Source organism: Pomacea canaliculata, linkage group LG5 (assembly GCF_003073045.1).
Source record: "Pomacea canaliculata isolate SZHN2017 linkage group LG5, ASM307304v1, whole genome shotgun sequence".
Classification (NCBI taxonomy): domain Eukaryota; kingdom Metazoa; phylum Mollusca; class Gastropoda; order Architaenioglossa; family Ampullariidae; genus Pomacea; species Pomacea canaliculata.
The window spans coordinates 24,289,597-24,403,168 of NC_037594.1; the positions used below are offsets into that span (position 1 = coordinate 24,289,597).

At 38.7% G+C, this 113,572-nt stretch overlaps 5 protein-coding genes across 8 annotated transcripts; 3 read left to right on the top strand and 2 right to left on the bottom strand.

Moving 5' to 3' along the window:
- Positions 1 to 20,808: 20,808 nt before the first annotated feature.
- LOC112564741 lies at positions 20,809 to 30,998 on the top strand. The gene is made up of 4 exons (XM_025239772.1): positions 20,809 to 20,929; positions 29,240 to 29,427; positions 29,685 to 29,774; positions 30,197 to 30,998. The coding sequence occupies exons 1-4, from the start codon at positions 20,884 to 20,886 to the stop codon at positions 30,488 to 30,490; spliced, it is 618 nt and encodes a 205-aa protein (XP_025095557.1). The 5' UTR covers positions 20,809 to 20,883; the 3' UTR covers positions 30,491 to 30,998.
- A 15,611-nt stretch (positions 30,999 to 46,609) lies between these two features.
- LOC112564150 (methylmalonyl-CoA mutase, mitochondrial-like) lies at positions 46,610 to 55,873 on the top strand. The gene is made up of 19 exons (XM_025238764.1): positions 46,610 to 46,728; positions 46,865 to 46,996; positions 47,460 to 47,591; positions 47,942 to 48,048; positions 48,234 to 48,417; positions 48,793 to 48,927; positions 49,280 to 49,397; positions 49,772 to 49,851; positions 50,130 to 50,261; positions 50,616 to 50,792; positions 51,076 to 51,159; positions 51,808 to 51,913; positions 52,140 to 52,276; positions 52,825 to 52,950; positions 53,194 to 53,295; positions 53,665 to 53,805; positions 53,995 to 54,122; positions 54,810 to 54,898; positions 55,104 to 55,873. The coding sequence occupies exons 1-19, from the start codon at positions 46,675 to 46,677 to the stop codon at positions 55,187 to 55,189; spliced, it is 2,250 nt and encodes a 749-aa protein (XP_025094549.1). The 5' UTR covers positions 46,610 to 46,674; the 3' UTR covers positions 55,190 to 55,873.
- LOC112564149 (DNA polymerase subunit gamma-1-like) lies at positions 55,691 to 69,581 on the bottom strand (the record flags this gene model as incomplete). The annotated part of the gene is given in 24 exon segments (XM_025238763.1): positions 55,691 to 56,058; positions 56,354 to 56,471; positions 57,014 to 57,265; positions 57,447 to 57,561; positions 57,893 to 57,919; positions 58,872 to 59,011; positions 60,242 to 60,348; positions 60,642 to 60,777; positions 61,181 to 61,298; positions 61,630 to 61,683; positions 62,075 to 62,232; positions 62,466 to 62,543; positions 62,960 to 63,125; positions 63,276 to 63,518; positions 63,909 to 64,009; positions 64,153 to 64,218; positions 64,221 to 64,302; positions 65,170 to 65,352; positions 65,884 to 65,963; positions 66,488 to 66,628; positions 67,860 to 68,020; positions 68,459 to 68,652; positions 68,990 to 69,399; positions 69,402 to 69,581. Coding segments are annotated over 24 exon segments (3,369 nt in total), but the record flags the coding sequence as incomplete, so codon positions are not given.
- A 1,526-nt stretch (positions 69,582 to 71,107) lies between these two features.
- LOC112564151 lies at positions 71,108 to 77,113 on the bottom strand. Of its 4 annotated transcripts, none has more exons than XM_025238766.1 (6): positions 76,739 to 77,113; positions 76,103 to 76,135; positions 75,755 to 75,797; positions 74,763 to 74,865; positions 73,261 to 73,569; positions 71,108 to 72,704 (listed from the first exon to the last, which is right to left on the bottom strand). In XM_025238766.1, the coding sequence occupies exons 1-6, from the start codon at positions 76,773 to 76,775 to the stop codon at positions 71,904 to 71,906; spliced, it is 1,326 nt and encodes a 441-aa protein (XP_025094551.1). In that variant the 5' UTR covers positions 76,776 to 77,113; the 3' UTR covers positions 71,108 to 71,903. The 4 variants fall into 4 exon arrangements, with proteins under 4 accessions (XP_025094551.1, XP_025094550.1, XP_025094552.1 ...); XM_025238765.1 differs by having other exon boundaries at positions 74,763 to 75,185; positions 76,408 to 76,851; XM_025238767.1 differs by having other exon boundaries at positions 76,408 to 76,844.
- Positions 77,114 to 78,080: 967 nt separating this feature from the next.
- On the top strand, positions 78,081 to 90,395 carry LOC112564152 (cilia- and flagella-associated protein 69-like). Its single transcript, XM_025238769.1, is given in 26 exon segments — positions 78,081 to 79,027; positions 79,283 to 79,345; positions 79,584 to 79,649; positions 80,344 to 80,530; positions 80,691 to 80,788; positions 81,112 to 81,183; positions 81,398 to 81,477; positions 81,825 to 82,001; positions 82,364 to 82,499; positions 82,501 to 82,540; positions 82,759 to 82,787; positions 82,789 to 82,890; positions 83,584 to 83,803; positions 84,225 to 84,389; positions 84,567 to 84,625; positions 84,627 to 84,686; positions 84,958 to 85,076; positions 85,284 to 85,365; positions 85,643 to 85,835; positions 86,218 to 86,471; positions 87,028 to 87,186; positions 87,643 to 87,729; positions 88,200 to 88,264; positions 88,765 to 88,807; positions 89,434 to 89,581; positions 90,176 to 90,395. Coding segments are annotated over 25 exon segments (2,832 nt in total). The 5' UTR covers positions 78,081 to 78,886; the 3' UTR covers positions 89,569 to 89,581; positions 90,176 to 90,395.
- Positions 90,396 to 113,572: the final 23,177 nt, after the last annotated feature.

The following is a 113,572-nucleotide window of genomic DNA, read 5'->3' on the forward strand; positions in this document are numbered from 1 at the left end:
CTCTCTCCCCTTCTCGTGGGGGGTGGGGAGGTTCTCTCTCCTCCCGTCTTATCTGAGAAGCGTTTTACCATGTGACCCACTTCCAACTATTTATGTATGCGCTCATAGGGCTACAGGCTCGCAGGAGGCGGGGCCTCAGCATCATCCATCATGCAAATGGCAAAACTGACAAGACTGGCTGCCGGAGGAAGCTGAGGAGGATGTCGTCATAGGTCTATATCCATTCGAGCTTGACAGGCATTTTCCTCCCTCCTCCTCCTCTTCATCCTCCTCCTCCACAACAACTGGAGGAACTGATGCATGCAGGAGGCACAAACGGTGGGTGCAGAGGCTGTCGGGAGAAGGTTGGTGCCGAGACAGACAGCGGGTGTTGAGATTTGCTCCGTGGGTTCCAGAAAAATGTATTGTTTCCTACGGATCCTTACAGAGGAATGCCAGACGTGGAGACAAGTATGCCGCACCTTGTTGGAGTCGATATGTAGAGACTGTTGACCTGTCACTTTGTCAGCCATCTGTCACTGACAGCAACGAAGACTTGCTCTTCTACAATTGGTTTGGACAAAACAGGGTGCCTTGTTACTTCGTGTAGTAATTCTAAATAAAAATATTAATAAAATGCAACAAAAAATTACAGTTTGTTCTAATGACATTCGCTGACAAGTTATTCTTTAAATTCTGAAATAAACTTGATTATAATGTCCTTCTTCTCTTGAGGAGTAAAGTAAAGTAACTAATAATATTCAGACTTGGTTTTCACGGCATAAAATTAAAGACTTCTGCATGTTGGAATAAATAAATAAATAAATATTTCGTTAGTGTCGTTACGTTAGTTTCGTATTATTAGTGTGGGCAAAATTCATTTTGGTTACCTGACATATTTGTCACAGGAAAAAATAAGGATTGAGCAAATATTTTGTTGCCGTGATTTTTTAGTTTGTCAGCAACTGTTATTTAAAATTTAGGAGAATGGACATTTTACAAACCCGTATGCCCGTGTGCTTAACTTAAGGAATTTAAATGAAAACTGAGGTCGCTAAGCTACAACAACAGGAAATTATAAAATAATGTTAAAAGAAACGCAATTTTTTTAATTTTATAAACTTCTGACAAGGTAATGAAATTTTTCAATGATGTGGTTTTAAGATGACAAGCATGAAATGTGTTAAGTGTGCCATTAACTTCTTCTTGTTTGTGATAATCAGAACATGAAAGTTGGGCTTTCACTTTAAGAGCTGGAAATAAAAGTATCTAGCACTAGACAATTTTTACATCGTTACGGATACAGAATTTTGTTGCCGTCATGAACATCAGACAGACTCCATGTAAAAAGTATAGTTATGATAACATGCAAATAAAGTTTAACGGCAAAAATCCAGATAAAACAGGGTTAAACAGAGGTGATAGCGATATAAACTCAGTTCTAAAACTAGCAAATGTGTTTGCAGATAAACATAGAAGAAAAACAGGCGAGAAAGTAATGCAAAGAAATTTAATAAAGAACTAAGAAAAAATGGATTGAAATTTAATAAAATGAAAACATAAAAACATAACAAAATTATTAGACAGACAGCTGAACGAAGATGCCAATGTGTTGATAGAGAAATGGAGTCAAACATGTCCTAGTATTATTTTAAAAAGTCATCAATATTATCACAGTGCTTTCTTTTGGTTGTTGTGGAGAAAAATTGCGAAGTTTCGACAGCTTTTGTGGAAAAGGGCAGCACAAGAACAAGGTTACGATTATTATCTTGTTTTGTAATTATGCAGACAGGATAAAAAAAAAAATCAAAAGTCGATTTTTGTCAGTTTTACAATGGAGTTTGCTTTATCTGCTTGGACCCGGTGTTTACTATGATTTACTACAAAATGCTATGGTTGGCCATGCAAAGAAATACTGTACTCACTAACCGACAATGATAAACACAACTGGATCCATACAGTCTGCAACCTAGTGTTCAAGATTTAATAAGTTTTCTGAAAATAAACGCAAACATAAAAAATTACTTTAACATACAAATAATGTTGCAATATTTTTTTTTTAGTGTAGATTTGCACGCAAACAAACCAAATTCGCCAACAAGGATTTTCAACATGACGCTAACGCATCTCCTATCGTCGTCGTCGTCGTGTTCATCGTCGTCGTCGTCGTCGTCATTATTATCATTATTAAGAGCAACTAAAAAAAAGCCTTCGCAGCAATAATTTTTTCCGCAGTCATCACATGGAAGAAATTAGACTGGGGTACCCAATTGCAACATTCTTTCTGCTGTTAATTATTTTGTCTAAGACTAAAGACCTTTATATCATGGAGCACATTTCTAATCACACAGAAAATCTCTGATTTAAAAAAATATCGTTATCCTAAAGATAAAACTATTAAGAAGGCCACCACTATAAGCAATAATTTCACATGTGCTAAACAATACTAATTAATTTAATGCATCCAGTTAAAGATCATGAAATATTCCAATGAAATAATTACAAACTTGACGGAAGGGGCTGAGGGAGCGAGCAAGCCCCACCATGTAGGGTCTACCTTCTGGCCTCAAGACAAACTTCGTGGCGGAAGCTTGCCAGCCTCATCACCCATCCACCAGTCCACCCATGACCAGTGTGAGCTGAGACTAAAGGTCAGTCAGTACATGAGGGAACGACTACAGGAACAAGGCTAACCTCATTCTCTGCCTTTGTCTTCCCTTCCTCCTCATCATGATTTAGAATTCCACGCCATTCCTTTTTGTTTAATATTTGATTTATAATTTATTAATATGTATTTAGTTCATATTTTATTTAAATAACAACATAATAGTATATTTAATTTAAAATATTCAGTCCGCCTTCTGTGATTATTCTGCCTTTCACTGTAAAAAAATTTGAGGCTGTGGAAATTTATTGTTTTTCCTGTTTCTTTAAAAGCAAGTATTTTTGGGAGAAAAAAAATGAGACAGGCTTTTCCCTTACCCGTCACAGCATGAAATAAATAAGAGAAAAAGAGAAACTGATAAAGAAGAAAAAGAAATGAAAACCAAGTTGTTTTGTAGATGTAATTTACCGAAGTTTATTATCCAGAAAGCACCGAAAACCAGGTCGTTCCTGATGAAGAAGGACATAATTTGAAAATAGTCTGACAGGTCCTTCCGCCAGACTCAGGTAACGGGACTCAATTCTGTGAGCAGCAATACACTGTGGGCGGATGTCTCCACATGGAGTACAGGGTCTACATTCTAACCCTACACTAAAACAGAAAAAGCTGTTAGGAGTGGTTTTTTTTTAAGTATAAGTTTTAGTTAAGAAAGAAATATACAGAACTTCATGGCAATCCGAGGAGCGGGATGTTTGACATTTTAAACGAGCGCAACTTATATTTGGACCTCCACATGTCAGGGTTGGAAGTAAATATCTTGGAAATTATAATCCTTGTGTTTTGGTAAGTCGGCAGTTTTAGTTCTCTCTTCTTCCTTGTACACTGTCATTAATTCATTTTAATTTGAATTTTTGAATTATTCCTCTCTTCTTCCTTGTACGCTGTCATGAATTAAATTTATTTTTTTGAATTATTGAGGAAATGTGCAAATAATATTTCTTAGAAGAAAGAATATTTTAATTTGATGTTATTTTATTTAGGCTGACATTATTTTATTTATTTAGTTAACTTTAAACAAATAAACAACTAGACAAACGTAAGACTCATCTTAACGACGACTTCACTGTGACCCCGTCCTGACCCTGAGCGTGCGTAGCGCGTGTCTGTAATTTATTTTGTGTATGAGTGTATGTTGTAGATATGAGTGTGTCTGTTATATGCGAATATGGGAGCATGGTTGTTGGTGATTCAGTTTATTATTTATGTAAAGCGCTGTGAGCAACTGATTGGAAAAGCATTATTATTATTATTATTATTATTATTATTATTATTATTATTATTATTATTATTATTATTATTTATTAATAAATTAAATCAACCGTGACAAAAAAGAAAGACAAATGAAGGGAAATATAATTTTGCAAGAGGAAATAGTTTTGGGTGTTCTCTACCCCAGCTATCACTCTTTCCCCACCATAAAAAATAAATAAATAAAAGAGAACCATTGTCATGCGCGAAAAAATTGCTTGCGAGGTCAACGCTTGTTTATCTAAAATTCAATGTTCGCCATAGAACTATTATTTATCAATCCGTCCAAATATGGATGTTTCACAAACGTGACACTCTTTATTACTGCTTTTTCTCCGACTTTTATCTCACACCATCACGCCATCTCACATTCTCCAGAAATTAGTAAAACAAAGAAACATTACACCACAAAATAATTAAAAAGATATACAATTGTTTTTTTTCTTTCCCTCGCCTTCCCCTAGAGCAGTTTCTAGAACATTCCTCACCCTTTGTGCATTGTTTGCCGCTACCTTTGTGTTGTGGTTCACATTCCTGTGGTGGTAGACCCTGTAGTCAGCTGAGTTCGGATCCTGCCAGACCCTGTAAAAGTGGCTACAGGGAGCACAAGATGGCTTTCTGCTTCGCCTCCTTTTTTTTATTGCCTTGGGACGAATCGTTTATGGAAGATAATCATTTTCTCACTTTGCCGAGCGTTGTAAGTGGCATGTCCGGGACTCCGCATCACTGAGAACTCATTTACTGGCAGTTCGTGAAGAATATACAGCTTTCACTCTTGCTCGTGCTCCTCCGCATCCTACATCAAGTCACCCACCTTCCTTGGCAGCTCAGTAACAGCAGCAGGAGAGGATGAAAGGGACGAGAAGGACCTACTCACCAAAAGGGAACCACACCTTTGCCATGCTAAAAAAAAATTTGGGGAGCGAAATTTCTGAGCAAGAATAAAGGACTAAAAATTTAGTCGCAACTTCTAAGCTTGTCCCATGATGGCTATAAATGCTGTAAGATATCAGCGAAAACAAAGCAGAAACTCGACATCTTCCACAACAAAAAGCTCAAATTCAAATAGAATTATCAAAAGAATTTTAGACAAACTGTGGTCAGTGTCATATCCCCACCAAAAAAAAAATAAATAAATAAAATAAATAAATAAAAAATAAGATGAAGATGATTAGGACAAGAGCGAAGGATGAAAAGAAAGCATTTCCCAAACTAGGTCTCCGCTGGACAGTCGACATAAAGAGAAAACACTGATGCCAACAAGAAGTCAACAAAAAACCAGAGAGAAAAAGATATAATAGGTTAAAGGTTGACTTGACACATCGTCGTCACAAAGTACACGCCGACAGCAGCCACCGATGTCTTATCTACATCACGGCGGCAATGAAAACAAGACTGAAGGAAGTAACAATCTTGTAGAAAGGATGTTGGTGGCAGTCTTGGTTGTAGAGTAACCGGGAGATGATGGTGTTTTTGAACTCGTGTGAATTATAAAAAGTGTTCACTAAAGCAAAATAAACTTGCGGTCAGACGACAGGATGAGTGTCGCGGTCAGCAGAAACACGACAACAAACTCTGATTTTACCTTTGTTTTTGTTCAAAATGTTTTATTTTAGATTTTCTGTAAAAATAGAATAAAGGTCGTGAAGAAATGTTTTTATCTGAAAATTTTTCACGTGCGCCAATATGATCATCCAAACAATGTTTGCTTTTTTTTTTTTGGGGGGAATGGTCATGTTAAATTTTCCATCATCACGTAGTTCAGTACAAAAGCCCGTTGTATAACAGAACATATATAGCGATGGCTCTACATGCCAGTGAAATAAATATAGGCCAGTTACACATTCCAGAAAGAAGTAAAACTATTTTCTCTCACGCTAAAGACATTCAAGATGTAAACCAGAGCTTAAAAAACTCTTGCTGAGAACAGTTGTAATTTTTTTTTTCTTTTTTCACTACAGTCATATATTTATGCACACCGTATACATCTATATCACACATCTGTGTAAGGGTAAGCAATGCAAATATCATTACCTCAAAATATTCAATAATGCAAAAATTTATTGCCTCTTTTTTGTTTATCTCCTTTTCGAATAATAGTGGGGATAGACTGGTGTTTAGAAAAACTGTAATAATGATGGTAATTTTTTTAATGTGGGCTTTCAGAGAGACAAAGAAAATTTAAGCGTGGAGAAAAACACAGTTAAATTTAATATACACTCCAATGACTTACGAAAAGAAAGAACAAAGAAAAGTAGGAATGAAAGACAGAAAAAAGAAGAAAGAACCTCAAAGAGACGGGAAACTTTAGGAATTTTAGCTGTTAACACCTTCAGCGTTCAAAGGCCTGTTGTTAGGTGCGAACTTTACACACATTTTACTCAAAGGAAAGAGAAAAAAAGCGAGAAAGTTGGAAGTTTATCAGAGACTGGCGGGGCTTTGATGAGTTGTGTGGAGACATCGGTTTTCACCACCTGAGACCATTCGGCAAACTGTGGGCGTCGCCCAGCTGCCTGCAGGCCGTCGTTAGTGGGTCTGGAACCTCCATCAGGGCCGTGGACCATAAACCCTCGCGCTGCGTCTCGCACACTCTCGTACGCCGCGAGACGCGAGACTTGGTGAAGATGAGGCTTGTCGACTGCAGATTGTCGTGTTATGTTACACAGATAGACAAAGGGAACGACTGAGAAACAGACGGACAGACAGACAGGCAAAGGAGATAGAGAGAAAACAGAAAAAATAAAATGATCTTTGTTCCACTACCTTTTTATTGGCTCCTTACGACGGAAAACAAATGGAAGAGACTAAGAGAAACAAAAATCTATATTAGTAAACCAATGAAGATGGGTAGAAGATAATAAAGCTCGGCTATTTTGTTAGCAATGAAGACAGTACACCTGTACATCCTATTCTCAGATGGAAACTTATTAAATAAACACGTGCACATGGCATCCCCGGCAACTCGTCGGTATGTTGGTAGACCATAATATTGCTACACGTCACTTAGTTACATATTAGTATCAGGATCAAGATTATATTTATGGTAGTCATCAACAAAGCTCAAGAGGTGCAAAGTCGAGTGGGTCTGTTACACTTCTAAGACAGAAAACTTGATTCCAAAAGTCGTGTGAAGTCCTCCAGGGTGTATAGAACATGCCAGTCTAGCGACCTGCTATCTAGCGTCAATAGACTGCGACATAGCCACCAGAGCCTGTGCACTGGGTTCTAGTTCGCTACATCATCATCATTAATATTTAACTGTTCATCAAAAACTCGTCAGAGGAAATGAGTTGCGCGAACAGCTGTTCCTGAATGTCAAAGACCCATGAAAGGAGTCGACACCTCAGGCCACAGAATTCCGCATCAACTTTGTGGTCTCATGGCACAGCTTGGCACTCAGATGCTTCTGACAGTCACAGAGTTAGTCTATAGGACAGTCTTCAATGTAATTCTTGTGGACAGTCAAGAAGTCAAACATCAGCGCCATTGCAAGTCATCCAGGAAGAGTTGTTTCCTCTGTCATCGTGGAAGACCTGACGGTACAACACGAAGATATCTTCATGGGCAATGAAAGGACAAAGGGAGGACAAGACCAGGAGCCCCTTATTTTGCACTTCTTGTTGCAGAATGCAAGTGCATTGGTTAAAACCCAAAAAGCTCTAACTTGTATTGGATATTTGGAGTCGAAAGGTCACATTTCAAACACGTTATAAAGAAGCAAAATCAACATCTTTAAAATATTGCGACTACTTCAATCTTACATTCTGTATTGCTGCGTTGTAATAAATTATTTTGTAAAAAAAACAGGACGAATTTTGCACTGGAGAATGACACACTGAACATTTCAAATAAGGCCACACTTTTCTGCATTATTCACCCTCATTCTACTCCCATTAAATACCAGTTTCTTATGGCGCTGAATCCATTTTGCAAATTTTTTTTGTCAGAGCTTTCTGTCCGACCAGCGGTCACGGAAAGTTCAATTGCATCAGTTCATTTTCCTCTCCTTTTAGGATAAACACTCTCTTAACTTTCTTCCTCATCAAATTCACCTCTAAATGTAAACGGAATGGAGATGAATGATAGTCAACTGGGGGACAAGTTCTAAGATGTTCCGGATATCTTATGGAAATTATCTTAACATTTTTTAAACATTCTTTTTGGTGTTGAAGCGAATGTACCTACTGGTGATAGAATGCAATTTATTCTTGACTAATTAATCCTCGTGACACATTTAATTCGAGATCCCTCATTGAGTCGTTTGCTCTCTTAACCTTTACTTTTCTCTTCTCCTTTTTTATGATATAGGAGCACAAAGCGGAAAGAATAAGATAGAAGAGTCACAGATGGACTGTCTTTTTTAGCAATGCGCGGCGGCCCCCTGCTTTGATCCTGGCCTGCAGGGGGCGCCTCGGTGCCACCTGACGTCTGCGCATGCGTTCAGGCGGAACACGCATGCGTGGGCTGGCGCGAGGCTGCAGCGAGCTGATGGACATGTGGCAAAGTCATAAGGATCGCTCCGACCAAAAATATGGTCATAACCGAAGCCGCGCTCCTCCGAACCTGTCTCCAAGTTTCAAACAGGCAATCATCGGAGAGGCAAAGATGAAAGAAAAAGCATGTTTATCTACGAGCAGGGTCCAAGAAGAGAAACATGGTCGCGGCTGGGGCGGGTGCCCGAGGGGGTGAAGGGGTAGGGGGAGGGACCCATGCCACACGGCAGTCACTGCTGATGGTTTCAGCCAGCAAGTGCGCCGAGTGCAAGAGGACAATGCAGAGCGTTTGGCTGTTGGTGCGGAGGCTGTGTTTCAAGAACATGATGTAACACCACAGGTATACAAGTGTTTACGAGAGGACATCTGACTAGTCTTTATACGTATATGACGAATCTTTAGTGCTGAAAATAAATTTTGTTTGTTATATAGACATCAATAGTTTCACCTGACGGAAAAATGTAACTGGAATTCTCCGCCACAAAGTATCCAGCTAAGATGATACATTTCTGGAAAGATACATTACTTTATCTGAGTAACTTTCCAGCTGATTACTATATTGCTAACGAAACTAACTAAATAATGTTGTTAAATTATGCATGTGCATGAGTGATGTGAGTATAGATTATTTATACACACTTAATAAATGAACCATGTTTTGTTTTCTAAAATAAATTGTGAATAGACTTCTGATAAAACTGTAATGACACTCATGGTGCCATCCTGTCCACAATTAAATTACCATCTCATGTCAGTTTAAATACTGATTTACATCAGAAATGTATTTGCCATCCTTGACTTTCACTTGCCAAAACTTTTTTTCTTTCGCGGTGCATAGCTTTATAAGGCAATCAAAGTATTGCCAGTGAATTTACATGTGGTCGACATAGTCTTATTTTTCCCCACATGTTTACAATTTACCATTTTGATTTTCCTTCCTCTTTTTTTTCTGTCTCTCACTCCAAATATTTTAAGTTTTTCAATTAAAGTAATATACAAAATCCTTTTATGCTTTGCTTTTTTTCCCAAATTGTTTGCGGATTTATTTTTAAGCCCTCTTAAAAATAACTATCGCCATCACAGTTTTTTAAAACACCAATCTATCCCTACTAATAATCCAAAAGGAGATAACAAAAGAGAGACAATAATTTTATCACTTCCATGCTATTTCAAGTGCTTTCCACGATTTTCCTGCAATTCCAAATGATTTGATGAGTTGTGAACTCTTGGTCATAATCACTGTGTTTTTTAAATGCCACTAAGTGTATCGTCTAAATTGTTTCTTAAAATATGTTTTCTTTTTAATTATCTGAGAACTGTGAGTATTTACAGTAGAGTTTAACTGAAGTTACGAAGATCATAGCAGATGCGCAATGTCCAATCTACCTGGTCCACATCCATTTTAAAGAAACACAAATACTTTATTTTTCAGCATTCGACGACGACAACGACAACGACGACGATGACGACGACAACGACGATGATGATGATGATGATGATTTTAGCTTTGTTTAGAAATCGGTTACTGTATTATAGACTCAAAATGCAATAAAACAAAGAGGACCCCGGCATAAGTAAGAAAAAAGCAAGGAAAAAAACCAAATTTCTGGAACAAATGAAGAGAACTATGAACAAATCCATTGCCTCGGTGTGGACAACTTGCAAACAATGATGCTGGTGAAATAAACGCGGCGACGGAACATCAAAGACACTCGGAGGAGAAGGAGTGAAAGAAGACCTTTCTTGCCATCCAGACCCCGGAGGACGACTACGGCTGCATGCGCCAGTCACAAATATTCGTTTTATCGCCGTTTAACGACACCATAACTCCATCTTTCGTTTCGCCACAGTCGGGAGGAGCAGGGGCAGGGGGTTGGTTCAGCTCAGCACCACTGACAAACCACACCATCCACCCTGATAACTTTTCCGGGGGAACAGTCGTGGCTGTCTCGCCCAGCGACATCGAGGCTGTGTTTGTTCGCCGTATCTCACTTTTGCAACCCAAGGTTTGGCTTTCGTCGGCATTATTTCCAGAACGCCAGAGGTATACCATAGAGCTGTTTTCAAACTAAACACAATCAGAGGGAACTAAACCTTTTCCCTCCTCCGTTTGGTGTAAGCTGTGAAGATTCTTTTACAGGTTAGTTGCCAGAGCCGGTGTGGAGAGAAATGGCTTGGAACACAGACAGAAACTTGTGTAGCTTGATTTGGCAATGTGTAGGGGTCATTGTTTACCCACAGAGGGAGCGAGAATATTCACAGAGTAAGTCTAAACAAATAGGAGTATGAAGCTCTCTGAAGTGAATCTCACAAGCAAAACACGATAAAGAAAAAGAGGGAAAGAGCAGAAGGAAAAAAGAAGACATACATAGACATATGTACAAACAAACACAAAGAGAGAGGGAGAGAAAAGCCAATAGAGAAATATTTTTTTTAAACTGTTCTTGTAAAAGTCCATCCTGATGGCTAAACATTTCTAAGTGTCCTGTTCATCAATACGCTGTCCATCGTCATTACCAATGTGTGAACTACTGAAACCCTCTTCTTCAAAAAAAACCACAAAACAACAACAACAACAACAACAAACAAACAAAAGAAAACAAAAAGAAAAACCGCCTGGTACTTTTACATTATTTCTACAAACATTGCTCTCGCGGCACAACTCGGGTGTGGGGTGGAAACAACACATTCTACTAGTCCACAACACTGGGAATGGAAGGGTAAACTGAGGCTGGAGTAGAGTGCGTTCTCCTTTCTCTTCCCTTAACACAGTGAACCACTTACTTCACTCACTAAACCCTGGTGCTTTTGTTCTTGAGCAGTCGCTATGTGAAGCACTAGGAAATAGCACAAAAATTATTGTTAGGATTGGAGTTGGTCAAGAAGGACCAGCGTCCTCGGTTGCCATCTGAACAGAAATGTTAGGACAAATATTCGCTGTTCTTCTGCAAGTTTTCCCTTCAGGTCTATATCCACCAGACACCAAGAAACGAAACTTTTCAGTCTTCTGTTTCTTTTCGTCCATCCTAAGCTGCTGATTATAAGAATGCTTTACAATACAATATTATAAATCGACAGATTCAAACTTTGCTCACGTACTCATGGTCTTGGTTTTCTTCATCTCGTTATCCGGGTACTAACAGTTGTGAAACCAAATTTTAAAAACGTGTATTCGTGAATAAAACTCAGTCTCACGAATGAATTTTTTCCATCCCTTTTTCCCTCTTCCACTCTCACCCCACAAGCCTCACGTACACCAATTCCTTTTTCCCTTGTTCCAAGCTCTCGGCATCATTAAAGCATGAGAAACACCTTCACGCCCCTGATACTTATCGCAGGAAAGGAGTTGTGTTTCAAAATAGTTCGCAAATTATGAGTAAGTTAATTGCTTGTTTTTGAAACGTCGGAAAGAAGTTCAGGACAGTGAACCAAGGTCCATAGATCACGAGACAACCTCCAAACCATAGCGGTTATTGGTGAAGTTGGCATTGGAGAGGAAAAACAAAGAAAAGAGAGGCTGGGAAAAATGACTGATAAAAAGAAGAAAGAAAAAGAAAGGAGGAATTTTGGATGTAGAGAAAAAAGGAAAGACTAAAGCAAAAGACTTTTTCAAACATGCTCAAGAATGAATAAATGAAAAAAGGAAGGAATGAAGAACAGTCAATTAAAAAAACCACAATAATTCAATAAATGTAAGAAGGGATAACTGTTTCAAACTCGCATAATGATGGAGGGTACATCTCAAGAACTCTTTTGCTAGATGGAGTCTGAGTGCTGTCTACTCCATCTGACGATAGTCTTTTAGAGTCGTCGTTGTTGAGGCTGCTCCATCGAGTTGGTGGCGTTGGTAATGGTTCCTTGTCATCGTTTGAAGCTCATCGTCCTGCACGATTCCTTCCTCCGACCATCGAACATTAAAAGACCTTAGTGTGATGTGTCCATTTTGACCACAAAAGAACTATTAGTCACTGTTTCTGCTCTTCAACAGTGCATGTCGCTTCAGAAGGATGGTCGCTGAACCCGACCTGTTAGTGAATTTTGCCGAGAAGACTGATTTAATGGAAAATATGGTTGTTGGAGGCTTTCAATGGGTGTGTCAGCAACAGAATGAATACAAGGCCCTCTAGAATAAGTCTATTCTTATGTTGTAGAATGCCGACCACACTTTCATGTTGTTGTTGTTGTTGTTGCTGCTGCTGCTGCTGCTGCTGCTAGTTATGATGACCTTACCACGTGTCAAATGCCTTCTCTGTGTCTAGGAACACTCCGCACAAGATGTGCGTATTTTCTGTGATTTTAAATTGCGTCGTCAGACTGATTTCATATAACTCAACTCCGAATGTTATGCCTTTGCCACAATCAGCTCCACATATTTTTTCAGAGCACGTATGTATTCTATTTTTAATGATTGTCTCTCGTATATTAAAGTCTAGCAAAGTCCTTCTAAAGTCTTCTAAAATTACAGGGCAGTTGGACAAAGCTTACTTCTGCATCTGTTCTTCTTAACAGAAGATGCATGGTACAACTTACAACAACATTTATTAGGTTACTTCGGACTGCAGAAACTCCTGGTCAACAACTCCTTTTCGAATCATTAGTGATAAGTTTCTTTATTTGTATGTTTAGCAGTGATGCTTGCAAAAAGGTGATTATTTTCTTCCTTGTTCTTGTGTTTTCAGGGCAAATTAAAACTGTATATTTTTTTTTTCTTTTTTTAATAAAAAAGCTTTATAAACAAAGCAAAATATTTGGTTTGAAGACATCTGCTGTGAACATTAATGACATAAACAGCAATCAAGCGCACCCTCCACTCCCCTTCCTCTATATGGGTTAAAGAAAAGGACTATCAAACCACACACACGAGCTGAAATATTTGTTGAATGATCAAAATTTATAAAAACTCATAGTTTGCGTCTTCACCCACCTTCTTGTTAGTTTTATTTATTGTTAAACAAGCACCATGATACATTCTTTGTTAGTTTTATTTATTGTAATACAAGCACCACGAAAACAAACAATCTGTCAAGGTTTTTGCAAGATTTCTCAAATTTCTACAAAACACAAATGCATGAAAACATGAAGAAAACAAACGTATATCAATTTTTCTTTCTTTCTGATTTTTATTTATTTCGTTGTGAACTGCTACACATCGAGTGAGCGAAGCGACTTCGGCATCTCACTCGGGTGTAATACTAAGAGTTGTTGGGTTCATATTGAAACCCAGCATCTTTCTCACTCTCTCTCTCTTACTCTCTCTCACTCTCTCTCTCTCCATCCCCGCCCCCTGGCAGTCTCAGTCTGCAGGCCTCCCGGAGAAGGTGCTGGAAAAGACGGGAGGAAGTTTGCGTGACTAAAGAAAATACACAGGGGTCGGGCAGCGCAGCGATCCCCCGACAAGACCTGTCAATACAGGAATCGCGTTACTGCGCTCGACCCCAGCCTCCTCACCAGCGGCGTGCACGCGCGAACCAATGCGCGGCACTTTTTTTTTTTTTTTAAATCCTCGTGTGTGTGTGTACGCCGGTCTGGTCCACAGGGTCCCTGCAGGTGCTGTTTTGAACACAGCAATGCATCTACAGTCCCTCGCGATCCTCATTATGCATACTCTACGGTAAATAAATGCTTCTGTCTGTCTGTCCGCTTGTTTGACTGCCTGTTGTAATAGGTTTCTACGGGACATTATTTTGACACGTTGTAAAGATCATTCACCTGTTTCCTCTCACACTCTTTGAATAACACACACACACACAAAAATTAATATGTATAAGAAATACCCGTTGTGTTTCTGCTTCACAATAAAATGTAAACAAGAATATAAATGTAGTAAAGTCTCAAAGTATGTAAAAGTAAATTAGATAATATGATTCGTGGTAACAGTGATATGTGAATGAGTGTCCTGTCTATATTTTCGCAAGTTTTCATGTATCTGTGCACCAATAAAACACCAAACACCCATCACCACCACCACATACCAAAACCCCCCAAAGAAATCCCTCCCATTCTTAAATTTTATGGTATCAAGGTGCATTTGCTTGAATACCTATGAAGACAGTTAAAGGCTACAAAAAAGTTAAACACACACCAAAAAAAAACCAACATTTTTTCTCTCTGAAAAAAATTGAATGGCGGTCATTTATAGAACCAACCAACCATGTCCCTCGTCTGAGTTCAAACAGTTCATTGTCACAAGTCTTCTACTATTCTCAGGTCCTGTGTAACAGAAACAAATGGAATATTGTGGGCGGGCGATGACTATCATCATTTCTGCACGTTGTTTTGTGTAAAAAAAAATTATTCTTGCACACGTGTCCAGATAAAAGTATCTGTAACAGATGACACTGTCTTTCCAAACTCCGGGTTATTTTTTCTAATACCCATGCGCATCGGAGCCTGTTGGCTCGCGAACCAAGCTTGAAGGTCCTGTACCCGAACTTTAAAACCGGAAACAAGGCTTTCTATTTGTTCTGAAAGCATTCCTCACTGCACAGTCCAAACTTGCCACGTTCCTCCTTTGAAACTCCGACAAGGTGATACTGCTTGCTTTGAAGCCGCCGCGACAGATGAAATTTCAGGCGGTAATGAGTGAGTTTTCCAACCGCCATGATTGACGAGGCTGGACGGAGTTCCTCGCCAGCGATGAGAGACTGGTGCGAAAAACATCGTGCTCAAGAATCAGTCACCTTTGAAATGCTCTTTTAACTGGCACAACAAGGCTAGAATTACAGCCGGTCCACCATTTCGTCTTCTTCTGGTTGCATAATTTGTTGCCTTATCTCCTCGTTTTCTTTATGAGCAACTTTTTTTTTTCTTTTTAAGTCCTGAGCACGAGCCTTTAAGGAACAGGGACATTAGTCTGACAAACTGAAAAAAAAGTGTCTTCACGAACATCTTACTCTCAAAGGGTGGCGCCGGTGGACAGTTTGCAGCTGTGTCAAGGGTAGAAATTCCAAACTCACTTCCACCCTACAAGGGGCAGGGGAGAGTGCAAGATGACAGATATGTAAAAAGAAGGAGAGAACAAGTGACGGTACTGAAATTACGGAAGGCTTAAAGAAACACACTCGACAGGAATATTTCCGAGAAGAAGCAAGAGGCAGAAATTGCTCCACCAGAGAGGTTATAAAAGGGTTTTGGCTGAAAAACAGCGATCAGACATCCGGTCGTAGGGTCGATCACTCAGGTTGCTGCCATAAAGGTTTTTTTGGTTGTATTGTCATAAAATAAAATGGTTACTTTTTTGGAAAATGAAGGAAACAGAATGTTAGACCTTTAGCAAATTGAAATAAAATGGATACACGAAAGAATAAGTAAAAAATAAAAACTAGTTGAGGAGAAAAGCAAAAGCACAAATTAAAAACGGTAAATGGAACTGCCCAACTTAAAACCGAAACGAAGGAAATCAATGTGTATTCTTTGAACCTTTAAAAAAGAAAAAAGAACGTAAAAGTGAAAAAAAAAGGAAGAAAAACTAAGGGGAGATAAGCCCAGTATGTGAGTCATAAAGCATCCTTCAAACCGATCGGTGGATGCAGGAGAATCGATTATCTCCCATTGCGCGTAATCGTTTGGAAGTAAATGAAGTGCAGAAGATGAGAGAAGAACTCCCATTAGGTTTTGGAGTGAGAGTGGGGTGTAGTGAGGCCGGGGGGAGGGGAGAGGAGTTAGACAGGTGTAGGAACAGAAAGGGTGGCGGTAGCTGATGATGAGGCGAGGAGAAGAGGGTGGCTGGAAGGTAGAAGGTAAGGAGGTGGAGGCGGGGGTTCAAGGAAAGCTCGAGGCGAGGAGGGTCTTGGTAGGACGGGTGGAGGGTCGGGAAGCATTGTCGGGATGGTCCCCTCCAGTACGAGCAAAGCGATTGACGAAGTGATTTTTCTCTGAGACTTTCTTTTCTTTTTTCGTGTTGTTCCTTCGCCTTGTACAGGCGGGCACTGTGTTCTTGAGAACTTGGCAACTACAGAACGTGCCAAGAAAACACTAAAAATAGGACAGACAGACAGACAGACAGACAGACAGACAGACAGACAGACAGAATCACGACCGCGGTTAGGCGACTATTCACACTGTTATTATAGCGATAGTTATTTAGAATGAAACCAACCTGTCAGACTGATATTTGAGGTATCATGGTGTATTATATAATAGTAACATTGGCAGACAAATAATTTCCTGAAAAGGATTAATTAAAAATGTTTTGTATTTGTAAAGTCGTGGCTTACAGTCCACGCTGTATTCTAGATTATAAATAACACCTGGATAACAACAACAACAACAACAACAACAACAACAACAAATCCTCTTAGCGCGGACTGTCCAGGTCACTGACGTCACGCTTCCAAAGTTTTTTCCTTCACTGAGACCTTTAAAAAAAAAAAAAAAAAAATCAGCGACCCGGGGTGGCAGAGGTGCGTGAAGCCGATGATCCTAGAATAAGATCCCTCCGGGTAGACCTGCACACTCGACCACCTGGAACTTTCTCGACTGGATGGCTGGCGCGAGGGAAGCAGGCTAATACCGGGGATAACTTGATCCACGTGTTAATGTGATAAGCACGTGGTTAAGGACGGAGATGGTGATTTTTTTTATTGGAAAAAAAAACTATTTCTTCATTCAATGTTTTGTCTGACTATATTTAAACTATGTTTAGTTTGGATGGATTAGAATGACCCACACGTGTCAGGAGAGAATAAAGTGTGTGTGTGTGTGTGTGGTATGTATATATGCATGTATATATCCCATATATCCCAGTACCACAGACCAACAGCAACACACTCCCATGAACTTCTAAGAAACAAACAAACAATGAATTATCAAGCTCGGAATTTCCTGGCAGACCTGAGTGCCACACGACGATTTATACTCAACATAAGTGGATACTCGCTGAAAGTATAAAACCCTTCTTGTCAGTTAAATAAAACATTTTCTTGTCTTCACTACATTGACTTACTTCCACTTGACGGTTTCTCCACTTTATTGTTTATTTTTGTCGAAGCTCTATTCTCACCATTCCAAACATCCCTTTTTTTATGAAGCGCTTTCTTTGAACATTCTTCTCCAAGAACAATAAATTACAGTAAAGTAACCTCAGCCTTGATTGTAAATTACATTTAATGACATCTGCGCATCGTCGCTTCTAAGGGCAAAGACATTTTCCAAACAAGTTCTGAATTTTACGAGGCTCAAGTGGGTTTTAAAAATAACTAAAAATAATCTTGAATATCATGATTGGAAATTGTTAGACAAATAAACAAGTAAACTTTGCTGGTTGTGTTTATCGATATTTTTACAAATCTTTCTATTAAAAAAAAATTTTTTTTAGACAGAACAGTCTTGGCATCAGCTTGGTCCAGGCTTAGAAGATGAAGCTGTCACGTGATGACAGATGACCAGGCAGCAGCTTAGCAACCTGTCGGACCTAACTTCTGTTTGTCTTCAGTTCCACGAGTCCCGAGGATCAAAGGGGTACATGAAGACTTTTGCTGGAGGGCGGCTTTCAACCTCGGCAGGTGCTGCGAGTGATTGGGTGGCCTGCCCGGGTGCGTTTCGCCCTTTCGTCTTTCTGACATCATTGTTTTTCTATTCTCTCTCGAGCGTGAGCCCCGAGTCGTCGCAGTCTTGTGGCGGGCGACATTCTGACACAGGTGCACGAAAATTTGGTTTTAAACTTTGCACCCGAAGTACCCATTCCTTACATCACTGTAACAGTCACACGTTTTGTTACGTCTGTTTAGCAGGAGAACAAAAGGTATTGGGGAAGGGGAAGGGAACCCAGGCGGGGAATGTAGAGGAGGTAAGGAATGTAGAAGCGCGCGCGCAAGTGTGTGTGTGTGTGTTCTTTCTCTTTCTTTCCCTCCTTCCCTGGTCTTTTTTTTTTTTGTCTATACCAGACACAGGGACACTGGCTCAGACCTTTGTCATTAGAATAATTACAACAAATCGTCCCGCTTGTATAAATATTTGAATATTATAATTAAAGAAATGTATTTAATGACGGAGTGTTTTAAAACTATAAAATAGTATAACATTGTAGAAACTTACTTGATTTTTATTTTTAGTTGAATTTTAAATTTGTGAATACAATTTTTACTGAATGATGTTTGGGTGAGTCAGAGGTAGAAATCACAGAGCGAACCCGAAAGTTCCTAATATTGATAACATTTTAATTACTACAAATTATAGAAAAAAGATATTGGCATTCACTTTAACTGAGAGAACTGTATACTAATGGCTGACATCAATAAGCTTAGCTGTTGTTTCTAACTGAACATCAAAAGTCAGTAAGCTAAGTGACGAGAGGAAGATCTGGGGTGTAAATTCTACAGATAACCGCCAGGAGGCAGCGGTCCTCGGCATCAGTTTTGCTCCGTCACGCCCTCGAGTCAGCGGAGCGTGGATGCGGGACTAATGGACTGCAGTGGCTGATGGGAAGGATGCACGAGGGTCGAGGTGTTTGCCGCAGCTGCAACGCTTACAGGGAGAGAACTCCACCAGAATAAAGTCGGTCGTGAGTAGCTCACCCCTACAGAGGTTGTCTTGCTCTCAAGTGTGATAGCAGAAGCGGGCGCTACCATCTCTTCTCTCTTCTCTTCCTCCTCTCTCTTTCTTCTCTCTCGCTCTGCTTTATTATTTCTCTCTCTCACTCTCTCCCCCTCCCCTCGCTCGCTATTTCTTTCTCGCTTTCCACAAGAAAAAGGCAATTTGAGATTAGCTCATCCCTGACTAAAGAGGATTGCCCTTGTGGGCAATTATGTTTATATTTTTAGCTACATTCCTCTCTTTACAAAAGTTCCTCAACTTTTTGTGTAGATTGTTTTCTAAGTCACAGGTTTCATAAAGCTGTAAATTTTATACCAGTATTCAATCAAAAATTTAAATTTTAAACGGATTTCGAAAGAAGCTTGATGACCACCAGTGTACCGTAATCGCTGTTTGCTCTCTGGTCTGACAAAAAAGACACACCGAATCACAAAGATATAAAAAATAGTATTTATCTGTTACAAGCAATAGGTGGTATAGAAGAATTTTATCTTCACTGCCAACAATAACTTTCTGGCTTTGATGCCAATGAAAGATGGTTTGATCCATCTATAACAGCTCACCCAGGTTGTCTAGTTTGTGACAAAAAAAAAATAATGTCATAAAGACAAAGAACATTTTTTGTTCAGCTGTCCATATTATAAAACTATTCAAAAGAAAAAAAAAACTCTTCCAAACACCTATTGTTCAAAGGGTATAGGCTATATTTGTTACCCTCACAAATGATGACGTGTATTTATATATATATATATGTGAACTGAAATTTGCATATTAATTATTGTATCTGAAGGTTATAGAAACCCTATTCTTTGGAATAAGTGGTTTCTTATCATGTTATTATACAGGTAATGTTTCAACTACTTATAGATGCGTGTATGTATAGATGGATGGACGTATAATAAATGCCTATATATATATTACTAGTTATGCCCCTTTGGTAAGAGAATATGCCTGATGATGATATACTTAGGTTCAAATCATTTGCCTTTAGACTTCTGCTGAACATACTGGGTTTTTTTTTTTTACTGTAAATATGTTTGTATTTCCCCCATGTCATAATGACCATGAGTCATTGGCATTAAAGATATCTCTCATGTCACATCTTTCTCCTGTTTGCTCTCTTTTTCTGGATCTCTTTCTCTCTCTCTTTCCACCAGAGTAAAGTCGGTCGGTACTATCTAACCCTAACTAAAGAATTGTACATTGTTCTTAAGAGCAGAATCGGACGTTTGTGCCCTTTCTCTCGCTTTCTTTCTTTTTTTTTTTTTCTCTCGATTTTTTCTGTTTCTCCTATTCTCTCCCCTTTCACCTTGTGGTGTTTTTTTTATTATTATTATTATTATTATTATTATTATATTATTATTATTATTATTATTATATTATTATTATTATTATTATTATTATTATTATCTGTCTCTCTCCACTTTTGTCTCTCTAGTTTATTATGCACTCAAACACAGAACGACCTATCCCACACTCCTCATACGCATATGGTGATGATGATAACCAGTACAATCACCTCTTTCTTGGCTTTCGTCCCCCTTTTCCGTATCGCGGTCTGGGTGGGGGGTGCCATTCTCTTTGATGGCACCTCGCCCTTGACCTACTCAGAAAGTGGCAGCATGCCCCAGCCTAGTCGTTACGGATTTGGCTCCTTCATCGTCTGACAGGCGGCACTCAATGAACCCTTCATTAACATCAAACAGACTTTCGTGCTTTCCTTCCTCGAGGTTGATCAGCGATGCTGCGGTCGCTCGTCCTGTGGGTGCTGTGGAGTCGAACCCTGATGGTCATTTGTACAAAAATTTTACTCTGTAATTCTCTGGAATTTATCGTCAACCGCTCAGCTGTGACATCCTTGCGAAAGGTGAGGGGAGGAGATGCCGAAACACCGATTAAAGTGGCTGCTTGTCAACCAGTAGGACAGTTGCAGGGTCTGTCGTCGTGCTCGTCGATCATGTCATCATGGCGCTGGCACACCTGATGAGCGATGTCACTCGCCTCTCTCAAGGTCAGTTCACATTCTAGATAAATCTCGGCATGTCAGTCAACACTCTCTTCTTGGAGAGATTTCATTATTCGAGCTTTGTGGAAGATTAGTTAATTTTGTATAAACATAAACTTGCGCGTGCGCACTCTCAAACACAAAGTGCTTGCACACATATAATCTTTCTCTCTCTCTCTCTCACGCACCAGAACTCAACATGATGCAACTTATATCCATTTAAATAGATATTTCAATAGCCCGTACTCTTAATTTGCTGACAAAACCGACAGGACAACATGCATGAGGAGAAATCTATCATTGTGTTATTCTTTGTCACAGCTTTTAGTATATACAGATAAAATGTATTTAACATTCACAGAATAATCTATATATGTTAATATAAAGTAACGTGTATCTATATATATAAACACACACAACACCTATTTAATGACATTTGACACGCACACACACCTACACCCTCTCACCCATACACATGAACTTCATCCAATGCATCAACGTTTTATGCGTTTGGTTTTATATTTTCTTTTTTAAAAAAACAACGGGGTTAGTGTTAGTGATGGGAATGGTGCAGGAATGTCTTCAGGACGACCAGGGGATGATAGGGCTAGAAGGTTCCCTGTGACAGGAGCTGTGATTAATGGGATGGAGCTGTGTATACAGGTGCCCAATGTCTTTATGATGATTCCTCCCTCTCCTCCTCCCTCGCTGCATCCGAGGCCATCTTTGAGGACAAATAGTGAGAGCCGCTAATTTATTTCACAGTAACCGTGCAGCGACGGTCCATCAATCAGACAAGATGATCATTCTTTCATTTCAAGCCTCTCTCCACTCACTGCTGTGAACCCTTACTCCTTGACCTTGGGGTCAGCTGTGATGGGCGGGTCACGTGACGACCTCGCGCAAGTGTGCATCCTACAGGAATGTGCTGCCACGTGGGAACATGTGATGAATGTTGCTGTGTGAGAGAGAGAGAAAGAGGAAGTGTATTGTGTGTTCAGTGTATGCGTACTCTTGCGTTATTTTGAGACAGAAAAATAAGAAAAAATAAAGAAATATTTAAATAAAAATGAGCAGGACGAAAGATGGCAAACACAATTTTGTTTATGGTTTTGTGTGTTTATTTATTTCCCAGCGATCTCAGCGCTGTATACGCGCGGATGCCATGTCAGTCCCACCACACCGTGTGTTCACACAAATAAGGATGTTGTGTAAACTAAAATGTGCATCCCTGATGGAATCACAACAATGCTGATGTCGATTCTTAGAATATTTCACACCACATCCGAAAGTGGCTTCAGTGTACAGTGTATGTGGCGAAATTAATGTGTCTGGTTTTGAGCCCGAAAAATCACCATGATCATGGATCAGATCCGTTAATTACTGTTTTTGTTCGTTCTCCATATTTTCTTTAAATTTTGAGGCACCACTGGAAAATGATTTTTGTCCAGAAACCACGCTTTCCATTATGCCAAAAAACCCTGAGTTGTGGAATTTTTAATAACCATAAGAAGGGGATCTGGACTTCTTGTTCAGGACCATGTCAAGTAAGGTGTAGTTTTTCCCTCCTTTCCCCACTTTTACCAAACGACTGAAACGCTCTGGATTTCTACCTGATTATTTTTACCTTATAAAGTCTCACCTACACTGGAAAACGAAACTGTTCAAAGTGCGCATCCTGTCTGGTTATGATGAAATCTTTCAATTTTACCCGGATCAATCACAGAACAACCTTTTTCTGAAAAACTGTCTCAATAGTTTAAAAGAAAGTACCACAGTAATTTTTTGGGTTAGATAAGTTAGGAGTGGAACACGCCCTCAGGCTTTGAATTATTTATTTTATGTGATTATGTGCAGGCACGTCCTGGCTAAAATACCTGACTGTATTTTTAGAGAAAGAATTATCAGCGAAACTCATTCGTCCCAAAGAGTTTAGCAGCCACCTAAAGGTCCCTTTACGCCACCCAGTCAAGTTCGTTTTCTGAAAAGTTATCTTTGTTAAAATATTAGGTCTTCAAATTTCATACAACTAACAGTTTGACTCATTTCACTATAAGCAAAAATGAAATGACTGTCCTGTCACTCCACAAGACGATCAAATCCTCCTCCCTTTTATGTGTTTGTGTCGTACTGTATTGACTTATAATATGTTATATATTATTTCCATGGTGTTTATGTATATATATATGTGTGTGTGTGTAGGGGAAGGGTGTTCCTATTTTTGTAGAGGACATAAATTTTCTCTGCGGCGGGAAAGATTGCCATAGAAGCATTTTCATTATTTGTGAACTAACGCTTTTTGACTATCCTCATTTTGAACGGTTGTTTATCATTAGCTACATCATTAAAGGCCCTTCACATATATTTCTAAAGTTCTTAAGATTCTGAATACTTAAATCTGAGTAAATACTATGTTTCCTGGATGTGGACAAAGATCGTAAATAGAAATGCGAAATTCTATTTCAGGTCTTAAATACAAATCTTTCAACATGGACATTCTCAGAATTTAAAAAAGGTCAAATAACGATAATCCGAGCACAGACCTGATCCTGGCACATGTTTGCGCAATTGTTTTTCACTCTTCTGTCTGACAACACGGTTTCAGTCATTCTCTAAAGAAGCTGTCCATCTCCCCTTGCATGGACAGGAGCGTTTTCGTTACCACCTTGACGCAGCCACACACACCTCAAATCCAAGGATAGTAAATTTTTGTTAAAAAGAAGGGGTCGACCAAATGATGCTTTGATTAGAAATTGACTACGCTAAATAATAAATATAAGGCTATAGAAGGCTAGCGTTTTCCTTTTTTCGGTTTTATTTGTTTTTATTAGTTCTTTGTTCGTTTGACTGAGTTTCTTTTTGCGGCGAGGAATAGAAGGTTAGGGGGGCAAGAGCCTGACATCTTTTTCTGTAACAACCATGTTGGAAATGTTGGATTCTTTTTCAACTACTTACTTCTGCATTTAGTTTTGCCAGTTTCTCCTATAAGTGCAATTTATTACTCTGTACCTGTATCTGGACAGAATGTCAGAGGTTGTGAAATGTAACGACATATCTAGCCCCGTTCTCCATATACTTCTTGCATTAAATACATAAATAATATACATTTCAGTATGGTGAAACATAACGCGTAAAGATGGTGTGCAGATGTGTACGGGTGAGGTGAAGGAGTTGGGGTGGGAGCTCTGTCACCTGGGGCCACAGCTATGAAGCGAGAGTAAGTTGTTTCCTGAGGGCAAAATGGGGAATGCATGGAAAAGCTTCTTGTTTCCGAGGTTATAAAGCGAATTCGCGGAAACTACTTTATGTTTCTTGACCTCGGGACATCTTTGCCACCGCAAATTGTTTGTTCGGCTCATTGGATAAAAGAAAGTCTGCATGGTGTAAACACCGCTTTATACCTGGAAACAAGATTTATCCTCGAGTTCCTCACCTTGCCCCAGGGCAGCGACTTGCGCTTGATTCATACCTATGGTCTCAGGCGGTTAATGAATTCGACTTGTTAAGAAGAAATGACTTGCAGATTGTTTTTTATTCTCCTCTTCATCATCCATGGATAGATGAAACCGAGGAATCCCATGACGTAGTTGAAAATCCGCAAAAGATGTTAATAACCTGACAGGGTCAAACGATCAGGCAGCGATGGTGATGTCATTCATGCCTAAAATTCTCAATGTTTCTCATTTTCACGCCCGGACTAACGGGGGAACTTATCGATGAAGCAGATAGTCGAAGTAACCAATTGTATTTTGGTTCCAAAAGATTAGCTATAATCAGAGATTAGGCTTTAGCCTTAGTTTAAATGATTTCATGTATAATTAGCGAATCTACTATCTTCTCTCTCCATCCCCTCCTTCCTTCCACACAGCTGTTAAGCATTTTGTTTAAACCACAGCTTCCGGTTTAGTCACATTTATTGTTTAGGCTACATCTACACACGTCCGTGATTAGACAAACTAAGACATCAGCAATCCCTGACCTTTTGTTCGGATTTTCAGGTCAAAGGACGTCAACGGCTACCATTTTATTGACATTGAATAAATCCCAAATACAATTATAAAAGACTGGTAAAAATACTCACTCATGTTGATTCTTGTGAATTTTTTTGTTCATTTTCGATACATCTTTTGCTTTTTTTCTTTTTTTGACTCTTTCTTTCTTTGTTTGTTCGTGCTTTATTTATTTTATTTTTTGTGTTGGTCTCTAGTTAGTTGAAATTAGTCAAGGCTAGGATTTGGATATTTGGATTCAGGGTTTGGGTCCAGGTTAAGTCGGTGTTTATGATTTGTGTTGACAGAAAAATGGGTATACATAAATTTATAAAAGTATATAAAACACACAAGCCAGTTTAGCCTTTCTTACTTTCTTGTTTTCTAAGCCTCTTGTGATGTAATACATTAAAATGCTTTTATTATCTGTCGCTGTCCTGTTTTATTCTTTGTGTCAATACGATTTCCGCCTCTCGCTAGTGTCGGCGAACTGTTCATGAAGTACCACATTAATAGCAGTCTAATTAGCTGTAAATGTTTTGTCCCCATTCCATAGTGGAAACATAATCCAGCTACAGGTTCACATGGTTGAACCCGACCAGCTTCAGTCGCAGAACTGTTGCGAGAATGTTCTAGTGTCCTACCGAAGCCATCTCGAAAGAAAACTGAGATCGCGACATTGAATCCGAATGTGCGACGTCCTCATCAATTTTGCGGTTAAAGGGATTCTAAAGGCTTGTGATAAGGCTGTGGCGACGGTCAAACGTTTCAAAAATATATTTAGTTACAATGACAGAGCACGAGAGCAGTACAGGAGAAATAAAGGATTTGTTTCTCACTTAATTACCACTTATTAGCACTATTTCGGTTGCGGATGTTTATAAAAAATGAAAAAATCCAGTGAAATCGACCTTTGTGTCCTTCCGCCGAGTAACCACGATAGCTTAGCGAGATGGTCAAGCAGAGGAGTCTCCTTGTGACGTCAGTCTCCTTAAGACGTCACACACGCACAGGAAGTGTCTGAGGTCATTGCGAAGATTTGACGTCATTTTATCGTATGACGCACTCTGTGTGTCAGGCTTGTAAGGCTCTGTCTGTCGGAAACTGATGAAAAGACAATTTTTAATCTTTTCCATCTTTTCGTGGCAATCGGGTGCAGCACATTCTCAAGGCATGGTTGTCACTATGGAAACCACACGTCATAGGGTCACGTGACGGAGAACGAGACTTCGTGGAAGCAAAAAAGGAGTCCCGTGTAATTTCTCTTATTAAACACAACATTCTACTAAAAACCTTCAACGTTTTCCACATGAACACACATGTAAATAGACGAGATTCAAATTTATCCTACTCTTTACGCCATTCTAAGCAGTTTTATTTTGCTTTTAGAATCCCTTTAATAATTCAACATAGAATGTATACAGAAAGAGAGAATATATTATATATCTCAGATTTCTTCTTTTAAAATATAAAATCTGTACAAACACACAATCTCTCTCTCTCTCCATATATACATATAGCTTTTGTGGTGAACGAGCTACTCCTGGGTGATTGCCAGTGAATTGGGTCAACTGTGGAGTAATAAATCGGTCATTGGTTGTAAGAACAAATAAAGAACAAGGAAGTAGTTCTTCCCGTGTCACGCCCGACAGCTTGCAATACTCATTCCTATAATTAGTCAAGCGATGCTGCTATGTCCCACGTTTTGTTCCATGGGCGTACACGATAGTTGGGAATTGAGCTCGCCACCTACCCACAATAGCTTGTACTTCGATGATGTCATAGGGGAAGACTTGAAACCAGGGGTGGGAATATCCTTAAGATTCAAAACAAAAGAAGGAATGTTTCAGTCAGGAATGTACTGCGCGCGAGGCTCGAGCATACACGAATGAATAAATAAAGAAAAAAATTAACAAATCTTCATAAACATAGAATTTGTTGAAAATGCCGAGAATGTCACTCAGCGTCTTTTTAAACGGTAACAACAACAACAACAACAACAAAAAATGAAATTAATTATTATGGTTTTTTGTTTTTGTTTTGTGTACACATTTCGCAAGCAGATACATATTTCACAATCTGAGCTTTGGAGCTGTTTGGATTGCAGTGATTGCTCATCGATAGGCCAGATTGCTTCCCGTTGTGAAATATTCGGTGGAGTTTCGCCATTCGATTACTCTACAAGATAAACCAATAAGCGGATCATGTTGTATCCCTTGCGCCCGAGAGTGTTGTGCCGACGGACTTCCATGTAGCTACAGGGCGCATGCGCAGGAAATGTTTAGTGGAGCATGACGAGATGTCCGCCCTACTTCTCTACTCAGTCGAGGTTTACTTGACGCACGCGGCGTCAGTTCGGAAAGAAAACACACCACTTGAATTATTTTACATGCTGACTATTTGCATAGCATCGCAATATGATGCTTCATTACGGGACAAAAAAACAAAAAAAAAAAAAAACCAAAAAAAAAAAAAATAAGAAACAGGAGGAAATAAAGAAAGACAAGAACAGAGAACAAAACCAGGGTTAGCCTAGCTAGCAAGACCTTTGTTTTTAAATGCTAAAAAGTATAAAAAATTAAATTCAAAAAAGAAAAAAAAAAGAAAGAAAGGAGGAATATATATACATGTTTTGAGCTGAGACAGTAAAAGTATATCACAGTTGAGCAGGCAGAACTGAAGACAACATCCGCATCTAGCGAAAGAATGAATTGAAGGAAGAACGCAAAAAATAAAATTAAGAAAAAGAAATTTAATAAAATTGAGGGAAGAAAGAGTTATCCACGTCGTTTTCTTGTCCTCTCTTCTTATTTTCTCAATCTTTTTCCATTTCTCTCTCTTTCATTTTTAAAAAGATTGACATCCGGTGAAGTTGTGAATGACATCCTGTTTGAGAGTTTGTTCCGTTTGATGCTTGATGTAACATCTGCTTAATAGTTCCGGGGCAGTAGTCGAGACTGCATTACACACTGCACGTGTAGGCCGGCACTGGGAGAACTCCAAGTCTGGTCTGCCCCAGTTGTGGAGCCCATGATTGCATCACATCACATCACATCACAGACCAGAGGGTTTTTTAAAAATTTTATTAACACCGGTGATTACGATCCCGGAGAATTCCCTAAACACGTTGGGTCCCATCACTAAAAATAGTTTTCAAAGATACCCTTACGAATGATCGCAGAGTAGCCTATATAAGCTGCTGGTTGATGCTGTCAACCTTATCCTCACAGCTGGTCAGAGAAAATTTAATATCTCAGCCAATATTTTTGCTCCAACTATTGGGCAGCAACTAACCGACATCAACCGCCAAACGTTTGCTCAGACAGCGACTTCTTGCTCTGCTGCTAATATTTAAATCACAACACTTAACACCATGGCTTTTGGTAAGTAAAAGTTTGATAACACAAAGTATGTTAAGAAAAGGAAAGCAAGACTTGGTAGTAACAGTCAGACGAAGGGAGACCGTCCAGAGTATAATTTGCAGTTGTCCTCCGCAATGATACTCGTTTTAACTTATGAAGATATATATATATACTGATATCTTTTAATTGTAAATGGTATGATGTGTTAAAACATTAAATGGCAGTTTTCTACACTTGATGTTCATGCCGACATGCGGATGTTTAAGATTTGGATTTAGGCGGGGTGAACACACGTGGGCGCGAGTGAAAGGAGGATTCTTGTTTGCTTGGAAAACTTTCTGGGGGTTGCCTTGTGTGATTAGTTCAGTCGAGTCGCTTTCTTGTTGAAAAAAAAATAATCGTCATTATCATCATCATCGTGATATGATCACAATCATCATCATAATCATAATTATCATAATCATAATTATCATCATAATCATAATCATAGGTGTTTGCTTTCATAGCGCCTTTTCCTGGCTTGTGGACAAAGAGAGAAGGTGCAGAAGTAAAAGTTATATTTTCCTACTTTGTTGTGTTTGAAAGATCAACACACAACACATTTGTTAGGTAGAATGCTGATATTTATGCCCGTCTATGAAGTTTCTTCTCCGCTAAAGATGAAGGAAACAGAAAAAAGTAATAGTAAAAAATTGTCTTCGTAGGCTATTCTGTCCAAGCCTTGTTAACAGAATATTTGAAAGAAACTGTCGCGAGAACAGCTATATTTTTAAGGAAAAATAAGGAAACAAATTCTGAGGAAAATCCGTAAACCGTGAACAGGTCTCAAAATTACTGTTTGGCGAATAAGGCATAAGAAAGCGAAAAAGGAAGTCAAGCATTCCTAAGTTATTGACAAATAACACCTACATAAAGGTATTTTTGACCATCAAATCTTATCAGGAGCTCTTGTACATCTTTTCCAGGTCAGTCAGCGTGGGTCCTCGTCATCTGCTTAGTCATCGCCGTGGTCTTCGTGACGGTGAAAGGGAATCCCGAACCTTCCACGACAGCAAACTGCGACTGCCAGCCTGGGACTTCGACTCTGGCAGATGAAAAGGACAACATCCTAAGTGTGAAGATTAATGTAGGACGCATCTTGCATCAGTATAAGGTGAGCCACACTCACTGCCATTGTCTGCTCACCCATCGCACCTTTCACTTTGCTCCTTGTGTTGTATTACTCCCGTCCTTTCTCACCCTCTCCCACTACCTGGATCTCAGTCTGATGACAAGCAGACTATCTGAAAAGCATCAGACAGCATCGCAACTCTTACACACATGCGCACAAGCGCACACACAAAGATATTTCAACTGAATTTCTTAAGGCTGTAATGTTTCCCAAATAATTTTTTTCTAAAACTCTTACAGAATGAGATCAAAATGAGAAATAGGAATTATCAGAGGAACTTAAACACAACACAAGAAGTGCTGAGACTGGCTGAGGCTACATCTTTGGCGGTAAGTAAAAGTTTCATCTACCATTAGGATAATCAAATTGTCATGTATGACGACCTGTGAGAATTTCAATCAGTCCTTCGTCCCTTTGCCTTGTGCTGGTCATTGGGGTAAAGACATGGACAAATGCGGCCGGTGATAGGGCCCACCACTCACGTCTGTCGTGGGCAATAGTGAGCAGGTCCTGCTCATGATGACAAGTCTGTTTTTTCACCTTCGTAAGAGTCAGTTCTTCCTCTGGTCACCGCCATAGCTTCTCGTGCTAGACTCCGTCAAAAGCGTTTTTAAAGTCTATGAATTTGCGATGCATGACGGGATGAATGTCAGTTTGCTAACTCTTTTGTCGTTTGTGCAATGATTGGTGCCAGAACCCATGAAGCATCTGTGCATGCGCCTTAAGACTTTATTACCATTGACTGTTACAGGCCAGTAGAAGCAACTGCTTTATAAGCATTGTCCAGATCATCAACTCGATACGAAGTAGCCTTAGCATGAGGATGCTCCAGAGTTTGGATGAGCAGCTGAACCGCATCAGAAGGATGTCTTGCGACTGCTGCAATCGTCTGACTCAGATAGACTGCGTCTATTCGAATGAGGTGAACGGCGGGGCTCAGCTCGCTGTCATCGCAAAGCTTCGCGACATCTACTTGGTCACCTGCGAAATGGGGAGACGTGTGAACTCATCAGCACCAGCATGCGATAAATCCGATCTCTTTTAGAGAGACTACAGAGAGACTGAGACAAATATACTGAGATGACATTAAAATGTAATCCACACTTTTCAAAATGTTGTATTCATCTTCCACATCGTCCACCGTCTTTCTTTAAGAAAAACAAAGTTTTAAATTATTTCCACCATATCTTTCTTTTACTTCTACATGTTCAATTTTGCACTAAGATTAAAATTGTACATTTACTTATGTTGCTGCTACTATAGCATTAAGCACACGATGACGAATGTATTTGCAATTGTTTTAATTTGTACGGAAGTCATGGAAACCAATGTATTCGCTGTGCGAACTCAGGTCCATAATGTGAGCACCTTAACAATGTCTACATCATAGCAAGTATTCTTGCACAGTAGTCACTATGTGACATGTTACAGATGTTATAGGATTGTTATTGGATGTTTCGAGACTTGTTCCTGTTTTCTCTATATTATTTCTGCATGTTTTTATTACACTATTTGATATGTCCACTTGTGTTTTCATTTGCAATGTTGTAATCTCTTTTTCCGGCTTAACTTGAGTTCATGAATAAATTCACTTTTCTGAACAAAGAAACAATGTTTACATCGTATCATGCAATTGAGAGAGTGATTGTGATAATCTTTCTTGGGGAATGACAACACTTTCTTTGTGTATGAAAAAGGATTTTAAAAATATATTCAGACGTTGGTCAAAGAAAATTACTAGAGATTGCAAGCATTACCCAGACATACATTACCCAGTCAGAAAGACACATTTCCGTTGACGAGGGATCCAGCGCAGGATGTGAATGTAGTGACAGTCACCTTGCTGACGATCACACTTGTAATGTGAACAGTGAACATTTCGCTGGGGTTGATCTGTTACCTAACAAGCTCTAGTTGCTGGCAGGGCATTAAACACAAACAAACAACTGTTACCTAACAAACGTGGATGGTGCACGAAGCTAATTAAGCATTGAGGCATAACTACTGAGTGTCTCCTGCCAAATTTCGGAAATTGTGTCATCACGGTCCATTACTCCAGCTGTGGACCGTGGACCGTGAAACTGTTATGGTGGGAAATAGCAACAAATCTCATCTATGCTTCTCAAGGTATTACTTTCTCAAATAACGTTTATATTGTGTTTAGAACTCTTTCAAACAGGTTGTAGTAACAGCAGGGAGGATCAACTAGTTACCTCCTCCACAATACACGCATGACCGCACCCACACACATCCCTGAACGGTTGAATGAAAATATTGTCATGTATACCAGTGAAGATAAACTGCTCTTTTAGTAATGACAAAAAGTGTTCTGTAAAATAATAGTGTCATAGATATTGTAATAAAATTCGCATTATGCTATTTGTCTTCTCAACGATGAATCCTTTGAAAAAGTATGAATATTTTATTCGGGTCATTACTGTTTCTGGCAAAGCTTTCTTATAGAATAACAGTCGACAACCATCACAGAATAGTAGATTATGCAGATATTGTGACTTCATTCCCCTTCTGTCGTCGGCTGACCCCAATAGGACACATTTTAACAGATGCATTAAAAAAGTAAACCATGAAAATCATCTGGTTTATTAAAGGCAGTTCATTACCGACACACAACTCCACGTCCGCCACTGATGCAAAAAGCTAAAATATTCTAATCACTTGGTTAATTAAGACTCCACACCTCACTCTGCATTTCCTTGTGAACCATGAATCGTACCCGAGCCTCATTTACCTCTTCAATAAGATTTTGTAGATTCTGGGTAGTTTCTTTAGCCATGCTATGGTCAGCCATGATTAAACCAGCATTAAAGTCGCAAGCCGATAAAAATCTGTGCCATTATCTTTGCCTGTAGCCCTACTTTCTAAGACAAATCCAAAAAAAGCCTGAAAGTTGTAATCAAATAACTTGAACATCAAAAATATAAACATTTAATCAAAATTTGAAAGTTTTGAATAATTAAATATCACAAAGAAATGTTAAAAAATATTATTTACTTTAAATCAGTAAAAAACAAGATAAGTTTTTTTTAAACATAATTATTTAATTGTGTTGAAGAGAATGGGAGTTTTGAATACCTCTCAAGCTATGATTGCATAGATGTGAACTAATTTCGCTAATTTCGGTAAAGGAATTAGTCGAATCCCTACAAACCGCTTAAATGAGAAAAATGAGATATGCTTGCTGACAAAACAGTCTACAAAACATGGAAACCGAACATCACTACTTCAACGTTCCAAGGTGTCTTCTCAGCTTTTCTAACGCCTCTCTCTGAAATAATTGTCAGAATAAATTTAAGCATAATTACTGAAAATTTCATCTTCAACGGATTCTGTGATGCTCGCATGTACAAGACAAAGAACTTGAAATGATTGAGTGGCGAGACGTTCACACGTAAGACGGACTCGTTGGTGCTGGTCCACTGGGTGTTCACACTGACGGTATTCACGAGCGGGTCAACCGGTCCTTGTAACCACCGCCAGCGTCTGTACGACAGTGACCTGGGGTCAAGTACACTTTCATCCGGAGCCTCTTCACCAGTCGGCTGTGATTGGAGGTAAACCACAGTCTAACGCCCCCAGGAGGACCTATCAGCGCTGCTTTACTCTGTGATAACCCGTATGGAACTAGGAGTCAGGTACCGCTGATGTCCACTGTACCGATACCGGAAGTGGCCACGTAGACAAAAAAAATGAACGTGTTACATGTGCGAACTCACGTTTCCATCAATTCATTATTCACATTCCAGTTTTTCCATAGGACAGGATATCTAAAAGTCTAGTGGAATACGAAACTTTTCAAAGGACAGTAAAGCTATTTCTCAAAAACTGGGTGAACACTCTAGTTGCGTTCGCTAGACACCTACAAAAATATCACCGTGTACATCGTGACGTCACTATTGTACTCAGATACATAATGTGATCCCAGTTCTCCCATTGGCTGAATCCTTGTCAACGTAAATATATGTACGTCTGTTTCTTGACCACTTTCAGGGCGTGGTGATGTTTGTGTGTTTTTCGAGATGAGAGTGACATGGGAAAGGGTATTTATCAAATTTTGGGAATGAGTAATTTATTTAAGCAGTCATCAGAAGCAAATTTACACTCGACTGGTTACAAGGTGTAAAAACCGTTTTTGCGTTTCTCAGCTGTTGAGACCGGAAGCGATCAGCCAACAGTTTTATGATGACAACTGTTCGCTATGAGAACTTTCAATTACAGAGTTTTTGTCGAAAATAAAACACACGTGCTTTTCTCGAACTTTCTGCTCGTTTTCCGACATCGAGATTCATACGCAGTTTGAATAATTAGGACACAAAGTGTGTAAAAGGTAAAAATATCGCAATTGTTATCGGTGGTTGAAGTCACTGGTGACTTTCAAAAATTTTCCGTGTGATTTTATGCCTATCCACAAATTACGAGCTCAACGAACTCCTCCCAGTTAAAAATAAAATAATAAAAAACAACAAAAACTTTCCTGTTCTAAGTGAAATACTGCACAAAGTGTTTTCAGACATTAAAATGACTTGAGTAGATCATGTCTTTATATTTGCGCTTGTAATCTGCGATGTTATGAGCGGCAACTATTAAACAATATTGTGGGTGTAAATGAAAATTTATATGTTCATAAGGAATAAAGCCATTTGGCTCTGAAGGATTAAAACATGTATTTCTGTTGTTTGCTTGCTGGTAAACTAACTAAACTTGTGCTAGAGAGGGTTTATCGTGTTTGTTGACAAATCTACTGTTTGTTGTATGACAACATATTTAATATGCTTTTTGCTGTTCGCCTTTTTTTCGGGAAATATTCTTTTGGTCAACGTTTCCTTAACAACATCCAAAACTTCAACCACGATACTTCAAATTACCAAATATTTGTCACCTCTTACAGTTTTCAAGTGCTATCCTTATCATTAATTCACAATGATTTGTAGAGGAATGTGCATTCATCAAGGGGACAGGACCCAGTACCTTGAGGCAAATGGCAGGGTACTCGCCCTTTCAGAGAGTTGTGATGGGCTGGAGGTATGACGTGCAAGTACGCCTTTAATGTGCGGCTAGAACAATGGCCATTGCTGCGCCACACGTCGATCTCCTTCCCCGATCCGCTGTCGTCTGCGCTCTTCCTTTTTCCTAACGTCCTCCGTTTGTCGTCACCTTTTTGTCGTCACCCTTATTTTGACGTCATAATCTATGACGTCATACCTCCAGCCCATCACAGAGTGATGGATAAGAACGGTGATGCCGGTATTGCGGGTATGTACCCCAGAACCCCGCGGGTTTTGTCATGACTTTGGTGTCTACTGGCCTGATGGGCGGACGTGAGAAGGAATCTCAGTCAACAACTTCTGTCATTACCCATCGGCCTCGCAACAGTCGCAGCGGCCCGGTCGCGCAACGGTTAGCGTTGTTAGCGCCTGTCACCAATACAGTAAAGGTTGGCTGCCCTGAGTTCATTTCTCGTCTCGGGCACGCTGATCTTTCTCTGCATGTGGCATCTGTTTACAGGGCTGGCTGCTTGCCGTAATATAGCCTTAGTTGCTGACACGGCGTAAAACACCAATTCCCCCCCCCCTCGCAACAGTCGCCAGCGCCTCCAACTTACTTCCCCTTTTAAGATGAAGCGTCAAGAATCCATTTAAACATCAAAGAAAAAAGACAGACACAAACATCTATCCACGCATAAATAAATATGTATTTAATTCCTCAACTATTGATGAATAATGTTTAAACGGACACACACTTGTGCGAATTTCAATTTAAAAAAAAACAACTAACGGAGGCATTCCAGGATGCTCAGGTGAGAGAATGGGGATGACTGTCATGACATGTCTTACTGCATCATACGATGCGACTACTTGCTCTTGTCTGTTACTGGTGAAAACAAGAGAAAAACGATCATCAAGTGAAGATCAATGAACAACATCGGATTGGAGATATTAGCTAATAATGATACAAACCACTTTGATCAACGGAAAATGCCAAACGCAGTAAAAAATTACTCAGACTTTACACACTTGACATGGGGCATTTCCTTTATCAACTACATTCCTACAATGACCCCAAATTAACGCTGCTTGCTCTGAATTACAGACATCAAGCTAAGCAGATCCTGTTTAATTACTGCTTCCGTGGTTATATTGCTTCAGCACTGAGTACTGTAAAACTAAAACATGTTGTCATATAAATGCTGATATCTTTATCCAGCGGATCCTTTACATAATACATAATATATACATAATACACCATAACAACATTGCTGGTACTGCTGACATCACAGGACATCACCAACCATAGAAGCATTGGCGAAAGAAAAACTCGCGGGAAATCCCACAATGCTAGTGGAACTTTTTCTAGAGCAGTTTTTTGATAAAATTGGTAAAACCGTTTGCAAAGACCGATTTTGTCTATAAAAACCGATCGAACAGACATGCCAGGCACACATCGATCATCGACGTTTAGTTGACGAGAGGAGAACGAGCTTTCAGCATCTGAAGTTGACTTTGAAACATAGACAAGGATACCATAGCGGAGTCATGGATTTTGGTGAGTAAACTTTACCTTGGAGGCTGTTATTGAAAACCAAATGTCAAAACAATTAAATAATTTTAATTCGGCTTATTCCGTATCCTTAAAGTGTAAATGCTTGTTGAATATTGTCTTGGACATTGAAGCCCTCCTCCTTCTCCCTTTCAACCATAACGACAGCCAAGATGGAAAAAAATTCTCGCCTAAAAAAACTTTGTTAAAAGGGGACAAAACATTGCATACGGAATATTTTTAAAAATTTGTTTTAATCTTTATTAAATGCTTTTTTAAATGATTTTCTTTCATCCAGAAGAGATAACTATCGTTTTCTCTCCCTGCATGTTATTTTATAAATTTAAAATTTTATATTGTGAAGTGAAGATATGCTTTACCTTTACCTCCGTATTGTAACATCTTCGTTAATGTACTTCAAGCCATTGCAGTTTTACAAGATTTTGTAATTCTGCAATGTTGTTTTCTTAAACACATTTGAAGACAGGTATGAAGATAATTTGATATGTTGGTTCTGTTTAAGAGGAATGAACTCATCGCTTATAGTCTTCATGTTCGGCAAAAGCGAACTCGTTTCTCATTGTAAAGCTTAAAAAAAAAAACGAAAGAGAGGACGAGTGTTGGTGGAATGGGGATATATATATAAGCACTACACGAATTCTTTTGCTCACATAAATTACACTTCTGTGTGTCTGCATGACGGGACTGTGGCAATGAGGATATTTGTGTTTTCAGGTCAAACAGTGCAAGTCATGGTCAGCTGGTTAGTTGTCGCTTTGGTCATCACCGTGAATAGTAACCCTGTAAATTCCATAATGACTAATTGCAACTGCGGCTCAGGGGACACGTCGTTGGAAGTGCAAATGGACATGATACGAAACTTGAATAGGTCTGCACAAGATGCCCTGAACTTTTACCTGGTCAGTTGATGGACATCAAGCAGCACATATGGCAACAGTAGGACCGCATGCACACACACACACACACACAAACGAATAGAACACAACAGGAACAGCACACACTTAAGATGTGGTGAGAGACATACAGTAAACTGTACATCTACATATTCCGACAATGTGACTGACATTCTGTAGCAGTCACCACTCACAGAGAATGGTGTTCTTCACTCACTACTGGATGCTTGCCCCAGACAATGACTTTAACACTCTCTTTTCTGTTTTCAGGATTCAGGTCTTGTCAGCAAAAAGATTTTCAGAACCTATGTAAATAATAACAGAGTCACTCTGAGATTGCCCGTGGCTGGACCTGATACTGATCTGGGGGTAAGTTGGAATTTAAATACCCGAATACAACTGTGTTGGAAACTACGAGGACCAATGGTGTTGTTGTCGTACATTAAGAAGAAACGTGAGGTCGTTCTTGCAATCTATTAAGGACAGTGCATGTTGCTATCATTAGTCATTAGTCATTAGTCATTTGTCATTAGTCATTTGTAGCTGTTTGTGTTGGCAGGATATGCAAGAGACCAACATCGACTGCCTGACGAAAGTAATGCTGATGGTGACGTCGATTCGCAACAACACCAACGTCTCCAGCATCCGCAACCAGCAGGCACTACGACAACTGTTGCAAACAATTGTCAGCAGGACTTGTGATGCTTATTGCCGACTGACTGGTTCCAGGACCACGTCCTCGCCTCGTTCAGCGCATTGCTTACTGTCGGGGGAGCAGTGTGGCAGCCATTGCACCTCCATCATCCGACTCCGTGATATCAGGAACATGGCCACTCAAATGGTGCAGCGATACGAGTCTTTGGGTGCCAGTCACTCTTAGACCACGTGATCTCATTAACAGTTATTTTCCATTCGGTTTAGTCAGACAAGAACGACCACGGCCTCAGAATGAAACGAACTTTTTTGCAGTCATGTTCCTTTTTCATCTCAATGCGACTGTTGTGGTTTGAGATTCGAGAGATTTTATCACTACTGCCAACTTATCACTCGCTGTTTGCTAATAATTGTTAAGATGAAACCGTTGATTAAGGGAAAGGAAAGTTTAAGGATTATGAAGTTTTGCTTGAAAAGAACGGCTGTCGAAAAGACCGCATAAGATTAAGTAATTTCTTTTTTTGACTAAGTATTAAGTCTTGAATTCCAACGATTAAATGCACAGCGTCCAAATGTTAAAATTGTTCATTGTTTTTCTAGTCTACTGTTCTCTATTCGGAAAATACTTTTATCAGCCTCGTGTAAAGCTTCATAGTGTGTTTATGTTTGTGACTGTAAATGTTATTTCCATTCTCTACGAAAATCATGGAAATTTTCTTTTTTACCGTGTGGAATTATGAACCTCATTACCAGATAAGAGCCTTAAAATATTTACTCACTGCATCGTGTATGCATATATTTTGAACCCCACCACCTGATTATTATTTACATGTGTATATTATACATGTATGTTATATACATCCGTGTATATCTGTGAGCGTGTCTGCATTTTTGCAGGCTCGCAAGCGTATGGGGGAAAAGGTAGTGTGTACATGCGTGGATTTATCGAAAAAGAATTAATGGTGTTTATAATTTCCAGTCATTGCAGACAGAATGAAAGAGTAAACTTTTATCTTAAATTGCATTTTATGAGTTAAAATAATTTGACATATCTTTCTTTTGTATTTGTTTGAGAGAGAGAGAGAGAAGGGGAGAAAGAGAGAGAGACCGAGAAAGAAGGAGAAAGTAGGAGCGAAAGAAAGAAGTTATTACGATTTGTCAAATGTTTACCTCTAATTGGGTTAGTAGGCTGTATACTAATGTATGGGATAATGATATATACACAAACTTACACATAAAGATGAACGAAAGCAGCTTTCACTCATTTTAATGTTTTGAGGTGTCTAAACAAAATACTTGTGATGTAAGCATCTACTACATCACTCACAATCTCGCTTATTGCGGTGATAGCAAAGTTTGATGACTGAGACCTTTCACTTTTTCAAGTGCAATCAGGAACTTGCTGAACAACTGCATTCCTTCCCTTTCTTCCTCACTTGGAGTGGAGATGAGAAGGTCATGACCCACGCGGAAGTTTAGGCTCCTGCTGTTAGGTTCTGCGACCTTTGAACTTCCAGTTCGCACCGCACTATGCGCGCTGTTGTTGTAGGAACTGTCTCGTGGTAAACAACATGCCAAACGACAAAACTAAAGAGATGATTTCCTGTGATCAAATGTTGGTCACCGTTCTGGTGTGGGATCGAAGGGTTGTCCCAGGTAATGAAATTCCCGCTGATGCGCGAAAGTTCTAGTCTTATTCAGAAGACAGTACAAGCAAAATGTTCATCGCTTGCTTACTACGAAATATTAGTAGAACTTGAACTACAGGCTGAAGAAATTCTAAACTAATATGTTTATAAGTATGTTTCTGTTGTCCGTTGACACCATAATCTTATGTGAAACGCCAGAAAAGAAACAAATAAAAGGCAAAAACTGTTAACCTAGTAGACAACAAATTTTCCATTGTCAGTTGTCCTCGCGGCACTTACCGACAGACCTGTAAAGCTGGCCGTCAGTTGCTATGCAAAGCGATAGATGATGACGATGAATAAACCGTAAAGGGTTACTTAATAGGACAAAATTCCACATTCCCATGTATGTTTTAAATACATTTTTTATTACTGCGACAGTCGAATACAAATGTGCCAAACTGTTAAATTTCAATACTAAATTTCGGTTTCGTTAAAAAAAGCAAGTGGAAAACTTCGTAGGAAGTCTGAAACAGCTGTATACACCTTTTTCTGATAAACCACGAACCGTCGTCGTCATCAGAGTTCAATGACTCCATTGCGACCGCAGTATTCATACTGCCTTTGCTCACCCAAGGATTCTTGCACGATGTAGAATGTAAGTTCACGCGAGAGTGACCTGGTGTAAACACACAAATTCCATAATGAAGCCGTGTTTTGTATGTAGCTTGCCCACTGCTCTACTGTGGGACTGTGACAAATGTCCGGCACTGACTCACGCATCCCATAAGCCACTTCACCGGTAAGCAGAAGTTTTAGGTAGAATGTGAAAGTCGGTAAACAGTTTGAAGGGTAAAAAAACCCACCTTCTCGACTGTTTAGTCATCTTACTGGAAGCGGATCGACAATGGTCTACATCAATCAGTGTCCAAGGTGAACATCGCCAAAATCGCTGAAAGAAAACATGGTTTTCCAGCACCAGCACCGCATTCACATGTTGTTTGAGTAAATAAAAGACACGAAGTGATGGGCAACAAGGAGGGTACTTGTTTGTGATTATTAAATCCACGGGGAAATATTTAGCTGACACAAGTGTGCGTGGACAGTGACATAGGTAACGAAATAGAAAACATCCAAAACTTTAGTACCAGAGGTACATGTCGTTAACATGCAGTCTTAATTACAAGTGTCTTTTCGAAAAATATAATCTGTTATGGATTAAAATATTATTGCAGGCCACTGCATAGCGAACATGAATTCCGCTAGTCATTTGGTACTAATGAACATCGGATTTATTGGCACAGTCGAAACTGTGAAAATAAACATTTCTTCTCCAAAGTTGTCAAAAGTTGTCCTGATCAGAACATAGACGAGAAACTCATTTATGTGCATAAATCAGATGCGTGAGTCTGGGAAAAATGATAACTATTTGGACAAATAAAGGAATGTTTCACCTGCCCACGACTTAATTACAGTATAGGAGAGCAGCATTGGGTTCAGAGTGTAAGTACAGTAGACTTGTCGATGTACAGGCAGCGAAAAGAAAACTATTGTCATGGCCTGCACAGCTGCCAAGCACTATTACTCACACTGTTTTTGTAATTACAAAAAGGAAACATTGTCGAGCAATAAAAGGTTCATTAATGAATAACATTGTATGTTACAGCGGAGTAGGATAAAACAATCTAATTACAGATGAATGAAAACAAAACGGGAGTTCTTCTCACCGCCTCTGACTAATCTTGATGGAATCTTCAATCCATACACCACCTTTCACCTCTTGCATTCTCTGGTGCGAGTGTTGCACTCCCCTTAGACGATGAGAAGTCATGGTGTGACCACTGACATACCACTATCAGAGAACTAAAATAAATGCCAGTGACAAGGCTATTTTTTCTAGAGCTTTGTAGAATTAGTCATATCAGACCTTTACTAACAGGTTCTTCTACCTAGAAACTTATGTCTGCATGTGTGGGTACCCGGGTGGATTACTCTAACTCTATGCTTGTTGAGCTTCCCCACAGCCTGCTCAACGAGCGTCAAAGAGCCCCAAACCATAAAATCCGTAATGTCTTACGTAATCGCAAATCTGATCACGTGACTCCACTCTTCCGTGAGTTGCACTCTTACACACATTGACTACAAAGTGAGCGAACTCTGCTACCGTTGTGTCCACTACCTTGACCAAAAAGATCTCTCGGAGTTATTAACACCTTATCAGCTCATTCAGTTTCTCTGATGACGAAATGAAGTATTAGGCACACTTTGCAAAATAAGTGGATCACAAGAGGTCGAGGGAAGTAGAACAAAAACCAGATAAGAGAGAAATAATGAGTTCGTGATACAAGTCAGGATCCCTTCCACTCCTTCAAGGCCGTTAACCTCGATCGGTGTTGCAGACTAGAAGATGACACCAAGAAATATCTGTTAAGCAGAGAAATAGTTTTGGCGCTAACAAAAATTGTCTGTCTGTCTGTCTGTCTGTCTGTCTGTCCTGTCTGTCATGTCATGTCTGTCTGTCTGTCTGTCTGTCTGTCTGTCTGTCTGTCTGTCTGTCTGTCTGTCTGTCTGTCCTCATGAAAACATACAATGCATACACCTCTTTCCAGGTCAGTCAGCACGGGTCCTGGTCAGCTGGTTAGTGGTCAGTGTGAAGGGTTATCCTTTGAATCCTATAAATCCTTTGATGACGAGCTGCATCTGCAAACCAGGGATCACGTCCCTGCAATGTAGGTGCATTTGAAGATTTGTTATAACTATTTATTTTGCTGAGGAAAACTTTGTCTTAATTGCCTTCTATCGATTATTATATTTCCAGATTGAGTTTTACTAGGCAATAGATAATTTATACCGTAAAACTAAAATGTAATAAATAATTTATAATCGTGATTGTCGCAAGCCATGCACAACATGAACATGGACTGCCTGACTAAAATATTCCAGACTATTACTGTGATAGACAGCGATCCAACATGACCTGGCAGGACGAACTAGAAGATCAGCTGTCCAGAATTGGCAGCAAGACTTATGACACTCATTGCCGACTGAGTGGTTCTTGGACAAGTCATTCAACCTCTTCATTGGTCTGTGTCATGTCCTTGGCCCGGTGTGGGGGTCAACAACCGAGTGTATTATACAGTAATGTTATCTCTGATATGGTGCGGCGTTACGAGTCACTGGTTGCCGTGCACTTTCCCTGCACACAGCCCTGACCCAGAAACCTGACCTACTAATCCACTAACTCCGCACGATAAACGTTCCTCATTATGCAACATGATACTGCCTATATGTCAGCTCTCTATATTTTGTGTGTTCTTTTCTGCTCTTATTTAATAAACGAAATTGATGGCGTGTGTGTAGTTTCGAGAAGTAGTCTAAATAAATTGTAATAGTCTGTCGTATTGTATTCTCTTGTGTGTATGTGTGCATGTGCTAGCATTAATGTGGATACTTATTTTGTCTGTGTGTGCGCTGGCGGGAGAGCTCGTTTATGAATATGGATAAGATTTAGGGATTTCGTTTGGACATTTATTTTTTGAAACTTTAGTGAAAGCTTTCAAATAAAGTTCAAATCTGGATTTCAAAATCAGCCGTTTCATTTTCTGGTCAAACAATCGCTTCTTGAACACGACATTGAGCGATGTTTCTTCATCTGTTGTAATTTTACAAGATGACACAGCTTTGGATCCTAATTATACACGGTGAGCACAAAAATGAAGTAGAGAAAATAAAAACAGACCAAAATCTAACCAGTTATCCGAATCCTGTTCGGTTGAGTAGGAGTATTTTTGTCATCACTCTGTACAGCAAGCTAGAAAAGAGAACTTGACTGAGACGAAAATCGTATCCTCAAAGAAAAGTGAATATATATATCGACGGGCTGAAACAGTATAAGTAAAACAAATTTCACGGTCCCTGAAACAAAATACAGTCCAGCACAAAGGGATCACAGTGGTTCAAACTCAGGACTTCGAACTAAACATTTCATCAGAAAAAAAAACGTCGAAATCAAAATAAATCCAGAGACTGAGTCTCCTCGAGCCAGGAAGACGAAGGGACATCACTCTCATCCCACGTCTGCACATGAGACCATGGGCGTGTATTTATGGATTGATGTCTGTCCGCCGAGACTCTTGGCCTCTTGCGAAGTGATCCGCTGTTAGTCTCGGCGAGCCGTATAAACCGTGAATAAACCGGAAGCCATGTCGTTTAATGCCTCTTTTAAACCGGAAGCTTACCAGGGTATGGAGCCTCGTTCTAGCAGTTAAGTGAAAAAAAAATCGTCTGCCAGCTGTCCAGGACATATAAGTTCGCGATGAGACAGCTTCTTGCCTATGATTTTGCAGACTGAATTTTGGCGGAATTCCGATATTACTGTCGGCATTTGCCCTCATGTGTTGGAATTATATTTACCTTCATACCCCATTCCTCTCTCTCTCTCTCACACACACACACGCTCGCTCATACTGTAATAGTATAAATATCTCTCATGAATTTCGAGATTGGTCTTGTATCTTATGTCAGTTGATCCATGACCCCCCAATGGTCAAGTACATGTTGATAAATTATGGCTTTCTTTCTTTCGAATCTGTCTCTCTTTCTTTAATATGATACTCTCTAAAACTATGTCACAATTTTTACTGCGTAGTAGAATTGTTTCCCTACTAGCGATAGTAGCGTTTCGGTAATGCATCCAAAAACCGGTAAAACAAAATTACAATAAAGATGCTTCAGAGCAAAAATACATGAATCAAAGCATAGTGTTTAGAAAAGTAAGTGCAATTCGGCAAAGGCGTGCCAGGATTGGACGGATGGTGTGATCGATTTGCATAGTGCACGAAGCCATAAACCACACTAATAGCCACCTTCCCCTCACTTTCCCCAATACGCTATCGCAACACTTTCCTACATTTTACAAAAAAATTTTCTGCGTGAATTGTAGTGAAGTCTTATGTTTTATAATGCAGCTGCTACAAGTAAAACTGGAGCCTACCTACGCAAATATGGTGTCATCTCCCAGTAGTAAATATATAGAAATATTGAAAATCCGATATTCTCATCCTTCGCTTAAAAGCATTAATAAGTTTCTATTGCACTCTTTGAACTTCTCTGTCATACAAGATTTTTTCCAAAACGATTTGACTCAAAAAAGACAGCGCTATTTTAAGGTACATTTACCGCTTTGTCATCATACAAATACAAATTTGATGAAAACGGTAAAACTATGAATGCATAATCTAAACGGGCGTAAGAAATTTTTGAAATATTTTAATGTTATGTTGAAAAAGATAGTAGATTTAAAACAAAATAGGTCAAGCGCTGTGAATATGCTGAGTGAGCACATCATAGTTCTAGTGGTCATAGACCTTGGTTTAGTACAGTTGCTGAGCAGTTTGGCATTTTGAAACTTAAAGACAAGAAAAAATGTTGAAGCTGCTAAGCACAAGATAATAATCTGTGTTTCAGATATTGAAATATATTGAGAGAAAATTACATGTAAGAAAAGGTTCTGTTTCTAGTGTTGTCCAGTACATCATAGTCCAATGATGTATACACTATTATAATGACACGTTTCAGTGTGTATATCTTTGAATGGTTTCTTGTTCATGCTAATCTTGTTTATAAACACTGGCACACAACAGACATTGCCTACACTGATTCACAATAGAATATAAGCCTGCATTGGTAGAGGTTTAAGACAATATTGGCTATGATCTTGTTTATACAGTCGGACCTCCATAAGTCGAACTCAAAGGGACCCGAAAAAACATTTGACTTACGGAGTTTTTGAGTTAGAGAAAATGGCGCAGAGGCGCAGGTTAATCAAGGACAATGTTTTTCCGGTTAAATTACTGTATTATAACCGTTTATTATATTATTATTTTATACGGATGCATGTAGTACAGTACTGTACTATCGAACAGTACAATCAAACAGCTTATTTTTAGAGAACAAAGTCTGTTAACTTCGTTTTGCGTCGATGTGCTGACGCATCTCACTCCAAAATCTCCTCCATCTCGTCAATGGACCGGAACACATGGTCCTCGACATTCGGCGTACATTCCAAGCATCTGCGCAGTCTCAATATAGCCTGCCTCGCTTCTTTTCGACTAGGGGCAGGATATGTATCACCATCTTGTTGTCTTCTTCCTCATCTCCGCCTCTCATCTTCCTTTTGTTCCTCGTTTGCCACCTCAGCAATAATGTCGCCTGCGCAAACCACTTCAAAACGCATTGTTCATTGTCAGGATATTTACACCCTATCATCCTTTTCTGATGGCCACATGACCTCTCACTGTAGAGTTTCAAAATCTTCTTCTCTTTCAGAAAAGTGGACAGCGTACTTGTGGGAATGCCGAATTGTTTCGCAATTTCCACTTTCTTCTTGTCGCCCTTTTCGACGGCTGCATGATGACTGGAACTTTTTCTGCGACTGACAGTTTTCAGCTGACGCTTACCACTTGCCATTTCCGCGGCACGTACCGCACGGGCAAAACCACACCGACACCAACTCTATCCAGAGCTCGTCTTTCTTGAGACAGTTTGGAACAGTTTGAGACATATTTGCGTCTGGTTGGTGATGACTCAAAATTCAACTAACGGAGGTTGGAAGCCCAAAAAATATATATATATATCTTCGAGTTAAGGAGATCTAAAAATACATTGGTCTTATGGAATTTGGCCGGGAACTAACAATTCAATATAGGGAGGTTTTCGACATAGGGAAGGTCGACTTATCGAGGTCCGACTGTAAAATTGTTCTGTATTTGAACTTTGTTTTAACCCTGGGAGACCCAGTGAATCATAGTTAAAGAACTTGATGTGAGATATGATGTAATTGGTAAATTGATGGCATCACATCAAATCAGTTTTTATTCTTCTAAACGGCATCAATGAATTGTGAGTTCTATAAATCATCACAACACAGATAATATTCAACAGCAGCCCCACTTTCCTGATGAAGTCTTTCGATTCACGGTCCTCTGTTTGCACTACAGATCAGTATAGGTACGTTCGTTCGTTCAGTTACCTAAAAAATTACACTTTTGCTTTACACAGATCATGACCCAAACCTTACACAATTAAATGACAATGAATCCACATCTACCAGGAAATGGATCAACTTACTAAATCTACTAAAATAATCAAATCTACAATCACTTCTTGCCAGCTCATGAACGTAATGTGTAGCAGACGACATTTTTCGGCATTAATATTCTTCAGAAACAAATATGGTGAAAATATTCAAGTACTGATTTTGCTTTAGCGGCCATCATCCAGTAGCGCTCGCTTAATTCGCTGTCACCGAGAAAATTACCTGAAGATGCAGCTTAATTATAGTTTTTAGTAATTTGAAAATCAAACGACCTAGTCACTCGTCATTTTTCAGGGGACTGTATTCCTAACAAAACCGGAAAGAATAGTTTTCGACTCTTCGTGAAAGAAAAGCTCCAGCATAGGATGCCCATGTTTACAAAATGTTTGGCATCAAGAAAACAGCCCTGGCTTCTTTTTCATACAGACTTGTTCAAGTACGTGATGCATTTTGCTTATGATTTAAACAGACAGTTTGTGTAAGTACGTGTCTAAGTGCGCGTGTGTGTATGTTTAATGAAACTTTTGTTAGAAAGTTCATGCAAATATTTGTACATTTTAATATGAACAAAGGTGAGAGCACTTGCACCTTGCGGATGCCGTCTGCTTCACCGATTGCCTATTGACAAGGACTGGAAAAAAGGGGCTGCAAAAGAGCTGAAAGGTAAAGATGTGGAGAGCACTTTGACGTGGAGAACTGCCGAGGTAAATCAGAGAGAGAAATTCTTTATTTCTGCTTTCCCTTTCCCATCTCCTTTTTCTCTTTCTTTGCATGTGTTTGTATACATTGTCTGAAAGTTGGCAACAGTTTCTCAGGCATGTAGAAGCACAAAAACAAGCGATGTCGTTTTATGTTTATATATAAAGCTTCTGTTAGCATTATGTGGTTGCTGGTGGAATTCAAAGGAATGGAAAGGGAGGAAAGACAGTAGAAACTGACAAAGTTTATATATAAACATATGTTAATCAAAACACAAAATGTTAATTCAGAAGTATGCATGAAACCAAATTGATGAAACTGTGCAAGCATAATGAGTTATTCATATAACTTTTACTAAATAGAAAAGATTGTACTAATTTAAAACAATTGAAATGGTGTGTAATGAATAGATACTGTGAATGCATATAAACAGTTGATATTGCAAAATTATGATTTGTTTGCATCTAGGGCATTGAGATAAAACCTGTTTATACTAAAGATGATGTGGCACATGTTGCCAAGGAGATACCTGGAGAATTCCCTTACACCCGAGGACCATATTCAACCATGTACACACACCGGCCGTGGACCATTAGACAGGTACTATTTCCCTGTGACAGTTCTACATATGCAACACATTTAGGGATCACACAGATAAGTGGCAAAGTGTAGGAAAAGTGCTAAAAATGTACTGTATTTAAACATTGCTGCTAATATTAGTAATGGGGATAAACATTCAGACATGATAGTTAAGAAAAGATATGTGTTTGTGTGGATTTTGTTGTTAATTTCTTTTCCTGATGGTTTTACAAAATCTTTATATATTTTATACATTTAATTGGAATAAAAATAACTTTGAGAAATACCTTTTATAACTTATCAAAAAGCTTAAGTTCGTGACATTGCATAAAGCTGGGAATATACAAACTGTTGCCCATTTTCTGCTATAGTATGCAGGTTTCAGTACAGTTGAAGAAAGCAACAAATTTTATCGAGACAACATTGCTGCTGGCCAACAAGGACTTAGTGTGGCATTTGATCTTCCTACACATAGAGGGTAATTATGTTAGCCTGAGAACAAGAAGGGAGCGGCAGAATGTTTTCCATGTACTTTAAATTAGTTGAGCAGTTGGGTGTTTCTAAGAGCAAATTTTTTAAAAATCTTGATTGCATTTATTCATTTCATTATGTGCATTAATAAGGCATGTAAAGAGTAAGTCAAACTCTTACAACTATTTGCAGGTATGACTCTGACAATCCTCGAGTGACAGGTGATGTAGGAATGGCAGGTGTAGCTATTGACTCTGTGGAAGATACTAAGCTTTTGTTTGATGGCATTCCTCTAAACAAAATCTCCACTTCTATGACTATGAATGGTGCTGTACTGCCTATCATGGCAATGTATGTTGTGGCTGCTGAGGAGCAGGTACAAGAGAACAAGTTTTCATGAATTTTGAGATTGTTACCTCTTTTATATAGCAGTGAAAAAAATAGAAGGAGAATGTTGTTTCTTGTTTCTAAAATGTGTTTGAATTTTTCTCATTTTGATACACTGGAAGTGGATTATAACACCAAAATTGTTTGTAGTCAGTACGAAATAAAATTGTGTGTATGTTCTGTTAATGTATATAAATGCAGGTTTGTGAAGTGCAATGTCTTTCATATCAGCAAAGATTTTGATTGGTTTGTAATGTGTGATGAATGCCACCAAATTAGTTTTGACGTTATCCAAGAATCATTGTACATATTTCAAGTCTATGCTTTTTTGGTGGGGTCACATTCTGCTTTCCATAATGTCCAGGGGGCTAAACAAGAAGAGTTATCTGGTACTATACAAAATGATATTCTGAAAGAATTTATGGTTCGCAACACTTACATCTTTCCCCCTGAGCCATCAATGCGGATTGTAGGAGACATCTTTGAATACACATCAAAGGTAAATAACCCTATGTCTTTTTCATAAACAACAAATCTTTCTGTTTTGTATAGGCCACTGGCATACCAGTATTGATATATCTCAGTCGTCGCCTCTCACTCTCATGATTGTCATACTCTGCAGTGTCTTTTGTGTGTTTTGTTTTTGTTTTACAATTTGAAGAATTGTATAAATGATATTAATTTCTAATGACTTTGTGATTCTGTTCTTTGAGTATAGCTTCAATGAGACATTTTGTCTTTCTCAAACCATGGGACTCAAACAACATTGCCATACCCAGGATGTGGGGGAATGTCACAGGCTGTCTGGATATTTAGTAAATGACTTCTGGTTCATATTATTGTCTTTGCAGTTCATGCCAAAATTCAACTCCATCTCCATCTCCGGATATCACCTACAGGAAGCTGGAGCAGACACAGCTCTTGAGCTGGCTTTCACGGTAGCAGATGGCTTGGAATATGTGAGAACAGGTCTCTCAATTTAAATTTAATACTTTTGTCTAATTTTTGCTTTAGGTCCTTAAAGACTGTATTTATCATTCTCATCATCATGTAGCACTCTTCTGAAGTATGAACATGGCTTCAGGCTATCAATTATCTGTCAAGGAAGGATGCATAGAAATGAATTAAAATATTACATAGCCTAAAAAAATTCCAATAAATGCAGAAGGCTCTGTTAATTTTTTACAGCTGTGATCTCTGTGGGGTTAACTAATATGGCAACATGCTATGTGTTTAGCGCAAAGTGCATAGAGTTCAAGCATCTTTACTTGCAAACCAGCAATAGAAACAATCATAATTCACTGAATATTTAGACAAGCATTTCTTACGATATCTCCCAACAGGCATAAATCGGGGGCTTGATATTGATGACTTTGCTCCACGGCTTTCCTTTTTCTGGGGCATTGGCATGAACTTTTATCTGGTAAGATAACTAGGGTATATTTTTACCTAACTCACCTAGTGTTTTGTGGGTCTTTTGCTGTTGTTGATATCTAATGAGCGCAAGCTGTAAATTGTTTATAATCTATCTAATTTAACAATATTTCCTTAATGTTTTATAATAAATAATTGGTTCAGAATTATATTTCTTAATTTGATGAATTAACAGATAAGCATTTTTTAGTGTAAACCCTGATTAAATGGAATAGAAACTATAAAACTGAGTTATCCAGTTGCTGGCTTTTCTTTCATTTATGCTAGGAAATAGCCAAACTGCGGGCAGCACGTCGTTTGTGGGCATACCTGTTGAAAGAGCATTTCAAACCCAAGCTGAGCAAGTCACTTCTCCTGCGCTGCCACTGCCAGACTTCAGGATGGTCTTTGACAGAACAAGTATGAGAAAATATCTGTATTGGTGTTGTCTTGTATGTTCTTGTGTGTGTATGGATCTGTGCATGTGAAAAAGATGGGCAGGCAGCATTGCTCTGTGTGTGTGTGTGTGTGCTTGTGCGAGCATCTCTCCTCTCTGTGTGTTTGCATGTGCATGTTTATGCATTTGAAAATGAATGGTTAGAAGAGTCTGTGCCTTACCAAATTAAGAAAGAAGGATGCAGATGAAGGTCAGAAGGTTAAACAAAAGATTATGTGATCCACATCTGTCAGAATTTTATATGACAAATATATTCTCCATCTCTTTCCTATTTTGATCATTCTGTACCTTTTTGCCATCGTGCTTTGGGCTTTCAGGATCCTTACAACAACATAGTGAGAACAGCTATAGAAGCTATGGCAGCAGTGTTTGGAGGCACCCAGTCCCTTCACACAAACTCTTTTGATGAAGCCTTGGGACTTCCAACACAATTTAGTGCACGCATTGCCCGTAACACACAGATCATCCTCCAAGAAGAGAGTGGGATTCCTAAGGTTTGTGTAAAAGACATTCCATAATTTGTGTGATGCTTATTGCTCACCAGGAGAGAAATTTTGATTCTTATAGTTGATTTCTGAGTGATGAGTTAACTGTTACAGAAATCGATTTATTGTCCTTTTTGGAAAAAAAAAGTAACGTTGCAAAATTTTTAAGAGAAAGTATATATGTTTGTGTGCATTTTATTAAAAAGACGGAGAAAAATGTGTAGTAAAATAACAGTAATATGGTTATTTGTTGATCTTGCTGTATATTAAATCTAACTGATTAATTCTTGAGGTTGCTGATCCCTGGGGAGGCTCCTATATGATGGAAAGCCTGACAGAAGAAATATACGAGGCTGCTTTAAAAATAGTCAACGAGGTACTATATTTGTCAGTCATTTTGCCATGTGAACTTTTGTCATTTGGGTTCAGTGAGAAGCTGAAAGGGTTTATTTTTTTAATTTGATATTATTTTAGTCTTTCAAACAGATTTCCCAAAGGTGGTTAAGTACTGTCCTAAATATTGAAGAGATAAATCATTTACAGATAAATTTAATTGCTGATAAATAATTAATGTTATCTATTTGAAGAACTATAAACACATGTGGATTCTGCTACTTCAAAATATACTTTATATCTCAAAATAATATGGCAGCAAGATGTTACAGAGTGTCAGAGTACTTTTTACCTGAGAAAAAAACAAGAAGTTTAATGTCATACAGTAATCTATGGTTTCAGAATGTCTTGTGCATTTATAGGATGACTAAATGTATGCTATAATATCCCTCAAATATCAATCTTCCTTGTTTTGAAACCATGAAAGGTTTTTTTTATGTTCCCCTTGCTAGATTTTTCCCAGTTATCAAACATTTTAACATCTAGAAATTTTACAATGGTGATGAGTCAGTTGGACTTTTAAACAGTCAAAAGAGAAAATGCATCTGTTAAAATATTTCTGGGGAATTTTTTTTTTCTAGTTATTTTTGGTTAGAGATCAGTTGCTGATTAGTTGAAATGCTCAATCTAGGTGGAGAGTCTTGGAGGCATGGCAAAGGCTGTAGCATCAGGAATGCCCAAGCTGAGAATTGAGGAATGTGCTGCTAAACGCCAAGCTCGTATTGATACAAGTCAAGGTAGTAGAAAACAATTTTATTGTAGGGGGGAGATGTGTATGCATGTGTTATCCTGACTTTAGCACTCAAGCAATAAGAAGACAATAACAATGAACCAGACAGCTATTGACACAAACTAGGAAACTGCTCAAAGGCTTAAGTGGTTTTTAGCTCATATTGTTCCACAATGACAATGATTAGAGAATTTAAGTTGAACTTAATCCTTTTATGCTGTCAATATTCACAGAGGTAATAGTTGGTGTTAACAAGTATCGTTTGGCTGAAGAACAGAGAGTAGATGTACTGTCTATAGACAACACCATTGTTCTCCAGAAGCAGATTGCTCGTCTCAAGAAAGTCAGGGAAACAAGAGATTCTCACAAGGTAGAACAATATTCTAATTTTATTTTTTTATAGTGCATGTCACCTTCAAAAACTTTTCATTTTTGCATCCTTTTGATAAAATCATTTAGATTGATGGTCACAGATCTAAATAATCTGAATGCCAAACATCATTCCCATGCTATGCAGATTATTTATGGTCCAATAGTGTCTACAATAATTCTTCCAAATGATCAAAATGTTTGGTACATGGTGCAATAATTCCATGTACTGATTTAAACTGTGCAGGTCATGCACATTGAAATAAACCTTTTGCTCTTTTTCTGAGCTTTACCAGTAAGAAGTGGTGTTGCTATGATAGTGATGTTGATGTTTGAAAGGATGGTATGATGAATGGTAACATTGGTTTATGGAAAGATGGTCCTACCCTATGTTCTCATAATGGGAAATGCTTAGCTGCAATCTGGGGGAATGTTATTTTAAACTCCCAGTGATTTACATGATTTATGTTCATACTCTATAGATTATTTATTCTATATATTATTTAATATTATATTTTATTTATTAAAGTGATTTCATTTCCATGATAGGTTCACACTGCATTGAAGGCAATCACTGAATGTTGTCGCAGTGGGGATGGAAATTTGCTAGCATTAAGCATTGAGGCTGCTCGAAAACGTGCCACTGTTGGAGAGATAACTGATGCTATGGAGGAGGTGAACAGTTTTGCTCTTTTGTAGCTATGTTGAATATTATAGAAAAAAAATTAGTAAATATTTCAAGAAGGCAAGTATTAGATGCCAGATTGGGCAGTGTAAGAGAAAGGTAACCCAATGTGAAGGATGGTGTTGCAGATCAGATCAGCAGTGTGTCAGCAAAGGCTAGCTCAGTATCTCATTTGAAATGTGAAAAATCTATTTTAGTGCAGATGGCTAAAATAATCATATAAACCCACTTAGGTTTTTGGACGCCATGTGGCCTTTGATCGCTTGGTGAGTGGAGCATACAAGTCAGAGTTTGGTGAAGACTTTGAGATCACCCGGGTTATGAAGAAAGTAGAGGTATGTCTTAAACCTTTCTTGCAACCTTGTTTAACCATGTTGAATTACTACATATTGTGCTGAATTTGTCAAGTGTTTAGCTTGCCATGGTGTGGATGATGCAGAATTTGTTATGGCCATAGGTTATATTTGGCCACCTTAAAAGAAACACTGTGCAATGAGTAATGGACATTCAGCTATTGTCTGATCATATCAGTTTCTGTTAAGGTTTTTGGTAAATTACTTTTTTTGACATGCTGCTGTTTAAATCTCACTATCCACTGGCTATTATTTTTTTATCATTATTGGTCTGTGCAGAGAGTGCAATCTATCTTGGCCATGATGCTGTGTGTTTAAGTTTACACTATTATTATTAAATTTGTATTCAAGGCTTTCCATGAACGTGAAGGTAGACGTCCCAGAATTCTTGTGGCAAAGGTTGGACAGGATGGGCACGACCGTGGTGCCAAGATCATAGCCACAGGATTTGCTGACCTTGGATTTGATGTTGACATTGGACCTCTCTTTGCAGTAAGAATCATTTTCTTTAAGCGCAAAACTGAGTTATGTCCAGTAAAATATAGGTCATATGCACATCAGGCTATATAGATGTAAAAAAGTCTTGTATATTTTTCTCCAGCTTTTGCATCACTGAGATCTGTCAAGATATCTAAAGTAGATAACACTGCATAGTGTAATGATCCTGCCCTCTGTTATCAGACGCCTGTTGAGGCCGCACAGCAGGCTATTGATGCAGATGTTCATGTTGTTGGAGTGAGCTCTCTTGCTGCTGGACACAGAATTCTTATTCCCCAACTGGTTGAGGAGCTCCGAAAAATGGGACGGGAGTAAGTCAGTTTGTCGTTTTTGTACATCAAAGTGTTAACACTTTTTTTTTTTGTGGCAATGCCCGCTAGTAAGACTTCCTCATGTGCAAGAATCAAGCAGAACAGTCTAAAAAGTCATAAATATAAGAAACTAGCTTCAGCAAGATAGTATTTTCTGAATAGCGGCACAGAAAACTTGACTATGAACATGGTAAACACACTTACATATTTTTGAAATTTTATCAGTTAATTAATAGCTGCTATTTCTAGTTGAACTGTGAATTCAACCCATGATAAAAAAACATGGATAGAGTTTCTTACCCAAAGCTTAGTACTATGAAAGGTTCAATCAAAACAAAACTATAATCAGTGTTGCTGCTGGATTTATTTAAAATTGACAACAACATTAAAAGCTAAATGCATCTCTTTTTTTTTTAAAAATGAAACATACATTCTAAACTGGGCTTATAAAGTATAAGGAATACATGACCCCGTAAAGATATGAATCTGATGAAATTTAGTTCTAGTTTTAAAATACTGACACTCCAAGTATGTGTGTGAATAAAATTTATGTGGAGGAAAACTAAATAAATCTAGTAAACCAGCCTTTTTGTTCAGGTATTTTATGCTTAATTCTGAGGTAATGGAAGTCTTAGGCATATGTAGACAAACTTTGTTAAATTTGCAAAACCTTGAATTGTGGCAAAGGGACATCATTGTAATTGCTGGTGGAGTCATCCCACCCCAGGATTACGAGGACCTGTACAAAGCAGGTTGTGCTGCTATTTTTGGACCTGGTAAGCATACTTCCTCATTAGTATCAGTATGTGAAAACTGTTTAAATAGTTTGGCTTTCATGTAGTCATCATACCAGAACATCCTCCCCTTCTCACTCAATCCACATACAGCAATCAACTAACAATCCTCTGTAGCTTTGAAATGTAATTCTATGCAATTTCTATTTATGCTGACACAGACAATACTATTTTTTTTCTGTTATAGGTACCAGAATTCCAGATGCTGCATACAGAGTTGTTGAACTGATAAAGGGCAAAATTAATAATGAAAGAAAACAAGAAACTGCTTGAAAGACAGAAAAAACAGTTTCTTGCTTTTAATTTGAAATCAGGCTTCTGTGAATGTTTACTAGTCGCTGAATTTGGAATTTGGTGACAAATATTTTTTGATGTGATAAATGGGAACCTGTTACTATACATGATTGCTACTGAGATTGAAGATATATATATATACCAAGACAATTTTTGCTTTCAGAATGTTTTCATGTGTATTTTCTGATTCTTTTCTCACTTTTCCTTACTCATGCTTGTTTGGCTTTGACATTTCTCAAATGCTCATGCGAAATCATGCTGGAAGAACACTGTATTTGATGTAAACAGTGGTTATGCAGAGATTAGTTAACTACACTGGATATGCAAGAGTTTGTATCTTCTTGTAAACAGTGAAAGTACCAGTTGAAGCCATTTGTGTGAAATGTGATGATGCAAGGACTCTTTTTATGACCTAACCCTGGGTGGGAAACAGACTTCAGGTGGATAACTCTTTTGACACATTAACTTGGGTCATGAATATCTCTGCTGAAGTCTGAAAATTCAGATTACAAGATTACAACTAGAACCATAAAAGACCACAATTGCTGGGTTCCTCAATTGTTCTATTATCATTGCACAACAGTGATGACTTGAATACACTTTGGCATAATCTGTGTTTATGTTACACAATTGAATGTGGCAATATAAACTAAATTATTTTTACGATACTAGTGATGTGAATTCTATGAGTATGGCAAGAGGTCAGAAACAAACATTGTCCAGATCATGTGCCCAGCCACCCACACACACCTAGTTTAATTCTTCTTGTACACATCTTCTCAAACAGAATTATGCTGACAGCTTTCCACCAGTCTTTTGTAACACCTGAAGTATGTCGAGTGCCTCACCTGCAAACAAAAATTTTCTTTGGTGAAATGGCAAATGCCAACATCTCATCAACCAACTTTCCTCTGTACTCACTGATACATTATATCGGCCCAACCTTATTTAATATCTACTGACACATACCTGTCACATCAACATGAATATGCAAAATACTTTTTGTAATTTGAGTAAGCATATCAATGTCTTCACTAAAACAGTTTAAAAGATATAAATTGATGAAGAAATCAAAATGTAAAAATAGTAAGTGGAAATATAAACAGAGGAGGAACACAAGTATTACTATTTAGCAACATTTACCTTTGGGAATGCCATAGCCTTCAGCCAGCCCATGTGGGTTTGAGGGTGTCTTGCAATCCATTGTCACCTCTTTCCGTAGACATACATCAACATCCACAGCACTGAAGAATGCAACTGACTGGAAATCAAAGGCAAAGTACTGATATCATATAATGACATATTCTGAATAAGTTCAATAACATTCATTAAACTGCACCCTTGCAGGATCACTAAAACAGGCATTGGAGTTTTACTTGCATGTCCTCTTACCTGCATGTCAAAATTTGTGGAAGCTAGTTATGACTCTTATCTCAAGAATAAATTTTATTTTAAAATTCACTTTACAAACCTGGTGTGTCATCCAATTCTTCACTTTTTACTTTGATACAATTGCACAGTTGCCATTTCTACATTTTTGCCAAGTCTACTTATGTCATACCTGATATTGCAGAAATCCAACCCTTAATTTTTAGAACAGCTTATATGGATTACTGAAGTCAAAGAAGAATCATGATAAGAAGAGCAAAATGTTAATAAATCTGGATAACTTATATACAGATTTTAGTGCGATACCCATCACTAGAGAACATGATGTGGAAAAGATTTTTTCATAGCTTTCGAAAGCATAAAATGTGGTATGTTTGAGGGTAAAAATTCAAAGCCCTCTCAAAATATCCTCACCTGAGGCAGGTCATGCATTTTGAGACGGAAGGCAAACATGGTGCGAGTCAGAAGGTTGGTGATGTGCAATGCAAGGGCTGCTCTGTATCGGTCAGGAGATGCCACAAGATAGCGAACCTCGTCATGGATGCTGATGCAGAAGCGACCATTAATGCCATGCATGTCCATCAGCCATCTCATACACACCAACATGAGGTGCAGATAGTCAACTGCTGAACTTTGCACCACCCAGTTCACCCGACTGGTAAGAAACTAAACAAAGAGCAACCACAAAGAACATTAGTACTTTTGAGTGTCACCAGCAATATGACAACGCATGTGATCATCAATTACTTCCTTCACACTAATGCCAAAATTACGAGACTAGATTCCTTAGGATATGTCAGAAAGTTGGCGATCTGAAGTGCAAGGGCTGCTCTGTATCATGACTCACATCATCAAGAACAAACTTGGGCTCCAAGGCTTTACTGATGCGACAGCCCAGAACAGGAGTAGTTGGGTTAGGGGAGTTTGCGATCTGTTCAAGGGCATTGAACATGTGGCTTTCACTGCAACATACAACAGATTTTAGAAAATTGCAGTTCACATAACTTTTTTTTTTTCAAAAATGAACCCGTCCCCAGCATCAACAGTGTTCGTGTTTTCAAACAGGAAAATTGTTAAGATTTTTTCTCATGATAAATTTCTCATGTGAGGGAAAAAATCTCATTTTCATGGTTTTTCACAAATCTAGAAATGCTTAAATGCAGTAAATTTTGTTTTTATGCAGATCTTTAGGCACCAAGCCAGAAACACACTTTCTGTTTCCTGTTTCTCTTTTAGATAATTAAGCTTCTATGTCATCATTTTTTTAAATTAAGAAAATAGATACATGCTTACCTTCCACCTGTCCACAACCGTTCATTGCTGCAAAAGATCAAAACATGTGGTAGACAAGGCAGACTGATGTCTAGGCACACATGCTAAGATCGTCTTGACAAAATCACTAGAATGATGTATTAGGTATCCTCTTTGCTGCAGATAATATACACCAATATTTTTCATTTAAGACTTCTGAAATATAGCTGCCATTTTTTCTCTTTTTGCTGAACTGTCCTTTCAAGGAGCAACCTGTTAGGCTAGCTGTGGCCTAATATAGCGGTTCAATTTATTAACCTGTTCCAATACACATCCAAACCAAAAATATATGCAATTTGACAATCATTGCAATATTAATTGTAATTAATCTATAAGGGTGACATGCAGCTAATGTGTGAGATTTCTTTCTGCACAGCAGTCTGCTTTGACCTTACTCGATGACATGACCACAGGCAAATAAGATTTGCTCTTTAACCTTCAATAGTTGACGCCCTGCCAGTTAGCATGTGGCTAGTGTTGCTGGCTGGGGAGAGGAGGAAGGGGCAAAGTGAAAATTGGTGTTGTAGGAGCCAACACTCACTTTATTGGTGACAAGCACTAACCGTTGTGCTACCAGACCGCCGGTGTACAGGTTCTCCTTTAACCTGGTGAGCAACAGCCCTCAGATAGCTATTAAGATGACAGCAAAGCAATACAGCAGTTTTTTAATGGTTATATTGCTGTCTAGGCTGGTATTCCGACTCTTCTCACTTTGAAGGTGAGTGATCTTTCCATGCACACTGCCCCTCTGGCACTTTTAGGCCCAATCTCGGCAGAGCAACATGCCATGATTTAATACACAATGGTTTGGCTTCCCTCCTTTGATTTCTGTTTTCTTGTGGTCACATCATCTGGTGAGGTCAAAGAAAAAAATGAAATTTTTAAGGTAAATTCTTTCTTCAAGACTTACTAATAAAAATTTCATTTCTCTATTGACATTATCTATTTTCTTTTCCCATACTTGCGTTCTCCCTTGGTTTTTCGGAACATGTCCTTTGCTGTGATGCGTGCCTGTTGTGGAGTTATGCTTGGGTTGAACTGCATCAGCAGCTGCTCAGCAAAAGCCTGTCCAGCTCCATAGATTCTCCCATAGTTCAGAATCTGCAGGCACCAAAAAGCAAATCTTTGGAAATAAGCAGTTTATGATCTTGTCACGTGCACTCTCAAAGAACTGTTGCAGATCACATTCTCAAGCTTTTATATCTAGATAGAGTAACAAGTAGAGCAGGTGAATTCAAGATGAATCATTTACAAAATGATTTGGAACTGCAAGTTTTTAGTTTTTAAAACTTTTGTGGTCTCCATCAGTAACTCAATTAATGACTTATTAAAAGCATAATACAGTGGAACCTCGGTTAACGAACTTAATCCGTTCTGGAAAGCTGTTCGTTAACCGAAATGTTCGTTATCCGAAACAATTTTTTCCATAAGAAATAAAGGAAATAGATTTAATTGGTTCCCAGCCCTGTTAACTCGCTATTTGAAAGTTACAGGCTATATATAGATAGGTATTTGTTTTAATGAGAACAGTTAATGCAATATAAATGGAGTTAAATAAACATAAAAACATTAACGAAAGCATTTAAACAGAAAACTTGCCGTTTTGACGGCGTGGTTGGAAACAGGTGTGAGGAAGGGGTGGAATTACTGCTTTGATTCCCCTCTCCATGAGCACACGTGACATTATAAAATCGGGGAGACTTCCCTTTTCTGTAGCTTTGAGGTTGAAGAAAAAAACTTGTCCAGTGTCTGCTCCTTCTGTCTTTTTTGTAAAACTCTTCTAATACATCACATATCCGACAGACGCATGCCGCCTTCATACTTTAAAATCATTTCCTTTTCAATTCATTTGTTGGCCGCTTCCTTGTCATTACTACTACTATTATTGCTCTTAATCTTTTTTTGGAGCCATGATTGAGGATTATCTTATTAAAATAAAGCACAACAATCACTAAATAAGAAGGATGCGCATAGATAAGGAACGACCGATCGTAGCGCGAATGATGACATGCTGTCGGTCGCGTGTGGTTCACGTGCTGTTCGTTATCCGAAATTTGTTCGCTATCGGAGACAAATTTTTAACGAAATTTTTGTTCGTTATCCGAAATTTTGTTCGCTATCCGAGACAAATTTTTAGCGAAATTTTTGTTCGTTAACCGAAAAATTCGCTATCCGAGGTGTTCGCTAACCGAGGTTCCACTGTAGTTTCTTTTTCTTCAACACTTTTATCTTGTTACGGACCTGAGTGTCTGAGTTACCAATTCTTTAGTCGAGTCAGCAGACATTTTATGCAACCTTTAAATACAAAATCATATGCTGAAGTCGTGCTACCTTCGCCTGGTCACGGCTGACACCGGCCAGCTCGGCAGTCTTGCTGTGTAGATCTGTTTTATCTGCTTTGTTTCCTTGCAGCGTCATCCATCCCAAGGCAGTACAGCCTGGACAACACATGCACTCAAGCGGTCAGAAAGGTCAGGTCTACTGAAGTCCATGTTGTTTGATACTACAAATGCATTTTCACTTCATTCTACATGCACTTGCACATATCTTTAGTTTAAACACACTCATTAAAATACTGCAATAAAAAGAAAAAAAAACCCAACAGTATAGGCAATCAGAATTGTTCTGTCATGCTATATTACAAGCCTATGCCAGCATACTCTATCTTTTTAGATTTTAAACATGCCTTTTTCTGTATTTGATTGTAATGTTCAGGAAAAATGTAACACACCATGGATCTTCATAAAAAAGGCATCCCCCAAAACTGCCGCAATCCACAGCTCCTGTGAATCCACATCAGCACCCACAAAATGGTAACCTGGAGGGGTGTGTATCATGGCTTTCAGTTCACTCCCAATGCGATCAGGCTGTACACAACAAACATCAGCATGAAAATGACACCACCCTTCCTACACCAGTAGCTGATAAATAATGAAATACTTCTTTTAAAACAAACCATTACTTTAATACAATATATTTTTACTCACAATAATGCATCAATTTGATAGCAAACTTTAATCATCAACATGAATGCTATCCATGTTCCCTATAAGTTCTTGTGATAATTTTATCCTGGATTTCGTGCTCGAAGTATTGAACACTTATCATTCATACAAATGAAGTGAGAAGACTACCATTCAAGCCAAAGAAGTCTTTAAAATTTTCAATAAACAGCAACCTGATAGTCAATAAAGAGATTGAATAAAATATCTTGAATTAAAAATCTGGAAAGCGAGAAAATAAACCAGCCTGGAATCAAGATGGACTCACATAGGCATTGCTAGCTGTAAGCCATGTTGGTTCAACGGCTCGTCGTGTTATAGTTCCTGCCACAACAAGTCGAGGAACAATAGCCCCATACTGTTCATATTCTTTGTAGTCAGAATGTCTGTAGGTAGTTGCATAAGAGATTTATAAACAGGCAGATCCATGCTTTTTTTAACAAAACTGTTTCGCTTTATGAAAGAATATGGAAACATGGTGGTTTTACTATCTCACTTTATCCCTAACATAGTTTTTTTAAAAAAACACCCATGATAATATACTGAAACCACTTAAACAATCAAAGTTACATAGATACAATTATATTCATAATGATATTACTATTTTGATTATGATAGAAAAAAAGATTAAAGAATATTAGTCAGTAAATCAGATCTTGAAAGCAGAAAAAGTATGAAAAGGAATAAAAATGTAAATGGAAAAATATTTAATCTTACTTTGTGACATACTTTGGCAGCTCCCCTTTTTTAAGCCAAACTGCCATTTGTCCTCTGTTAACAAGTAAATGGACAATCACAAATCTAAACCTCCACAACCACAAGTTTCATCATCGTCGCTGACCTCTAGCTACTGTGATTCAAAGTGTCTATGCAAAATGTCAGATGTCTGTGATAACTGCACCTTGATAACGAAGATAACATTTGAACAAGTTCTAAGAGATTTACCCGGAGTGATGCAATTCTGATAATATCCTGCTGATTAAACAAACATACCTGTATGGATATAAATCATTTTCTCAGCCATATAGAGCAATCTCTGCAGGTGCTTTCTGTAGATAAAATTTAGTCACAAAACCATGTGTACAGCCATAATCTTAGAGGGGGAGTGGCAGTTGCCTTATAACCACTTGGTCTATCACAAAGAAAGACAGGCAAGTCTTACTCAATCCTCTCCTGATTGTTTTTCCAGTATGAGCAGATTTTGCTGAGGAGAAGTGCATGGTTTGCATGATCACCTGTCTCTGCCTGCAGAGTACCGTCCTCTACCCTGTGTAGGTAATCTTTGGCCAGAGGATTGCCCACACGCTTTTTGTCACCATCCTAACAGGGACAATGAGCAGTTGAACATGAGCATTGTACAGTGTTAAAAACATCTATAGGTAAAAGTGTGTTTATTTTATTTTAATTTCACAATATACTCTGCAGAAGCAGTCATCATCGAAGGGCACCTCCATGCATTTCAAAATGGACACTAGTTCACAGTCAAGAAGATAAAACTCATCGTTACACCCCCTTCCCCCATCCTTCCGAAAAAAAGTACCCATTTTCCATACCTTGTGTGGAATCCTGTAAAATAAGCAGCCAGGTAAACCAATGTCATAAGGTCCATCCCCTAAACTGGCATCAGATTTCTGGCATCAGAGAAAGAGACAGAGAAAAAAAGAGAACAATTGCCTTGATCCAACATAATTCATAGTGCTCACAGGTGATTTTTTTTTAATTTCCACTGATATTTCATTGACATTTAGACAAGCTCAAGTTTGATACTGATTCTTTGGTTCGTGGCACCTGCCAATTAACAATGGTACATCTTAGGCTTTTTTGGTAGGTTAAAGAAAAGGTCAACATTATTCGCATTCATAATAAATGGTACTAATCTTTTTAATTTTGGAATCAATTGTCATGTGCATGCTCAAAATACAAAAATTAAGCGCCAGGACTTACTGCAACTAAAGAAATTTCTGTTTAATTAGTCAATGAATTTTGCTAGCTTAAAATTAATAATTTTATGTAGGCAACATGCCCAGCTAAATTTTATTGCTCATACCTTGCCTTTTGGGTGATCTCTGGCAGCATCCCAATGCAGAATGACCTCCTGAGGCTCCATTGCCTGCTGGTCAAAATTTTGGCCCAGGAAATGGTTCAAGTCAGCTGGCATCTCCTTATCTTTGAATAAGAGTGGTTTGCTTTTTTTCATAAACTCTAGATAAGCCCTGGGACAAAAAGGCAACAGCAGTAGCAACAAGAAATCGTGGTTGCTCTAGTGCAGCAAAACAATCAACATGATACAGAATAGAAAGAGATGGGGAAAGAAGACTGGAAGAGAGAGAAAATTCTTGCACATGAATTCTGTTGCTTATTACCTAACAGGGAAGTCACTGTTGGTTTCTCCTTGATCCTGCTCTGCAAGTTCTTTCTCTATCTCTGAAGGCTCCTTGAAGGACGGAACAAGATAACCCCAGCCAAAGGTCTGGTCAAAGTGAACAGGGTATCCATCCCAAGTCAAGCGCATAAGCTTTGGTGTAACACGGCACTGAGTGCTAATGTTTGAAGGCCCTGGATACCAGTCTTCATCGTTTGGACGAGGACACAGCTCACGATACCAGCTAAACAGCAAAAAAGTGGGCTTTTGACTTCAGTCAGTTCTACACAAGAGCATCACAAAAAAAAAGCTTTCATTAATAACACAGATTTAACCACAGAAATAGGTCCTAACTCCATAACAAAGATTTATTTTATTATTTTTCTTTTTCATTAATGAATTTGGAAAGCACTTTCTTTACCCATGTGAGTGCAAGGTAAATACACTGCACATGAAAAACTTCAAACCACTGACAGTTAACCAAAGGAGTTGTGGGATTAAAACCGGCCACCTAGGCTCAGTCATATATGAATATACCATATTATTAGCCCTCTAAGAAACATTGTATTTCATTCCTTTAATATATTGCTTCTAAATGTCGATACTGTCATTAAAAAGTCAGAAAATTACATACGCAGGATAGCCAGCCATAAATGTGGGATTCTTTGGAACTCTGCTGGCTGTTGAATACACTTGTTCTAAAATTTCCATCCTTTCCTTCCGGGCTTCATCATCCTGGTTATATAAGAAGTTAAGGAGACATTTTTTTTCTTTCACAAGATAAAACACACAAAAACACACACACACACAGAGGGGAAAAAAGTTTGATCAGTCTGCATTTATGCTGTTTTAGTATTAAATTAGAAAGTTAATGATACTTCTAGAAACGTGAGAAAGTCCATGTCCTCCTCTCTGGTTGTTGTATTTCTTATGGTCTGCAATGACTCTTGGATCCAGATGCTTTTTTATTCATTTTAAATTGTGATACTGACCAGTCAAGATCCCACAGCCATGGATCATTTTTGTACCTGGCCAGAAGACATGCCAGAATTGCAATACATAGCAAGATTATTATGACAAACAAGTTTAAGAATGTAAATAAAGCAGAGTGCAGTGTGTATATCTGTGTGGGTCTGGTTGATAATCATGCAGAAATAAATCTTTTGTTTAAACCTAACCACATTTAGCAGGAATATTTCTGCTGTCTATGGAAGATCTCTGTCTATCTCTGATTGGTATATGTTTCTGTAGAGCATGTTTATTTCCTTCATTTTGTTGCTGGTGGTTCCAAAGCAATACTATGTGCAATAAATTTTTACATTTGTCTACTACACAGCACAAATCTTTACACTGTAATTTGAGAGAGCAAAAGAGGGGAGAAGGGAGTGAATGAACAGGATGGGTAGCAGCTTTACTGGAAATATAAGCTGTCAGCCTGTCAAGTTCAAAAAGAGTCATCAAGAGTGCATGTTTTACTATTTTACTACATTGTCACCACAAATGAAGCCATAAAAGAAGAGTTTTGAACATTTTGTATGAACAAATATAATTCTGTCAAGTTTTAGTAGGAAATATTACTTCTGAAGAACCACATGATGAGAAAATAAGCTATAAAAAGGAAACTTTATGTATGTAGTCATATTATCAAATCATCTGCATGATCTGAACCTGAACAAGCATTACCTGAATTCCTTCCTGAAATATGTTTTACATGAAAAGCTTGGAAATATATATATATACTCAATATATACTAAACTGGAAATAAAAGCAATAATGTTACATATTTCATTTCTAATGCATTTTGTTCTCATTTATTCTACAAAAATATTTTGTTTAAAAAGATCATCCAAACATTTAAGATACTGAAAACAAGTTATGAGGGCCAGTACACCTACTGTTCATCCTCTAGTAGGTGACAAGCCTCATCAGCGAGAGAAATCAGCAGTTTACGCAGCTCTCTCTGCAGTTCTAAATAGGTTGCATTGGCATGCTCTAAATAGCGTGACCATATACTGTTGACTGGTAGGTATGCTGATCCCATTTCCAGCATCCCCCCAAGGGTTACAGGATGAGGAAACCTTCAACCAGGAGAAATAGCTATGTGATGCTTAGATTTTAAATTCTGTATTTTTTAATATTTAAAAAGAAATAAATTTTTCTGCAGCATCAGAGACATGGGCTAATGGGAGAGCAGATGAAAATAAAGAGTGTTTAGGGGAGTAAATATGTTCATGCAGCCATACAAGCCATACACATGGTGGTGTGAATGTGTGTGCTTTATTATACCCATGTACATTGTTTGATAATTCACATTTTTCAGCTTATATTTACTTTAATTCCAATCCACATCATCAGTTTCTTAAATATTAAAAAATATGTTTACATATCATATATAGTAGAAGAAATAATGATACTATAATTTATATAAATGTACAGTTGTCACAAACATTTTGTACAAATGTGTCACACTTGGATGATGTTCTACAAATGAATGAATGGACTGTATATGTCTGAATCATCACTAAAATATGACATTCCCACTACAGAGTGTTTAAAACATCCTCCTGACAAGTGAATTCATTTACAGATAAACTTTAAAAGAAACACACCTTTCAAAAAATTCTGGCCAGAGCTTTGCAAAAACTGAATGTGTTGCCAAGACATCCTTGGCACAATAAGTCATCAGTGCCTGTCAAATCAGAGTATATATACACACATTAATAATAGGATTTATATAGCACATTTCCCTATATGGAGGCAAGCTCAACAGACTTTACAAGAGACAAGGGGCTGTTTGATGCTGTTTGGGACAGGTCAAAATACACACAGATGCACAGTGAATATTGCCAGTAGCATGAAGGAACGCAGAAAGGAGAAGATGGAGAAAGGAACAGTCAGGGTAGACCAATTACAGTAATTTCAAAGGAGATGAGTTTAAGTCCAGACCAGAACGCATGCAGTGTCCCAAATGTAGAGAGATACAGAGACAGGGAATTTCAAATACTGGAGCCAAAGAAAGAGAACACCAAATGGTGTTCAGCAACATCCTACCTCTCATTCTTATGCAAGCAAGAATTCCTAGATTTTGGAACATTTTGCTATCTTCTGTGCATCAGAAAGGTTTTAAGAAGTAACCCACTGCTAATTAGCCTGCGCTCACATCTTCCATAATGTATCCATTATACATCAGTAAACATGATACTAAATTTTTACCTGGTAGTCTTGACGAACATCTTCCATAGTACCCTCTACAAAAATGTTACGCTTCTCTTTGTCAAGTAGTTTCCCATTGCAGTGAAGCTGGTACACAGCATTCAGATTGTTCATCCCACCAACCTTCTTCCATTCATCAGACTGGATTGCAGAGTAAGAGTGCTCACAAAATTACATAAGACACAACATTCTTTTCATGAACACGACAAATCAACTGTCTTTCGTATCTTTAGAGTATGGCTTTACCTTCATATTTATAATCATTATTAATAAAGTTTTCATAAAGTATGATCAGTAAACTTTTATATGTTTCTTGCATTTGTGTGTGCGTCTTAAAGAGACATAATAAAAAAAGAAAGTGAGCTTTTTGTGTGTTACAAGACTGTTTTTCCCCAAAACTGTTCTCTGTCTACATCAGTGAAGTCCAGACAGATCTTTCCAGTTGTGCCCTATCACTTGATCTAGCTTGCAGATGACATGGCATTGGTAGCTAACTCAAGGATGAGAACTCACTAGCAAGGTATTTTCTTCAAATTAAGAAACCACCTTTGTGATTTGAAGAAAGCTTTCTGGTGCTCAATGTTTCTAAAACTAAAGAAGTGGTCCTTGATATCAACTTCTCCATACCTCCTTGGTTGTCGGCAACAAGATGGTAGAAATAGGTGCAAAGTTTTAAGTACCTCAGCATAGCCCTGGACAACAAACTTTTTTTTCCAATAGGAATTTCGGTGTCAGTGGTCCTGCACTTGAAACATTGTATTGCAGCCTGATCAAATGTATTCTCAGATTTAACCTGTCAGCGTGCTTTGGCATACTATCAATCAAAGATAAGGCTTGCTTGATGAAGGTGGTCAAGACTGCCAGCAAGATCACTGGCCTTCCATAAAGAACCACTAAATGACCTATACACTAGGAATGTGAGGTTAAAAGCTGTCAGTATTATCAAAGACCCCTCTCACCCACTGCATCAAATTTCAAATGCCACCCTCTGGCCACAGATGGAAACAATTGGTCACCAAGAAGAGTGGTCTGGCCATGTCCTTTATACCTTCTGCAATGTCACTCTTGAACAGGACTAACAAATATACCTAGTGTTTATGCATGTATGTGAGTGTGTGCATGCCTCTGATAATTATTGCTAGGAGTAGGGTGGTGTTTAAGAGTGTAGTAATTGTAAAGGTGTGTGGGATGTGACTGCACCTTGTTTAGCTCCCTGCTTACATGATCTCCCAGCAAAGAAAAATTTCTATCTCTGTTGCATGGAAATAGACCAATTAAGATGTATTGTATAACAAACTTACCAAAAAACTTAAAAGCAGACTGAAAAAAACTAAAAATAAAAAACGTTTGTTCAGATAACAAACATACTTACAGCTGCCATGTTAAACATTTTCTGCCGCTCTGTATGCTCCCGAACCTCTTTGCGTGATGAGTCAGTCTTAGAGGATTGATACAATATACGTTGGAAACTTGTCAGGCCACATATGGCAATGTGCAAAGACATTGTGTCCAAGAAGCGTGTTTTTGTCCCCTTGCAAACATAAACATTTTAATAAAAAGTAAGTCAAAAGATGCATTAGGACTTTATTAACAAAAAGATCTACATTTCTTCATTTGTACATCAGATTGCAGACAGGGCAAGTGTTAACTCTTTCCTCGCATTTCACATCCGCAGAAGCTAACTTCTTCACGATCAGTGCTCTTTAAAACACTGTCAATGAGAATTGTCTTTATTTTAGGTTTATAGGAGTAACACAGTACACAGTACTTCTGGTTCTAAGTGATAAATTCCTTTGCTTTTTTATCTGCATGGAATAAGTTAAAGTATAATATACCTTTACATTGCAATGAGTTAAAATATAAGGTAACCTATAAATTACTTCCCCTTAGGGAGATCACAGCAATCAAGTATATATTGCAGTTGGTCAAGCCATTCCACTTACACAATTAGACATGCTATCTAGTCAATGGCAATTAGGTATTGCTCTTTAATGAATGAGCGGTCAAAGCCAACATTGTGACCAATGACTAGACGCTTCTTCCATTGACCACTTGGGGCTGAGAAAGATTTTTGCTTGGTCTCAAGTGGAATTAGGTCAGAGATCTGAGGTTCTTTGGTCCAGTGGAGCCTGTCTTGCAGTACAAAGTCACTAGTCCAAGAATACCTGTTTAGAATTAAATTAAGCACAATTTATGGCAAATAGTTTGTACGGCATAGTCTGAGATTTGCTACAAATCTTGTGACTTCACTCATTATGGATACACTTCAATCACATTTTGATGATTTTAGTATACTTAAGTGATTTCTCTATTACAATAATATTTTTAAAAATCCTTATTTTTTACCATAACCATAACATTTGCAAAAATCCATTTTAGCCAAGTTTTGGCACATTTTCTTCACACAATAATTATGCATTTCTCTTAATCATATGCAATTTAGACATATTTTTATGTTTCTAGTTATCATGTACAACAGCATACTTTTTAGCTACTGCTTACCAATGTGAAGCTGACAGTGCAGCTGCAATGGTTGGGAAATTTCCTTCGGTAACCAAGCATTCAATATCAAACACAATTGCATCTTCACTGGGAAATGGCACACTTTCAGTTCTGCCATCCAAATAATATTTTGTCCAGCCCTTTTGCTTTACCCAAACATCCGGCATAGGGGGTGGGTTTGACTGTGCCAAGGTGTCTGCCAATTGTTTGTAGTCTTTGATCTGCTTATTGGCAATATACCTGAAGTGCTCATCAATGTTGCAGCCATTCAGTTTTGGAAGCTCCAGATCAACGTCTGCAGTGCTAGCGGCACTGCTCTTGAGAAGTCCAAACTTCTGTAAGTGTGCTTGGATTTTTTTAAGATCTGCATCATTTGTGACTTCAGGATTACTTGATGACTTTTCTGAAGTGATACGTCTTGTTTTCCAAATATCTGTTTGTGAAGAGACTCTGTAAGCATCTGAATATTCAAGGCATTAAAACGCTGAAGGTATTGATTATTACACCGAAGTTGTCGTGTTTGGCACCAAGTAACTTTGGCATAGGGACTGCTGGTCGCGAAAGTCTTTGTAAGAAAGCCATGATTTGAGCATCAACATCTGAAAATGATAATTTTTAGGTAATAAAATTAATGATCATAAATCCGTGTTGTTATAGTAGAAAGTGTATAAACATTCCGCAAGTAGAGATATTCAATGTAGATAATAAGTAATAATACGGATAATAATTGTAAAGAGGAATTTACATTATCAAACTAAATATTGCACAAAAATTGTGTTTTCATTATTTAGCAATAACAACGGAAAAGATAAAGAACATTAATATACAGTGATACCTCGGTTGTCGAACATAATTCGTTCCGGGAGGACGGTCGAGAACCAAATTGTTCGAGAACCGAAGCAATGAAACCCAAGGAAATCTGGATTAATTTCGTTCCAAGCCCAGAAAATGCCTATTTACTGGCCTATTTGTATATAATATGTAGAAAAACATGTCTCAACAAGTAAGAAATAATAGTTTATAAAACTAAAACAAAAAAATGTAGTACAGTATTGTGTTCATTTACTGTACCTTACCAAAACTTTATGGCAGGAGGGAATAGTGGAGGGAGGTCTGATGACGGCTGTCTTCGGCTCAACTCAGTGAATTTATTTTCTCGTTGTCGAATACCGATTTTCTTTCCTATCTGCACACTACACGTTCGTTAATACATACTTTCTACACTGAACTAGATGGAAGCACGCTCCGTGTTTACAAACGCCGCCATTTGTCAGACTTTCGAGTTACCTCCCGTTGACCATCCGTGACCTCTGTGACCCGCGTGTAACTCATATCCCTAAATACTAAATACACGTCCATGGTTTCAACTAACCTGTGGCGGCAGTCATAAAAAACAAGGTTTCTTCAACACACTTCTCGCTCTACCTTCCACAGTTAAGTGCTTTAGTATCTTAATCTGTGTGTAGTTCGCGACTTTTCGTCTAAAGTCGAGTAAAAGTGTAAAATTGTAAATTGATTCCATCAAGTTTTCACGCTTTCATATCTTGGTCACTTAAAATTAATTGCACCAGCCTTTTGCACAGCTGTCACAAATGATGAAGTAAATTAAAAATTGTAAAGATAGTTAATACTTTCGCCGCATAGTAAATAGTGTGAAAGGTGGGTGAAACGCGTATCATTTTTTTTATCGCACGGCGGGCTTTGAGAAAATTGTGCCAGTTGGTGTTTTTAAGGTTTGCACGCTTGCGCAAGGTTTAGTTATTTAGTTGGTAAAGCGAACTTTTGAAAAAAAAAATGTTTGTAAGATTTCATTTAAAGTAGAAAATCCATGCTGACACTACAGACTGCTTTGTAGAGATGATGGAAATGGTACTGGTGGTGGTGTTTGATGGGAGAAACAAATAATTATAATGATAATGATCGAAATCGTTATGTCTGAACCACTGCATGAATGCTTGCAAAACATATTATTTATGGCACTGTTAATTAATTACCCGAGAGGCTGAATGTTTTACAGCAGAAATTCATTCTGTGGTTTCTATGCAAACAATTAAATGTTATAATGTTAAGTATGCAGCCCTAATTACCCCCAAAAATTCATAAGAATAAAGTTCACACTGATCTGTTACTCTTTAATTTATTTGACTAAACACTGGGCAAGCAAATATATATCACAAGATTGCAGCTAACCTAATTAACCTTTAGAAGATATGGCACCGTGCATTAAGTTAGTGCAGATTTTATCTCATAACTGAAAAAAAGTTAAGAATACTAAAACTAAATTTCATTAAAGAAAGGACACCATACAGATTCAAAAGTTAACACACGCTGTATGTCTTTTAAAACAGAGATAAAATAACTACAGAAGCTATGTATAAACAATTTAAAAGATTATAATTATGGAATAAAAACTTAACTACTTGAAACAGAAAGCAGCATAATTAAGATTGTTTTCTTAATATTTAACATCAGACCAAATAAAGATAAAAATATAACAAGAACGGGAAATATAGTTAATCAGCTGAAAATGCAAACATGCAAGTGAATGCATGCCAGCAGCACTATGAAGTTATAGGATGGAGACTTATATATGCTGCTACTTTGCTGAATGCCTGTTCGCCGAATTCTGCTAGCGTCTAAATTTTCAATAGCTGTCTCATTTTAGTACATCTAACACTATATATGCTCTCTTTTACGTTGAATGAATATTTCGTGCAATTAGTGTGAATACATTATGACCAGAGTATGCATGCACACTGTAACAGCCTGGAAGCCTTGAGGAACAAGAAGGTCGAATGTTCTTGTGGAAGTCTTCTCTGTTGAAGTACTTATTCATGCTTCATGGCCTGACGAACGAGCAAGTTTCTTTTGAAAGAACGGACTACTGGCCATTTGATGATGTAGTTCATGGCACTCACAGCCTTGATTTTGGGGTCAGCAAACTGTCAAGAAAGCCGTACACTTCTTCTGTGTACTCCTCTGGATGGAACTGAAAATGAGCAACGTGAGGAGATTGTTCCCATTTCTTGACGCGTACGAAGAACCCTTTCCTGAACCAGTCTGCTACCACCGCGTCCACCTTCGGCGCTGGAACCACGGCATCCGTGGAAGAATAAAGGATTAGGGTGGGGTAGCCTCCATCGTTCTTTTCTGCCGCTCGCGCGCCTTGAAGGTAGTGGATTCCGACTGAACTCGGAAAGGACCGGATATAGGCTGCTAGAATTATGCGCAACACGGCTCGGAAGATGGGTCGGGACGTGACGCTGTTGGGCATGCCCACCAATATGGCCTCCATGGGCGTGGGACTGTCCATGATAACGCCCAGGATGCGGCGGTGGACTTCGGCGAACTTGATTTGAACAGCCACCATCGTGCCGTCTTGGGCCCGCTCCTTCTCCTGGCCGGAGGTGCAGCTTTCTGAGAATTCGCTCTTAAGATGGCCGGCAGAGTTGCTTTTAGAATCGTCGTCTGTCGAGCTTCTCGTGTTTGTTGTTGCCGGGGGAGCTCCCGCGTCATCCCCGCGATCGCCTTGCTGTGGTCCGTAATCGGGGTATTTCAAAGCTTGACGCAGGTCATCGGCAAGTTTATCGCCGTGCGCCTTAGTGAGGATAGCGATGTCGGAGTTCATCTCCAGCAGCATTTGTCCCCAGACGAAGGCCCCGATAGAAAAGCCGTGGATGATGAGTGGTCTTTTAGCTAGCGGTCCATTTTCATCCTGAAACACACAGCGCATTGGTTATCATTTGGAAGTTTCTCTTTCGGCGTTATTTTGTGCTTGTCTTCTTCCGTCACCACTCCCCCTATGCCGGGCGCCTGTCATCTATGTCATGTGGGTGTTGAGGGGATGTGTCTGTAGCTATGTTTCTAATTCTTTCTTCCCCATCATGCCCAGGACCAAGATGGCTCATTGCGAACCAGTTGTTACACTTTAATAAAAAAATATCTTCGTAATTCCAACGACATCAAAATCTTTGAACATTGTATCTATTGATGAATTTGAGAAAAATTAACTTACATCAGACAGAAAGGAGAGGCTTAGTAATAAGTTAGAAATAACGGTAGGGGATTTCAGACGGAAAAGAGGAAACTTGCGAAAAAGGATCTATCATCCAGGACAACAAAATAGGAGAAAAGAAAGTCTGAACGAATTCTGTATTTGTAGTCTATTGGGAGACTACGAAGGCCATTTGAAAAAAAAAATCTATCCTCGATTACAGTGCCTGAATTTACAGCACACAACACGTTCTTTTCATTCTCACATACGAACTCACCTGCAACAGCGACAGAAGTTCTTTGACGATTCTTTTCGTCCTTATCGGTCTGATTATCTGGCTAGGAGTCACTTGTACGACGAGCACGTCAAGGCCCTTCCTCAGATACAATTCACTGTATTTGGACACGTGGTTTTGCTTGGCTCGAAGCCATGGAATGATTATTACTAGAGGGCGCTGATCACAACCCCTTTCATCCTGACATTTCCCCGCTGCAGATTGCAAAATAAAACGGCCGAGTGAACGCCTCGTGAGTCCAGGAAATTCTTTATTTTTGGGGGTTTTAGAGTAGTTTTGTAAACTGGATTCCTGCAACATCAACAGCAATAATATTCATAATAGAGCGCATTCATATACCCCCTTTTCTTAGCTTCAGTCGGTCTCTAAGCGCTTTGCAAACATACACGTGCACAATTAAAGTACATGCCTTCAAGAACGCGCTTACACACAACACAGACACGGATACGCACATCACTTGACATATAGATGCATAAAAAGGCATCTCATTATTACACATTATTGCTAAACTATGAAGCATGTACACTTTTAACTTTTTGAATACACAGAACAATCTGTCTTTATCTTTTAGATAGAAGAGCTCATCATTTACACCTCCCACAGTCTCTCTCTAACTCTCTTCCTTCTCTGGTGGTTTTTTTTTTTTTCCTAACAAGTGCTCTGATATTCCTCTAACTGCTTCTTTGAATACCATGAACATTATGAAACTTCTTGTCATCTCGTTTCCTTTCGTGGCTGCTTTTATATCTCTTAGGCGTTGTTTACTGGATGCTTATACATCGGGTCCTCATCCTTTAATTGTTATCGTCCCAATCATCATTCAACATCATACAACAGCCTACATTTAATGAAGCAATCAAAAATGCATGGTGTCTTGGATTGAGGCCCGCATTACAGGGATACACAGTGGATATCCCCCTGTGGGATCCCGCGGTAAACTTGCCTAGCGAGCATTGTAAGAATAGGGTCTTTGCCATCCAGCCAGGCATGTCGGAGAGGCGACTAAGGTGGACTCCTACTCTAGAGGTAAAGTAGGTTGTGGTAGGGCTAACGACCCCACCATGTAAAAAAAGCCTGTTACTGAAACTAACACCAGAGAATTCGTCACGGATGGCAAAGGTAATAAAGCACAGTGGATATCAAATGCTTCTTTTCGTCAACACAATGTGTCTGGTACACGTGAGAGCAAAATGCTATGTATGGCAAGAGTGGTGACCTTTTAAAAAGATTTCCTTGCATAATGAGCAGCTGGGATCGCTGCATGTTTGCAGTTACTATTTCTCTGGGAGGAACGTTAAGTCCACCCATATTAGCATGTAGCATAGAGCACGTTTCTCCACAACGACAAACCCTTTGTGTCAGTTGAAAAAATGTTTCAGATACTTTAAAAATCAACCCACAAACGTCCAGCCAAACAACCAAGCCAGCAGCCATTCAGTAACTAAATCAGCCACTCCGTCTACATCTCGCTTATTACTGCTCACTTTGCTCATCTCTTCTTGAAAGTCCTTGACAGCAGGTTCTCGCCAATTCGTGACATCCGACAGATGCCTCCTGTTCTGGCTTTCTGCTGGAGCGACCCTGTTTCTGCGAAAGCAAGAAAAACACATGGTGACCCGCATTTTCGACATGGCCGTGGTGTACAAGATGCCGGCAGCGAAGGCAAATGGCCGTCCTCTGCACAGGACATACAAATGCCAGGTGCTCAGCATTTGTGGGTCTGATCCAAGCGACTGCAGGGCGAGCAGGTTACAATAACATGCCTGGCTTTCATCAGCAAACCGCTATTTTTTTTCTGATGAGGTCGACAAGACTGTGTCCCGATCAGTAGGTGTCTCTGTGGTTGTGTTGACAGCTCGAATGTGGGTCTGCCACCTTCGTTGTGACAAGACCGCCCAGCTTTAAACCTGTGAATGAAACTAGTGTTTTAAGGTTTTAAGTCCCACTCTATTCTCCGTGAGATTTATGGCATGCCGAACACAAAGAAGCTGGAAACGTTTCAGAGGAATCTAAAAAAGATGATGAACAAAGATGGAAATAAAGTGAACTGGAGACGTTTCTGTCTACATCCAATAAGTTTTATTTTTCTGATGGACTTATGCCAAAGATTACAAGTCAGAAGACGGTGCGGTTTTTTTTTTTTATGGACACGCACGCACGTACCCACCCACACACACGTTGGGAAATCTTTTATTGGATGTAGAGATGATTAATGCCTCCAGAAATCTATAAAGTTTCACAAACAATTCCAGAACTTATCATCTATAACTTGCTTCGACTGCAGGGTGTGCGGGCACACTTTTCAGTAAGCAATTGTAAGTATTTTGATGTCTAATGTTGACCCTTCTCAAATTAAAAATTCAACATGCTGGTCAACAAGCAACTCGAGGACTTTAAATTACTTTCATGGAAATGGTACGATTTATTGCACGGTATATAGTATTACAATCCTTCAAACATGAAAATTATTACTTACTTTTTGGAACCCCTCCTTCTTGTATTGTAACGATAACTAGATCCTGTGTCATGACAAATTATCAGTGTATGATTTCACTATCTGCATGGTTACATCCTTTCAATGACATCACAAATTTAAACTCAAGTCAAAACCCTTTCTAAAAGAGCAGCAAATGCAAAACACCGGTTTATACAAACTATTAGACGTTTGTTCTGTAAGTCCCCGGGTAATTCAAAGCTTTAAAATGCCATGTTTGACTTGTGATCAGGGTCTTTTCAACAATCGTTGATTTACAACACTGTGCAGAAGATGATGGTAGTAACATTTGTAAAAGATTAAAACAAAGTATTTAAAAATAGCTCTTACTGTGATGGAGGCTGTGCACACGATAATCATGACCTGTAACGTGTAGAATAATATAAACAAATAAACATGTAAGTTACATGTTTTCAACAGAATAATTTAGTTTAATGGTCTGTTTGGTGAGTGCAAAAGCGAGTAATTTTGACAAACTTAAAAAATAAACGAACATGCACTTGCTCAAACAGTCATGGCAAACAATGAAAATATTACAACTAAAATTCAAATTAATAAATGTAAAGGTCTTAATTATTCAACAAATATTCTATGCAGGGAACAAAGCAAAAAAAAAAAACAAAGACCCGTCTTACATCTGCGATGCTTGATAATGTACACTATGTCTTCTTATCACCACAACTGCAGTGAAGAAGACTGCTCTTTCATAATCAGTGGCCGTTCCAGATTGGATTTTTTTCACCTTGATTCTCTCTTAACATTCTTCTTCGAGCTCCATCGCTACATTAAGCCTTTAGGAGTCTAACGTTTGCTTTCCTTTTCCGAGATTTTTTTTTTTTTTTAACCCTCTTGTGTGGTGAAATCGAGGGAGAAGATTCAGCCTCCACTCTATTAAAAGTTTATTTACCCAACATAACAATAAAAAAAAATCCGTTTAATTTTTCTTCCAGTTATTTATTTATTTAGATGAATCAGTCCTATTTTCTTCCAATGCCGTTGACATTAATTTCCGTTTTGTGCTGTAGCCTAGTCCCACCCTGAAGTCTTTTCGACGTCACTTATCGCTATGACATCGTGATTCAGGACTTTAGATCTAATTTGGCTGATCTCGTTTTAAGGATGACGTAAAACTTGCATGACGTTGTAGGGCAGATCTAATCTGCCTCGCGTGGCATCAGCAATGACGTCAGATTATGACATCTGAGTCGCTGCGATCGAAATCCAGAACATGCGAAAGTTATAATTATAACTGTAACGCAGCTGATAGGTGCGACTTACCTTCATCCGTCCCTTCATCCATTGTCATCTCTGCTCGAAGTGAAAATATGAATCTTGGTCACGGATAATATGTAATAAACACGAGGCACTATACGCAAAGATGTACGAAAATGTACAAGTTCTTATGAAGAAAATACTTATATGCCAATATTTTCAGGGCCTGTGTTAATTAAGTTTCATAGAGCTACAAATACTAAATATCATTATTAATATTTTACATGAATTAAGTTGTTCTGTTTGCCAATGGCAACAAGTGAATATTATTTTAAAATCTGTTGTCATTGTCTGAGATAAACTCCCTTTTGCTAACTAAAATTGCCATTTTGCGAGCTCTAATTACTGATGCTGGAAAAAGGCGCTGTATAAATGTGCTGATTATCATTATTATTAAATATGAAAAATCTGTGCACGTCCATACTTTTTTTTTAATTACCGCTCAAAAATAGAACATCAACGAGACTTTTGATATCAGCAATATATAATTACCGTAAGTGTATGGCTTTGTTGCACTATTAACCAAACTTTTGCCTATTTAGAATACAAAAGTATTTGCTTTGTGTTGCCGGAGGGGTGTGTGAGCTGAAAGCACTGATGTTGATCTTGGCCTATTCATATACAATAACGATCAGGGTTTTTTTAAATAATAAGAATAATATTTAATCAATTATACACTTCTCAAGTAATTTAATGAATGGCGCGATTATTAATAACTAAATTTGCTTTTATGGGCATATCTTCGGCTATAGGATAAGTCTTTACTCGCGAGTTGAAACAAGTGCAGAACAGAGAAGAGTAAGAGGGAAATAAGTGAGCCAACAATGAGTTCAGTATCTTTTTTAATGCATTAATTCTTCTTCAAAGTGTATATTGAACAAATCTTGACTCTCAATGGATTGAAACTTTTGTCTGAACGGCCTAAAGCATGAACTAGAGCCGCTTATAATTGCCACTTGTCTTGCTCTGTCCATAATACCTGCCCGCGGAAGCGAAAAAAAAAAAAAACTTCCACCGAAAGATTTGATACTTGCACAGTTAATTGCATTCTACCACGCAGCAGTATAAACCACCTTTTGTGCGTTTCTTTATTGTTGTTCCTCTTGCAGACTTGGCTGACAATGACATAGCCATTGAAGTCATTCGATCGTTAATCCACGGTAGGCTATTTAACCGCAATGAGTGTTGTCGCAAGTAGCCTCGTTCTAGTAGCTGACTGAAAAAAAAGAAAAGAAGAAAATCGTCTGCAAGCAGTCCAGGGATATTATAAGTTCGTGCTTTCTCACACTCATCCACCCAGCTTACCCAAACCCACAATATTTAAATAATGCAATCTCGTAGTGTTTAATACGGCTACGAGTCACTGGTTGTATATTTTCTGTATGACCATGAGAACATGCACTCGCGCACACGAAATCAAACTAGCTGCCATCGCTTTATAACTACGACTACAAATGTAAAACATCTGCAGGGCTAATTGTCGATTTAGTTCTCGGTCGAGTTCCCACCCTTCAAAAACCGTTGAGATTCATATTTTTATCTTGACTACAGCGTCTAAAAAAAGGCCGTCATTTGTAAACAAAACGTCCTTAAAAAAAAAAAAATAAGGAACTCGCTCTCCCTTGTCATCATGGCAGCGTTTGCCCTTTGGTCAAAGGTCATCAACAGCGATCCCATAAAGCACTGCAACTTCCTTGGAGACATTCAACATGGCGGGATGTTGACATCCTATCCAGCTTGGCTTAGCATGTGAAGACCAATTTTTACAAGATTCTGTGTATTCAGAAGTATAACGAGGAAACATACAGTCTGCTAAAACAAGTACAACCATTTTATTTCACAATGGCAGTTGCTACAGCTTCGCGAACAGATCCGCTGGGTCATACAACCCTGGCAGGCACGCAAAGAACGACCGACACAGGTCCCACCAAAATACCTATCGTTGCACATATAATCACTGATGATGATCTTGAGATACTGCAGGTGAGAGCTATTTAAATTAAGTGTATGCACGGAGAAAACTGTGAATCTATTATTCTCAGAACACTTTGTTTATGTACTTCATTTCTGGACGGTGAGAGAACCAAAGTATTAATGTGTGTGTACATGTACCATTTATTTAATATGTGATTGATGACTAGTTTAAGACTGCTTGATGATCACTACATTACTTTTTGCTCGAGACTTTCCAAGAGATTTTTTTTCATTCACTTTTGTAACAATATTATACTTTCACAGGGCAGCAAGCTTCAACCGCTCAATTTAAAAAGAGTTATCAAGCTTCTCACAGATCCACACTCTGTAAGTATTTTATTTTATAATAAGTTAAAAGCTACATGTACTGTAAATACTATCAATCAGTTAAATTAACGCTAACTAGTTTTTTTGTATAGTATACCAGATTAAAGCCATGTCTAGAAGTTATCATGTACCACTTTACAAAATAAAATCAAGTACAACTGTTTTTCTAATGCACTAATTAAAATAAAATTTACATTTTTGTGGAATAAAAGATATTTCTATAGACATTTATTTGCAGATGATGCTATATGATAGACATGTGAATGCACTACAGAGAATTTGCCGTCACTACCAGAAAGGAATTGTATCCTTTACAGTTTAAAATTTCATTTCACCTACATCTCTTAACGATATAACTTAACTGGTAGGTTAATATAATACAGGTTAAAAAGAGTCCTATAATCCTTTGAATGTTGGGATGTGAAGTATTATGAAGTTGCACCTAGAGCTAGCTTTGTGCCTCTTTCCATCCCCAACCCTTAGAGGAGTTAGAAAGCATTTCAACAGATGGGAGTAGTACACAATAAGATTGGGTATTGAGCTGACTAGGACACTGAACACTGCCACTCTAATGACACCACTATGCTTCACAAACAATACAATACATAATATAATACAGTATAACACAACTTTATCCCAAAAGGAGCTCTTCATCTCATGCAGCAGTAAGCTAATTACATCTGCACAGACCAAAACCAGCTAGACAATGCATGTGTATGCATGCACCCAAGATGAGTGAATGTGTGTGCGTATGTGTCCTAGAGTAAGTGAGAGAAAGAAGAAACAAGGGTAAAGTGGTTGAACATTTGCATGCTTCAGCTCGTATTGCAGGTAACTTATAGTTATTGAGTTGTTTATTGCAAAATGAGCATGGCTGACTTATGGATTAAAATATAGATTTAAAATATCATTGTTATCATACTTTACAACACTTTTAATTAAAAAAGTTAAATTTAAATGCAAACGAATTCTTTATTGTTGACTTAACTTTGTCTCAGCCAATGAAGGAACTCGTACAGGTGTTTAAAATACTTAATGTGTGTGCTGATCGGATGGACAGCCAGATACTTTATGAGCAGCCAGTAGTGGATATCCTTAAGCTCTGTGCTTTGCCCTATCTGAAGGAAAAGTCCTCTGATGAGCTGACGTATGAACAAATTGTCATTGAGTCAGTTTCACAGCTTGGTGAGTATCTGTAATAGCAAAATGAAACATTGAATACAAAAACTTAAAAATAGTTTGTAATTTTCAGGTGTTTGGCATTTTTTCATTTGAGAAGATCTCTCTTTTGTGTGTTGTTGAACTTGTCATGCTTGATAACTTTGGATATTTTTCCAAATCTTAGGCTACCTAATGAGAATTCCAAGTGACATCATTCGCAAACAGATCTGTAGAACACTCCAGGCTTTCTACAATGAATCTAGCATTGTGCAAGATGTACAAGTAAGATTTTAGGGCTTATATCAGTCATGTTTTCCAAGATAACTTACAGCAATTTATAGTAATTGTATGTTTGATGTAGTAATGATCAGTAGTATGATTTGGTTTTTTTTTAACATGAACTAAAAACAACATATTCTTCTGTGCTCTCCCTGCTTCAATTCAAAGGGAATTCTAAAATTCTAAAACCCAGTAACTGTACAGACTAACTGATAGCAGACAAATTTAACAAAAAATTGCCTCACAATTTGTAAAAAGGTAGTCATTCTTAAAAACATATTCAAGTTGTGTAGAAACAGACACTCAGATATTCTTTGATTCCAGAGCACAAGCCTTCCAGTTTATCATACAACAGAAGAATGGTTGAAATGAGTGACATATCAGAGACACTCGTGAAGGTGAGGCATAAAAGAAAGCTTTTTTTTAAACCTGCAACATGAAGGTATTTTCAGAGAGTTTAACTCAGTGTTGTATAAAGTTTATGTAAGTAAAGATAAATAAAGCAACAGTTGTACATAACAGGCATGAGCCAATACACAAGAAAATTATATTCTTTTTTATGTGACAGCCGTTACTTTTTTAACATGCGTTGTATTCCTTTTGCTCCTCTAGTCACTGGCACTGCTAGAAAACAACCTGGACATTAAGCTCCAAGTACTGAGTGTCCTGCAAGACTTATCAAGAAACTCAGGTTTTCTCCAAGCACTTTTTAAAAATGTTTTATTATGCATACTTCCTGAGAGCACTCTTTCCCAGGAACACATTTGAGTACTCTAAAAACACAATATCAGTGTTTGAGAGCACAAGTTTGCTTGACAGAGTAGAGCAGAATCCCTTTCAGAAAATTAAATTAATATTCCACATCATATGACATAAATATTATACAGCAAAAATTATTTATGATGTAATTATTGTGGCACAAATTATTACACAACACAAATCATTGCATGACATAATTCTTATGAAACTTAAATTATTGTGTGACACAAATTATTATAAATTGCTATTTACCCTTTGTCTTTTGAACCAACCTTTACAGGAAGAATTGTGAACAGATGCTAAGAGCAGAAGCAGCTAAGAGGTTATGCTTACGGTTGATGGACCCAGATCCTAGTGGTCAGCTGTTATTTCGGTCTATTGACATTATTTGGAACTTGCTGGAGTATGGTGACAAACATATTGTAGCATCTCAACTTAACAATATCACATGTATCAGGTAAACTTGTTTAAAAAATTTAATAATAGCATCATAAAAAGGAATAATCCTTCTGTAAATTAATAGGCATCCTTAAGAAAGTTTAAAGTGAAAAGGGAAGCCTTGAAGAACAAAAATAAAATTTTCTGATCCAATATATTCTGATGTTCTTACCATACCAAAGTATTTATAGGTCTAATAATAGTAAACCTTAATTATTACCAAACCATTACTTAAAAAAATGGCTCCTCACTAAACTATAATGACATCTTATGCATGGATTAATGTGGTTAAGTATTTTAAGATGACAGATGTATCTTGCCACATAAATATGTTTGCTGGAAAAAAAATTGACATCGTGTACTTTTGTTTTTATTTTTCAGTCAGCTTCGAGATGCATTCATTTTTCAGATGACACAGGGCTACAGTCACTATGACAGACAATTGCGTAATGACCTGTTGGTCATTTCTTCACTTGTTGCTGAAAGCTGCCCTGATGCCCCATTTGTGGAGACTGGCTTTTGTAAAGCAGCTTACTCTTTTTGCTACTTTTCAGGAGGGTATGTTGATTGGAGTCTTATCTAGGAACACACATAACAAGGTAATCAAGACCATTCCATGCAGGCTATGAAATGTCTTTGGCACAGCTTAAAAATTGAGCATGCACTTATACAAATATGACAATAGTTTTGACTTGCAGTATGGTCTCACGTTTTTTTTTTCTTTCCTTCTAATCTGTTTAGTGGGGAATTATTTGAAACATGTTGTGTTTCTGCAGTAAAGAGTCACAACCCACTTGTGAAGCAGCTTAAAGCTACAAACAAACCATGAAGATTTTGAACTGAGGAAGCTTCTTATGAATGTCCTTGTCCTGCTGAGTAGAGATCCGAACTGTCATAGCTGTGAGTTAGTTTAAATTTATCACTTTCCTCTTTTGGCTTTACCACTTATCTGTCACCATTCAAAGAGTTTTTGTTTTCAAACAAAATGTATATTTTCTTATTGAGATGTGTCTCAATATGAAATTCTCAACAAAACTCAAAAACATGCATTGACCCTCCTAGTTCAGGAAATTTCATATTGAAAATATCCATGAATGACTATGACATGTGATGTATACCAATGTATTAATTGCTGCTGGCTCTATGGTCTGGTGATTCATTTGCTTGACTGTAAAGCAGAAGTTTGCTAACTGAGGTCTGCTCAGCCTGTGGCTGGAATACTATCCCGTCTAACCCAACAGAAGTGGATACCTGTTATATACAGGGAAAATAGAGGTGACAGAAGAAGTTTGATCTCTGTCACCTATATGCATTGCCCTAGACATGTTGAACACTGCACCTACAGCTGCTATGCTGCAGATCTTTATATATTTAGCATGATGAGGAATGTTAGTAGAGCAGGAGAAAGAGAAAGGAGAAATTAGTTGTTAGAAAAAGGAAGACATAACTGAAAGTCATTGCTCATATTTTCTGGTGACAGAAATCTGACTCTGCAATGTTTGCATGCTTTTCAGATCAGAAATTTCAGCTCACTAGTGGAGCAGTCTAAGAAACAGTATACTTTTGTGTCTGCTTAGAATTTATGTTTTCATTTTCTCCAGATTCTCTCAGAAGGTCACCTTTTGTTGGCACTGTTCTCTTTTGTGCGGGCCAACGAGAAGCAGAGTAGACCACGTGAATGGTCTGTGGCGCAGTTTGAAGAGATGCAGCTGCATGCCATGTCAGTCCTGTCTTCTCTGTGTCCCCTCATGCTGGAAGACTACATGACATGCCAGGGTAGCACTCGCCTTCTTTTGCTGCTCGAGTGGTGTGTCGGACCTGGTAAATAAGTAAATAAAGTTGCGTGTGTGTGTGTGTGTGCGAGTGCATGCATGCATGTACATGTGAGGGAGAGAGAAAGCATATGTGTGTGTGTGTCAGAAATTACAAATCTTTGTTTATGAGGGTAACAGAATAAACAAAGGTTATGCTTTTTTTTACAATGAGAGAGAAAGCATGTGTGTGTGTGTGCACAATTGCAAGCATAAACAAGTGCATGTATTTGTATGTACATGCTAATTCATGTCCATCATTTCAGATTCTCTGGTAGCAATTTTTGACAGATTTTGTAGCAAGTAATTTTGTTCTTAGTACTAAATCATTTGTCAGAATTTTTTTACATCTTTGACTGTACACAAATGTTCTCATAGCATGACATGATTTCGGAGAAAAAGTGTAACCATTTAGTGAATGTTTGTTACAGACACATTTGGTGGACACGGCAACAGTTTTCATGGTACATCAGGCCGAGGTAATAAGAAGGCACAAATGAGGCATTGCTTGCGGTTGATGCGCAGTGTGGTATCCACAGAAGATGAGGTCATTCTGCAGGATTTGTCTGACCAAGGAGCAATCAACCAGCTTCTTGGTTAGTTTTCCCTCTTTCATTTTCTGTTACCTTCTTTTTTATGGCTTTTCTTTTTGTCATGTCTCACTGGCCTCCTTATGTGTGTCTTGGGTCTGTGATTGCTGAATGAGTGTTGTTTTACACAGTCTGTGACACAAATTTATCTTGAGATCAAATGTAGTCCAACTGTATCTGCAGGTGTCCTCAGCACAGCTTTCACAAAGAGTGCAGACCAGTATGATGCTGTGGAGATAGAGAATGCAATCTGATATCCTCTTCATTTTGTCATGTCTCTGTGACAGAGATATGCACAAGAAGGTAATGAACACCTTCTTAAAATGTAAAATATTTATAAAGGATTAGACGAAGGCATCATCACTATCAGTAACCAAGATGCACTATCACAGCTATATGTACATAAAGTGCTTTGCAAAAAGAGTCAAAGTAGTTAAAAATAAATATGTATATGCACATTCTGTCACTTCAAAAGAAAGATTTAATGTTTTACTGAAAGCTTTGATGGATTTTGGTTGATTTATGAATGTGTACTTGTGAGCATTATTTTATCAAAAGCTTTGGTTTTTACCAGGAACTATTTGGCACTCTTGGTGTGGATACATTGGTGCGCCATCTAAAGACAGATGTCAAATTGTTGAACTCTGGGCTTGGCCACCATAAGCTTCTCCTGGCTGCCATTGACTGTGTCTGGTAATTAGCTGACATAGAAGTATTTTAAGAATGAAACTAAATCTGATAAGATTGTATTATCAAATATCTAGATACCAATGCAAGACAGTGATACACTTGATCACATACATTTTTTAAAAAAAATACTGAAAAAGTTGTGCCACTTAGCAAAAAATATATTTTTCCATACTGCTTGTGGCTGTAAATAACAAGATGGCTCTGATACAGGTGCTCCGTAGTGGGCTGCTACATAACAGAAGACTATCTTCTAGAAAAAGAAGGCGTGTATCTCTTGATTGATTTACTAGAGGTGAGAATTTCAGTAAATGGTTGCTTATTATTTGACTTAGTGTTAAACTAAATACTTAACTTTATGAATATCTCACACTTGCACCCTCTTCTGTCCTCCCCTTTGCCATCTTCTTAAAGTACAAGCAAATGAGCATAAGAAGTAGACATTGTTCTTTTATGGCTGGTTTTAAATATGTATTGAAACATTTAAATTAAAAATTACTAAAAGTAATATGACCGTTATTTCACATACTAACTTAAAGACTTGATTTGTGGAATCACTTTTGCTCTAGCAGATGTCTCCAAAGAACATGCACAATCTGATCGTTGGCTGTTTGCTGGATCTTTGCGAGAATCCGAAGACTGTCAACCATGTTCTCACATGGCGTGGCCAGAATGGTTCCACAGCCGCTCATCTCTTTTGTGAAATGTGGCGCAATGAGGAGGCAGAGATTGGTGCCAGTCGGGATGAAAATGGAGCAATAACTGGTAGGGTGGAAGGGATGTGTGCAGTGTACATCTGTGATGTTAAAGAGTGTAGCACACTTAGCAGGTCTGTGCTGCATCGCCCAAAGCCAATGTTTTTTCACCAAACTTGTACATGTTTTTGTTTTTAACTTACCCTAGCAACTTCCAAAACATGCTGCAATCATTTTTTTTTTTGTCCAACGGTAAGACTAATTTAATTGTGCACATGTTTTCTAATATGATATTTTTGCTTTCCTTGTCTTGATATGTTTAAGAAACCCATGCTAGAGATATTCTCCTCTCATAGACACTCTCTGGATTTGTGTTCTGCTAATAAATCAAACAGCGAAGGGATACAACCGAGAACATCTTCATTTAACATTTGCAACTTTTTAATCGATAGATGTTACAAAGCCTCTGATGGGCCAGCTTCAAGAAGAAAGAGGCACGGTGTCCTTGCCATCTCAGTTTCCCAGCCAGGCTATTGTGGATGTGTCTGAAAATATGCGTGCAAAAATCTATTCCTTTTTCTGCAAGATTGGCTTCACAGATCTGCCTGGTCTGACAGTGGATGATCATGTGACCCTTACCATTATTGAAAAGTATCTGGACTTTAAGATTGGAGAGGTCTGGACAGAGATCATGAAGGAACTTGAGGTAAAAGTTTGCAAATTCAGTAGGAATTGAATGTCTATAAAATATTCAAGTGGTGAATGGTGTTTAATTGACAGCATCGTGAGCCCAAACAAGTCCAGGTACAGATAAGCAACTGCATAACAAGAGTATCAGAAAAAAGAGGTTTATTTCTCTAGATGTCACATGACAGGATGAATGTCTACTTCAAACTGACTTTGGCAATGTCTATATAATACATTAAAGGGAACCTGTTAAAACAAAGTGCAACAGACATTTTCACCCTGATTCACTTTAATAATTATTTGTAAAAAAAACAATTGTTGGTATGTTTATGAGTTTAGCAGAATAGGGACACACATCTTACACTGTTGAAAATTGTTAATGACTTCAGTATGTCCTAAACAACGATGAAAGTCAATGCGTGCAGTAAAAAAATAGGAACAAGTTTATGACCAGAAGGATGTGGTTAAGATTAAATATCAAAATACATAAATTAGCAAACGCTGTCAGATCTTATCTACAATGCTTATTCTTTAAACTGTGTACTTTGTAAATGCTTTGTGATCATCACTTTAAGATGGAGAATGTAAGGCCAGTGACACCAGATGCAGAAGCTATGGAGGCTATCTCTCGAGCAATTGAAGAGAGAGCACAGATTGTTGCAGCCACACAAGCAGAACTACTGGAAGCTCAGAGAAACCAGGACATTTTGGATGAGCAAGAGTTTTATGCTGAGGTTACAGCTTTTGAAAAATTTTCCCTTTTACCTGTGACAGAGAGTGTGACAGTAGTTTTGAAATAAATATTTTTGATGTGTCTGTCAAAAATGCAAATTTTTACTAAGTTATATATTCATGTATATATATATATCAGAAGTAGCCAGAATGAGAGATAATGGTGTTTGAGTTTAAAATGTTTCAGCCTAAGGAGCTTTCTGATGTATGACAATTTAGTACAACAGTATAACTATGATTAGTATAGTCATTTTATTTCTTATGTCTGTGAAAAGATTTCGGAATATTTTTACCTGACACGTGCATTCATCATGTGAAATGTGCAAATAATCTGAAGTCTATTAACGTATATGTGAGATTAAAAAAAACATACACATAAGTTTCAAAAAAATCCATAGAAGGTTACTTGAAATTTGTAGTCCACTTTGTGTAGTCTTTTTTAATTTAAATTTTCTTAGATCCGGGAGAATCATCGTCAAGCAGAGAAGAGAGAGAGTGATTTTGCAGCCTTCACACTGCGTGTATCTAGCATTTCACACTTGAAGGTAAGGCACTTTTTTACAGAAGCATGCACAACGTGAATATACTGTATGTCTCACTGAATCTTTACATTTAACAATTCCTTACATAATGACAGTGATAATAATTGATGCTTGTAAACATTTTATACCAGTAGAGCTTGTCAGTAATCATAAGCCATATAAATATCAAAATCACTAATTCATTCAAAACAATGAACAATAATTACAGGCCAGTTACTCATCCACTTCTTGTGATGCATCATAGTCCTAAGAAATTTCTGATGTAAATAAGATATCTCCAGTCCAAGGAATTATGATGCAAAATCTGTTCGTTCTATGTTGTGTGTGTCTGTATTTCCAGAACACAAAAGACAACAGAGAGTAATATAAAATGTTTCCTTTCCCATCATGCTTGTATGTTTAAGCATGTGAATTCATACCGCAAATTTTTCTTAGCAGCTTAAATGAGATTGCTTAACTGTGTTTTTCCTTAGGCTGCCAAAAAACGTCAGGAGTTGTCCATTGATGCCTCTCGTATACAGCCCAAGTACAGAGATATGTAAGTCCTAGGTTAAAGCTGTTATGGTGCCTGCATCTCCCTGTGCATATAACATGTAGATAATAATTGTGTAAAGTTCATGTTGCCAGTTTATTATTATGCTTACTGATTTATCTAGGGTTTTCACAGAAAATTTTAAGTGTCTAAATGTGTAGACATGTAGAAATTTATAAAAAGAGGTTTCTTTAAACACTTTATCATGAACTTCTCAGTTATTAATGGTTTTAATACCATTTTAAAGAGCATTTTTAAAACATTTTAAAACATCAGCCATTAATGGGAAGTAATTCCTAATTGAACATTTCCTAAAGGTTCCAATAGTTTCTTCCCATATGTATTCAAGTAGCGATGCTTTGTATGGTGCTACCATACAGTTTTGTGCATTAACAGCACCTGTGAAACAAAAGATGATGCATATAAAAATCAGAGCTCCCTTTGAGAGTATTTTCTTCTACAAACTTAATGTACAATATATAACATTTTATTTGTTTCTTTTGTAGAGACCATTTCCATGACACTACACTGCACACACTGAGAACTACTGTAAGTACATCTGTTGAATATACTTAGATGTGGTTTTATGGTGTCTAGTCATAACTCAAAGATGAACCTTCAAAAGATAAATGAGGATGGGCATATAGTCAATGCAAGCTCTGGGCTGGAACCTACAGGGGAGGCGCAGGGTTGGGAGACCCAGACAGACATGGAAGAGATCTGTCCAGAGTGAGTCGAAGGCAGCTGCATGACATGGTCCCACCTGGAAAGGGATGCTCAAAACCGGGTCCAATGGTGGGGTGTAGTTGGGGCCCTATGCTCCACTGGGGGCGATTAGGAATAAGAAGATATAGTCAATAATTATGTATTTTATGCTGTGCTTTTCAGTTGTTTGTTGAATGTGGAAAACTACAATATTAACTATTCAAAGTGGCTGCTTACGTTTCTTTATGATTTATACCTTTAATGACATTCTCACGACACAATTCTTTTATTTCTGGAAAGAGTGTACTTTATTACTATTTAACAGCAAGTGAATTGTTTTTTTGGTTTGTATAAGATAAATGTATTTCATTTTGCCCTTTCTCATTTGGTCTTGAAAGCCACCATTCCTAACAACAGTGCACAATGACAAAATTTGATGATGACGATGTGTGCATATGTATCATGTCCAGGTGTTTAGTGGCAAACATGTTAAGGTGGAAACCCCACCCAGGGTGACTGAAGGGGAACGTCCTGAACTAGCTCCCTATGACCCTGGTGAGCTGCCGCCTTTGAACAGACAATTTGTCAAGCACCTGACCATCTGAGGACTGGTACAAGGTTTGTGCAGATTACTTTGTCAATCTCTTTCCACATTATAGGTGCTTCATTAAATATGCAGAAAACAAAACTTAGATACATAAAATTTGAATGTTTTCATCTCCAGTGATGCATGTTTTGCACCATAAAAAGCCTTTTAGTTAGTAATATTTTCAGCACAAACATAGTGCACAGCTCTTGGAACCACATGCTAGGAGATGCTCTTTAAATGATAAGAGAATGCTATCACACAGAGTTGCTCTTGTTTACTTATAAACTGTTGACTAGGAGACAATCAGGTAGTGAATCTAGAAATTTTGTTTACACAGGACTTGTTGCACCCTGTTTAGAAATGATCCTCAGCATTTTATGTCCTGCGGTCTAAATGTCAAAAAATCATTGTGCCATGTGAGTTTTACTAGCATCCATCTGCTGTTTGCTTCAGTCTTATGTATTATTCAAATCTGCTGTAAACTAAACAATGAACATGTATTAAAAGACACACAAATTTAAGTAGTTCTGCTTAAAAAATTCACAATGTTATCACTTAAAATTCTTACCAGCTTTGAAGATTTTATCAAAACTCTTCCAATTTTTTTTTGGTTTTGTTTTCAGGTCGAATGTAAAGGATAGCTGTGATAGTAACAATCATAGATTTATTTATGTTGGCTTTATTTACAAGACTTGGATCTGATTTCTTATGCATATTAAAAGTATAATGCGATTTAAAACAGATGAAAAATAATCGTGTGTGAGGAAGAAGGTTCAAAGAAAGTGTGTGGCCATGCTATTTGTGGTCTGGATCTTCAAATAAAAAAGCACAAACAAAGCAAAATGACTCATTTATTCTATAAACATATTTTGAGAACAATATGTGTCTATTCAAACTGTGGATGCATCAGTTGGAGTCAACATGTTAAACATGTTGAAAACATCGAGAAACTTTTCTGTAAATGTTAGGCTGAACATTTTTTCTCCTCCAGTAATTCTGGTTTAAAATATTCTCCAAGCTATGTTTATGAAATACCGCTCTACTTAAAAAACTTGCTAGAACTTGTGAGACAGAAAATGTATGTGAGTGTTAATACGTTATATTCTGAAGACATAGCATCATGATATATACATTCTTAGGTTTGTCTTCACTGTTTATAATAATGTCAGGTGCCTATTATTTATGCAATATCAGGTGTTATTATTGTTGGTATATTACTTGACCAAGTTCAAATGATTCTGTCAGAATTTCTGGAGTACTTTATTTTTGTCGTTTTTAAGTTAGCTAGTGGGATGCTAGCCCACCACACAACTCTCTTCCTTTGTCACCCTGGCAACCAGGCAATGTGAATTTTTGCTTAATTTGATTTGTTGTAATTAGCAACAGCTAAGAGGAAGATTTTGAAAGTCATTCAAAGAGAGAAAGAAAAGATCGAGGATTTGAACATGAAGTTGTGAAAGCTGCTAATCTGTTGTTGATCAGTTGCACCTACAGAATAGTAACATAAGCCACACACACCCCAAAAAGAGAGGAAGATATTAAAGAAGTGTAAAGTCGGCTTCTCTGTTGTTTTAAGACTGATTTTAACACCAGCATGCAGAGACAAAAACGAAGACAGATGCTGTATCAAAATAATGGAATTGTTGCTTCTTTGCTATGTTCAATAAATGACTAGCGCTGAGCTTCGATTTGATCATTAGAACACTGAAAACACATAGTAAGTGCTTGATGATTTGAAACATCAAATCAGCTTAGTCTTAAAAATGGATCTTTTATTGAATCTTTTGAAAGAACAACAAATTTGCATTTTCCGATGCCGTTTTATTTAAAGAAATGGTTTACCGATATTTTTTAACAGTAGTTGATGATAATAGATCAGGAGGAGGGCAACTTGTGAGCAACCAAGAGCCTGTGGAAGCAAATTTGGTTTAAAAACAAATGTGGCGATTGCTTTTCTTGAGGAGGGCATGTCGGCATGCAGCCACAACACGTCCACTAAAACTGTCCAGCGGGGTAGGACATATAGTTCCAACATCTGGCTGACAAGCATCAAGTAGAGGACAGATCATCATATGCTCAGCATGCTTATCACCTCCCAGCAATAGAGAATCTTGACAGATTGGGCTTCTCTCTAGTTTCCCCCCCTCCACACACACACACTCAGCTCCTCCTCGTCGACAACCAGCTATAAAAAGACTTGGGACTGAGTGGAGCTGACCCATATTTTAAAAAGGCTGTTTAATGAAATCCATCACCCGCTATTTCATAACGCTCACTCAATTTTCTTCTGCCAGTTAAAAAAAGTAGATCGATTAAAACCTTACTGCACTTTTTGCGTCTTTTTGAAACTGTTTAAAGTTCCCGCTGGGAACTGGAAAGCTACAGCGCTTTATCACGCCATTCAAACTTTGTTTGCCGAGGAAAGACGAAACCAGAAAGAGAGAAAATTATTCATACCACCTTGGATCGACCTCTTGAAAGCTTTGCTTCCCATGTAGAGGACGTGCTATGAATAATACACACACACTAACTGCTCAGCGACAGACACTCTGTTTATCAGCACTTCAGACTTGGATTTCACTCATCCATCTCTCTCTCTCTGTGCTTGTGTGTATGCGTGTGTGGATGTGTTTGTGTGTGCTTTGTGTATGTGTGCTGGTGCGTGCAAGCATATGTGTGTATAAGAGAGAAGGATGGAGGTGGTTTGGAAGTATGGCAAGTATACAGTGGTTTCCTTTCTAGTCACTAAAAGTTTTGTTATACTTGTCATCACGGAACCCATCACCGTAGGCATATATTTCTGAAATCCCTCCACCCCATTGTTTGTTTGGAGTGGTTCTTTCAGAACAGATTTAGTACAGCGCCGAGTGGTTGTGATAAAAATTTCATCCTCTTAGAATTCTCTAGACAATGACTCTTCAGCGATCGCTCATTAGTTAGTCTCCAAAAAGAAGGAAGAGGATGAAAAAAAAGACTGGAGACACAAGAAGAGAAAGATTGGAAAAGGCCTTTTGCCAGAATGTTGTCAGGTCCAGGTATACCTACACTCGATCATCTTGAGAAGGCAAGACTGCAAATTTCTCTCCCTCTCCTCCCACTCCATCCCATTTTGATCCCTATCCCTCCCCTTGTTGGCGAATACAAGAGGTCAGGCCGTCAAACTCTTCACCCTTTGCAAGCTGCCATCGAGAAGATGTACCGTTGGCGTCGAGAGGCTGTAAGCAGATTAGCGGAGTGTGCCAAGCGTCTGAACACCGCTCTCCAGCCTCTCGGTGCCATGTCCTCCACCCTGGCATGTCGGCACCACAGCCATTCCTGGACATGTTGAGCGGCGCCTGCCTCACCCCCGGGCTCGTGTATGTGTGGATCCTCACGTCCCCGCGCGCGCCTTGCCAGGGTTCGCTACATTCCTCTCGTCGCACGTGATAATTAACACAAGAACCCGGCCACATCTTGGGTGTGCACACCCTGGTTTGATGGGTTTCATTGAGACCCATGTTGGGCTAGTTCTCTCAAATATGTCATGAACATGGTTGGCAGATAAATGCTTTTGCGGTTTTTGTTTTAAAAATATAAATTTGCTTCTTGAGAATAGTTTTAAGTTTTAGAAAGATTTGCAACAATCCTCTGGAGCCCTCATGTAAGATGCAACACAGCTGGTACATTGAGCAAAGACACATCCTACTTCATATGGCAATACGCCCATCTTGTTTATGCTGTTCAGAAAAGAAAGAGTCGCTAGTTTACAGTTATCCTACAAAATATGCTCCAATTTCAGTAAATATTAAAAGCAAACAAGAGAAACGATTCACAACAGGAAGAACATTTTAGCTCTTTGAGGCAGTTGTGCAAAGCTGCAGTCTAGAGATAAGTAAACTGTAAGCTTGGACTGTCTGTAGATGGCTTATCTCTTCTAATTTTCATATGTTGATGAAATCTTACATATAACTGGAGTTCATCTCAGTCCCTTGGAGGAAAGCAGCAATAGACAGAGTGCTTCCATCATTTTTAACAATCTGTTAAAAATAAAATTGAAAAGGGAAAACCCTGTCATCTAATGCTGTTCCAAAATATTTTTAGAAGACGTCTGCTCATAAGAAAATGAAAGTCCTCACATTATCTGATCTCTGTTTCTAGGAACTCACAGTCGTTTCTCGCCTCTCATCATTTAGAGGTGAGCTCGGCAGCCCTCAGTTCATTCAGCACCTGACACGAAAGGAGAGGAGAGTCGCCTTGAAAGGGTGTGGAGTATAAAAGGCTCGTCTTAATTAATCAATCTGATCACATTTTTTCCTTCTGTCAGCCAGGGATTGGTTGCTTTAAACGCACACATGCAGGGAAATGAGCTTAATTAAAATCAACACAAGGCTGGTCTGTTGAGGAAGAAAGAAAGCAGGAAAGAAACAAGTTTGTTTCAGAAAAGTTTCTCAGCTACAGAAGCTTGAGATAAATGAACAATACATTACTGACATTAATGCAATTCAGGGCTAAGTGGTACAGGGACTGACGGATCTTGTCACACATTAAGGAAAAAATTTTTTTTAAAAACACCTGAGTGCGGGAAAACAGCATTAATTCCTCCCAGATTGGTGAAAAGCTTGGCACAGATTTAATTACAAGCACACGAGAGACAGTTGCTGGAAAAACAACCATTTTACTCACATGAACACATGACAACTTGTTGCACTCGTGATGAGAGAGCGAGGGGTTAAAACTGCAGCAACAAATAACGATGAACAGTGAACACCTTCACCGAGAATATTGATAGCAAGGAAAGGGGTGGAAGTATCTCAACTGATTTTGGTCAGGCCGGGTAGCTTTTCAGTGACTGCAGTCTAGTCTTGCACCATCAGAATTCAATAATAATAATAAAGGGTACTTTCATAGTTCGTTATCACTAATCTAAGGACAAGCTCAAGGCGCTTCAAAAAATAAATAAATTTTTACAGCAATAAATAATTTTTTACAATAATCAGTTGGGTAGATAGATAAAGAGAGAGAGAGGTTTCTTGAGATAAAGAATGGCCAGCCTCTTTTTTTATACATTGGAACTACTCTAATTTAAGGTTTGATAGACGTCAGTCAGGAAAGAGAAAGAAAAAAGAATAACGATCTGTTTTTTTTTTTTTCGATGAAAGAGAATTATCCAGAAAAAACATCTCTTTCTTTGATTCAAATTATTTTAATATCGTGTTTCGCTATCATGCTGATTGATTTGTTCCGTTTCATCTAGATGTGATAACGATCGCTGTCTCGCAATTAAAGAAGGTAGAAAGGAAGAGGATTGTTAGAAGTTTAACGATTATTTTTCCGCAGGAAAGTGACAAAAAATTAATTAATCCTTTCTTTTTAAATATTTTATCGTCCTTGAGAAATATTTCTACAGTTTCATCAAACGTGTTTATCTATATGTCGATCAGAAATGGGGTATAAAGGGTCAATATGTTTTTCTGAATTTTTTAATCAACAGAATATAGAATTGGTACAGCAACATCATCAGTCGTACAAGTCACTTAACTGTCGGTCATATTCTGCTATGTAGGGGAAGGGGAAGGATAGTCTCTGCTTGTTGATACAGAAAAGAGAATCCATATTTTCGAGATTTAATGCCTGAGAAAACGGCTCTGAATTTCCTACTAGGAACAGAAGACTAGCAACTGTGCATACAAAGAGCTTGCTCAACCCCTCTTGGTAGGCCTCCAGTGCCAACAGGGAAACAGGGTTAGCTTGACTGTTTTGACCTTTGACCAGGAGTAAACCTCCGAGATCATCTTTCAACAAATCCTCAAGACACCGAGGCCGAGGTCCAGAGGAAGAACTAGAAAGCAAACATAAATAAGTGGACTGAACTATACTGGACCTGCTTGTTGTCACTTTGGAGAACCTTGTCAGGTCTTGCTAATCAGGTTCTCCCTCTTTCCCTTATCCCCATCCCCCATCTTGCTACGATTAGTTGCAGGAAAAAGGAAATGAATAATATACAATAAACCAGAATAACATTCTAAAATTAGCCATACCCAGGAAAATTCAGTATTGTACTGATGTTTTGTTTATCTGCTTCATCTTAAACACCTCATAAGTATCGTCTTTAGCTTTTATTTCTTTCAATTAAACATGGCCTCAGTGACTCATCGAGAAGAAACAAGATGAAAAGGACGTTTGAGAGCAACTGCTTGTAAACAGATGTAAGGGTGGCTGCAGTCTGCACTTTCATTCGAGGAGGGAGGAAAACCTCAAGGGCCGACCATGTCCCATCTCAGAACTGTTGCCCTAGGGAGCACAGAATTCACAGCCACTGAGATCCGAGGGAGATAACTTCAAAACTTGTTGTGGTTCTTCTTGACATAAACCCTTCTCCCGCCCAGCAACCGCCTTCTTGGGTTCCAAAGATGTTTAGACGTTCCTGCCTCTCAGATGACCAGACAATCTTGTGTTTAAAAAATCTGGTGTCCTCTTGACCGAAGCCAAACATTGAGACCAGCTGCAGGAAAGGAGGGCGCAATCGAAGCAGACGATCTCTTGGAGATTCTTCTGTTTCTAAGCGGGCAGGAATGCGTATACAGTTTATTAATCTTCGGGTGGAATTAATCATCTTGGTATGCGCAGACAGTCACAGACGACAGCTGCTAGATGGGAAGTGTGAGATAACTGATTTATTCTCATTGACCGAAGGGGAATCATTGTAGTGGATATTGCGTTTCGTAACATTAGTGCAGAATGAAAAGGAAGGAGTCCAAGTTCAAGTATGATTTGAAGAAGAAATGTAAGGGGGAAAACCAATAATTTGTTGGGTGTCGCGGTTTTCTAGGACACAAATGGCTTAGTGTATTGGTACAAAGAAATCCTCTTACAATTGATTCCAATGTTCAAGATTCCAATCAGAATCACCACATAAACTTGTTGGCCAATTCCCTCCGGACCATTTCAAAAGTCATCTGACTCCCTTTGTGCTTCATCGTCGTCGTCATCGCTGTTACAGATAAAAATTCTGTTGTGTGGCTGCTAACTCCTTTCATCAACCTCACCAGATTCAATACTGTTTGACAAGATAAAACCTTGCCACCTGTTCACTGGGTCCTACCCAACCCTAGGAGGCTGGCCATAAGCCGACCCGAGGGCGAATGAACCATACGACAGATCACATGATCACTAACACCCTCATCCTTTTCTTCACTACTCTTTGAACTCTCTCTCTAAGACTCAGAAGACTTGTAGCCTGTAGAGATGCATCCTATCAGGATAAGAGGAGATAAGCTATGTCGCTGCAGTGACAAAGTTCACGCCCCTTACAGCACTTCGCATGATGTTAGTTAATATTTCCTGTTCATGTACTCTAGGATCCACCCACCACCTTTTCCAGACATGTAAGTTGGACTGGCTTCGATCCAGGGAAAGGAAATCCATGAATCAATGTTTCAGCCAGTCTGGCAATCGGCAACGTTATCTGGCTGTCCATCCATTTTTGTCGTCCTTTGTATGGTTGGGGGCGCTGGTGTGCAGCTGGGAGCATTGAACGGGTGTAGGCCCAGGCGCCACATCGACTGCAACGAAACGAGATGAGCTTGAGCACAATAAAAATAATGATGAAGATATAGAAAAAGTTTAAAAAGACTTTAAAACCCTCAGATTAAAAGATGAAGATGTAGATACTGTTATTTTGAATGAACCGAGCAGGTGTACTTGGCCATTACATCTTTGTTTGAAATGTAGTGACTGTGGCCACAAGAGCAGAGTACCTCCTCAGGCACGAAACAATGGAACAAATGGACTTCGATATTCTTGCTGATTGAGTTCACAGGCTGAACTGAATTCTAAGACTCGACCTGTAAATCTGTCCGTTGTATTTAATTAGAAGACTGCGAGTCTGTCTTACCTGTAGGAATATCTTAGAGAGTAGCTGGCGGAGATGTCAAAACTTTTTAAATTATCGGGCTAAGTCGAAGCATGATGATCTGGGCTGGGCTGCATGTGAGGTCTTGAAAATAAATCTAAGTCCCTCGTCTGAAGTTCAAGTTTGGTCTTGACAGTCGACTTACGATCAGGGATTTAGGACTCGTATTCGAGACCTCACATCCATCAGATTTTGAAAGTTAAGCCGAAAAACCTGAGCTGAAGATCACACATGCAACCTAGCGCCCCCTAATGGTTGCCCCCGACAATAAAGGCTTATATGCATCATCTCACAAGCACACACGCATGCAAGCAGACTGACAGTATCGAGTTCTCTCTCGGCAGAGTTGTGTCTGCAACTTGACAATTCTGTTTGCCAACCGACTCGTCTCCCTTTATGCGATGGTGGGTAGGCAATGATAAGAGTTCTCTAGCTACAGTCAAATTAGATATAAGTCCACATCAAAATTCGAACCGAGAAATATAATTCGGCAAGGAAACGAAACGAAATTAATGATCTCTGGAGCGTAGTCAGAGGGCGTCGAATTTGTTATCGCAAGGGATTGCGATGTCTTTATGATTGGTGAGCATTTCATGGATTTCTTCTCTAATTCTTGATACAGAGATAAATATCAATGACTCGACATGCTTGAATTACATTGCAATAAGATAGATTTTAAATATAATTCCAAACTTGATGATCACAATTTCCTTACATTTTATTTTCTTAGCCTCGTAGGAAATTAAGTGCGTGCACTGGACTATGATCGCGAGCTATGAACTGTAACTCTTGTGAATAAAAGGAAATAAAATCATGTCTCGACTTTTGGAGATAATTCCTCATAAGTTACAAAAAAGATACAGGCAAGAATAAGAAATATGCTGCAGAAAGTAACCCTTTAAAGTGTACAGTATTTCTTCTGGAATTTTTTTCCCTCCATATCTGAGTTTAGCCATGCGTGACGAGCCTAAGGATTCTTTAAATTATCGAACAATCTTCCATAAAATCAAAGTGGAGTACCATGAAAGAGACACACAAACTAAGTTAAGGAAGAACGCGCTTGAGAAGGAAGGAGGAGATTGTCTTGACAAGAGAAATGTTTCCCGAAGTCGCCGACAGCACGCCTGGCGACTCTTTAGCTTAATCTCACAGAAATGTTTACAGAAAAAAAGGCAAAGGAAATGGCGTGCTGGGATTGAAGGATAAGATACAGACTTTTTGAATAGTTTCCACTCAAACTTTCGGGTTTACAACATGGGTGCGCGGAGATTGGTGCAGGCGGCCACTTTGTAGTCGTTCGCGAAGGAAAACAAGCGGACACGTGACAAAACAAGATTTTATGATACATGCCAGTCTTCTCCTCAGGTTCGAAACTGTATAACGATGATGATGATGATGATTGAATATTGATGATGATGATGATGAGTGGTGTTGTCTGTCTTTGCAAAGAAACTTTGTTTCCTGGGGTTAAAACTCTTTGTTGGTCTCCATGAAACATGGCTTAGTTTCTAAAGAAACACGACCGTCCAGCAAAGGAGTCTGATTTCGGCAAATTTCTATGCAGCTTCCATCTTCCGTTCTCTCCTGGGGCAGACATACATCGAGGAAGGCAGGACATGTCGCTAACTTCCTGCTCAGTCGCCTCCGGACAGGACGTGGTCAGATGACTGGACGGCCAGAAAGACCAGGCGCACAATCGGCCAAAGTCGGCGCCAGTCTAAGTTGTTTATGGTCCATCGAGCTAAAGACTGGTGGTTTCTCTCCCTCCTCATTCCCCTCTTCTCCCCATCCTTCCCCCGACACTATAGGACGAGTCAGTGACTGTAGTCCCCTTTCCATGCAGGCTAACATGAGCAGAGTGGAGGTCTAGAAATTGGAAAAAAGTTAAGAGCTACCACACAGAATGTTTTTTTCTTCATCATCTTACTTTCAAGTACATTTCTCCTCCTCTTCCCCTCTTCTGAAAGGATATTCTTCTGATACATATATGTCTTTGCTTTTAGTTCATGTTTATTCCTTTTTCTCTCACCAGCACTTTCCCTACCGCTGTCATCTCTTCGGTTTTCGGGTTGTCTTCTCTCGTCCGCTGTGTCTGGCGTATGAGTGATCTCCCTTTGTCCCAAAGGAGGTGGTGCGATGCGCCAAGAGAAAAGTACTCTATACATAGAACTAAATTACGGTAAATGAGGTTGTGTGTCAGGCAAAAGGTCGCTAGGGGTGTATTTATTTAGGAGAAGGGTACTGTTGGGCACTTTGTGTTTCCTGTGCCATCCCCGCCATGTCGCCTGTGTCGCAGTTTTTGGGGGAAGGCGTCCCCCAGACGGAGGAATCAGTGTCTGGACAAACGCTGGCCTAAATGAGGGTTGCCACGAAAGGTTGCCATTGAGTAAGAGAAAGTGAAAGCCTGAAAGTTTCTGCATGTTCGTAATTTTTTGGTGTTAGTGGATGAGGGGAGAGTTGGGGGTGGAAGATCTCACCTCACATCGTCTCATGGATTCAGTCATTCCTCTTTCTAAGCAGCGCAGTCGAAAATGACTAACTTTCTTAGTCCCAGTTGGGTTTGGAATATGTGTTCAGTTACAAAACAGAGCAAGTGCTAGTTAAATCTAAAACCATTCTTAAGAATCGTCGTCGTCATCGTCGTCGTCATCATCATCTCGAGCGGGTTCCGCGCTTAGTTTGGGGAACTCTGTGATTGTTGTCCTTGTCACCTGTTTATTGTGCCCACTAGTTTAAGTGTAAACATGCAGCCAGGAATTTTTTACACACTAACAGTCTGATGTTTGTGTTTTCTGCTTGCACCGTGCAGCACACGCAACATAACATTTCGGAGACATCAACCTCTCTCGAAGCAATTCAATGATTACATGTTTCGACTTGGCGCAGCTTTCGCGTTTTAGTTTAGTTTACTTCTTTGATATTTTGATATCAGCGCAGAAAAGTTGATACTTTTAGGCCTAAACTTGCGAGAAGGGTTAAACAATGTAAAATGTTGTTGATAACACCGAGAAACAAAGCGAGAGATAATTTGCAACCATCAGTGATTGATATTTGATAATGGGAAATAAAACGTTTACCCTTTAAATGATTTATTGCATTCTTGTAAAATTTTCTTATAAAAAAAAACCCCAGAAATTTCTCAGTGATCATTCAAAGCAATCTTTTGTATTTACAACTTAGACAGTAAGTTGTCTGAACAAGTTAGTAAACAGGGTGGAGACTGTATTGCAAGGAATATTAACAAGATTTTCCTTGATAGTTTGACTGACTGACTCACAAGTGGATACACATAAAAAACAGTTTTTCTACTTTTTGTTGTTGTAGAGGCACTTTATTTTGCCGTCTGTTCTAGAGCTCGTTTCCTTCCAGAAAAGATTTGAGAAGGTACACAAGGGAAGTAACCGAGGAAAGGCGAAGAGAATGAACAATGTATTAAGAGACGACCCACCGCATTGCTTTCCTCCCCTTTCCGCTCCTCTCAAAGCCTGGTTCACCGCTGTTTGTTCTTCAAGAAGCCAGCCAGCCAGCAGACAACTTATCTCTTCCTTTCTGTCCCTTGTGGAATGTCGGTCGACTGATCGTCAGAGACGTTGATTGCGCTGCTGGCATCGCAGCTTGAGGTTGGCTTCAACTGCCGACCAGGCACACAGCTTACATTAGCTCACAGGAGGAATTAAAACAGAAAAAAGGAGGGAAACAGTGAAAAGGGAGAGAGAAAAAAATTATGTCTGCAGACGGACCAACAGGTGGACGGAGAGACAGGCAATCCTCCCCCCTAACCCACTTCCCCCCAGACAACATAAAATGAATTAACAGCAAGTGCCGACACAGGATGTGTTGGAAAACAGTAAACAAAACTGTAAGCATTGCTTCTTTTAGCATCAAGATAATTTACGACCCTTGCCCACCCTTTCAGGACAAGCAGAAATGGAGGTATTGCACAGTACATACACCAGAGTGTATTTCTCAGATTCAAAGCTTTGATGGATTATGAGGGAAATGAAGATTAAGACCTCGAGGACTAACCATTTCCCTGATAACCCATTACATCTTTGATCTGAGAAATACATTCTGGTGGATGTACTCAGTGCAGTCCACTTTGTCATCTCGCTTTCTTGTTGCTTTCAGTTCCAGAAATGCTAAATAACTAATCAAAGATAATTAAATGGTTTCTTCTGTCTCCACAGCATCACAAATCCTCGCTTTGGTCTGGTTTTAGAGTAGAAAGAAAAGGCATTGAACTGAAGAAGTAAATAAATAAAAGATAATGAGAGAGAGGAAACAGAAAAAAGGAAAGGAGAAGACAGAAAATCGGAGAAACAGAACAAAAAAACAAAGTCTCCGGAACAAACAAGAGAACTAACAAGTGTTCGGGTGGACATGTAAAGCACCCCGGAATAGCATTTGTGCAGCTGCCTGTGACGAGCATTGCCAAGCTGACGACAGTGACAGATGAGAAGAACGAACACGTGACTAGCATCTGGAGTCGGAGTTTGGCGAGCGTTAAAGACGTGCGCATGCGCATTCTTTCCGGAGGAGAGAGAACTTTAGTCCGGCGGAGGAGAAATGGCGGCGGTGAGGACTCAAGCAGGTTCCTCTTTGACAAGACTTCCGCCCGGCAGGAAACGTTTTCGGCTGAAAGGAAACTTCCTCGGGATTGTGAGCTTCCGGTTTCGGGTCACGTGGGATTTTATGTGTGCCACAGACCAAGATGGTTTGTGATTGTTTTTTAAAAAGATGTGGAAGAATTGCTTTTCTGTCTCATTCTGAGGAGTCAGTGTGTTCTTTCTGCAATGCGTACAGGTCTATCAACGCACACAATTTTTATTTTTGTTTTTTTTTTTTGTTTCTTTCTCTTGATTCTTTCTTTTCTTTTCTTCTCTTTCTTTCTTTCTTTCTTTCTTCTTAGTTTTTAAACAGCTGGGATGAGCCCATCACAGGACTGTTTCCCACAACCTATTGAATAGCGCACTACTTCTTTTAAATCAGTATTGTTATAAACAAAGAGATGAAAACCTTTGAAGTTACAGATGTAAAGGGAAGACATAAGTCGTCAAGAGTACAGGAAGGGATAAAGCTGGATACATGTTAATATGGTCTGCGTGGATATTATATTTCATAATAATAGGCTCTTTCTACGCATATGGCATTTGTAGACTTGTAATTCACGAACAGCGATGGGAGCGAATATTCAGTAAAGAGATTTAGGATAAATTGAAAGAAAAAGAGAAGAGAGAAAGAGAGAGCTGTCAGCCTGTTAGCATTCCAGGCAAGGAGCTAGTCAAACAGAAACAGATTGGTGGACAGACAGACACACGGCTGGACAAGGAGAAGGACAGGCGTGCAGACAGATGGAGCAATAGACTCGGGCAACGTGGCGGACCATCTCCGGGCAACAAACAACCTCTAAGCCAGGACACGAACTACAGCTGCCTTGCAAAGCCCCATCATTAAAGACATTTGCAGCGACACCTACAGACCAGCAGACAGCGCTCTGCAGCGCCCCTAGTGACCTTTGTCAACCACAAACAAAGCAGTCATTAATCTTTTGATGACTTTTGTCTTTAGGGACTGTCCATTTTGCATGGCTCCAAGCCTTGGCCTGGGCATCCGTTTGCCCTTTGGGATCTCAGAAGAAAAAAGGGCAAATATTCTTCTTCATTTCGTCCCCTTATTACTATCTTGTTGCCACAACCGACATTTACAAAAATATTTTGCTCTTTATTGCAGATTAATTGTTGCCATGAGGGTGTTTATTCTATTGGAATCCATAATGGAAAGGTTTCCTTTCCCGCCTCTGTCTTAGGAAGAATATTGATAAACATTGTCTCTCTTCTCTGTTAATTATCTTTCAACCCTTGGAGGCCCTCTATAGCAGTTAACTCCCCAGGACCCAAAAATTATCATTATATTTTTACACGACCTTCTGGGACTGGCTGAAATGTCAGTCTGACCACTTTTTGAACTTATCGTTCTCTATCACTCACTGAATGCTACCGCTCTTTTACTTTTAAAAATCTCCACTTGCATAAAACATATCAACACGGGCAACATGATTGCACATGGATAGTTTGTGTTTCTAATAAGAGAGATGGGACCATGTGTTAATCAGGTTTATTTGTGGACAGGTGATGTCATGAGTTGGAGGCGTGTGTCTCGAAAACAGATGCCGAAAGGATGATATATCCAATGATATATTGTTAATCTTGATTGAGTGTACCTTTTAGGGACAAGAGGTAAACAAGAAAGAAGGGAGGGACAGAAATATTTTTGATTTAATGCTTGAATTTTTTTTAAAGCCATTAGTCATTTCTCGAGAGTATTGCCACACCATGTTTTTGCCGCACCTATCGAGCAGAGAATTTATATTCCTTTTTTATGTGTAAAAGTGTCTGTGAGTCTGTGAAAAATATCCTATCAAACTTGACCTTTAAAATGAAGGTGATTTATGCATTAGAGCGAACTAAAACAAAACAAAACCATTTTGCAGCCGGCCTTTATTCTATATTTTAAACGAGAAAAGCTATATATGAACAATGTATACTTGCTTGCAATGTCTTGAGTGAGTGTTCTGGTCTTTTATGACTATGAAAAGTAGGCAGGCAGACATTTTGATAAGAACAAGAGAAATAAAAAAAGTAAGGCAGAGAATGGAATTGGTTTTTTGCACGCAAGCAAGCATCTCAGACCACATCAGGATAACTCCGCTAGCCCTGTAAACAAATGCCACATGGAGAGAAAGAAGAGCTTGAGCAAGACAAAAAAATGAATTTAGGATACTGGATCCTCGCTGTTTTGATGACAACCAACCTTTGTGCCACGGGACTGGCCGAAAAGGGGGAAGAGAAAGAAATTTACTGGAATGTCAGACATTCAACTTTACAAAAGTAAAATCACAGACTTTCCCAGTGTGCCACTCTACACATTGCCGCAGACGAGAAGCTGAGCGGAACAGACCCATTAAACGATTGCAGGCAGGATAAGTGTGAAGTTTGAGTTCAACGGTTGAAAGGTCAGTCCAGTTGTGCCAAGGGCCGGTAACCCTGACGGCCTCCACTAGTCCTCGCAATACAAAGGGAGAAACACAGATCAATGGCTAGCACAGACCTCTATTTTGTTATCAGGAATATTCGATTTCTCCTGCATTTTTTTTAAACCATAAATTCCAATACACGATACTTCTAAACTTCAGTCGCTTATAAGACCTCTGAAGACAAATGCTCTTCTTGACTTTGGGTATGACGATTACAATGACAATGACAATGACAATGACAGATCTTTATTAACGAGAAGTAAGGAAGCAAGAAAATGTTTTTTTCCCCATTTAGACTTCGCCCTTTACGGGGAAAGAATAAACTAAGTCACTGAAGTAATTAAGTACTATGAGAATAATTAATAGTAAACATCAGGTAACAAAGGAGGGTGAAAGGTGAAATATGAGTTAAAGAAAAACACTATTTTTATAAGTTTCTGGAATTGGGAGTTATCTCTAGAGGCCTCATCCAATTTTCTTGAATTTATTTTGAGTACGTGATAGGAATGTGAAATGTTACGTCTGCTAAAAAATCCTAGTTACTTTCGTGTTTTTTTATACTCAATTACAGAAAATGTGAGGTTGTTTGGTGCCTGAAATTAAACTTTTAGCTTCATTTACTCTTCTGTATTGATAGAGAGAAAGTGATGAGCAGGCTAATGGTCAATCACCGAACATTTAAACACTTTTAACAAGAGTTTAAATGCTTTTTCTGTGTTTAGATAGTCGTCCCAACGGTCGTTTATTCACGCACTATAACCCTTAGATCATTAGCACGATTTATTAAAAAGACGTTCCAGCCCGTGTTTAGCTTACTTCTGCCAGAACTGTAGTATATACAAGGCATAACTATTGGAATTATATAATACACGGCATTAATCACCAACATGTAACATCGTTCAACAATCGCCATCAGATGAGACAAAAATGCTTTCAAATTCACTTTAAAAACACATATTGAACTGAATTACTTTCTACAGAGATAGACTGTTGGACATAGTGACCCAGTAAACACACATTCTACTAGTTTTAATCTGCACATCAACATATTTATTGATAACCAACTCTTGCTCCATATTCCACAAGCTGGCAGTTCTCCAACCACTGGTCCTTGTGAGCACATTTGTCACCAGGCTGCTCCCAGGAAGCAAAGTTAACACCAGCAATAACTGGGATGTGGCCAGAGTGTTGTGAGAGAGAGAGAGCAGGACTGAAAACAAACGAGTTAAGTGGACAGGGGAAGCGGGACAGGCCGTTGATTGCACAGTGTCTGCGGACGTTGACAGACCCCACGTGACTGGAAATGCCCTTTCAAACTGGCACCGAAGTGAGCTCAGACGAGTGGCCAGCAAACGGAGGTGATGGACGCGCTGCCATGTTCAAATCCCTGCTTGTGAGGCGACTCGGAACTCGACCCCCCGACTCGACCTCACCCTTCTTTCTTCACCCCGGCACCCGGGTGGTGTCGATCGTCCCGGACCGAACTCTATCCACGGGAATGCTGCCAACCTTCTCCATCATAACCACTAAAACCTGCGAGAACTTGATGTACCCGATGCACTCGGTGAACCCTGGGTTTTATCGATTTATTAAAACGTTTTAAGAGGAAAAGAACAAAGACAATAAAACAGAATAAAGGTTAATGATTAAAATGAACACTATCACTGTTGACATTGCTTTTTACGGTAATGTTGGCTTGTGGCTTCTGTTGTGTGTTAATTTATACTGAACTGTAAGATTTGATTGATCTATTGATTCCTTTGATCAATAGAACCTTGGCCCCCCTTGAAGGTCTGTGAGATAACAAGAACGCAGTATACATTATATATATATCTTGACAAGAAGTAAAGATTTGGCTGTGAAACGCAGAGTAAGTACTGACACTAAATAAACAAACAAAAATACGCAGGAGTGGGGGAAATATCAAAAGGTTACATGGATGTAAACATAAACATACTGAGATATATATACATAATACACGATTACCATCAGGTTCACATCTACACACTAAATTTTTGCTTTTTTTTTTTTTGTCTTTTCCCTTTTTTTTTTTTTTGTTTTTTCTTTTCCCTTTTTTTGTTGCCATCTCACGTCAGTTTTGATTATGTTTCTCTGCTGAAAATGATTTGTTGACATATCACCCGAAGAGATGTTGTCCGTGCTGCTTTGACAAACAAACATCAACATCCACATGAGAAAAGATCCCTGATGAGAATCCTCCATCGAACTGTTTAATCTAACACATGCAGCAGATGGAGCACACAGCGTGACAACGACTCCAAACTTTTTTGTCGCACGTCCCACGCAAGGTTGCGCGATAGCTCCACTTACATTCGACCCCAGCGACTGAAGTACTCGCTGCTGTCTCGTCCCACCCGCCTTCCTTCTCTCTTACTTTCCCTCCCTCTCTCTCTCTCTATCCGAACTGCCGCACGCGCGCCGTCTCTCCGTCCACCACCCTCTACCCTGGCGATAAGCGGCGCTTCCTTTAGTTGATGCACACGTCGTGGCAACTGCAGCCCGCAAGTGCAGTTGTTGGAATCGTGGTTAAAAATGTGTAGTTTCGGTGATTCATTGGGGCTCTGCTAAGGGTCTTGTGAGTTGGCGCGATAACAGCCTCATTGATAAACCCTCACCAGTGGCGCGGACGCGGAGTTATTAGAAGTTTGCTAACTACGACGAACACGAGAGGGATAATTTACGTCACATACGGACGACGAAAGTCATCCTATATCGTGCTAACGACTCACAGCTCATCACTCATCCACGCAAACACTTCCACGCATCTTGACTTCGCTTCCTGAACCTTATACGCTTTCGAGGCATCTTCTAAGTCACCACCATTAACAAACATAGTTTCTTGTTTGTTTAGTGACACATGCTATGGACTAATTCCTGGTCTGAGGAGGAAGGTGTGTGTGTACGTGTGACCCCCACCGACCCCAGTGCAGAGTCGAGTCGACAACAACGAAGGTTCGGCCAAAAGCTGCAAGATATCATCACGGCTGCAGAACACCTTGTTGACAGGGGAAAAAATTGTTTACTTGTGGATTCGACAACACGTGGCGTATCTCACTCCACAAGGGGGGTACAGGCGGAGGTGTCTGTGGAATATTCTGTCCCGGTTCGCACCTTCAGGATCGCTGAGTGAAAGGAGGTGGCTTACTCGGTTCGTGAAAAGATGGTGTTGTTGAGAGAAGTCATGTTCAGTGTAGTTAAAACCAACTCACCTTTAAACCTTGTGTGCATCCTTTGCCACTTCCTTTTTGTTGCCTTCATTGTGTCTTTTGATAGCTTGAAAATATGAAAAAAAAATTCTTAAAGTTTAGATTTATAGTTTATCTGGGACGGAAAACCCGGACAGTTTTGTATAAAACAGGTCATTTTCTCTGTTTTGTTTATTTATTCGCTTTTCCTCTTTTTATTCTTTTTTGGGCAGAATTCAAACCTCTGCTCTTGTTTCGTATATAGTGTGTGAATATGAATATATTCTTGTACTTGTTAAACACGTTTGTACAGACCAAATGGTTTTCGTATTGTGACTACCGATCTGCTCTACCCTATATCCGATCACCAGACCTCTTTAGGCTGAAGCACATCGCATATAAGGCATAATTAATTTTTGTTTATACTCGGATTCCCATCATAATTTACTACCGCCTGCTTGTCTCAAACTAACCTATTTATGTGTGTTATTTCTATATTTTTTAATCTGTAAATAGTTTATGCTGTATTAGCTATATTAACGTAAGTTTAAAAAATTATTCAAAATAATATCACAACAACAGTTAAACATTGACGACACGTAACGACAACCACCTGTCTTAACCATGGCGAGAAATGTCTTTTTATATTTAAAATTCATCTTGTGTACTTTTACTCGAGACCAGACACAATAAAAATTAGTTGTGTGGAATTAAACTGTCAAGATTCTAAGCGGTTTCAGCAGCAAGTAAATTCAGCCTTCGACTGGCATTGTCAGATTGTAGTCTGGTGGAGAAGTGCTTACAGAAAAAACGCTAGAAGTATAAGCGTACACCCATAAACGGTCTGCTAACCACCACCAACAATTAAATTTCCGATCATTTTAACTTTGAACAGATTTCGAGGAATTAGAAGGATAATGGTGTCAGTGAGTGAAAGAGGGAAGTGGTAAAGTAGATGATTGACAAGTGAAAAAGATAACAAAAAACGGAGAAGTAAGTGCAAAATGTCAACCTTTGATCTCCTTGTATCTCATCAATCTTATTTCGGACCATTTACATCTGTAAAAACGTCCGCAAGATACGTAAGTTATTTCAATAGTTTATCTTCCCCGAATGAAGTAGTGCCCGTAGATTATTCAACAACTTAATGCGAAGAACTAGTCACTCTTAATGTGTATTTCCTGGGGTTGAATTATGTTGTTTGTGGGTGATGGTCTGCTCGTCAGTGAAGACACCACATGAATTCAAAAGTATGTTATTGCACTTTTTAAGTGAGTTTTGCGTAGAGAAATGAACAGATGGAGAAAACATGAAGAAGATAATTGTAAATGTGAATTCGTAAGTTACTGTTTTAGAAGTCTTTTTTGTGTTATCGGAGTATAGTTGTGGTACAGTGTTGATGGTCTCAGAATCCAGTTCTGACTGAGACCATCGAGTGCTTTAATCAGACCCTGGATGGATAACTTTTAGCATCCTGCTCCTGTTGTGGACTTCTATAATAAGGACCGTGCGGTAGTCGTAGTAAGTAATATTAGGATTACAATAGCAAGAAGTATACCGCTTAATTATTGCAATACTGGAAATAGAGTCATCGATGAGAGAATTCTTAAAGTGCATGATCCAAGTTCATATTCTCCTTAAAGAGCATGAGTGGACAGCAAAATGTTCTGTGCGATGAAGGATATTCAATGTACAATTTAAGTGTAAACAATTGATTCCTTTATTACAAATTATACTCTAGTGAGTCAATTTGTCATAAAGACGACGATCCTAACCTTTCTTCTTCATAAGAAAACGTCCCGCGGCACAGCACTGACGAATCTAGTTCGCGACACGTGATCTTTAAAGTCGATTAACAGATTATGATATCACAGTCGATGACCGCATTGAGATAATGATAAATATATAATCAAACTGCAATCAATTCTGTGACCTCTCATGACGCGCCCATTCACCTAAAAACAAATGACATTATTATTGAAGCTACAGTGTTTTACTCCATAAATTACACAGCCTACTGTCTGGAGTCGGTCCCGCCTCTCCGCATCGAGAGTCGGCTATCAGTGCTCGGCTCTGAGAGAAGTGTGACATGCGGGACAGAGGAGGACGACGAATCGAAAAGAAATAACAGCAGAATATTACAATAAATTGTCAAAATGATGATCAAAGATTGATTGTGTAGATATCAAATTTACACATAAATATATATTAATACAATCTTACATAAATCAAGGTTGCGATGGAGATGTTGTCACAGTTAATCAGATGTAACCGGTTTTTTTATATCAGAAACAAATTCATTCTATTACCTTCAATCAAGAAAGGTGATCGAGGTTTTATTATTGATACAACTGTTTAGTCATTTTTGAGATTAACAGTAAATACAGCTACGGAGAAATGTCGAGTCGTTTATCTTGATCCGTTACGTTTATGTGACTATATAACACAGTTGTAAAGTACATAGTGTCTGTCCTCGTGGATTTGCACTTCAGAAGTGTCTAGAGGAAACTTGACATTGGCAATAACATGCGAGCCTACTTCTATTCTAGATTTCTCTTCCTCTCTTTCTTCACTTCTCAAAAACATAAATTCCCTCAATACAAAAAAGCACATAATACAACGTATACATACGAACAATAATGTTGTATCATAATTGTTTCTATAACTAATATTCTGTAACCACAACATAGCTAACAAACTAAAGTTCCGATAAGACAAATTAGCAAAATATTAACGAGAAGATCATTAGCCTGAAAGATTATAATTGTATTCAGTCTTAACAGCTCGGGGAAAAAATTTGCTTCTGGTTCGAAACATTTCATGACAATGAATTGAAATTATCTTTGCTTCTAAATAATATTAATGACTCATTTTTTAATCGTCGACAATTTATAGTAATAAAGTTTATATTTTTAGATAATTATAATCACATTATAGAGTTTTACATCTGCGAATAAATTTTCAAGATTGTTATAGAGAAATTCTAACTTTATTAGTAAACACGTTATATTGCTCTTTGCTGCAGCGGCACCTTTAGAGAAAAGCCAGCGGGAGCTACAATTCGAAATAATAATCGATCCTCACGCAGTCATGGATTCCCTTTCAGAGCGGGTCTGAATGTAGGTGTCCAAAGTTCCTACTTCTTTTATCCTTTTAGTAAGCAGTTTTTGTCATCGGCGATGAGCCTCCACAATACCCAGCACTCGGCGTCAGAACCTAAAATTACGATAACTCAAAGCAGGATGTGAGCCACTACCTCGGGTGATTCTGGAGATGGACTGTGCAAGACATTAGTGGACTTTTCCGCCACCTTCGTGATGACTTGCGGAAGTGCTTCATTTCCTGCTACAACAACAAACTAGGATGCCTCTTCAAATTCCGTTAACATTTTTTCTCATCGTCAGATCTCGTGACTGTCGCTCTGCGACTAGCAACGCAGTGGTGCGAGAAGTTTGTTCGCTGTGACGCAAGCCAAGAGACTGCGCCAGTATCTTGTCCAGCAGGGGAAAATGGTGTCGCGCAACTGGTGTGACGTCACAAGGTGACTGAAACACGAGGCTAGGCGCGAACCGAAGTTACTTGTCCCGCACGTGGATGATTCAGTGTGATGATGCGACGCTGGAGTATGGTCACCATAGCCGTGTCTGGCTAATAGAGAACACAGCCTTGATCAGTATGGAGATGGCAGAAGCTGAAGAATGGAAAATGAGTGTGTTTTGTTCGGTATTATCAACGTTATCGTTTCTCTCGCAGTCAACACATTATCAGAACTTTCAGGCTTCATAATCACCACGAATTTTCGCACCTATCTCTTCATTTGCGTTGGTTGTGATGTTTTTTCTGTAGTATCCTTGTTGATATAGAAGATGATACATTTTTTCTTTACAAGAACTCTTGCCATATAACCTCCAGTCTGCATGCCTGTTCAAGTGAAACACGTGGACAACCCAGATACTCACTTCTGTCGTGAGAAAACGCACGATCAAGGTGATAATATGGCAATCACAGTTTCACAGCCCTACATGTCTCCGCCCCTCATAGCCCCTCCCACTTATTTTAACTAGACTTGACAGACATCTCTCGCCCTCAGTTGTTCCTGACCGGAGTCAGTCCCTTGTGTTCGTCCCGACAGTCTGGCTTGGGATGTGACATTAGACGCAGCTCATCTCACAGCTTCTTTGCATATGGAAGCTAATTTGCAACTTCAACAGGACAGAGTGTTGAAGTAAGCAAATTGCCTGTCAGGCGTTGACTTCCCCATTCCGCATAGAGAACTCCAGAATTTTGCTGCGTTCTCGCGTGAGGTTGACTTCTGATTTGAGAGTGTGTCTTCTGCGATGCACCGGTCACGGACATCGGTTGTGTCGATTGTCAAGTGTTGCTCGTCCTGTGTAGAGTTATATTAAGCTATATTTTACAATGCGAGCATAAGCACATTTCTTTTCTCCCATTGAGATTTTCTTTCTTCCTTCCTGCTGCCATCTGGAGTTATTGTGGGTCATGAACGACTTTGACGAACAATTTTTCTTTTTCCCTCAGCCACTCCTCTGCCGCTGTTTCTTGATGTTTTTTTAATGTTTATTCCATTCTCTCAGTCCATCTTATTCGCTTTCACAAATCGCACAATATTTTAAGCAGATGATCCACGTATAGATGCTGAAACGTTGAAAACAAAAAATTTTTGTCGTGGAAGGCTTGGTGAACAAAGACTTATTCACAGAAAGAATAACATTAATTAATCTACTGTTTTAAAACTTTAAACAAGTATAAACTTGTATCACTTAATTCTAGCTCGGGTGAGGACAATAAAAGAGTAGGTTGAGAGAGTATAGAGAAGCAGAAAAGGGTTTTGAGTTTGACTGCTATTAGTGAATCTCGCCAAATTCGAATCTTTCATCCAGTCTCAATGCGTTAGCCTGCTTGCCCGAAACATTCAACCGGACACGCAGAGAACTGTGAAGACTTGACAACTGGACTTGACAACAAACTGTCATCTTCGATGAGGAATTGGGCACCTGGCGGCCGGGCGGCGGTGAATGGTAGAGCCTCCTCCAATCTTGAGGAGAGACGTCACTCAGGTCGAGGATTCGGTCGTGAGGTGACGATCGTGTGAGGACGATCGATGAATTGTTGGACCGAAGATTCTACTCGGTCGTCTGAACGATCTATTATTATTATATCATTTCTACTCTTGCCATCTTCGGGATGGGCTATAAAAGAAGTAGTTTACTGAGCTCAGCGCGTACAGTCACTACGGGGCACATTCGCTTAAGTATACTTGTGTTTCCTTTTACATACACTGTTTTTTTTATTATATTTTTTATTTTTTGCTTTATTTTATTTTTATTTTATTTTTTATTGATTTTATTTAATTCTTTTTTACTTTATTATTTATTTTTATTTTATTTATTTAGTTTTTCTTATTAAAGCATCTCAAAAATACTCACGTTATATTGAGCTTGCTATAAGAAAAAGCATTTTCGGAATTTATTGATGCTGTTTTCTTTTCAAACTGAGGAAAATGACGAACGGTCGCCTGGGACACATTAGTCCTCAGTGATTGACCAAGATATTGAAATTTTCCTATTGGTTTATGGTTATTAAGAGGAGAAGTGTTTTAGCTTTCGAGTGTTCAGGATCGTTGAAACCTCGGCAGCAACAAAATGCTTAAACATTGTAAACGAGTAAATTTGCCATTTCGGACAAAATGGCGAGCGAGGATTACGACACTCGGAATTCGGACGGGCAGCGAAGAGATGATGTTTCTTGATGGAGAGAGAAGGTTTGGTGGTGGAGCTAAACAGGTTTTACACACGGATTGCTTTATATTATTCTACAAGTGAAATGATTTCAGAGTTATCACATTACCTGCAGCATAATAACAACTCTC

Coding starts and splice junctions, on each gene's coding strand:
- LOC112564741 (XM_025239772.1), top strand. CDS start 20,884: ATGGCGCTGGCACACCTGATGAGCGATGTCACTCGCCTCTCTCAAG. Junction 29,428..29,684: donor GCATCTTGCATCAGTATAAG/GTGAGCCACACT, acceptor AAACTCTTACAG/AATGAGATCAAAATGAGAAA. Junction 29,775..30,196: donor CTGAGGCTACATCTTTGGCG/GTAAGTAAAAGT, acceptor TGACTGTTACAG/GCCAGTAGAAGCAACTGCTT.
- LOC112564151 (XM_025238765.1), bottom strand. CDS start 74,990: ATGCTGAGCACCTGGCATTTGTATGTCCTGTGCAGAGGACGGCCATTT. Junction 73,570..74,762: donor TTCAAGAAGAGATGAGCAAA/GTGAGCAGTAAT, acceptor TTGATGTTGCAG/GAATCCAGTTTACAAAACTA. Junction 72,705..73,260: donor AACTTCTGTCGCTGTTGCAG/GTGAGTTCGTAT, acceptor TGTGTGTTTCAG/GATGAAAATGGACCGCTAGC.
- LOC112564150 (XM_025238764.1), top strand. CDS start 46,675: ATGTTTGGCATCAAGAAAACAGCCCTGGCTTCTTTTTCATACAGACTT. Junction 48,928..49,279: donor TCTTTGAATACACATCAAAG/GTAAATAACCCT, acceptor TTGTCTTTGCAG/TTCATGCCAAAATTCAACTC. Junction 50,262..50,615: donor GATGGTCTTTGACAGAACAA/GTATGAGAAAAT, acceptor TTGGGCTTTCAG/GATCCTTACAACAACATAGT.